The 116,133-nt window shown below is 44.0% G+C and overlaps 1 protein-coding gene and 1 non-coding gene across 2 annotated transcripts; both read right to left on the reverse strand.

Moving 5' to 3' along the window:
• Window positions 1–24,205: 24,205 nt before the first annotated feature.
• Slc4a8 (solute carrier family 4 member 8) lies at window positions 24,206–89,478 on the reverse strand. Its single transcript, XM_048364209.1, has 25 exons — window positions 89,297–89,478; window positions 76,383–76,464; window positions 67,148–67,294; window positions 66,517–66,652; window positions 65,154–65,314; window positions 61,146–61,334; window positions 59,781–59,872; window positions 58,658–58,815; window positions 56,920–57,007; window positions 55,979–56,125; window positions 54,626–54,726; window positions 47,475–47,649; window positions 46,756–46,889; window positions 45,758–46,003; window positions 43,987–44,092; window positions 43,278–43,439; window positions 41,755–41,868; window positions 37,156–37,317; window positions 36,063–36,314; window positions 31,864–31,932; window positions 30,286–30,459; window positions 27,425–27,562; window positions 26,566–26,657; window positions 25,945–26,040; window positions 24,206–24,522 (listed from the first exon to the last, which is right to left on the reverse strand). The coding sequence occupies exons 1-25, from the start codon at window positions 89,468–89,470 to the stop codon at window positions 24,510–24,512; spliced, it is 3,408 nt and encodes a 1,135-aa protein (XP_048220166.1). The 5' UTR covers window positions 89,471–89,478; the 3' UTR covers window positions 24,206–24,509.
• On the reverse strand, window positions 55,059–55,192 carry LOC125341637. The gene has a single exon (XR_007209030.1). It is a non-coding gene; the product is annotated as a small nucleolar RNA SNORA48 (small nucleolar RNA).
• Window positions 89,479–116,133: the final 26,655 nt, after the last annotated feature.

Consider the following 116,133-nt stretch of genomic DNA (forward strand, 5'->3'; position numbering starts at 1 on the left):
TCTAGGCTACAGAAAATTTAAATGTCAAAATAACTAATGAGAGTTGTATAACACATTGAATAAGAATCTAAGGGCCCATGGTAATAAAAAGCAAACAAATAGATAAATACTGGCTAATATTTAAGGAATGGAAATTGAAAAGCAACCATAAAAATGATATTCAATGTTACATTTTCTAAATTAGATTGTTGTAGGGTGATCATAGAAGAGTATACCCCTATTAAAAATATATATACCAAAGAGCATCGGAGGAAAAGGACCTGATAAGATATATATAGTCTATTCCCTAGTTGTTCAGAGAAATATTTTTGTCTGTACATGCTACATATTTGCAATCTGCATATAAAGTACACATACATGAGAGAGTGGTAACAAAAACAAACACAACAGCCAAGCACCAGAGGTTGGTGTCTGCCATCCTCTGAAAGCTGAGATCTGAGCATCATGGTTTGAAGCCAACCCCAGGCAGGAAAGTCCATGGGTTTCTTGTCTCTAATTACCTACCCAAAAGCCAGAAGGGTAGATATGGTTCAAGTGGTAGAGTGTTAGCTTTGAGCGCAAAAGCACGAGGATAGTGTCCAGGTCCTTAACTCAAGCCCCAGTATTGTCACAAAAACAAAAAAAAAAAATGACAAAATGTTCAAAATTGAAGCATATAAGTAAAGTGTATATTGAGTACCATGGTTTGAACTCAGCACCTCACCTTTGGTTGGCTAGTACTCTACCATTGTAGCCCCTCCTCCAGCCCAGCCTTTGGTGGTTGGGATGACGTTTTGAAGACCTTTCTGCCCAGGCTGACTTCAAACCTCAGTCCTTAGGTCTCCCAAGTCACTAGGGTACTAGGTGTGAGTCCCAGCACCCAGTACACTGACTTCTTTCAGATAAAAACTTTTTCAAAGAGCTGGGGCACTTGTGGCTCTCACCTGTAATCCTAGCTACTCAGGAGGCAGAGCTCTGAGAATCAAGGTTCAAAGCCATCGGGGGAAGAAAAGTCCTAGAGACTCTTTATCTCCAGTTAATTACCCAGAAACCAGAAGTGGAGCTGTGGTTCAAAGTGGTACAGCACTAGCCTTGTGCAAAAGAGCCCAGGGATAGATCCTGTGTTCAAGCCCCATGATTGACTTAAAAAAAAAGTTTTTCAAAAATTAAAAAATACGGGGCTGGGAATGTGACTTAGTGGTAGAATGCTTGCCTGCCATGCATGAAGCCCTGGGTTCGATTCCTCATCACCACCACATATATAGAAAAAGCCGGAAGTGGCGCTGTGGCTCAAGTGGCAGAGCATCAGCCTGGAGCAAAAAGAAGCCAGGAACAGTGCACAGGCCCTGAGTCCAAGTCCCAGGACTGGCAAAAAAAAAAAAAAAAAAAAAAAAAAAACCAACAAACACCTCAAAAACATCATGACAAACCAAGCCCTCTGCAAATGGAAGTTTTCCGGGAGTTCAAGTTAGAGGACTGCAGAGGGCCCGGCCCCTGGAGAGGACTGTGGTTTGGACTGGCAGAGGGAGGAGGAGGGAGGTCAGGTGGCTCTGAAGCGGCCAGCAGGCCCGGGCCCACCGTGGCCGTGGTCTCCAGCCACCCTGGGAAGGCTGGTCACCGAGGAGTGCCTGGGTTGTGCCCTCTCACACCCCAGCTGTGCAGATGCAGTGTCCCTTCTGCCCTGCCTGCCCCCTGCGGGAAGCGCGTGGCGTGGGTGTGAGTGTGACAGTGGGCCCTTTCCCCTGGGTGTCCACTCTGGAGTGGTCCTGGTGGACAGCTCCAGCTTTGTGAACGCCTCACGATTCCCCTCCCCCGTCCCCCCCCCCAAAAAAAAAAGAAAAGAAAAAGAGAAAAAAGCTATTAGAAACAAAGCCCAAATCCTTCTTGGAAGCTGTTCTGTTCCTTTCTCGACTCGGCGGAGAGGCCCCACTTGGCCTTCCATCTGCCATGGTGCTGGCTCTGGCGAGCTCACTTCCTCCTCTTCCCGGGGCCGGTGGTGAGACAGCACACACGGAGAACACGCTCTTCCTTCGTGTCACTCTCCGACATCCTGTTTTCTATGACAACTGCCATTTCTATCAAGGCTCCAGCTCCCAGGCTGGGGCAGCTCGCTCCCAGGCAGGGGCGGGGGTTCTGGGTAGCCCTCAGCTGGTGTCCCCCAAGAGAAGATCAGTGTGTCAGTGCTTAACAGACAGTTACAGGATCAAAACAAAAAGCAAGAAAAGGTAAAGTCGCCATGCACGCTGGTAGTGCACACCTGTAATCCTAGCTACTCAGAGGCTGAGATGGAAGGATTATGGTTTGAAGCCAATCCCAGTTGGGAAAGACTGTTACTCTTATGTCCAATTAGCTACCAGAAAACTGGAAATGGAGGCTGTGGCTTGAAGTGGTAGAGCACTACTCTTGAGCAAAAAAGAAAGCTCAGGAACAGTGCCTGGGCCCTGAGTTCAAGTCCCACAACTGGGGGAGGGGGGAGTAAAGTCAAAGCCATGGGAAACACATCAGAACTTCCACCTCTCCCCACCTCACACAGAGCAGACCTTGCCCACACCTGGTGCTGGCAGGGGGGCACCTGTGCAGTTCCAGGGGCTACAGCCACTCTCTGAGGATCTGGTTTGTTCATCTGTGCTGCCTGTGTGGAAGACTTCAAGGGATAAAGAACAAAGGTTGGGAAATCACAAGACATTTGGGCTCCTGCAGCTACAGCTAATAGGAACTAGCATCTGTCATCTGCAGGGAGGAATGAGACCCGAGGGTGCTCTCATTTGTCTTTTAAGGGCAACAACTTAGGAGTGGCTTATATCACTTCTACTTGCATGTCCAAGTTGGGTATGAAGGCAATGCCTATAATCCCAACACTGGGAAGGCTGAGCCAGGGGTAGTTCAGGTTCTAGGTCAGCCTGGGTTATTTATCAAGATCCTGTTTCAAAAGCAAAATCAACAAAGGGTGAAATGAATACAGCCCTGGTACTCACTGGACACTGTGTTGAAAATGAACTATACAACCCGGGGGTAGGAATGGGAAGGGAAAACTGGGAAAGAGCAAGGGAAGGGGTGACACTGTCCAAAAAGAAATGCATTCTTTTCCTGTCTATATAACTATAACCCTTTTGTACATCAGCTTTATAATAGCAATAAAAAATCATGGCTGGAAGCATGGCTCAAGTGGTAGAGCACTTATCTAGGAAGGATGAAGCCCCAAGTTCAAACTACAGTGCAACCCCCCCCAAAAAAAACCCATCAACTTAATGTAGGTTTATCTTACATCCAGTGACATAATCCTCAGACAAAATGCTATAATTTGAGAAGGATGAGAGAACTGACATTGAATGACAACAAGCAACTTCTCCCTCCTTACTTGAAATGGGCTAACCTATGTCTAATACACTAATGTAAATATATAATTATTATTTTTTATAGTACTGGGATTTAAACTCAAGATTTTTCATGCTAGACAATCACTCTACTACTTGAATTATGACCCCAACCCTTTTGCTGTTTTACTAACAGGGTCTTACATGTTCTCCAGACTAGCCCGGACTCTGATCCTCCTATTTATGTTTCCCAAGTAGCCAGGGTGATTGGAACACAGTGTTGCACTCAGCTTCACAAGGCAGGTAGAGTGTCATAAATCTTCCCTGCCCTCCCACCCCCACCAGGCAGGCCTTGGACTGAGGTCCCCCTGATCTTAGCCTCCTGAGGAGGAGGAGTAGTGTTATAGGTATGAACCACCATGCTAGTCAAGCAACCATTGCAGAACAAGGCTTTAACAATACAAAAGATAAAGCTGGGTGCCAGAGACTCACTCCTATAACCCTACCTACTTCCGAAGCTGAGATCAGAAGGGGCTGGTCCAAGACCAGCCTGAGACCACTTCTCAATCAATGGCTGGACGAGATAGTATATGCCTGCTGTTCTAGCCACGTGGGAGGCTGGGTCATGGGGCCAGCCTGGGCAGAAAAGTCCATGAGACTTCACTTCAACAGAAGGAAGCTAAACATAGTGGCACATGCCTGTCACTTCACCTAGAATAGGAAACCAAAAATACATAGGTTGTGGTCCAACTAAGCAGTGAGACCCTATCTCAAAAATAACTTGTAGTCTAGGTACAACAGCTTATCTGTAATCCTAGCTACTTGAGAGACACAGTTTGAGGCTAGGTAAAGAAAAGTTTGAGAGACTCTATCTCAACCAATAACTGGACATGGTTGCGTGCTCCTATCATCCTAAGCACAGGGGAGGCACAATTATGGCTGGACACAGTGCTTTACCTGTCATCCCAGGGATAAAGGATAAAAAGGAGGATCATGGGGGCTGGGAATATGGCCTAGTGGCAAGAGTGCTTGCCTCACATACATGAAGCCCTGGTTCAATTCCCAGCACCACATATACAGAAAACAGCCAGAAGTGGTGCTGTGGCTCAAGTGGCAGAGTGCTAGCCTTGAGCAAAAAGAAGCCAGGGACAGTGCTTAGGCCCTGAGTCCAAGGCCCAGGACTGGCCAAAAAAAAAAAAAAAAAGAAGAAGAAAGAAAGAAAGAGAAAGAAAAAGGAGGATTGTTGTTCAGTCTGGTTCAAAGCCTATCTCAAAAATAGCCAACCCTCAAAATGACTGGCAGAGTGGCTTAAATGAAGAACATCTGCCTAAAAAGAATGAGGCCCTGAGTTCAAAACACAGTACTGTCAACATTTAATTTAAAATATATACAAACCTCTCTCTTTTTTATCTCTCTCTGTGTCTATCTAGAGTGTTTTGAAGGTTCATACTTAACCTATCCTGGGTCCTGAATTCAATTCCCAACACTATCAAAAATAAACAAAAACTTATGTATCTATAACCCTCTGTATCTCCCCTTTATAATAACAATAAAACAAGTAAAAAATAAATGTTAGCAATTTGTAGTACCAAAGAGCAAGGAAGTGCTCAAGAGAAATAAAAGGTGTGCTAGCATAGTGGCTCACTGGCAAAGCACATGTCTAGTATGCATAAAGTCCCGGGTTTGATCCCCAGAACTGCCAAAAACCAACCCCCCTGCATCTATGCTTTAGATGTTATGTGTTCCCTAAAGCTTTCCATATTGGCGTCTTGGTCATCAGAGTTGCGCTGGAAGGAGGTGCGCCTTCAGGAGATTAAGCCTAGAAGGAGTTCCTTAGGACTACTGAGGAGATACACTTAGAAGGAATTAAGGTAGTTCTCAGGTGACCCCTTAGAAGTTTCCAAGACAAGGCAGTTGCCCAAATTATTCCAGTTTCAATCACTTCAAGTTGGTTCCTATGTCTTCTTGATATCTTGCATTGGCTCATTTTCTGTTTCGATAACAAAATACTAGAGGGAGGCAAACTTTATAAAGAACAGAGGTTTCCAGGCACCAGTGGCTCACACCTATAATCTTAGCAACTCAGGAGGCTGAGATCTGAGGATTGTGGATGGAAGCCAGCCTGAGCAGGAAAATCTGTAAGACTCTTATCTCCAAGTAACCACACACAGCTGGAGGTGGAGGTGTGGCTCAAGTGGTAAAAGGCTAGCACTGAGCACAAACGCTTAGGGACAACACACAGGCCCAGAGTTCAAGCCCCAGAACCAACAAGGGTGGGGGGGGGGTAAAAAAGAACAGATGTTTATGTAACTCTTAGGTTTGGATGTTGAAAGTCCAGACAGTATGATGCAGACCACCCTTGGCTGGATCATCTCACAGGAGACAGCATTGACAGATAGCAATGGCAGGAGCATACACGAGGCAAACAGAAAGCCAGGGAGTGGGGTAGTCCCAGGAAATGGGGGCTGTGAGGGGCCAGGGCTCCTCTGCCTTCTACTGCTTTTCCACCGCTGGTGTTCTCACAGTCTGCAGACGCCATGCCACCCCGTCAGACCTAGCGAGGGCAGCAAAGGCTGGGGAAGGGTGAGGAACTTACCCGGACCAGATAGCTGAGGGGATAGGATTCAAGGCCCAGTGGTACTGGATCCTGGACTAAGTGTAAACACAGAATTGAAATAAATTAGTCCATAGTGACATGCCAGTGTTCTTTTCTTAGTTTTCCCAAATGTACACAGTGATGTAACACTAAAAGAAATGAACTGAAAGGAAATCAGAGAACTCTCCATTACCTTGATCACTTTTGTGTACATCTTAAAGATCTAAAGTTACCCCCAAATGAAAAGTTCATTACTCCCTATGTACACATGGGTGCAATGCACATAACGTGTGCTCATGCACACATGGGCTCTGGGATTGCCTAGGGGGTGTTGGGAAGGAGATGGGGGGAGCTGGTTATCCATAACTGAGGTTTTGTTTTATTTTCATCCAGTACTGGTGCTGGCCAGTACAGGGCCTGGGTACTGCCCCTTAGTTCTTCACTCAAGACTGATGATCTTCCATTTGAACCACAGCTCCACTTCTGCCTTTTGCTGGTTCATTGGAGATGAGTTTCCTGGGGCTGGGAGTGTGGCTTAGCAGTAGAGTGCTTGCCTAGCATGCATAAAGCCCTAGGTTCGATTCCTCAGCACTACATACACAGAAAAAGCTGGAAGTGGCGCTGTGGCTTAAGTGGCAGAGTGCTAGCCTTGAGCAAAAAGAATCCAGGGACAGTGCTCAGGCCCTGAGTTCAAGTCCCAGGACTGGCAAAAAAAACCCCAAAAACCAAAACAAACAAGAGTCTCCTGGATTTTCCTGACCAGGCTAGTGTTAAACTACAATCTTCAGATCACAGCTTCCCAAGTAGCTATGATTGCAGGCATGAGTCTCCAGCTCCTGGCCTCAGGAACCCCTAATTTTATATAAAATACATGAAAGTGCACTCACATTCTACATTAGATATAATTTTCCCTGTAAATTTGAAAGGACGTTTATAATTTTGTTTCGAAAATTATTCAATTTACAGTTGGCTACTATTTCCCAGGAGTCACCGCGTCTATCTGGGAATTGTTATGAAGTGAGAAACTCTAACTCACAGATTCTGTTCAAGTAGAATGAATATTTATAAATGCCAAATTTAGCATTAAAGGAAGTTGACATCATGTTATGTTTTGCTGACATTTAATTAAGCACTTATTTCATTTTGCTGGATTTATATATTTATTTTTGCACTTGAACCCAATGATATCTTTTTGGATACTACAAGATAAATGACGCTTGTTTGTATGTGTTCTCCACCTGTCCCTTTTGTAACTTTACCCAAGGTAGTAAGTGAATATTTAGTATTATTCTGCCTCCCTCTAAGCTCCAACCTCCTCCCTGTTGTTTGTTTGCAGGTTCTAGGACTTGAACTTAAGGCCCTATACTCTTCTTAGCTTTCTTCCTTACAGCTCTACCATTTGAGCAATCCATCCAGCCTAGCTTTCTGCTGATTAAAGGGAGATGGAGTCCAACAGATTTTTTTTTTTTTGCCCAGCCTCCTTAGTAAGTAAGATTACAGAAGTGAGTCTCCCATGCATGGTATCGCTTTATTCTTTATTCTTCTTCCTTTTTTCTTTTAAATTTAAAAGCATTCTTAACCATAATCTCTGAGTTCTACTAATGTGTTCATACCCTAAATAGTTATTGAGTTACTGTCCAGGCAACTTGTTACATCTTTGAAAAATTGTATTTAAATTAGACTTTTTTTTGGTGGCAGTACTGAGGTTTGAACTCAGAGCCTTTTATTTACTGGACCATGTACAGCTGCCTAGCCATTTTAATTTTCATTATTTTTCAGATAGCATCTCACGTTTTGCCCTGGCTGGCCTGGATGCCATTATCTTATTTATGCCTCCCCAAGTAGCTAGGATTCCAAGCAGGAACCACCGCTTCTGGCTAAATTAGGTCTTGGGGGGGGGGGGGGGGGATATAAAATTTGAATTGAAATTTTTAAGTGATATAAATTTAGGGTTCCGCTGTAGGAGATATTTCTAGGCAGGTAATAATCCTTTGAGAGTACTTTTTTTTTTAACAACATGTTCCCCTTGAGAGCTCACATATTAATTGGGGAAATGGATGTGTAATGTATTACCATGCATAGAGTAAGCAGAAACCATTAGGAAAATGCAAGTAAAGGGCTGTGCACGCTCACAGTACAAAACAACTTGTTTTAAGCTGCAGAGAACACAGCAGGCTTTCTAGAGGTGGTGACTTTTAAGGTGAAGGTAAAGGATGAGTGGGATTTGAGAGGGGCTTTGACGCCCTTTTGCTCCAATTCATTTCCTGCTGTCCAGCTGCAGTTCACGAGTTGCTCCAGCAGAGGGCAGGCGGAACAAAGACGGAGAGCAAAAGATTTAACCAGAACGAATCTCTGTACAGCTCCAGAGGTTGGAGAGATTCCTGGGCTTTCTAAGAAGAGCAAGAAGTCGCCCAGTGATTTTTGAAGTTGTTTATCTCAGATTCGGACTCTAGATTTTTACTTTTGGTTTTGCTTGGAATTAGTGAGTTTGAATTTTCCATCCATTTTCTATGGTGTGGGGCAATCTGAAATCTGGGGCTGCCTATCCAGATGCCACCTTTTTGTGGACATTCACGTGTTCTTTCTTTTTTCTTTGTCTGTTTCTTTTCTTTTTTTCTTTTTTCTTTTTTTGCCAGTCCTGGGGCTTGGACTCAGGGCCTGAGCACTGTCCCTGTCTTCTTTTTGCTCAAGGCTAGCACTCAACCACTTGAGCCACAGCGCCACTTCTGGCCGTTTTCTGTATATGTAGTGCTGGGGAATTGAACCCAGGGCTTCATGTATATGAGGCAAGCACTCTTGCCACTAGGCCAAATCCCCAGCCCCTGTCTGTTTCTTTTCCCTTCCTCTTCTTTTTTCCTTTTTCTGTCTCTGTCTCTCTCACTTTCTGTGTATTGGGACTTGAACTTGAGGTCTAAGCACTGTCCCTTAGGCTGTTTTGCTCAAGGCTGGTGTTCTATATCTCTACTTCCTGTTTTTGCTGGTTATTTGGAGGTGAGCGTCTTGAGCACTTCCTGCCTGGTCTGGCTTCAAATTGCAGCTCTCTCACACATCTCAGCCTCCCGAGTAGTTAGGTTTTGTTGAGAAGCCACCCTACAGGTTTGGGTGGAAAGGGAGAAAAATGTCTCTCCATTCAACTCACATCCTCCTATTCCTCAAATAGGTTGTTCGGTACTGGAATGATCTCTCTGTCTTAGGCCAGATATGACAAAGATCCATGCACGAATGTGGAAAAGCTGGAGTAGAAGGCAAGCAAGGGTTTGATTTCCAGAGGAGTCCCATCTTCAGCCTGGCCTGCAGGATGTTCCACGTATACCTGGCAGCATGGAGCTCATCTACTCAGGACAAAGTCACTCAGGTGTCACCCTGTTCTTTGCTGGCTGTGACTGCTGGGGTGGGGGAGGTGTAAGCGCCCACACACATCCAGTTCTTGGTATGTTTGAGTAAATGGCTTCATGAAGCTCCTGCTTCTTTCCCGAAGACACCCGTGGATGTGAGCCATTGGCAGGGAACTGGGGAGCTGGGGAAGGGGACCTGACCACAGTGAGGTGCAGCACACAGTGTTTGCCTCTCTTCAAGGCCCTTCCTATTGCTTCAGCCTCTTCGTGACTAAAGATCTTGTTGTCCCTCAGGCTGGGCCACCTCGGTGGACCTGGGAAGACAACAGCTTCTTCTCTTCCTCAGAGGCCAATGCCACCCCTATTGTTCTTGGGAATCTAGATTTTGCCCTCAGTTTCCATTACTGTCTCCGAACCCTGAAGAATCTATCTCTTCAAGGTTCTCAGCTCTTTGTTCATTGTCCATTCAGAAACTGTGGTTCCCCAGGATGCGTTCATGGCGGGAAAATGTACCCCCACCCCACACCCAGCGCTGGACTCAGCTGCTTCTGTAATCACCAAAGAGCGAGTTGGAGAGCAAGCTGTGCTCGCCGAGCTCAGTTCCTGAGGAGTGGGTCTCACTGCTTCTCCCACGCGACTGCAGCCACTCACCCGAGGCATGCTGCCGAAGGAACTTTCCCCTCCGTGGGATCTGATTTCCTCACCAACCCCCTAAGTGCTTCCAGAGCTCACAGAGAAGGAGGACCACAGTCCAATAGCAGGTCCTCCGCAGAACTTCAGAACAGAGAGCCTCCATGGTCCATCCCTCACCTCCATCGAGTCATGTCCACCTTCCCAAGAGGTCCTGTCCACCCACTGCCCCCTTGCACCTATCCTACTTTATATCGCAGCATTTATCACTCCATTGCTATGCATGGTGCTTACAGCTGTCCCCCCAGAGCGTGAGGTCTGTGGATGAAGAGGTTTTGTTTTACTGCCTGGACCACTCCAGTGCCCAGCATGCTGCATCTGCATCTCGGAAGTGCTGAAGAAATCCTGGTTGCATGAACACAGGCACTCATGCGCACACGCACAAGTGAAGTACATCATGGAGAGGTGTTGGTGAAGCTGAGGACTATAATAATGACTCATGATGTGTTTCAGAGCCGCTTTCATCGAAGACACTGCGTTGTCCTTGCCCTGAGGTTGCCTGCCCTTCAGTTCAATGATTCCCAAGCAGGATTCATGGGGCTCAGCAAAGCTGATGTTCTCACAGCTGTGGCTTATTACAACCAAAGACTTATTAATGCAAATCAGCAAAGGAAAAAGTGCCTGCAGGACGTCCATGGGAAACTAGGCTCAACCTTCCTAGACCACTTAACTCCCCCCGGAAGCCATGTGTAAGGGCTCATGCAAAGTATGGCCAGCCTGGCATGAACAATCAAGTCTTGCTGACCAGGGTTTTCAGTGGGGCCTCAGATATACAAAACCGGCAATGCAAGGCTGGGAATATGGCCTAGTGGCAAGAGTGCTTGCCTCGTATACATGAAGCCCTAGGTTCGAGTCCCCAGCACCACATATACAGAAAACAGCCAGAAGTGGCGGTGTGGCTCAAGTGGCAGAGTGCTACCCTTGAGCAAAAAGAAGCCAAGGACAGTGCTCAGGCCCTGAGTTCAAGGCCCAGGATTGGCCAAAAAAAAAAAAAAGTCAATGTAGCAGGTGCTGGAAGCTCAGGACTCTAATCCTAGCTACTCAGGAGGCTGAGATCTGAGGACCAGAGTTTGAAAACAACCAGGACAAGAAAGTCTGTGAGACTCTTATCTTCAGTTAACCAGCAAAAAGCCAAAAGTGAGATGTGGCTCAAGTGCTAGCTGGTTAATTGGAAATGGAGTCTCATAGACTTGTCTACCCAGGAAGGCTTTGAACCATGAGCCTCAGATCTCAGCCTCCTGAGTGGTGATTACAGGCATGTATCACCAACATCTGGCTGGAAATTATTTTTTTTTGCACTTTAATTAAGTAGCTACATTTTACTAGCAGATAGCGTTTGAACATCACAGTTTTGTAATTTACCTTTATAAACATTTCTTTAAAATCAGACCCATTCTACAAATGTCCACATTGAAGGGAAATGGTGTGAAAAGTCACAAATCTGAGAGGAGGCTTCAAGGGGCAGGAGGACAGCACCAATGGGAGCATTGGCCCCAAAGGTTCTTACCTGTGAAGAGGAGATCTAACTGCCCTCTGTTTCAAGAATCAAATATGGTGCTACATGGGAAAGGCTACATGAAGAGAGAAACCAGGCCTCGCCCTTCCCTCCAGTTCAGGCAGATCTCAATGGAAGAGGAGCTACTTCCTGGGCAACGTGGGTACTTTCTGGCCTGCGTTCCTAGGCAACACAGATAACCCCCATATCCCATCTTTAGTGTCTTGAAAGTTGGAGTCAAAGCCCAAAGGCTATGCTTCCCACTTCGGGGTGCTTGCTGGCTCTCATCTGTCTTCTGGACAAACACTTCTGGTGGAGCACCTGAAACTCAGCCTGACCCACAGGCCATCTCCCCGTTAGAGGCAGCACCTGGTCCGCATGGGCTAGCGATGGTGAGAATCTCCCACCTGGCAGGTACAGAGTGGTGCGTATATTTAGCAGTGTGCAGTAATGGAGTATCTAGGTAATGAATAATATGTGGTGGTTTTCCTCATGTAAGATACAGAAATTAAAGCTAGGCAAAATCTCATAGACTTGTAGGAGTCTAACAAGCTTACAAAAGGGGGTTGGAGGTGTGGATTCGTTGATAGAGCACCAGCCAATGAGCCAAAGCATCAGGTACTGAGTCCGAGTCTTAGTCTCAGATCGAAAAATAAAGCTTACAAAGGAGATTGGAGGCATGGCCCAGTAGAACACCCACTTAGCAAGCATGAGGTCTTGAGTTGTAACCTTAGTGCCACCAAAAACAAGCCAAACACCTCAAACCAAGTGGACCTCCAGGAGGTCCACTGTGTGATAGGAAAAGGAAAGGGCTTTGCCGCCAGCCCTACCATGTTATTGCTATCTGACGCTGGAAAAATTATGTAGCATCTCTGAGCCTCAGTATTTTCTCTATATTATTATCTAGTAGACATAGATATATTTTCGAAATTATATGTAGTCCCAAAGCACTCGCGTATTGCATGCAATTCCAATGACTTGCACTGAGGGTAGGAGGTAGAAGGAAGAAGAGCCTAAGGCCCTGCTGGGCGGGCACCATTGGGTCAAGGTGAGCAGGAACCCAGGACTGCTCCAGGACTAGAACTGGGGTTGGAGGGGAGGCCTCATGGTGTTCTCTGGCCGATGGCGCACGCATCTTAGGAGGCTTGGCCTGTGCAAGGACTGTGGGTGAGAAGGGACCCATAGTTGAAGACATGGGGAGGGACTGTGGGAGAGGAGCTGCAAGGAAGCAGGTGGACTTAGAGAAGTGGCTGACATAACTGTGGTACCTCATCAGCCGTGGAGACCATGAAAGATCGCTTAGGAGGCCACACCAACCCATTTTTCTTTTTTCTTTTTTTTTTTTTTTTTTGCCAGTCCTGGGCTTTGGACTCAGGGCCTGAGCACTGTCCCTGTCTTCTTTTTGCTAGCACTCTGCCACTTGAGCCACAGCGCCACTTCTGGCCATTTTCTATATATGTGGTGCTGGGGAATCAAACCCAGGGCTTCATGTATACAAGGCAAACACTCTTGCCACTAGGCCATATTCCCAGCTCCCATTTTCTTTTATGGTGTTTGCTTCTGCCTTCCTTGTTGGGACCACGTGGGGGATGAATGAAGGCTGCGGATCCTGAAATTTATACAATCAGCAAAGTCACAAAAGAAATATGTTCTCCCTCCCTCCCCTTTCCCTCCTCCCCCCTTCTGTCTCTCACTCTCAGCAGTGTCACAATGCAGGTTCCCTCTGGTTAGATTTTTGTCTTTCCCAATAACTCATTAAAAGCTGTGCAAAGCTGTCTTTGGCCCGGTGAGGGTATACATAAAGCTATGTTCCGCAGACAGTTGCTTTATTGTGGACTTTTGTCCATGTCAATCTATGAGAGTCATGCTACTGATTGGCTCTCCTACCCACTCCTCCTTCTAGAGTCAAGCCCACCTGATGCCCACCCCCAGCCTCTGCTACCCACAACCCTGCCACTGGCCACATCTGATTGGACCATAGCAGGGAATTCCAATAGAGTCCTTGTGGGACTGGTGCCAGGCAGGCAATTGTTGCCTAATAATGGATTCTCTCCCTTTGAGCCCTAGGAGGAAGCAAGGCACCCATGCTGTGGGAATCCACTGGCAGAGAGGTCTCCACACTGTAAGGAAAGGCTGCTGACTTGGGAACGGCGCTGTGCTGGGGGGGGAGGAAGGGGGCGCAATGAACTGATCCTATCTGCACGCAGCCGTGTTGGGTCAGTGCACAGTGTTTCTGTAGTGGGTGGCAGAGGGGGATGATGGCAGCAGGGATGTTGTTCAGCAGTGGGCATGAGACAGAGCTGGAGCTAGAGCCTGAGATGAAGAGGCTGTCAGTGGGACTGTCAAGCTCCACAGACATGATTATTCAGCTCTGGGGGGCTTTTAAGAGGGTCCTGCGATGGCAGGTAGGAGCAAGGAGAGTTAGGAAAATACTCTCCTGTAATCTTTTTAACTTAGAGCCATGGTACTTGTGTCATGTGTAACCCAAAGCCCCCAAGCCGTGACAAGTCCTCAAGTGCTGAAGCCCTGGCCCATCCACTCTACCGCAGACGCAAACAGCCGCACCCCACTCTGTCTTCCCCACACCCGTTTGCTCAGACATCTGTTCCCCACCCACCTCCCTCATCACCACCCTCCTCTCTCCGTTTGCTCCCAGGCGGTGCTGTCTGTCTGCAGCACCCTCCCTATTTCTGCCCCAGCCTTGCACCCCCAGTCCACTCTCCCATACCGACAGCATCCTGGCGTCCCCAGTACTGGGCATGGCTGGTCCCAAGGTGCAGAACTGGCTAGAAGCCCCCATCTCAGGTTCAAATCTGCTTCCCGGTGGAAGGGCAGAGGGAGACAGTCACGCTGCAAATATGCATGTATGGAAACAGCACAGCAATCCCCCACTAGTGTGTACAATTACGTTATTCATTTAAAAATCATCAGTGTTTCTTGTGCTGGTCCTAAGGCTTGAGCTCGAGGTACGGGTGCTTAGCTTTCAGCTTCTGCTGCTTCTTTTTTTTTTTTTTTCCCTCAAGGCCAGTGCTCTACCACTGGAGCCACAGCTCCACTTTTGGCTTTTTAGTAGTTAATAGGAGTTAAGAGTCTCACAGGCTTTCCTGCCTCGGCTGGCTTTGAATTCCAAGTCTCAGCTCTCAGGCTCCTGAGTAGCTGAGCCCCAGGTTCCTGGCTGTGAGGCCTTATTTTTTATGTGAATCCAAAATGCAAGTGTTCGGAGAGCTCTTTCTTGGCCCTTAACCTGCATTGTTTTGAGATGGATAATGCCATCAGTCAGCTTCCAGGACTCCTTGACTCTTCCCCATTTTCCTTAAGAGCCCCTCCAAGGGTATGCTTTGGTTTCCCTAGTTTCCCAACCGTGGAGTCTGACACTGTCAGGCACAATGAGAGGAGACTGCATTTTCTCAGCACAGGCAGGGACCTGACATGTTGGCCTCCAACTGTCATTTCCTTCCATTACCACTTGAGCTGTTCAAGTGTGGGCAGTGAGTGAGTGCTCATGAGTGCTCGGGTTGGCCATTTGTTTAGAAAGGTTTGTATGACCAGCGCTCGCCTGCAAGTGCTTTGGGGAGTGCATCAGCATGGGAATGCATTGCTTTCTCGCTATTCACCAGTAATGCGCTGGTACATTCTCCAGTGTCACGTTTCTCCAGGCCTAGTTTTTCACTGTGTCCTGTCATTTTTTCTGTGTAAAGGTATGTGTTTTAGATGCAGTCTTCATCATTAGGAACCTTCTGGAGTCAGCATTGAGTGGAACCTGGGAGGGCAGAACTGAACAAACAATGTCACCCTGGGCTTTTTCTATTCAGCAATGGATGCCGTGTGTGTGTGTGTGTGTGTGTGTGTGTGTGTGTGTGTGTGTGTGTGTGTTACTGGGGTTTGAATTGGAGGCCTTTGTCAAGCAGGCACTCTACCACTTGAGCCACATCACTAGTAGGGCTTTTTTTTCCCCAGTCAGGTCTTGCATTAATGCCCAGACCATCTTGAACCACGATTCTCCTTTCTATGCTTCCTATGTAGTCGGGATGACTGTACACACCACACCAAGCTTTTTTTTTTTGGCCAGTCCTGGGGCTTTAACTCAGGGCCTGAGCACTGTCCCTGGCTTCTTTTTGCTCAAAGTTAGCACTCTACCACTTGAGCCACAGCTCCACTTCTGGCTTTTTCTGTTTATGTGGTGTGGAGGAATCAAGCCCAGGGCTTCATGCATATGAGGCAAGCACTCTAGCGCTAAGCCACATTCCCAACCCAACACACCAAGCTTTTTAGTTGAGATGAAATCTTACATACTTTTTCTGGCTGGCTTTGAACTGTAATCTTCCCAATCCCAGTCTCCTGATAGCTTCAATAATAGGCATGAGCTACTACCACTCTTAAGCATCGGTTGTTCTCATCTGGGGAAGCAACAGTTCTCATGGCATATGTGGTGAGGTCTGGGTCAGAGAATACCCGGGAACTGCACAGCACACAGCCCAACTGATGCTGCTGGCGGCTGCCATCAGCGGCTCTCTGGGCACATGCTGCAGCCTTGGGCACAGTAGGGGAGGAGTCAGCCAGGTCAGGCTTTTCATGATTATAGCGGTGCCTGGACAGTTATGACCCCAAATTAGCATTAGAATCACAGCTCCCAGCTACAGGCCAAGCATTGTGCCTGCACAGCAAAGCCTGGGGCAGGGTCCTCTTGGCTGTGGTGGAAATTGGGTCATGACAAGTGATTGCACCATTTCTGAGAGGATGGAGGGGCCTTGGGGATAAATAGCAGAGACATGGTCATTCACCTTTAGCGACTCAGGAACCTCCTATTCACCCCTCCACATCTCTGTATATAGGAAAGGTCAATGGCCAAAGTAGTGACGATCTTAAAACTAGGCAAGCACGCCAAGACTACATGAAAGGGTTAGGTAGAAGCTGTGTGCAGAGCATATCAAGGCCAGGAGGCCCAAGCAAGGTATCTTGTTCCCTTCCCTTTCCCCTCCCCCCCGTTCCTGGGGCTTGAACGTGGGGCTTGGACACTGACCCTTAGCTTTGTTCTACTTAAGGCTGATGCTCAACCATCTGAGCCATACCTCTACTTCTGCCCTTTTTTGGTGCTTAATTGGATATAAGAATCTTATAGACTTTCCTGCCTGAGCTGGCCTTGAACCAGGGTCCTCAGAACGCAGCTTCCCAAGTAGCTAGGATTACTACTAACATGAGCCATCGAAACCTGGCTATGGTCTTGCTCCCTATGGGTTAATACCTGTAAACCACTCAGATGGAAGTTATGGTCACCACAGTCCCTTACCCCTAGAGAGGACTCTAGGGGTTCACTGGAAATCCAAGGTGGGGCAGGTGAGGGAGGGTGTGATGGGGTTGGGCAAGGGGCATAAGAGAACCAGTGTTGGAATGCTTGCGAATTCATCAAGTCTTCTAACCTGACCCTGGAAAGAAGGTGGTATTCTTATTCCCATCTCCCATCTTCCCAGGGGAAGAAACTGAGGCCCAGCTGGTGCCACTCACTTAAGGTCATCCAACTGTAGAAGCAGAGCTGGGACTTGAACTCACTGCAGGCTTGCTCCTGATTTACTCTCATATATGCTGCTTACTCCAAGATCTCCATGGCACCTCCAGCTTCCTGACAGGGCATTTGCTGCGCTTCCCTGCATGCGTGAATCCTGACATCCTGACACGCAAGACCCCAGAACGCTCTAGTGAGGAGCTGTGGAGTAACTCGCAATGTGTGTCTGTATCCCCAGAATTAAAGACAACCAAAAGTAAATGGGGGACATTTAAGTGGGGGATTTGTACAGCCTTTGATCATGACAGAGATAAGGGTACATATCAACACCGTGTATCTCTGGCCCTTGTCTCCTGTGGGAAACTGACACATCCCAGCCCCCAGTTGAAGGACATCCCTCACCAGCCATATTCTTCACAGCTGCCCCTCCTGCTTCCCAGTGGCCCCATGGCGGGGGGGGGGGGGGTTGAGGGGACTCCAGATTTCAAGGCCCTTGATCAGGAGCAGTCAGGGACCTTCAGTGTGGCATCCTTTTAGAAGTTCAGATGCTGGAGATTTCAGCCAGGAGGTTGAAGCAGGAAGAATCTGCAGGTGGCTCTGGCTGCAGGAGTTCTAGACAGGAGGAAAGACAGGAGTGGCATTGCACAGTGGGTGAGCGTAAACTGGCTGGAGCGAAGCAGACACGGGCAAAGGTAAAGCATTTGAGCAGCTTGTGGCAGCTCCATCTTGCACAGAGGAAACATCTAGCGAGCACTGACACAACAGTGACACCTGGACTCACCCTAGGGGCTGTCTGATGTACAGGAGAACTGGGCACTGAAATCTTCTCTGGTGAATCTAAGGTAAAGCAGGGTGGAGAGACGCTGACCTTCAGAGAAATTCCTTCGACAGCACTTGCTGTCGAGGATCATGGCAGCCAAAGGCCTGGAGTGCAGGTATTCCTGGCTTTCCTGGCTCACGTGGCTGTTTAGTCACGGGCAACTCCTTACCTATGGAATCCTGGTTAAGGAAGATGGGCCCAATCTCAGAGAACAAGACAACCTAATTGGTCCAAGCCAAACATGATAATCCCATTTATTCCCCTTTCCCATCTTAAGAGATTGCTATGTGATACATTTCTGACCAGTGTTGTGTGTGTGCTTCAGAGAAGGATTTTTTCCCTCTGAAAAAGAGTGGGGAAAGTGACAGAAAGGGAGAAAGGGAGGAAAGGAGGGGGAGGAGAGGAGACGGAGGAGGAAAAGGAGGTGGAGGAGGAGGAGAAGGGGGGAGGGGGAAGGGGAGGGAGGGAGGGAGGGAGGGAGGGAGGGAGGGGAGAAAGTGGAAAACCATTCTTTCCTGCATTTGGAAGTTGTGGATAATGCATTGCCTGGGGCTTCTGGAGCCATCTTGTAATTATGAGGCAAAAACTAAGAGAATGCAGACATTGGCCAGATCTATGATGCGTTTATTGCTGATTTAACCACTTTGAAATTTTTGGTTGCTTACTATGCCCAAGGCATTGATACTGTTCCTGGGGCTCTTAAGCGGTTTCCCCGATACCACAAAGTGTGAGGCCAAGGGCACCCTGTGTGTATTATCATTTAGGTGTTGGGAAAACTGCTAAAGGAGCAAAAGGCCTCAGAGTTAGTGGATCCTGTTTCCATAGCCTGCAGGCCTGGGGCCCTGGCTCTGTCTTCATAGCAGGTGCACAGCGCGCCGCTGCTCTGAACTCCCAGGGGAGGCCTTCACCCACCCCCTCCCCAGTGTGCACCTCCCCTCTGCTCTGCTCTCGAATACAGAAGAGCCTTAAGCATGCTATTTTACCACGTGCACCATTAATTCCAGCCATTTTGCATTGTGGTTTTGAGCTAGGGTCTCACTAACTTTGCCAGTGGTGGCTTTGAACTCATGATCCTCCTATTTCTACCTCTAGAACTGGAGTACAGGCGTGTGCCACTATACCTGGCAGGGGACACCTTTCTTGTTAGTCAGTGGGGCTTGCTGCCTGGTTCCCCAACACCTTTCCTTTCCCTCTGCTGTGCCGCCCACTGGGTGCCCTATTTGTGCTCCACTGCCCCCCCTCTTCCCAGCAACTGGGCATGAGTGGAAGGAAACACAGAGCATTGCTCATCCCCAGTCAGTTGTTAAGATCTGCATTCTGAGGCAGTGAGAGTGCTGTTAGCAGGTGCTCCACATGGGTCATCTCCTGCTGGCCCCGGGAGGGAGCCCCATGCTTCTTTCCAGCTTGGTGGCCAATTAAGTCTGCACCATGTGGTGGCGCCACACTCAGTAGGTGACCTTCACTTGGCCTCGTGGCAGTGACCTCTTACCCACGGGTTCTGACTGCACTTGGCATTATCTTAGGCCTTGGACTCAGGTTCAAAGAACAGCACAGTCCCGCAGGGTTGTAGAGATTTTATTTGTCACCCACTGAGGTGAGTACATACAAGGCTGGCCAGGCAGGGGGAAGATGCGCGGTCATCGTGGCCCGCCCTGGGTCACAGACAGATGGAAAGGGTCTTGTTTCTACCACAAATCACTACAGGGTTATCACAAAGAGACCTTGGTTCCCAGTTCTATGTACACCATGGAGGGCCCAGAAGGTACATTTCTTAACACCAAAAATATATACTTTGAGATCTCTAAAACAAAAATAGCTCTAGCACTACATGAGGCCTACTAGAAAGAACATAGAAGACCAAGGGAAATGCACCAACACCCAGGGTGTCCCCTCTTGTGGGAGGGTAGCTCTACTCTCCATCTGTCATTTCTAACCAACAACCAGACAGACAGACAGACACAGAGAAACAAAGGGGAGGCTTAATGCCCGGGAAAAGTGGCTAGGGGAGAAAGGGAGGGAGGGAGGAGGGGAGGATTTGGGCTTCTTTCACGAAAGGAGCGTTAGCGCATTCTGTCGGGCTGGAAACGCTGTTTCCAGCGTTACTGCGCATGTGCAGTCGATGGCGGCCGGCAGCTGCCGGGCCGTCCCAGCCCCGCGTGCCGGCCAGGCCGAGACTGAGGGCTGGGGCGGGGCGGGGGGGGGGGGGAAGGCTGGGGCGGGGGGGGGGGGGGGAGGGCTGAGGGCCGGGGCTCCTCGTACTCCGCAGACATCCGTGCCGTGAGCTGGGAAGGAAAGGCTCCTGCATTCTCCACTGCTGAGAGCGGGCTGGGGTGGGGGGTGGGGGTAGGAAAACCAAGTTGCCTTTCTCCCGGGAGGCGTCAGGAGCCATTCGGCTCCACCTTGGGCCCAGAAGCTCCGGGGAGAATCGCGCTGGTGGCTGAGTCATCTCGCTTCGCCTCTCCGAATTGCATTCTCCTGCTGGAAAGGTTCACGTAACACTTCTGGCCTCTTTCACACTTCAGGCAGTGACATACTTATCTCACACCTACTTTGGTTATGAAAATTACCCTCCCTCCTTATGAAAAAAAAAAACAAAAAACAAGTAACTGAGTCAACTGCCTGAGCTCTCTACAATTACCCGCGAGGCCTGCGGCCACTGAGTCACCACCGGCGGGCTGCAGACGCGCCTGCGTGCGGCGCCTCATCCCCTATCACCACGAGGGAACAAAGGCACCCAGACCCCCTTCCTGACAGTCCCAGGAGGGAGCTCTCACGGCTCTGGCCCTCAAAGGCCTCCTAAGAGTCCTCACATGGGGAACATTGGGGCCAGGGGTCCCGGATTGCCACAGTGTGGCTTGAGAACCTGAGGCGGAGGAGCTGGTAAAGACAGCTAAAATGTTCTGGAAGGAGGAAGAGCTGTCTCTCCTGTGAACGATCTTCAGAGACACTGAGAAAGTGGCAGAACATTCTCCATGTTTCTGATGCTTGTTAAAAAGATCCAGGGGACAGCTCCTGCGCTTCAGGAAAGGTGACATGGAGCAGAGACTCTGACATTAACTGTGGAGATGAAGGAGAATTGCTGATTCCTCTACTAAGAAGGAAGTCTGGAGAGCTGCTAGATAGAAAATAAAGTAGAATGTCCTTTTCTTTTTATGACCAGAATCCACTTGTAAACTAGAGACCTACTGAAGGTCCCAGCTGCCATACCCTGAGCTTTTATAGCAGATTTCTATCAAATGTTTATGAGTAATTTAACATCCAGTTATACCGCAGATAAAGAGAAAAAAAAATACGGGGGCTGGGGATATAGCCTAGTGGCAAGAGTGCCTGCCTCGGATACACGAGGCCCTGGGTTCGATTTCCCCAGCACCACATATATGGAAAACGGCCAGAAGCGGCGCTGTGGCTGTGGCAGAGTGCTAGCCTTGAGCGGGAAGAAGCCAGGGACAGTGCTCAGGCCCTGAGTCCAAGGCCCAGGACTGGCCAAAAAAAAAAAAACGATTCACATAGTCCTTTAGAAAATACAGATCCTCCTCCCTGTACCCCAAATGCGAGCTTCTATGACTAGGGAGATGGGGACAGGGGCTGTGTGGCAAAGCCTACATATCCTGGCAACCCTTCAGCAGCTGGAAACCATTTCCAGCTACAAAGCATGTTCTACAGCCAAACATAGTTGACGATGTTGTAGTACCTTTCCTCTGGCCTTCACTTTTTCTCTAGATCAACTTTTCTCTAAAAGTCTTGACCAGGAAGCACTCTGGCTCACTGAGCAACTTCAGCCCTGTTTCCCTTTAGAAGCGAAGTTCTACTTGCCATCATTTTTTTTTTTAAACCCCTAGCTTCCCTCCTATGGTTGAAGCGACCAGCCCTGGCTTGCCAGCATTTGAGCTGAGTCTAAGGCTCAACCAACTCTCTGGCCCAAGCTACTCTGGGCATGAAAACCATCCACCAACTGCCCTCCTAAGTCAGCTCTTCTGTGTTGGGCTTAAATACCTTTTACCTGTGTTGGGCTTACCTTTTTCATTGACTTTTCTGCCTGCATCTGTCCTCAGACTATTCTATTGTAAATGTCTGTGATAGAATCCAACTTTGTGGCTACATTCTCACCAGTTTGTCCATACTTGTGCCTATATACTGTTAATACTTCACCTCCACTCCCAGTTTCTTATACCAGCTAATTCCTAGCTTCACTCTGCTACCATGGTCACCAGCCACACACAGCAAGGAAACAGCCAGGGCTGGGTGGCTGTTTGTTGGGTGTTGGTAAGAGGAGGCAGGGAGAGTAAGGAATGTTTAGCCACCATGGAGCCACCATGCAGCAGAAAGGAGGCTGGATGTTGTTTCAGGAAAAAAAAAAAATAACGGCCTCAAGGAAATGGGCACAGCCTTCCAAAGTGGCCAGTGCTCATCAGGTGCAATGGCCCAGGGGAGTGTGGCCAGAAAAGGGTGCAGGAGTGTGCACAGCAGGCTCCCTGGACTGCACTGCATAGCACATGCGCGAAGCACAAGACATCCGGGCATGAGAAGAGACAGACGTGTTTCCCTTCCGTCCATTTGGGGTCTTCTCTGTTACAGCCTTAACAGATCAAGGGTGGCTGGAAAGTGTGGGAGGAGCAAAGTGGAGCAACAGGAACTTATTCTTGGGGAACCCAAACCGCAAAAAAACTGGAAAAGAAGCAAGCTCAAGAATGTAGCCACAGAGACAGTAGAAAAAAGTCAGTAGAAAAGCTTTTCCTACTGACAGGCTGATTTGGAAAAAAAAAAATCTTTTTCCCAAATTAGGTCCATAAAGAGGTATAATTGTTAGATTTTCTCTACGGTGATGAAATGTGAACCTTCAGCTCACAAAGGTTTTAATGCTCATATATTTCAAAGAAACCTGATTCTCTCTATGCCATATGAAAGAAAGCCATGAAGACCTTAAAAAAGCCATGTGAATAGCAATCAGATAAGTCAGGACCACACCTGCAATTCACAGGATATCATCCCAATATCTGAAAGCATTGGCTTTTAAATATTAATATTTTTATTGGCTGCAGCCGATAAACACTGAGACAACACTGTATAATGCTATACAGAGCAGTCCCCCACTAAGAGTGGTGTTTGTCCTGGACCAGTTGTAAAATATCTTGAAAATCATCTCTGCATTAAAATAACTGTAGCCTGAAAAGATAAGGAAATATTGGGGGGGGGGGATGCAAGTATCCTTCAACATCAAAGGTCTTCAGAGAAAGACTAGAATACATTATTATGCTTTAAGGGTGTAAGGAAAGCCAAACTCAATAATGTGAAGTTGCCTAATGTTCATCTACAAAAGAAAAACATTCTAGGCGATCTTCCCACTGAACTGAGATTTTCCAGGATGGAAAAGTGATATATACATATATATGTATATATGTACATATATACATATACACACACACACACACACACACACACACATATGGCTGGATTTTCCGCATGCTCATGGCCTTGCTAGCCAACATTCTGGGCACAAAGAAAGGGAAGGTCTACAGGAACTGGAGTCTAAACCCTTGACATTCATTGCAACATAAAAGAAAAACCATAAATATCCTTTTAAACTAAATGCTCAAACTGATTTTTACCACTTACAGTTAATTTCCCATTGTGGCTTTTCTTACATTTGAGAGCCAGAACTTGGATCAGCCAAAAGAAGACACCACCTGGCTGAAGGTGGTTTTGGTCCATTGAGTTGGTAATGGTCACTAATAAGGCAGCTAAAGAGACAATACATAAGCACTTCGATGTGTCCAGGATGGAATCAGAATGGATCCCCAAAGAGACAGCAGCAAGACATCAGAGTCTCACAAGATGGCCAATAAAAACACCATATTCTCCTTTCCACACACAAAGAACTGTTGTTGTCTTCCCTACACATCTAGAAAACAGACACTATGACAAACATTCAGGCTAGGAAATCCTTGGTTTCTAAACTAATTTCTTCTGTAGCAATTTAGGCACATTCTCTTACTCTGTCCTCAGTAAGACCCAAGAGAAGATGTTCATCCTCATTCATCATTACAGTTTGTCCCCTGAGCCTCTTATTAAATAAGCTAAATACTCCAATATCCCCTTGGCACTGTGTCTGTCAAGGGTCTCACTGAGTTGTGCGGATTGTTGCTAGGGAATGATAAAGGAGTCCCCTCCCCAGGTCAGAGGCATCTTCCTGGCTGCTGTGGTGGGCACTGCCAATGTCCAGATGGCAGACCCTGCAGGAAGTCATCCTGACAGCCCCTGGATCTACCCAGCACCTTCCATCCAGGCAGGGAAAGACATGGAGGCCCACACTGCCTGGGAGCCTGCAGATCCCACCAGGCATGGGAGCCTCCCTTCCTCTTTGCTCTCCTGCTGCTCCCCTTCCACCCTGAGGAAGGAGGAGCTCAGGAAGGAATCTTCAATGGCATAGTGAATCCAGGTGGCTCAGCTGGCCAGCAGAGTTTCAGAGAAAATGTCTGCAAATGGGAAGCTGAGTCTTTAATGGTGGCAGTTCTGAAGAGAAAGAAGGAAGAGGAGAAGCCCCCAACAGGAGTGGTCTTCTGCTCTCGTGTTCACATCTGGTGGCAGGCTGCTGGTATTGGGACAGCTGGAGGCCCGCACTGCACATCGAGAGTAACTGAATGGTTCAGCATGGCTTTGGGATGACTAAGGATGGAGCCAGACATGGTCTTGCTTCTTCTCGGAGAGACTCACCATTTTCTCTGTAACCAGAACTTCCCTGAGGCATCTCATGGCCCAAATATTCCCTCTCAGCAATGACTCTTAGTTGAAGAGACTGAAGAAAAGTGTTACAATGAGACAAAAAGGGAACACATGATTCATGTCTGCTTTTAACACAATACTTTGAAGATGTCACCACAATTTCAATCTGGCTATATTTTAAGTTCATTTTACAAGTAGACTAGTTCTCAACTAAAAATAACTGTGTGCGTTATACATTTCGACAGCTGCTTGGATTTTCCTCTGAAGGAAACAAGAATCTATATTTCACTCACATTCAGCCCAGATTTATTTTAACTCATTTGATAAAGACATAACCCATCCCTACCATCCACTAATGGCTGTGACTCCTCAAAGCCCTTGTTTTCTCCATATAAGCAATCTTATTATTATCCCCACTTTATTGCTGAGTAAACTGAGTGCTGGGGATGTAGCTCAGTGGGAGAGCACTGGACTCGCATGTACAAGGTCCTGGGTTTGACACCCAGCAGTTTTAAAAAAGCCACAAACAGTAGAATGTCAAGTTATACACAGAACTAAGAAGAGGACCAAGTTTCCTGATTCCTAGGTGCCTTTTAAAAAAACACAGAAAACTTCTTCAATGGTGTTTGGGCTAAATTCCAGGAATTCAGGCACAAAGCCTATCTCAATGCAGACAACCCTGCATCCACGTCTTTCCATTTTCTTTGTTAAAATGATCTATGTATTAGCAAATGATACACATAATTTACTTTCCAGAATAAAGAAGTAGTTACATTTTGATATTTCAAAATCTTTACTTGGCAAAATTCTTGTTGTAGAACTTAAGTTAAACAGGAAAAAAAAATCTGTATCCATACTATTAATATGATTTATGTTGACAGTATTGATAAGATTTGAAGCAATTTTCCAGTTTGTGTGATTGCAGTAAACAGAGATGATCTTTACATTTTGAAATGAGAGCTGAAAGAAGATTAAACAAACCAAACAAATAAAGCTAATTTACATTCCAGAACAATTCTATCCTGAATCTGGACCTAAGTAAATGGGCAGCTCAAAACAGCCCATCACTTCAAATATTTAGAGTACTTAAATGTTTTTTTATTATTAGGCTTATAGCTATCCTTGTGGTAGCAGCCCTGAAAGTACTATTTGTTAGACAAATTCAGTCTTATAATTAAAATATATTTTGCCTTCAACATGATTATCATTTTCTTATTTAATTAAATTAATTAATTTATTTATTTTTGCCAGTCCTGGGCCTTGAACTCAGGGCCTGAGCACTGTCCCTGGCTTCCTTTTGCTCAAGGATAGCACTCTGCCACTTGAGCCACAGTGCCACTTCTGGCTGTTTTCTATATATGTAGTGCTGAGGAATCAAACCTAGGTCTTCATGTATACAAGACAAGCACTCTTGCCACTAGGCCATATTCCCAGCCCCAATGATTGCCATTTTCAAAAGCTAAAAGTAAATAAAACTCAGAAGTTATATTTTTACCTTTTTTCCTTTGTATTTCCAGAATTCATACTGAGAGCTTTCCAGACCGTGGTTTTAGGCATTTCATCGGATATATTAATCTCAGAAGGGTCACATCTGAAATCAATGCTTAAGACAGTAAATGGCATACAAGTACATATCTCAGTCTGCAATGACCACCACCCACTGGAAAGGAAAAGACTGGTCTGAGGAAGCCCAGCTAACATCTCTACATTACTCTAGGATCAGATATGATACTGGTCTGAGGAAGCCCAGCTAACATCTCTGCATTACTCTAGGATCAGATATGAGTCTTGTCATTCCTCTTGCAGCCACTGAAGTCAGATGGGAAAGAAATAAGATGGCTGGGAATGGTGGCACACACTTGAAATTCCAGTACGCAGGAGAATAAAGAGGACTGTGGGTTCAACTGATGGAGAAAGCATAAGCAAACCTTCTTGCACAGTCCTGGTCCAGAGGAAGGCACTCAGGACCCTGGCTCCTCACTTCTCCTCTGTGACTCGCAGCTCACAGGGGGCATTCAGTACACAATGAAATGGAAAGCTTCCATGTGACAACACCCCCACCACAAGGCCAGAATGCTTAGAGCAAACCCAAACTCTCAGGGTTTGAGAACTTTACCTGAAACTGCTGTTCTTTCCAGGACTACTTAGTAACTTCCTGCTTTCTAGGGGGAATTTGTCACCCCCTATTTCTAACATTTTCTCAGCCTCCTGGAAGAAAAGGAGAGTATATCTGGGATCATTAGGATCATAATCTAATTTTTCTCTCACATTCATTATAAGAGTATAATTAGGATATCTCAGAGATTTGACTCCTCACAAACCAAATACAAATAGGAATGGGAAAGTATTTTTGAGAAAAGAATCTAAATGTGAGCCTCTAAATTGAATTATAAATCTACTAGAAAAACTGGGGACAGAACACATTGACTAACACCAAGCAGGACATTTAGCAAGGCCCACCTGGAACCCTGTAGGCCAAAGACCAAGCTTCATCAACACAAAAGAAAAACATGGAAAAGGAACCCTTAAGGAGAGTTAAGGAAGATACCAAGCAATTGCAATCTCAAATGAGGTGTTAAAAACAACAAGGCAACTGGAGACATATGAATACTGACTTTTCTTCTCATTTTTCTGTTTAAAATGTTCCATAATAAAGTATTTTCTTTAAGACAATGCCACTAATTTAAAGGAAAGAGAGAAACACATGCATATACAAAGAGGTTTAAAGTAGAATAATAGTAAAACCTAGATGTGAATCTGGCAAGTAAAAAACAAAAGGATTTGGTTATCAAATCCAAACATGAAGGGTAGATTTGAGCAAGATTCCTTTATCCATTCTCAGACAGCACCTTGGGGTGATCCTCCCAGCTCCTAAGTAAGCCCTTTGGATGTCAGACATGTTGAATTCTCATGGGGTATCCCTATGTGCCATAATATGAGACCCCGAAACGTACAGTTGGTACAAAGACTCTGACCTCTTCCTCCTTGGCCTTCTTTTTGGCATCATCCAACTTCTTCTTTTTGCTTTCAGGCATGAGGTCATCTAACCAGCTCAGTTCTCGCTTAGAGAAGCAGAGGTCCATGACTTTTCTAACAAAGACCAAGGCCAGGACCTGAAGAAAAAGTGAGTTAAAGGAGGAAAATTCTGCCTTGAATTAAAAACAAGGTCTAATTTTTATAGCAGACCAGGACATTTCAAGCAAAAACAAAAAAATCATAATAAATTTCTATGTATTGAGTTTTCTCTTTAGGACAGATACTGAGGTGTTTTTATATAGAGTATTCTAACCATTATGATAACAATCCAAGAAAACTAAGTTAAGGGGCTGGGAATGTGGCTTAGTAGTAGAGTGCTTGCCTAGCATGCATGAAGCCCTGGGTTCAATTCCTCAGTACCACATATACAGCAAAAGCTGGAAGTGGTGCTGTTTTTCAAGAGGCAGAGTGCTAGCCTTGAGCAAAAGGAAGCCAGGGACAGTGCTCAGGCCCTGAGTTCAAGCCCCAGGACTAGAAAAAAAAACTAATTTAATTTCCTCAGTGAAAAGAGAAGCCAATAATCTGCAGATGGATTTAACAGATGCCTTTTCCTGGGCTTGGGAGACTGCAGGAAAGGTCAGAGAGGAGCATATTGTTGGGGAGTTTCTGCAAGCGCTGGGCCATGGCAGGCCAGACATACCCAGCCTGAGCCCGCTTTACAGGGGATGACCGGATTTGGGAAGACCATCTTTATTCCCTTTAATCCTCTGCCTATACATGTTCCAAGTCCTTGCTTTCTGCCTGCATCATACATCTCCACCAGTTTCTCTCTCTATTCTCTGACCTACTCTGATACTCACTTCACAGGTGAGAGAACTGAGTCCCAGAGAGAGCAAGAGACTTAGCTGAAATCTAACACCTGATTTCTCCAGTAGAGACAGGCTCCAGTTACCTCTAGCTGCTACTCTATGTTCTTCCTACAAGTGCGATTTTAGCCAGAGAACTAATAATAACTTAGAACAACCTTCCTGGGTCAACTGGTATTCATCAGCTACATCTAGTGGCTGGACAAGGATGAGGCAAATAAAGCTTATTAAAATTTACTCATACCTGGGCACCTGTGGCTCATGCCTGTAATCCTAGCTACTCAAGAGGGTGAGATCTGAGGATCACAGTTATAGCCAGTCTGAGCAGGAAAGTCCATGAGACTCTTATCTCCAATACACTACTTAGAAAAATCCAGAAGTGGCACTGAGGTTCAAGCAGTAGAGCCTTGAGCACAAAGAGGCTCAGGGACAGCACCTAGGCCCTGAGTTCAAGCCCCAGGATTGGTTAAAAAACAAAAACAACAGCAATTTATTTATTTGAACATTTCTAATTTAATGACTACTTTCTGAGTAGATCCAGAGATTGATAGTATCCCTTCTAGTAGTTCCTAGGAATTTGTTATTTAAAAACAAAAACAAAAACAATCCCTAGTGGCTCATTCCTGTAATCCTAGATACTCAGGAGGCTGAGATCTGAGGATTGAGGTTCAAAGCTAGTCCAGGTGGGAAAGTCCATGAGACTCTAGTCTCCAAGTAACCAGGAGTGGAGCTGTGGCTCAAAGTGGTAGAGTGCTAGCCTTGAGAAGAAAATGTCAGAGACTATGTCCAGGCCCTGAGTTCAAGCCCCTTGACAGACAAAAAATAAATAAACAAAAATCAAACCCTTTGATCTTTGAATATAATACACAAATATAAAGCCCTAAAGTTACTTTAATAAAATTGAGAAACCCATTTTATACATGCACCTAAATGATTAGAAAAAAATAAAAATAGAATTACCATATGATCTAGCAATTCTGTTCCTGGGTATATTCCCCAAGGGACGGAAAGCAGGGACACAAACACATATTTGTGTACCATGGTCACAACACATGAATCAAAGTGGCCCAAAGGTAGAAGCAATACAAGAATCTGTTGGCAGCTGAGGGAAAAACCAAAATGTGATCTATGCCTACACTGGAATAATATTCAACCTTGTTCAAGGATGGAAATTCTGACATGCTACACCATAGATGAAACCTGATAATATGTGCTAAGTGAAATAAGCTAAAAGGACAAATATGTAGGACTCTACTTACTGGGGGTACCTAGAATAATAATTCACAGAGACATAAATTAGAATGGTAGTTTCCCAAGGATTGGAAGAGAGAATGAAGAATTATATTTTAATGTGCACACTGTTTTAGTTTTACAAGATGAGTAAGTTCTGGAAATGGATGGTGGTGATAGGTCAACAATGTGAGTGCCCTTAATGCTAGTGCCACTAAACCATACACTGGAAAATCATTAAAGTGGGAATCCTTGTATGTATTTACTAAAACTTTAAAAACAACAATAGCTATGTACCAGTAGCTCACACCTGTAATTGTAGCTATTCAGGAGGCTGAGAGCTCAGGATCATGATTCAAAACCAGCCTAGGCAGGAAAGTCTGTCTCCAATTAATCACCAAAGAACTGGAAGTGAGGGGCTGGGGATATGGCCTAGTGGCAAGAGTGCTTGCCTTGTATACATGAAGCCCTGGGTTCAATTCCCCAGCACCACATATACAGAAAACGGCCAGAAGTGGCGCTGTGGCTCATAGTGGTAGAGTGCTAACCTTGAGCAAAAAGAAGCCAGGGACAGTGCTCAGGCCCTGAGTCCAAGGCCCAGGACTGGCAAAAAAAAAAAAAAGAACAGGAAGTGGAGCTGGCTCAAGTGGTAGAGTGCTATTTTTGAGGAAGAACCCCAGGGACAATACCTAGGCCCCAAGTTCAGGTCTCGGGACTGGCGAGCTCGTACACGCACAAGTAAATTATGTTAAAACAAAGCTCACCATCATCGGGAAAACAATAGCAGCTGGTGATGCCTTGATGGCCCAGAGCAGGACGAGGCAGGTGAGCTGGATGAGTGTGAAGAGGTGAACCTTGCGTAGTGGCACGTGCCGCAGGTAGATAAAGTCTGGTTGGTGCTTTGCTGGCATCCCAAAAAGCTTCAGGCGATCAAAGAACTGAAAGGGGGAAACGGGCATTTATTTTCGGGAGCCTTCTCACCTGCTCTGAAAATATCACTTGCACTGGACAGAAATGGAAACTGAAAGGCAATCTGGCCTGGACTGGTAAGTGACAGTCAAGATGTGAAGCCATCTTGTCTAATTCTAGGTTTTAACTTCTTCCTCCTCTTCTGCATCACGGCTCCTGATAGAGCTTTCTTAAAAGAGTGGCCAAGAGGATAAGCCAATAGCATGTTTCTTCTTACTACCAAAGCACTCTCTTACCTTTTTTTGAGGGATTTGCAGCTAGTCATTAATGATTAAAAGTGAAAAGATCAAATGAAACCACAAAACATTCTGGATATTAAAATTACACTCATCATTATAAAAGAAAACATAGACCTAGAGATTGAATAATTTGTCAAAGTTATAGTAGAGCTCAGGCCATAAGAATAGCCACTCAACATTCCATATAAAGAAAAAACATGTACAACAGAAGCTAAGTTATACCATGTAAGGTACTCAAATTATTGATGAAGACTCCGCTTTTTCTCAGTTTCACAGTCTCAAAGAAATGGACTGATGTGGGGAAAGCAGAAAAGAATGGACATCTGTTTACCTGGGGCAACTCCTTGTATTCCTCAGTGTGTGTGTGTGTGTGTGTGTTTATACCAACATATCCTAAAGTTAAACTCCCTTCTCTCACACTTTACCATTAAATCTTGAGTTGTCCATATGTGAAAGACAGTTTGATACTTAACTGATTTTTCAGAACCAGGTTTACCAGCATTTAGCAAAGCACCTAGTATTTTTTAACACATGGTAAATAATTGTTAGATAATCAAGTGACGGGGGGCTGGGAATATGGCCTAGTGGAAAGAGTGTTTGCCTTGTATACATGAAGCCCTGGGTTCAATGCCCCAGCACCGCATAGAAAACGGCCAGAAGTGGTGCTGTGGCTCAAGAGGCAGAGTGCTAGCCTTGAGCAAAAAGAAGCCAGGGACAGTGCTCAGGCCCTGAGTTCAAGCTCCAGGACTGGCAAAAACAAAAACAAAAACAATCAAGTGACGGGAAGTACACTCATGCTGACCTAACTGTATTTTGCTGTATTGTCCAAGAAATTTCTAAAATAGCCCAGCTTTCAAGAACTGATGCTCAGCACAGGTAGCTCACAGCTGTGACCCTAACTACTCAGGAAGCTGAGATCCAGAAGACTTGAATTCAAAGCCAGCTCAGGCAGAAAAGTCCATGAGATGCCATCCAGCAAAAATCCAGGCTGCAGGCATGGCTCAAGTGGTAGAGCATCAGCCCTAAGACAGCAAGCTGAATGAGCATGCGGCCCTAAGTTTAAAAGCCAGTATCAGAAAAAAAAAAATAGTGCTTTTCTTGGAGATCTGTCCAAGGACAGGCAACTTCACCTACCTGAATTCCCTGAAGTGAAGAAACTCCCATATAGAGGAAAACTCCATAAAGCACTGGCATCGGAATAAACTGTCAACCAAAGGAAAGAAAGACAAAATTAAGTTTGGTATCACTGTATATTCAAAACTATCTCAACTTTATAATCTCTGAGAATGAAACAAAGTCACAAGATAGCTTAGTTAACATTGCAGTTGTTTCTGCTGTCAATTTAGAAATAAAAACAGAAGCTGACAAAGATGAGGATCATTTTGCTCTGAAATGGAATTGTTAATTGTAAATTAAATAATAGGCCTCACATCTCACCCTTATTTGGCTCTTCTTCCTTCCTAGGGATGGGAAGATGGGGATAGTCACATGCACACACCTGCATACATGCGTGTCATTTTTTGTCTTTTAAATCCTCTGTAATCAAATTCATCTTCTTTGGAATTGGATGTCCTGACCAGAGACTTGAGGACAGGAGAGAGGGAATGATGTGAGGGGAAACATTATTACTTTGCACTTGAAGATACACACACCAAACAATTACGACTTTCCCATCATGTCATGTCTATCAACCTGGGTAAATCTTCAGAGCAACTCTGAAACAGGGAAATAAGGTCTACAGAACTGAGGCAAGCAAAGTCTTATAGCTGAAGGCTAAATTCAATCTGCCTTTACTCTGGGATTACAGAACATTCCCAAACATGATTCCACTTAGAATTAGAAAAATCCACAATGGATATTACATTGTTTCAGCTCTAGAGAGACTGGACATCTCAATTCAGTGACAACCTTTTTGTAGAACTATTAAGTGGTGTCAACCACCAGGTCCTTGTGGTTATATGCTTGGTACCAAAGCTTTGGTACTAGGAAACAAAGTGGAAGGGAGGCTGGAGATGAAGAGCAGAGAGTATGGGGCATGAGAAGTCAGGCTGAGGGGAAAGGGACAAGAAAATAGTTTATAATTCCTTACCACCCTCTCAACTGTCACCCTTAGAGGGCATTTGCAGGGCAGGCTGGGGTGGTTGAAACTAAAAAAAAAAAAAAAAAAGAGGGAGAAAGAAGACGAGACAATGTTCCAGAATGGTTGAGACCTGGCAATATGCCATAGAGGCTGGGAATGTGGCCTAGTGGTAGAGTGCTTGCCTAGCATGCATGAAGCCCTAAGTTCAATTCCCCAGCACCGCATAAACAGATAAAGCCAGGAGTGGTGCTGTGGCTCAAGTGGTAGAGTGCTAGCCTTGAGCAAAAAGAAGCTCAGGAACAGTGCTCAGGCCCTGAGTTCAAGTCCCAGAACTGGCCAAAAAAAGAAAAAAGCCCTAGAGCTTTCCTTCCCCCCTCCCCATTTTCCCAATGCAGATCTTGTGATTAGAGAACACTTAAAAGGCATGTGTGTGGGCAGGTATGCGCACACATGTGCACATGTGCATGTGTGTCCATCATCCCTAAAGAGGAAGAAGAGCCAACAAGGGTGGGATGTGAGGCCAGTGACTTCACTTACAGATAATCATACCATTTCAGAGCGAAATTATCTTTACCACTGTCAGCTTCTGTTTTGGCTTCTACTTCTAAATTATGGAAAGGCAGCGGAGACAAAAATAATCCACTGAATCTTCTCTTAAATGGTTCTGTTGTTCGCTTGTGGGGGTACTGAGACTTAAACTCGGGACTTTGTGCTCTTGCTTGGCTTTTTCAATTACAGCTGATGCTCTGCCACTTAAGCCATACCTCCAGTTCAAAGTGTATGGCAATATTTTGTGTTTGCTAAGCAGTATTGAGGCTTGAATTCAGGGCCTCAAACTCTCAACGCTATTGCTCATGGCTGCTGCTCTGCCATCTTTTCTTGTTGACTTACATTAGCTTTCATATTGCTAAGTGCAGGGGCCTTGGTTTAGTCTTCATTTTCCTAGACATCTAACAAGCCCTGCTGCCTCCAAACACTGCCCTTGCTTGGCTTCCCGGACACTGCACTTTGCTTATTTCCCTTCTACCACCCTGACAGCTCCTTCTGAGGTTCTATTGCTGTTTCCTCAACCCAACTTCTGAACTCTGACTCTTCTTCTCTTTTCCCAAGTGATTTCATCTGTCCCCTGGCTTTCAGTATCACCTATATGTGTTAACAACTCCCAAATTTAAGTCCAGAACCTTCCTTCAGTTGTTTCACTCAGATGACTCCAGACTTCCCACTCAAATGGTGATCATAACCCTATCCTTCACAAAATCAAAATGCAATCTCCATCTTGCTGTTATTGCATTAAGTGCTGGTGGCTCACACCTGTAATTCTAGCTAGTTACTTAGAAGGCTGAAAATGGGAGGCTTGCAACTTCAGGATAGCTCAAGCAGACATTTTTACAACCCCTTCTCATCTGAGAGCTGGGTGGGGTGCACATATCTATCATCCTAGCCACAATTGGAAGATTAAAGAGCCAAATGGAGGTGGAAGTGTATTCTAGGTAGAAAGCAAGACCCTACCTCAAAAATAACCAGTGAATAAAAGGGCTGGAAGTGTTGCTCAGCAGTTGAGCACCTGCCTAGCAAGCATGAGGCCCTGAGTTCACCTTATTACCACCAAAAGAAAAAAGTTATTTCTCTCTACCAAATGGTCAAGTCAGAAACCTAGCAGGTATCTTTGATTTTTTCCATTTTCCTCACCCCGTTCCACATCTGATCAAACATAAAGACCTTCACATCTGCTTCTAAGATACAGAAGCTATGCCTTTCATTCAAACCATCATCATCTCTCATCTGTAATAGCCTCACTGGTCTCTCTGCTTCTATTTTTCTCTCGCCTGAGAACTTGTCCTCTAAAGCCAGGCACTGGTACTCATGCCTATAATTCTAGCTACTCTGGAAGCTGAGGACTGAAGACTGAAATTCAAAGCTAGCCCTGCCAGGAAAGTCTGTGAGACTCTTATCTCCAGTTAATCACAGAAAAAAACTAGAAGTGGAGCTTTAGCTCAGGTGGTAGAGTGCTAGCCTTGAACAAAAAGAAGCTCAGAGACAGCACCCAGGCCCAGAGTTCAAGCCCCAGGACCAGCAAAATAAAAAACAAATAAACCATGTCTTCTAGACATCATGGGCCATGTGTCTAAACTCCTCAAAGGTAACTTCTACCAGTGTGGAAAAGGTTCTCCCTGATGTGGCACTACCCACATCTTCATCTCATCTCACTGAGCTCTTGACAGGACTCACCACCCTTGAGCCACAGGGCCCTGGCATTTTCTAGAATACATGCCATTCTTTCCTAACAGAGACTGACTTGACTGTTCTCCCCTCCTTCCGTGGCATCTGCCACCATCCACAATATGGTGGAGGTCCATCTTAGATTAAATACCTTCTGCCGGGCTAAATTTACCTCCCCTGGTGTGGGGATGCTAAGCTTACTCCCTTATCAGTGCTTCCCTTTTCACCCTCTCCCCTGGGCGCCCAACCCGCGGGCAGCCAAGGTGGAGCGAAGGGACACGGGCTAGCCTAAGGTGCACGTGGCCGAACGAGATCCCCTTTTCCTCCCTCCTTACCCACCAAGGAAGCCAGGCGCAGATGGATATCGGAGACGCTTTGGAGAGCAATCCGGTTTATTTGGGAGGGGCTCACAGTAATATAGTAGTGATGACGAGGATTGAGCATGAGCTGGCGATAGGCTGGCGAGCTTGTCCGTCCAAGAGCAGCTCCCAACGACCTCCCTCATGGGCTAACATCACTTCCCATAGTACTGCCCTCTGGGCAAAGCCCGCAAAAAGGGAGCACATGTGCTTGCTGGTGCAAGGTGGGGGATGGTCTCAAAGCTATCCCTTCTGGTTCCGGACCCAGAAGGAGATAGGTGTGCCTCACTTCCACACTGCCCCAGGGCTGGGGGAAGGGTGGCGTCTCGGGAGCGCTCTCCTCGCCCTTCCCCCCTTACGGCCAAGATGAATCCCCAACAACTATCTTCTCAGAGAGGCCTTCTAACTACTCTCACTGAAACAGAATATCTTTGTTCTCTATAATAACCAGAGATGACTACATATTCCCATTATAACTTATTACATTCTATAATGATCACATTTGCTTTCTTACCTGATTTTCTTGGCTACTTATTATCTGTCTTGCCCACTAGAATAAGCTCTTCAGGACAGGAATTAGCATGTGTATTTGTTTGGGGACCCTGGATTCCCAGCACTCAGCTGGCTTCCTTACAGAAAGGCACTCAGTGTCTGCCTGAGAAGTGAATGATTACCTTTAAAACAGCTGTCATGAAGACGGAGCAGCCCATCAGCACAAAGATCATAAGGCCTGTCACTCTCTGCTCTCGGATGCCCAGGAACTTGGGCTGCTCTCCAGGGGCAGCACACTCCGATTCCAGCTTGAGGCTGTTCACATGTGTGATGGACAGGACAGTTGCAGCCACAAACCAGGGCAGGCCCATAATGGAGCAGATACCTAGCATAATGCCCACCATTAGCAGGTCCAGGTGGTAGCCACAGCCTTTCTGTGAGGAAACAGAAAAATCAGTTGCCATCAATGAGCTGGCTATAGCGGGCCATATGGAAACACGAGCTAAGGGTCATAGGGCCATAGCCAAAAGAGGCATATGATCAAGGGATCTAGGACCACAATAAATCTGGCAATGCCTCCTGGCTGGAAAAGAACAGAGAAGAAAAGGGGAATCTAGCTTGTCCTGTGTATGCCAGTATCTGTTCTTAGTTCACTGGGCCCAGCTTACTCCAAGTCTCACATTGTTCTCTGGAAGAGGAACTAGAGCTCAAACTGCATCTTAACCATTCTAGGAGACATGTGTTAGAGACCAATGTTTTTCTTGAATTCTTACAACCCTCACCAGACCCTAACCACACATGGATGTAGGTAAGAGAAGAATGGAGATGTTAAGCATGTATCATCTCACTAACACATGCTCTAGAACTAACCCTAGGATAAGGCTGGAAACTCTGTGCCCAATGTGGTAATACCTGCATCTAGAAAACAGTGGCCCACGCCTGATCTGAACTTCAGGAAGACGAGCTGTACAGGTGCTGTCTCCATACATGGAGTACTACAGGGACCACCAGGAACTCTGCCTACCTACCTCCCCACGGCTTAGAGAGCAGAGTAACAAAATCTAAGCATCTTTCACATCACACCACTGTATTCCACTACAGGCTCATCTCCAACTCAATCTTTGTTACTAACAGGAAGAGAATGAAAACCCCTCATAAGCTCCTTCTGTAACTTTTTATCCAGGTTTTACAGTTCCTGGTATACATACGCTTACCCCAAAATAAAACTGTAACAGAGGCTGCCATAGCAGTCTTCAGGTGAAAACTTCTTATTACCTTCAGCTTGTGTTCCTTCCTGTTAATGATGACAGCTGTGATTTGTTGGTCCATGAAGATTAAGATAGTACAGAGGAGAGCTGGAATAATCGCAGCTATCACAGTCCACCAGGGATTGGGGCCAATGGGACTAATAATCCATCCTCGATCATCCCTTGTCGGCTAAAGGAAAAAAAAATTGAAATATTTTTGCTGGGCGCCAGTGGCTCATGCCTGCAATCCTACCTACTCAGGAGGCTGAGATCTAAGAACTATGGCACAGGTAAGCCCACTAGACTCTTATCTCCTATTAACCACCAAAAAGCCAGAAGTAGAACTATGACTCAAGTGGTAGAGCATTAGCTTTGAGCAAAAAAGCTCAGGGATAATGAATGCCCAGGTCCTGAATTCAAGCCCCAAGACTGGCACCAAAAACAAAACAACAACAAAAAAGCAACTAACAACAAAAACATTATTTTAATACTGTAACTATAACCACTAAAGAAAAACAGATTAAACTGAACACAATTTCACATCTTTTTGTCATTTGAATAGGAATCTTTTTTTTTTTTTAAGGCATGAAATAGAGCAATTTAGTATGAAATCCATGACCTGTTTTTCTTAATCCCTTTTGAAATAGTCAATCTCAATCATGAACTTCCTCTGGAATATTCATTAACTGTCTTCCCCCATGGAGTCCCCAAGTCCCTGTGCTCGACAAAGCAACTTTATCTCATCATCAACCCAAGAAAATACAATTAACAACTAAATCTGTTGTCAAAAAATAATGATTTCCAAAGATAAATAAATATAAATAACTTAAGGCTATCCTCCCCACCGCACCTCTCTAGAAGCGCCATGCATGTGGATAGCACAGATGAAGGTAAAATAGAGTCGGGAGCATGCATTTCTTGGGCTCAAAACTGGATTACTCTGAGGTCCTTCCATCAGCAGAGAAACAAATCTAAGACTGCTGAATTCTGGGACTTGCCTTACATATGACCCTCTCTCCATTGCTCCTATAAGACAATTACTCATTAATCTTATTAGGGTGTTCATGACATACCCAAATTCTCCTAGATCCTCAACTTCCACCCCCAGGTGTTGGGGTCTGGCTATACCTAAGAGGCAGGCCCCTTCTTCCGCCCTGGGGCTGCTTGGCTGTTAGTCACTCTTACCCCCTTCTGGGTTCTAATGGAAGAGATTGCAAACCAGCCCCACCTTCCGCCTCCACCACGTGTGATATCATAACAGCACAGGGCTGAGCCCAAGAGGGCGGTTCTGTGGGCCATGATCTCCACCCATAGAGGAAGTTCTGTGACATCAGTATGATGAGCAGCTTGTCAGCCTATCGCTAGTATGCAGTTAATTCCTCCCCTTCCTGCCGCCATTACTGTTATATAAACCCCTCCCCTAAGTAAATCCGTTGGAAGTTCCAGAAGCTTACCCGAGACAGCCTGCGTGTCCTGCCTCCTTATTCTTAGCAAGTGAAAGGGGTGGGGGGGCGTCTTGCGGCCACACTCGCCAAGGCTTGCACGTAGCCCTCACTCCAGCTTTGCCGTCTGCGGGACAGGCGGCTTACACTCGAGAGTGAAAGGACTACACAGGAGGTAATAAGGCCCGACACCCAAGTACTTTGGAGAAGTCAAGTTTACTTTTTTGGCAAATGATACTCAGTAGGTAATAGTGCAGAGATACAAACTGGCCTAGGACTGATCCAAACTCAATGACTTACAGCAAGGCTGGTTTATCTAAAGCATTTAGGTCTACATTAGAAAGGACTCTCAGATTCAAAAACTTCAACAACACTAACAAGTCTAAAATTATAAATGAGTTACATTCTAAAAGCTCACAGAACCTATGCTTCCTTTATACTAATGTTCTAAATTGTAGTTAAGTTCTTAAACCAACACAAAATTTGTTAAACCATTCATGACATAATTCCTGGTAATAGCACAGCTAATTCTCCATATCTTCAGATTCAACCAATTGTACACTGAAGATAATAAAAAAAATGCATCTGTAGAGAATGTGTATAGAATTTTTGGCATTATTCCTTAAGCACTACATTGTAACAACAGCATTTACCTTATATTAGATATAAATAATCTAGAGATGATTTAAGGTATATAGGATGTACACAGATTATACAAAAGTAATACAGTATTTCATCTAAGTGATTTGAGTACCTACATCCCTAGGGTTCTTAGAACCAATCCTCTGTGATTACAGAGGAACAACTGTGCCAGTCTTCAGACTGGGTATTGGGAGCCAGGTCATGTGTTTTACTGGAGAAAGATGGAAGAATAGGGGAGAAAACAAAACACTACTTCTTGCTCTTGGTGGCTCACTTCTATAATCCTAGCTACTCGAGGCTGAGGTCTGAGGATCATTGTTTGAAGCCAGCCCACACAGGAAAATCTGTGAAACTCTGATCTCCGATTAATTACAAAAAAGCCGGAGTAGAGCTATAGACGAGCCTTTTTTTTTTTTTTTTTTTTTTTTTTTTTTGCCAAGCCTTGAGAAAAACACTCAGGGGCAATGTCCAGTCCTGAGCGTGCGCGCGCGTGCCCACACACACACACACACACACACACACACACACTTCCTGCTTTCCAAAAGTAGAGCCTGTCATTAGCAACATTTTCTCAGACATTCTCCTATTTCCCTTTCTCATTTCTCCTTTACCTCCCAGAGGCCTCTACAGATGACCCAGAAATCCATTGCCTCTGACTATCTTAAACCTACCCATCAGGGAACTTTTCCAAGGACTGCTTAATGCTCCCAAATTACCTATTTTTATACAAAATCCATTCCTCCTGCAGGGCTGACCTCAGCTAGGTATTAGAGAGAAAGCTAACTGCGCTCATTCACACAAAGATGAGAATGCCACATCCTTAGGAATGTTAACCCCTAAATGTCTGACTTGGTATCATTCCAGTGAATTTAATCAGATTAAACATAACATGGGACAAGATACTCTTAACCTATTGTTTCTGAGGGAGAGATAAAGAGAAGCCAAAAGCCAATTGAAATGGACATCTCTTAAAAGTCAGGGACTGACTTTATTCCTTTATACCTTTTTCACCATCCTCTCCCACCTTCCTGTGTCTTTAAAAATAAAAAAAATATATATATACATATATATACATAGTTTTATTATATTAAGGAGTTGTACAGAGGGGCTACTATTTCATAAGTCAGGTAATGAGTACATTTCTTTTCTTGGACAGTGTCACCCCTTCCTTCACTTACCACCCCCCCCCATTTCCTACTCCGGTCCCTGCCCACAAGTTACACAGTTCATTTTCCACACAGTATATATTGAATAGTGTGATTGTATTTGTTCACCCTTCCTTCATCCCTATCTGTGACCACCCCCCCAACTTTCCTCATCTAAAAACACACACACAAAAAAAATACCCAAAAGCAAAATCTCTTTTGAAGCCACTGAATGTGCCCAAGTTTTCTCTCTTCCCTACACAATAGGAGTCATGACTGAGGGAAGCTTTTCTAGCTTCTGTATTCACTCCAACTGAAATAGATTTGGAGACCCTGTGCATTGATCATTTGTTTCACTGTGTGTGAGTGTGAGTGTGAGTGTGCGTGTGTGTGCGTGTGTATGTGTGTGTACTGATCCTGGGGCTTGAACTCAGGGCCTGGGTGCTGTCCCTGAGCTTAAAAAAGGTTAGAGCTCTACCACTTGAGCCATAGCTCCACTTCCAATTTGAGGGGACTTAATTGGAGACAAGAGTCTCATGAACTTTCCTGCACAGGCTGGCTTCAAACCATAATCCTCAGATCTCACCCTGCTGAGTAACTACGATTGAAAACTACAGACTCACACAAATGGAAAATGAATTGCCGTCCTGATTACTCTGGCAGAGGCCCTGGGCTCCAGATGAGGCCCCTCCTATTCCCATCCCCTACTGCCCAGCACAATCCCTGATGGGCCTTTACTTTACTTTTTCCCTCATTCACAGTGTCCTTCAACACCTCCTTCCTTAGTTAACTAGAGTCATTCTAGGGACCCAGGTTTCCACAATATCTGGGATATACTTATGTAAATGGGAACATTCTATTATTTTAAATCTCAATAACAAGTGATATTCCTGTTATTTTTACCTTTTAATAGTTTAATATTATTAATACCTCTTGTTCATTAAACAACCTTAATCTTTTTCCTTCCTTCTTTCCCCCTACCCCCTCTCTGTCTCTCTCTCCTTTTTGTAGCAGTACTAGGCTTGAACTCAGGGCCTCACATCCTTGCTCAGCTTTTTTAAATCTCAGCTGACACTCTACCACTTGAACCATATCTTCATTTCTGGCTTTTTTGGTGGTTGATTGGAAATAAGAATCTCTTGGATTTTTTTTTTTGCCAAGGCTGGCTTTAAACTTTAATCCTTAGATCTAAGTCTCCTGAGTAGCTAAGTTTGTTTCAGTTTTTATGATCTTTGACATTTCTGGTCAGTCCATTTTCTCTTCTGAATGTCAAGGTCTAAGAAACAGCTTCAGATTTAATGGGCTACAAAACTCATCTAGTAAATGGAATATGAAAAGGCCTTTGAGATAGATTGGACAAAAGGACAGGAGAGCACCAGGTACCTGCAATCTATTTACCTTGAACACACTGGGAACCTGAAGCTTTGGTGATGGAACTCCAATCAAAAAATCAACAATCACCATTGTGAAGATAGTGAGGAAGACAGCAAAGTCACTCACTGTGGAGCGAACCTGGCACAAGAGAGAATTTGAATAGTGCTGTAGAACATTAAATACAGTAGAAAAGAATTCAGTTATTGCAAAGGTTCAAATTTTTCAGAAAAATTAATTTTACAGATAAATTAATATAAACATATTTAAAGGACAGGACTGGCATCTGTATGCTCTACATATTTATCCATGAAGCAGAAGCCCTCTGATAAGTCTATTGGGACCAAGACTGACCTCTGAAGAGGACAGGGCATATGGGCCCAGGTCCAAGTGAGAACTCTGAGTAAGATTTTCTGGCAACAGTGAAGGTCCACCATATTAGCCAAGAACGTCAACAGCAGCATCAACTCCATTTCTCTCTCACTCCCAATATTCACCCCATCTGCAAGTCCTGCTGGTCCTACCTTCAGAGAGATCCAGAATCTGAGCAGTCCCACAACCTCTACTGCTGCCTGGTCCAGATCAGAGTCACTCCCAGCTCTCACTGGGATAACTGCAGCAGCCTCCTAACCTGATTCTTGTTTCACTAAGCTAAAATCCCAAAAGGACTGGGCACTGGTGCTCATGCCTGTAATCCTAGCTACTCAGAAGCTGAGATCTGAGGATCACAGTTCAAACGCAGCACAGGGAAGAAAGTCTATGAGACTCTCACCTCCAATTAGCCATCAGAAAGCTGTAGCTTAAGGGTAGAGCACCAGCCTTGAACAAGAAAAAGCACAGGGACAACATCCAGGCTCTGAATTCAAGCCCCAAGATTGGCACAAAACAAAACAAACAACTAAACTCAAAAGGCCTTCTTGCCTGAGAGGCCCTCCAAACTGGCAGCATCCCTTCTCCATTGCCAGCTCCTCCAGTGCCAGCTCCTACTTCTGCCCCACTCACTCACTCTGTTCTAGTCACACAGACATCTTTTCCAGCTCTCAAACAGGCCAGGCTCATTTGCACTCCGGAGTCTTTGTGCTTGTTTATCCCTCTACCTGGAAGCTTTTCCTCCAGGTGAGCTCCTGGGTAGCTCCCTCGCCCCCTTTAGGTTAACTCAAGTACTACCTTCTCTGTGAGCTCTAGGGTCCAAGTATCCAAGCCAATCACCCCAATATACCATCTTCAAAAGCCAGTTTGGGCTATTATATGCTAAGTGTGCCATAATTCTGGAAATGGAACTTAACAGCATTCTGGAAATGAGACAAAATAACTTTTAGAGAACATTATCACCACTTTAAACTTACCTAGTACTTTTAAATCAAAAAGGTTTGAAGTGTCTTCACTCCACACCACCAAGCTACGAAAGGCTAACAGAGCTCACCCCAGCGTGGCTCCTTAGGGCTTCTAGAGCTCTCCACACTACCCATGCACTGCCAAGCAGCATGGAGGCCAAGAACATACCCCATCCCAGTCCTAACACAAAAGTTATACACATGCATGCTACCTACTCTGGTTGGGAAATAACGGCTCGTCTTGAATGTCTTTAAGGTGCTTGAGAGGATGAAGGTGGTGAAGAAAAGAATGCAGGACCAAAAGAGCACATCGGGAGTGTAGGGGCCATGATGACCACATGCAGATCCCGTGAACTCTCCATGCATCTTCTGGCATTCCTGGAGGAACAAGCATTCCTAGGTGACGAGGCAGGTATGAAGGAATGGAGAGCTGCTGCCTCCTGAGCCCACCACTCCCTGTCACCCCACAGCCTCTAGGAAGCACAATGCCAACAGCATGTGCCTGCCCTCCCTGAAGCTGGGGGTGAGGGTGCCCTCCCTTGAAGGACTCTTTTAAGCAGGGTACCACTGCGGTCCCCACTAAGACACTTAAGAATGAAACTCTACTCTCCTGACTGAGCATGGCTTCACAGCTGCGAGAAGGTCTGAGCAATCTATATTGTTTTTATTACAGATAACCTTCCAAACTTGAATGCTTTTCAAGCCCTACAAAGCCTCATTCTGCCTCTGGCCTAAACAATTTCATCCAATATGTCTTTTAGTGGAGTCACAGGACAAGGTAAGAAGAGTTCTTCTTCTTCTCCTTTTTAAAGCTTTATTTCTTAAATGCTCTAATTCATCAAAGTGTTACTGCCTTTCCCCCTAGAAGGGCCTCCCTCTGAAACCTGATCCTGACGCTGGGGCCTCTGGTGGCTCGCACACGTACACTGGAGGTCAGGTTCGCCCACTGCACTTGTGCTGTCACGATGTTTTGGTCTTTCCAGTACTGAAGGGTGTGATTGCTTGGATTCTCTGGAACAGTACACCGGCAACTGAGGAAAGAAAAAAAATCCTGAGGAAAGGAGTCAGAAACTGACTTCTTTCAGCCATGACTAGGTTAAAAGCTCTGTCAAAGTCTGATTGATTGACTTTTGGTGCCAGTCTTGGAGCTTGAACTCATGGCCTGGGCACTGTCTCTTAGCTTTCTTACTCTACTTAAGCCATAGTTCCACTTCTGTTTTTGTTGTTTTATTTTTGCTTTGTTTTGTTGGTGCTTAACTGGAGGTAAGAGTCTCACAGACTTTCCTTCCCAGTCTGCCTTTGAACTGGAATCCCCAGATCTCAGCCTCCTGAGTAGCTAGGGTTATAGGGGTGAGCCACCAGCACTTGGCAGAAAGAAGACACAGAGACACAAAACTATTCTCAGTGAAATGATCCAAGTGTTAATACAGACACCTAAACAGGAAGCAAATGTTTGTTTCATCTTTTTTAATTATTGCAAATATTAGAGTTTGAACACATGGCCTCAAACTTGCTAGGAAGTCGCTGTAACAGCTCCACTAGCTTCCTCAGCCCTCCTTGTTGGTCCAAACAAGGCCAGACCACACTGTCCACGGACCGCCACGGGCCTCCCAATCCCAGCATGGTCAGCTGACCTCACAGCCATCCCCACCAGTTTTGTTTCATCTGTGAATTTAATACGCATGCTTTTATGACAAAATTAAAGTTCAAGAAGCTGTGGCCAAAAAAAAAAAAAAGAAGAAGCTGTGGCCCAAAGTGGTAGAATGCTAGCCTTGAGCAAAAGGCCTCAGGGATAGTGCCCAGGCGCCCCATGGCCACCACTACCACCAACAGATAGATTTCTTAATCATAACAAATGTACTACTCTGGTGAAGATGTTCAAATGGTGCTAGGCATGTATATACACAGAAACTTCCTGCTCAACTCTTATGTGAACTTACAGCCACTCTAAAGAGAATACTCTATTCATAACAGAAAAAAAATTGTACATATATTAACATAAAATCACTTGGAGAGTTGGAGAACTGTAAATTCACATCAGCTCCATATGAAACAAGGTTGAAATCCAACTAAGAAAAATAAAACCCAGGGCTGGGGATATAAGTTAGTGGTAAAGAGCTGACCCATCTTATGCAAGGCCCTAAGACAGACAGACAGACATACACACACACACAGAAACAGACACACACAGACACACACACACACACACACACACACACACACACACACACACACGAAAGAGCAGGGAGAGGGCCAAAGGGAAGGGAAGGGAAGGAGAAGGGGTCACAGAAGGCAGAGAAAGAAAACTGCCACCTTGAGCTTGGTTCACAAAGAACTGGTTTCCAGAGCCAGATATAGTGGCCCATTCCTATAATTCCAGCACTTGAGAGACTCAGGCAGGATAAAAGTTCATGGCTAGCCTGGATGACATAGTTAGGACATGTCAGGAGAGGAGAGGAGAGGAGAGGAGAGAGTTTCCCTCTGCATGTCCTCTGTGGTCACATTTGACTAGTCTCTTCTGGCAGTCTTCCACGCTCCTCATCTGCATCTGAGCTCTGTTCCCAGAGGACCAAGACACTTCATTAGCAGAAACTACAAGCACTGCCTGGCCCATACAGCAGCCATTAAACACAGGCCCTTTGCTCCACTAACAGAAGAAAGAAGCAAAGGGAAGGATAAGCAGAAAGAACACTTACTAATAGAGGCTAAGGTGATCCAGCTGAGTGTGCATGTGTATAGGGTAGGTCTCTGCCAGGTGAATCAGCTTTTCTATTGCTTCGTAGATGAAGATAATGCAAATCAGGGAAGCAAATGCTTCCTCAGTGAATCGGGTAATGTAGCAGACAAGGGAGCTAGCATCTGTTGCGACAAGGACAACACACAGGAAGGCGGTCCACAGTCCAATGCAGGCTCGCAGGGAGAGGTATGAGAGGGTGTAGTCTCTGAAACAAGACCAAAAATCATTTTTAAAAAAACAACCCAACATGGGTGGATGGCACTAAGAAACAAAAAATCAAGCATGGTTAATTCATGTCATCCATACCCAAACTACAGCCCCCTTTATCTCTAATACTGAATGTACTCCTAAATAACGTCTTTGGGTTGGTTGTGTTTAAGATTTGCTTCATAGGTGCTATTTGCTATGGTAAAGATATAGAAAGTGGAAAAGAAAAGAATCATCTCATGCCTTTACTAACCAATAAAATTCCAAGCTTGCTCGGAATAATAAAAAAGGGCCTAACTCTAGTCCCATGTACCCTTCCTTCTACCACAAAATTGTAAAAAGATTCTGTAAGGAGGAAAACTAGGGCACTGCTGAGCCCCGTGCCGTAACCACCAGAATATGAAGGGATAATAGGCCAAATTGAAAAGTGACTTGAAATGGAAATGGAGGAGATATAACTAATAAGGAATTTTTTCTTAAAGATCAAGAAGGCAAGACTTCACTAATGGCTAAGGGACATTACTGAAGCTCTTTAAAAAGAAGAGCTCTGCAATTACAGGTGTGGTACTACCTGTACCTGTGCCTGCTACAGGTATGGGCAGGACAAAAGAGCCTGTGAGGTTCTTCCTTCAGGCTTCTCACAATCCACAATTGGAGTCTGTCCATATGTTTGTGAAGGAGACTAGCATTTAACCTTGACAGTGCAGTTGCCCCATTCACTTAGCATTTTCAGAAGAACAAATGTCTTACGTGCAGAATTTGAACAAAATCTTTTCAAACACAAGCACCGGTCCAGTACTTCCCAGGATGGTGAGAGGCTGTCCCGCAAACAAGGAATAGGCGATCCCAGTCATGGAGGCTCCAAATAAGGATTCAATTGTACTCTGAGGAGAAAAAAAAATCACTGAATCCACAGCCCATCAGTAGAGAGTAATATCAGCTAATATAAATTCCTTGACTTAGCGTCATGTGTGCCTTGACAGTCCTTTGCTTGCATTTCTTCTTAGCAAGAGGAATATATATGCACTAATACCCTTATAAACAGGTACCGCTTTAATAATTCAGGTGCCCAAATCCATCTGCATATGATTCCTCAATAAAGTTCTGCTCTTCAGTGACTCAATCTAACATTCAAAACTACAGAAAAAGCACAATAATGCTGTTCATACAACAAGCTGTCACACCGTCCCTTCAAATCATATTTTCAAAAGGCATCCACAGATTCATTTTTTTTTATTGGAGCAACCAACCAGCTATTAAAACTGACACTCCAGCAGAATACAGTGTGTGCAAAAAAAGAGAAGTGTGTTGTTCTTTCATATGAAGCCAGAAGACCCTGCTAATTCAGGGGAAAGAATCCAATCTCCTCAGTGCAGGCCCAGGTGATACCCCCCACACACATGTGGCTGCCACAATATATTTTAAATCTTGTTAGTTTTGAATCATTAAAAGAAATGAAAAGTTCTTACTATGTGTCCCTCAGTAGCTTCTCCAAGCAATCCCCCAAAGGTGATGACGGGTGACATGCAGGCACAGTACAGGAACAGAAAGGAGGCCAGACACTGTAAGCTGAGCGCATCCCGGTAGTCACTCCAGTACCAGGGGGCCTTCCGCTTGATGTCCAGCACCAAGCCCCCAAACAGCCTGCGGAAACACGGCAAACAGGCCCCTCACCCAGTGCCTCCTCCACACAAGCGCACGGACAGCACACATTTGAAAACATTTCCAACGTGCTTTGGACTGAGGGAGTATTTTGGCTTCAGCTTGATTCCAAGTCCGGGAGATCACTCAGGGGTCAGCACACATTTGATTTGCAATCAAGGGCATGACTTACAGCAAGTTTGAATGATTTTTCCCAAGCAGATAATTAATTTGGGTATGCCTATTACCCATTTATTAAGAAGCTCACAAAATTAACAAGAAAACCAAGTAGTAGCTTCAATTTTGAGTAGGCAGTACGCAAAAGCAAGGTATTGTTAGTTGTATTAAATATTTTTTTCTGATAAAAAGCCTCTATCACATGCAATTCTTACTCTCATCAACTACCTACCTTAGTCCTGAGAAATTCTACCATGATAGTTCTTTCATGCACTTGACAAGCAGTAGCAGATACTTGGTGCCACACACTGGGCCAGGTACTGGAGTTGCAGCAGTGAGCAAGACAAACACAGCCCTCATTCTCCAAGACTGACAGTCTAGCGCAGGAGACAGGCAGTGTAGTGAGGAAGCAATGGAAGTACACGAGAGGGAGGGGCATTTCAGCAAGGACCCCAAGGATAGACTGGGAGACTGCCAGAGGAGGCAGAAGACTAGCATGGGGACACTCAGAAGTAATCATACAGGATGGGTCTGAGGTGCTGGAAGAGAGGTGACTGGACGGGTGTGAGGCCAAACACCAACAGACAAGGTTGGAGAAGCTGAGTCACAAAAGTCTCATCGTGGGTTTTAAGAAATTAAAACTTTATTCAAATGAATAGCATGTCAAGTCAGAAAAGATTAAACAGGTCAGAAGGAGCTGGGAATATGGCCTAGTGGCAAGAGTGCTTGCCTTGTATACATCAAGCCCTAGGTTCGATTCTTCAGCACCACATATATAGAAAATGGCCAGAAGTGGCACTGTGGCTCAAGTGGCAGAGTGCCAGCCTTGAGGAAAAAGAAGCCAGGGACAGTGCTCAGGCCCTGAGTTCAAGCCCCAGGACTGGCAAAAAAAATAAATAAATAAACAGCTCAGAAACATAATCCAAGATGCATTTTATTCTAGAAGGATCACCCTCGTGGCAGTGTGATACAAGCCGGGAGTGGGACAGAAAGTGGATGGACATAAGAGGTGAGGAGGTAAGAGCTGGTGCTGGGCCCTCGGGACCCTCTCTGCTTCCTCAGATGAGACAGATGAAAAACAAGCACTCCCACACCACCAAGGAGCCATGCTCCCGCCATCATCACACTTCCTGCACTCAGTGCATTAGGGTGCAACTGTAACACATATCACCTGCTTTCTCCTACAAATCAATGGCACAGAAAAACAAAAACGGAAGGGAACATAATAACCAATGTGACCCTTGATTGGGTCCTATGTCAAACAAACGAATTACAAAAGTTGTTAACAATCACACACACACACACACACACACACACACACACACACACACACACACAAAGAAGTAACAGATGACTTAAAGAATAATGGTTTACGATTAAATGACAACCTCCTAAAAAAAGAACCCCCCCTTGTAAATACTAATAACAATAATAAATTATGGTTAATTTGCTAATAATATGATAATAGTTTTTAAACATCTTAATCAAATGAGATACATACTGAGGTATTTACAGGAAAATAATGGCATCAATGATTTGGTTGTAAATAATTTAGAAAACATTCAAATAAATGAGAAGAAATGACAAAAGTTTGGTTACAGTTGATGGGTTACCTAGGTATTAATTATATTATTCTCTCTTCTCTTTTTAATGTGTTTGGAACTTTCTATAATAAAAGGCTAAAACAAATAACCAAGTTACTCTTTCATGGAAAAGGCATTTCTGTCTATTTCTTTTCTTCTCTCCCTTAGGGTCCTGGAAAGGACCAGGGTAGAAAGTCTAGCCTGCTCTTTCCCCACTCATATGCTTACGCATAAGCAAGCTCTCTCTCTCTCTCTCTCTCTCTCTCTCTCTCTCTCTCTCTCTCTCTCTCTCTCTCTCTCTCTCTCTCAGTACAGTGGATGTGCAGGTGGACACAGAGCTGACACAGAGCTGACAATGTTCTATCCTGACACTTGAACTTCTCCCCTGCTATTAGTGAGTATCTTTCTCCAGCTCCTGCAGTAACATCAAAATCTAGTGTGGCTTCGCAAGCTTGGACCGAGGCCCAGGCAGCCTAAGCTTTAGGCTGTTTGGCACCCTGAGCTCAGGTGAAGGAGCTTTCTTTTCTTTGGCTAGTCCTGGGCCTTGAACTCAGGGCCTGAGCACTGTCCCTGGCTTCCTTTTGCTCAAGGCTAGCACTCTGCTACTTGAGCCACAGCGCCACTTCTGGCCCAGGGCTTCAGGTATACGAGACAAGCACTCTTGCCACTAGGCCATATTCCCAGCCCTGAAGGAGCTTTCTTGAAGAACTAAGATTAACAGAGTTCAGCCTCAGGGACTATGACCAAGACTGATTTAAAATGTCACCTGTTAAATTTAAAAATAAAAGTGTCATTTTTGTCTTATTTTGTCTTCTGGATAAAAAATTTCCTCAGGGATCTTGTTTATGGATGTTGGTGATAGTCTTGGGCAATATACTAATGTTTTAGCTGGATTGCTTGTGGCTAACATCTGTAATCTTAGCTACTAGGGAGGATGAGCCCAATTCATCCCTAATTTACCAGCAAAATGCTAGGATACAAGCATGGCTCAAATGGTAGAGAGCGAGCCCTAAGCAAGCAAGCTAGAAAGAGAGCACAAAGCCCTGAATTCTAAGCCTTGGTACTGGGGAAAAAATTCAAGTATTTCTAGGTCCTTAGGTATTATAGTATCTCAGCAGTCCCAGTAACTTTCCTCTGGAAGACATTATTCTGGCAAAAGAATCTCTTTCAGTACCCCACTGAGGCCAGGACAGACTTCCATGATAGGTCAACTTCCAGACACAGGAGGCATCTTTAGACAGGAACAAGAGAGAAGAGTTACATGAGCTAAGCGCTAGTGACTCACACCTGTAATCCTAAGGATAGCAGGTCAGAGCCAGTCCAGGCAGGAAAGTCCACGAGACTTCTATTTCACAAAAAGCCAGAAGTAGTGCCATGGTTCAAGTGATAGAATGCTAGCCTTAAGTGCAGGGAGGCTCAAGGACAGCTCCTAGGGCCTGAGTTCAAGCCCTAGGACCAGAAAAAATAATAATTACATGGAAATGGATTTATGAAAAAACATGAACATATATCTCTCTAAGTAGCAGTGATTAAGTGGGAGAAATGAGAGACCGAAGGTTCATACTGACAGCATAACTATAAATAAAATAATTCCAGAAGCTGGATGCCAGTAGCTCACACCTATACTCCTAGTTACTAAGGAGGCTGAGACCTGAGGATTGGTCTCAAAGAATCAGTTCGAGGGCTGAGAATATGGCCTAGTGGCAAGAGTGCTTGCCTCGCATACATGAAGCCCTGGGTTCGATTCCCCAGCACCACATATATAGAAAATGGCCAGAAGTGGTGCTGTGGCTCAAGTGGTAGAGTGCTAGCCTTGAGCAAAAAGAAGCTAGGAACAGTGCTAAGGCCCTGAGTCCAAGGCCCAGTACTGGCATAAAAGAAAAGAAAAAACAATCAGTTTAAAGCCAGCCGAGGCAGACAAATTTGAGGGTCCTATCTCCAATTAACCAGCAAAAAGCCAGGAGTGAAGTTGTGGTTCAAGTGATAGAGCACCAGCCATGAGCAGGAGGTCCTGAAGTTCAAGTCAGTTCCAGCACAAAAGGAAGGTTTTTTCCAGAATTACTTTTATAGAGGCAGTTTCATACCTCATTTGTAATAAAATCAGACCATATTGTACATCTACCAAATTTACTCATCAGTCATAGATGCTTTCCTTCATATTTGAATCTTCCTTTCCCTTTCAACACTGTCCTTGCAGCTCATATTTTTGATGGCAGAAGACATACAAGAATATGTATTTTAAAGCTTGATGTAAGAAAGAACTCACCATGTAGAGGGTCACCAGGCTCTGGAGCACTGGCTTCCCCGGAAGCCTTTAGGGACAGGCCAGCCAGCTATTTGTGTGCTTCAGAAGAAACCTGCTTGATCACCAAGCAGGAATCACCAAGTCACAGCTCCTGATTCTTTCTTCATTAATCTTTCCCCAGAATTGACATCCCAAATAAAGGATATAAATCTACTTGAGAAAACCCCTTTCCCGAGCATCTTGCTGTGTTGCTTCTGACTTATAGGAAGGTTCTCATCACACTGTCTTCCCTGTTACACCTGGCATCCCGGCTGATGGTGACAGCAGGGAGGGTCAGGCCCCTGCCCGGCCCTGGCTTCAATGGTCAAATTAAAACCCAACTCACAACGCTGTTCTCAGCTCTGTATCTTTTCCTGCCTTCTCAGAATTTATTCTATTTCATCTTTAAACATTTCTTCATCATTTTGCCTCAAGATGAAATAACAAGATATTCATAAAATTATGGAAACACAACTAGTAGTTTGAGGAATTATAAATCACGTGTTTGAAATGTGTGGTGAAAGAAAGTCCACAAACTTCATCTGCAGAGAAGGTTCCCTCCATCTTCTACATACTTTGGAATGGGATTAAGGAGAAGATCTGTGTTCTCTGTTGCAGGCCACTTGACCAACGAGGCTATAATGGGAGGAAAGCCATATGTCTTGTGCTTTATTGAGGGGACGGAGGAAAGCATCATCAGAAAGAGGGATACCAAGCAGAACTTAGCCCTGAGCCCAGAATTTCCTTTTTGCTTTGTCAACTACAGAAGTTCCTGATGTGACATTCTGAAAGAACTCCTTCAAAGCCCACTCTAGTGGGAGACTGATTACGCATGTGGGAGTCCTATCAATTTGAGGTTATTCTTTGAGGAAATCATATTTCTTGTTGAGATCCAACAGGACAGTCTTCCAAAGCACGGTCTTATAAGCATGGGACCCTGGTTCATTCTATTTTCTTTTTCTTCATCACAATACAACTATATTGTGTCCACCATTTCACTCTACCTATTCTATTTTCTTTGTCATTAAAAGAAACCTCAGATCTCACCTCTGCACAGATACCTCTTTGAGGAAAAAATCCTATTGTCTTCAATCCCATTACTTCCAAGCTCTAAATCCTAAGGTATAAATACTTTCTATGTTAGAAGGATAGGTCACAATTTTGAGATATTATCAAACCCATACTCAATACTTTTTCCTCTGGGACAATCTCTGTCTTACAATCACTCTCAGAACAGAAGCCTCCTTCCTTGCTTCTTAACATCCGACCATCTCTCAACTTTAGAAGAAATGCTTATTTCTCTCAGAGTCTGTTCCCTCTTCACAGTGGCCCCTTCCATTCAAAGACTCCTTCCTGCTACCACACCCTCCCAAACCAGTTATTTTCTCCCACACTCAAATATAATCTTCCAACCAGAAAACATAATCTACCAACAGGACATTGCTAGTTATATGTTATTCTCTCTTGATGCTGTCTCTTCTGTCTCTCCCTGCATTTCCTTGGTTTTTGTTTTTGTTTTGGCCAGTCCTGGGCCATGAACTCAGGGCCTGAGCACTGTCCCTAGCTTCTTTTTGCTCAAGGCTAGCACTCTGCCACTTGAGTCACAGGGCCACTTCTGGCCGTTTTCTATATATGTGGTGCTGGGGAATTGAACCCAGGGCTTCATGTATATGAGGCAAGCACTCTTGCCACTAGGCCATATTCCCAGCCCTTCTCCCTGAATTTCCAAGAGTAGAAAAAATAAATAATTTTCCACAATTCCAAAGGATCCTGAGCTTCCAAAGAGTGGTACTGAGGATAGAAAGGAAGAAAAGTAACCTCAAGCAAGGAGGAAAAGAAGAAACTAAAACCAAGGAAACAGAGGACATAGAAAACTCTTTTCATGATATGAGTCCTGCCTTGACAATCTACAAGGCAAATCCTTAGACACAGCCAAAGGTGCAGCGCCAAAGCCATGGTCCTCAGCCTTCTCCTATAATCCGTAGATAGCACTGATGACATACCAATGGCAAAGATCATCCTCTTTTACCATCCTCTTAGCCTGGCAAACAAAGCCTCCTACACCTCTTCTACAGTTGCCTGTTTTTAAAATATGGGCCTAGAAGAGTAGCTTTCCTTGCTGAGCCACACAGCTAAGATAGTACTTACCCCCAAAGAGTTTCTCAACCCAAAATGATAGCCACCTTTTTTTTTTTTACCACACTTAGTCTATTCCATGCTACACAATCAATATCATCCTAAAAGTATTAATTCATCAACTATTGAGTACTGGCTCTGTGTAAAACTCTGTGCTGGGAGCTAAGAATATAATGGAGCCCCTGTACTTTTGGAGCGAACAGCCAAGCAGGAAACACTACAAATCAAGGAATAATAATAAAGTATGATAAAAGATGAAATGGAAGAGGGAGAGTTAAAGACCAATACTATGACACTGTATAGCAGGAATACCTAATTTTAACTCTAGAGAGTGACAGAAGCCTTTCCAAAGGAATAGACACTTAAGCTGAGACAGTATAAGCAAAGTTAGCCAGAAGGTAAGGAAAAGTGTTTAAATCGTATGGAACAGTGTAGGAAGGACTAGAGGAGAGACAGAATATGACAGGTGGTTCAAGAACCTTGAATGAATGAATGAATGAATGAATGAATGAATGCAATATGTGGTCAATATGTATAGTCAATGGTTACATTTGAAAAGCCATCCCAAAAAAGCTGGAAATGGAGTTGTGGCTCAAGTGGCACATTGCTAGAAAAAGCTCAGATAGTACCCAGGCCTTGAGTTCAAGCCCCAAGACTGGTACAAATAAAAAGAAAAGAAAAGAAAGAAAACCATCCCAAGACATATCAAAAAGATAATCCTGAAATATTGCCTCATGAAAAGGAAACAGGATGCCCTATTCCCACGCCTCTGCACTGCTCTGGCCCCCCCAGCACTTACCGCCCAGTACGCTGCAGCTCGGGACCACTATGACCCCCATGCGGTTCTGGCTCAATGTGGCAAACATTTCCATTTGGAACTCCAGGCATTTTCCTTTTCTCCTTTAAATAGAGGACCACAAAATTAGCAAGGTCAGCATATATCTGTCCTTTCTGATAAGAGCAGGGAACTGTGACAAGATAAACACAAAAACAACAACCATATTCAACTGTAGCTCTCAAGTGTATTTACTGACTTAACTTCCCTAGGAAAATAATACAGGTATGTATTTATATATGTAACTTTTCTCTTTCTTTCCAATAGAACCTAACTTCTAATCACGCCTTGCTCAGAAACATAAAAATGGAGACTTTGGCATCAAACACAACTTAAGTTCTACTTAGTAAACCTGCTTCTTTGTATAATATTTTTAATGGACTATCTCTATTTTTTCACATGTGTCCAAGGCATGAACCATGCACAGGCATAAATCAAAACCTATGCTAGGTAAATATGATATTGTTTTGCCCCTGGCTGATAGAAGATGAGCACCATGAAGTTGATATCATTTTGCCCACAACAGAGACACATCTCTTTATTTCTTATTAACTTATATTAGTTACACAGAGGGAGATTTCATTATTATATTTTCATACATCTATGTGTAATATTGTTTTATCTTAAAATCGTATCCTAAAGCCAGATGCCAGTGGATAGTGCCTGTAATCCTAGAGGCTAAGATCTGGATATCATGGTTGGAAGGCAGCCTCAGCAGGAAAGTCTGTTAAGAATCTTGTCTTCAATTAACCACCAGAAACCTACAAGTAGAGCTGTGGCTCAAGCTGTAAGGCACTAGCCTTGAGCAAGACAAAAACCAAAACAAAACTCTGGGGAAGTGCCCAGGCTTGGCATTCAAGCCCCATGTCCAGCACAAAGAAAAAACAAAAACCAAAACCCCATGCCCTAGAAGACCATGGTAGTCCTCACATACAAACTGAGGGTTACAATGCCTTTCTGGGGGCTGTTACTAAGAAGGCTGAACTCACATAGCCACTTCTTTGGTGCCTGGTACACAGTAGTTCTCTTTCCACTCTTAATATGTCAGAAAAGTATGGGGAACTATGTTTGCTTTCTGTACATCTTGCCCTCTGTTTTCCTTTTTCAGCCATTCTTTATCAGTCCTTCCGGTAACCTGACACACCTGAGACCATCTATGTCACTGAAGATTCATTTTTATTACTTCTCTGACATTCAGGAGTCCCCAAACAGGGCCAGGCCTCCATTTATTTAGCATTTATTTAGTTTTTGCTTTGCTCACACACTGAGTACTCAGTAACTAACACCAGCCACCGATGACTAATGTGCATACCTTACCTGGGAAGGGACATTTTTGGGTGGCTCGATTCTAATGGAGGGGTCCCACTCCCCTGGAGGGAGTACCGTCACCTGGTCTAGGAACTCATCAATCCCCGCCAGGAGATCATCCCGCTCTTTTGCTTTATATGCCACATCGTGAAAAATCTACAGAGAAGAAATAACCCTTAGGAGAACTGACAGTTACGTGAAATGCTTGCTAATGGCTATGGTGACAGATGGAGACAGACTCTTGATTTTTACTTCTGTCATGGGAACTGAGAAACAGAAAACTTAGCACTCAGAGAAGCGAAAGGAGGGGTTGGAGGCATGGCTCAGGTGGTAGAGCATTAGCCAATGAGTGAAAGCAAAGGTCAGATACTGAGTTTGAGTCCCAGCTTCAAACAACAACAACAAAAGTAATGGATAAAAGGACTTAAAGAAAAATGAAGCTAAAGCTGGATGTGGTAGCTTAAACCCATAGTTCAATATTTAATAAGCTGAGGCAGGAGAATTATGAGTTTCAGGCCAGACTAAGCTACATAGCAAGACCTATCCCAAAACAAACCAACAAAAAATCTCCACAAAACAAAAATATGCATAAAGATAATAAAAAATGCCTAAAGATACAGGGCAAAAGACACTAAATATATGTGTCTACTAGTATCAGAAGAGATAAGATATGAATAAAGGTGTATAATTCTTCACAAAACATGGAACAAAAAGATGTGTGAAATTTTTTCTTGATCATAATATTTGGGAAAACTGCATAAATTACTAATGGAAGTCCTACACAAAATATACCTCCCAGTCAGAGGGATGATGAAATGCAGCCACACCTTTCTAGAAGCCACTGCAATTGTAATTGTGTTGCTGCCAACAACTAGCACAGTGTCTGGAGCAGAGTACCAGTCAATAACTACTTATGCAATGGAGGAATGAAAAGCAGAGATGTCGTGTACCTCGTCTGTCATGATGGTGGCCATGGATCTGCCAATCTCATGGTACTGCTGGCCTTTACCTACTGGACCCAATAAGATAAACAGAAATCTGCCAAAACACACACACAAAAAGAAGTCATGTAAGTACACATGAAGAAATGGCATCTTATTCCCCTCTAAAACAGCAAAACATTTTTCTTTTCTACTCAACAGAGAGCAAGATTGAACTTTCACATACATACAAAAAGATACACTCTGAAAACTGTTGAACACTATGGCATCAGGGGAATATGAAGAAAAGAACCCAATAAAAGGAGTTAGTCTGATTAAAATATAATATATGCCTGTGTGAAATACCATTTATTTTCCCAGTTCTGGGGCTTGAACTCAGGGCCTGAGCACTGTCCCTCGCTTCTTTTTGTTCAAGGCTAGCACTCTACCACTTGAGCCAAAGAGCCACTTCTGGCTTTTTCTATATATGTGGTGCCGAGAAATCGAACCCAGGGCTTCATGTATATGAGGCAAGCACTTTACCACTAAGCCATATTCCCAGCCCCGAAATACCATTTTAAACCCCTTTATACAAATAGTATGTACTAAAAAATTGATCACAGGAAAGTAAAACAGGTTATATTGGGAGCAGGTACCATGGGCAGGGCAGAGGACCAAAAGAGAGGGTAAAGGAAGGGGAATATAGCCACCATGTTTTACATAAAAATATGAAAACAGAAGCATAAAACCTGTTGAAATTGTTTTAAGAAGTAGGGTGGGGCTGGGAATATGGCCTAATGGTAAAGAGTGCTTGGCTCATATACATGAAGCCCTGGGTTCAATTCCCCAGCACCACATATATAGAAAACAGCCAGAAGTGGCGCTGTGGCTCAAGTGGCACAAGTGCTAGCCTTGAGCAAAAAGAAGCCAGGGACAGTGCTCAGGCCCTGAGTCCAAGGCCCAGGACTGGCAAAAAAAAATAAGAAGAAGTAGGGTGAAGGAATGACAAAGAATAGTAGAGAGGGTAAAATTGATCATGGAACACTGTAAGCCTGGTGTGGAAATATCACAGTGAAACTCCCTTGTATAACTAAAGTATGCTGCTTTTCTTTTTAAGTTAAAAAATACAGGAGATACGTTAGTATGTAGTGCTTGAAGTTGCTTGAAGGACACTGGAAGCTATTTGTATGGCATCCTGCAATAATGTAGTTATATTTCTTTGGGTTTCCATAGACACAATTTCTAGCTATAGGAAAGGTATCTTTTCAAAAGAGTATTGTTGTGCAAATTCAAGATTATCTGATTCCCATTCATTGTTCTAATAAGAAAATGGTAGGGAAAGGCAAGGGAGAAGGAAGTTGAAATGATCAAGCTTCCATAGAGGAGTCAAAGTTGTGTTCTGAGCAATCTGAATACACTCTATAATTAGTGGGGTGCTGAAACACTGGCATCCCCATCTTCTGGGTGCATGAATAGCCCTTTGAACAAATCCAGGCAGAATGTGTAGAGACATCAATACTTTTGCTGGGAGATGCTTCCCTGAGCCATGACTCTATAGAACTGGGACAGTACTGTGACAGAACAAGCAGCCCACCCTTGCTAGGCCCTCTGCATGCTTTCGGTCTCCATTTCCAAGAAAGCAGGGGCCACATAGCCACACACAGCCTTAAAGGTTAAAAAATTCCTCTGTCTAAGGGTTATGCAAATATATCCCAGTTTTCTAAATTTTAAGTATCACTCCACAAATTAATTAATCTACTGCCTTCACCTTGTTGGGATGGGCACTTCAGTGAGTCCTGAGAGCAGCACAGCTGGAGAGAGCCTCACAAAGGCAACGATGGGTCTGTCCAAGGTATCCACCTCTCCGACCAGGACGTTTGAGGCCTCCGCCCCAGTGGGAATTTTTTTCATGAAATGAAGGTCCACCTGAAAGTTCAAAAGAACCTCAGACAATTTGGAAGCCCTCATCTCAAAACATCCATCACTCTCTTCATACCATACATTCAGATATCACTTTACAGTTAACCAATGTTTTCTCATGCTGTTTTATTTGACCCTTATAAAAACTATATATGTGACCAGGATATCATATTTATTCTATACTTTTTTAAAAAGAAAATAAAGAAATAGAAACCAAGAGAGTTGATATTGACTTGCCTAGGACTCCAGAGCTTGTAAGATAAAGAAGCCAAATTTAAATATAAGTATTCTGATTTGAATTTCATTCTATCATGTCTCCTCAGAGGGGAATGTTAAAGCTTTTTCCCTTTTTAAATACTTCAATACTTTGGCGGAGGTTCTAGGTCTTCTAAATAAAAGAGGAATCCTATTAACAGGGAAGCTGGCGTATACCATTGTGTTTCAGAAAGTTAGTGTCCAGGTTAAACCTGAGCAGGAAGAGGCCGAGGCAGGGGACCCAGGCCTAGACCAGAAACTGCAGCATGGAGCTACTACTGAAGAAGGCCTCCAACACCACATCCATGGTCCATAAGAAGAGTTTCAACCATGAGGTAGCTTTATGTGGCAGTAGCAAAAAATAAATAAATAAATAAATTTTTATGAAATACTTGGCAATGAAACCCTTGGCAATCAAAGGAACTGCAAAAAGGCAGGAACTAAAAAATAACTTACAAATAGAAGGTCTGGGTTCAAAGAGACTCTGTAGCTAGTCTCAACCTTTAGTATGAAGGTCTGAAGGAAGAAACTGACAAATCAGCCTCACCCAAACAGGGCAGAAGGGAGAATACAGGAACAGATGAATCTCTTTTCCCCAGAAAGGGAAGAGAAAAGGTCCTGAAATGCCAATGCTCTTCTAGATTCTGGCAGCCAGATACAGAGACCCACTAGAGATAACTTTAGACGAGAAGCCACCTTCTTGCATCTCTGCTTACCTTGCTTAAGTCCACAGGACTGTGCTCGCAATTCACTCCATTTTTCACTTCAAGATTTGTAGTTGGAACAGACTGGGGAGACACAGTTTGACCTATTTGGAGAAAATAGACTGGAGTCCACTAAATAACTGCCTTTTCCCCCTCCTGACACTCTCTATCCATCCATCCATCCATCCATCTATCCATCCATCATCTATTGGCTATGTCTTCTACAAAGGCTACCTAGAGACAAGGTGAAGGGGACTATGAACTAAAACTCACAACTATTTCCTTATCTACTAGTTAGTGGTAAGGACAGGGGTCTTATTACTGTGGTACATTCCCAAACATATTTGTGGCCCTCTTTTAATTTGGGGGGTATGTGCCAGTACTGGGGCTTGGATTCAAGGTCTCCTGTTTTCCCTTGGTTTTCTTTTTTCCCCTCACAACAAGCTCTCTACCACTTGAACCACAGTTCCACTTCCAGCTTCTGAGTGGTTAATTGGAGATCAGAGTCTCATGGACTTTCCTGCCCTGGCTGGTATCTAACCACGATATTTAGACCTCAGCTTTCTGAATAGCTAAGATTATAGGTGTGAGCCACCAGTGCCCAGCTACAAGTTTTATTTCATATAGATTAACTCATGTAAATTTCACAATTACTGAAGAAGTAGGTCTTATTACTAACTTTGTAGGTAAGACTTAAAAAAGAGGTTTAGCAGGTTACCTTTATAAGTGGTAAAGCCAGAATCACAAACCTAGAAGTCTGACTCCAGCTTCTAAACTACCATATTTTGTTTCCCTAACCTAAGACATTTGTTTATTCCTAAAAGACATGCTTGTCACTGGCCCCAAATTATCCCCAAAGACATTCTTTTTTATTTTTTATTGTTATTATAAAGGTGATGTACAGAGGGGTTATAGTTACAGAAGTCAGGTAAAGGGTACATTTCTTTTTGTACAAAGTCACCCCTTCCCTTGCTCTCTCTGTTTTTCCTTCTCATATCTATTTTGAGAGCACCCTTGATCCCAAGTCCTTCCTCTTAGGTCCACTGAGACCTATCAAAAGCTTAGCAAGTGCACCAGAGCACTAGTGGTGTAGAAGAGTACATGAGTCCCTAATTCAATCCCCACTAGTGGGGGAAAAAATCCACCCTATTAATCTCTCCAGTAATCAGATGAATGGGTGCTATTGCCCAAGTGCATAAGAAGGAGAAGGGTGGGCACCAGTTTCAGCCACTCATCTTATCAGACACTCTATATTTTGGTGTAGACATGGAACCATGTTAGACATAGAGCCCTTCCCCCTCTAGTAACAGCATCTACCCCTGATTCCCGAACATCTCACTCACAAAGGGAAACACAAATCTCTCGTAATAATCTTACCATTTTTATCCATTGAGTGTGGGTCTGATTGCTTCTTGCCAACCTCAGCAAAGGAGCGAACGATGGGAATGAGGTTGTTTCTCTTCTTTTCATTTTGATGATGATGCTTTTTGAGAAGAGCTTCCCGTACTTTGACCCTCATGCTGTCATTAAGGTCACTAAACAGCTCTTGCTGGTCCAGTATCAGGTCTAGAAAGTAGGCATTTGAATGAACACTCATGGCTGACAAACCCATGGAAACCAACATCAGTGATGAGGGGGAGGGACAGAGAGAGAACAAGGAGGCCCCCTCAGATCACTGAGGGACATCTTTACTTTTGGTGTCTAAAAGAGCTATGGATGACCATGACTATGAAATTACACTTTTATTCATTTAACAACAACAATGTTGTTTTTTTAAAGAGACCATGTCTAAGCTGACCATAAATTCCTGGGCTCAATGATCCTCCTGCCTCAGCCTCCAGTGCCAGCGTGCTCCTGCTCAAATAATTATTGTTAAGACAAAAACTTACTGAGAACATAAAAATGTGCCAAGAACTATTCTATAACCTTACATTGTATTATTGATTTAACCCTTAGAAGAACAAACAACATCAACAACAATAAAAAAAACTTAGTAGGCTGAGATCTGATCATCTCAGTTTAGAGCAAACCTGGGCAGACAAAACTGACTCTTCTTTCCAATTAGCCAGCAAAATGCAGGAAATGGAGATATAGCTGAAGTGGTAGGGTGCCATTCATGAGTGACAAAGCCAAGTAAGAGTGGTGAGAGGTCTTGCACATGTGCACACATGCACGTGTGCACACACACACCTTATAAAGTGATGGTGTTACACCTATTATCCATTATCTCTGGAGGCTGCAGCCAGAGGATTACAAATTCAAGGGCATGGTTCAAACCACAGTGCTTCTAACAAAAAAAGCACAAATTCAAATACATCTTGGACTACATAGCAAGACCCTGTCTCAAAAGCAAACAAACACAAATTTAGAAAACAGTTGGCTGTAGTGTTGCATGCCTATAATCTCAGCTATGCACAAAGTGGAGATAAGAAGATTGTGGTTCAAGGAGAGCCCAGACACAGCCAGACCCTATCGCAAATACAAGGTAGGTATGATTGTGCATGTGTATAATCACAGCTATGTGAGAGACAGAGTTAGGAAGATCAGAGTCTAAGGCCAGCCAGAAAAAAAAAGTGCAACTCTATTTTTTTTTAAGCAAATAAAAGCAAAAAGGACTAGGGGGGGTGTGTGGTTCAAGTGACAGTAAGCTTAAGTGTCAGTACCAGCAAGACGAGAGGGGGGGGGCCTGGAAAGGTGGTATTATAACAGTTTTATACATGAAGAACCTGAGGCCTAAATGTTAGAAAATTCCCCCAGCTCTGACACGTAGTAAGCTGCAGAGCTGGAATACATGTTCAGATCGAACTTGAAAGTCCACATTGTTCTATTACCTACCAAACTTCCCTTACATTCCCTTCCTCCAAGAGTTTAGCATTGCTATGATTGTCAAGAGGACTATAAGTACAGAATTCTAAAGTGGAGCTATAAGAAAAATTACCTTTAACCTATTGGTTCCTACACAATTGGGGTGGGAGAAAATCCTAGTACTTAGCTGTTAAGAGTGAGGTGTTCTAGGCTACACGTTTATCCCAGTTCTATTATTTTCTACCTGTATGATCTTGAGAAAGTTACATCATCTGTGCCTAGTTTCCTTACCTGTAATATACAGCCAAAATTACAAAGAACAACACAAACAAAACAAAACAAAACAAAACAAAAAAAACCCAAAAGAACAAAATTACCACCTACCACACAGATTGTTATGGAACATGAAAGACTGCTTAGGTCAAATGTTTGATCTAACTTTGTGGCACCTGATGTGAAGGCCCGTGGCAATCTACTTCAGTCCTGCACACATCTCAAGCTTCCCTCATGTCTTCAGCTGTTATCCAAGTAAGAAGAGCAACAAACGAGGAAAACCTACTTCACATTCAAGCCAAAGATCCATATTCCTGTGTCATTGACCTTTATATCAATTGGGTTCTCCCCTCCATTTCTTCCCTTATGCTTTAGGATTCTTCATCTTGAAAGAAGAAAAACAAATTATCCCAGATTTCCTTTGATTTGTTGCCTCCTTTATCTCTTCTCCTATTGCTTAAAGTTCTCAACAGAAGAATTCCTCAGCTTCCTCTGAGCTATTCTAAACAAAGTATTTTGATATGTGCGTGTACATGCATATGTGCGCGCGCGCGCATACACACACGTGTCTTCCTAGAGCTTGAACTCAGGGCCTGGGTGCTGTCCTTGTGTTTTTGTTTTTGGTGTTTTGTTTTGTTTTTTCCTTTCTCAAGGCTACTGCTCTACAACTCCAGTCACACTTTCACTTTCAGCTTTGGTACTTTATTGGAGATAAGCCTCACAGATTTTTCCACCTGGGCTGGCTTCAAACCGAAATCCTCAGATCTCAGCTTCCTGAGTAGCTAGGATTACAGGTGTGAACCACTAGCACCTGGCTTAAGAAAGTGCTTTTGATAAAAAAAAATCACTGATAATCTTCCAGCTGCCCAATGCCACTGATATTCTAGTCCTCATCTCACACAGTCTCTATACAGCTTTGGTTAAGTTGAAAATTCTCTTGGTTTTCGTAATTGGTTGGACACTCTAGCCCCACCCCACAAAAAAAAAATCCATGTCCTAATTCCCCACTGGGACCTACTTTATTTGTAAAAAGGGTCTTTGAAGATGTAGTTAAGTTCTCAAGATGAAATAATTTTCTATTATTGGGGTTGCACTAAGTCCAATAACAAACATCTTTATAAGAAACACACTGAAGAGAGACATAGAAGTCCACATAAAAACAGAGTCAGAAATGGGAATCAGACAACCAGAGCTAAGAACAACTGGAGTCACCAGAGGCTAGAAGCTGAGAGAAACAAGGAATAAGGTTCCCAAGAGCCCTCAGAGAGGATGGAGCTCTTCATTGATTTAGGGCTTATAACCTCTGAAACTGTGAGAGAACACATTTCTGGTGTGGTAAATCACCAAGTTGTGAGAATTATGGCTCAATTTCCTGCATGTCTGCCTTAGGTACCTTATTGAAAAATCTTTAATCCTCTTTATCTCATTCTCTGCACAACTCCCAGCTGCCCCTTTCTCCAGTGACTCCCAAGCATCTCCATTGCCACATTGACTTTCATTGTTGTTTCCATAGTGACCACCCACTGAACTGAGCCTTATAATCCTATGCCTTCCTTGCCTGTCATGCAGCAGATAGATACAAAATAAATGTCTTGCTGAATGACCAGGCAAACAGAGGGCTAAAGACTTTGTCATCTGAATCCCATCATAAGCCTGGGAAATAGGTTAAAGTAGCTAGCTTCTTAGTTTGAAACTCATACCACAGCCAAGGACACTGAGATCCAGAAGGCTATAACTTAAGGATACACATACACATACACACACACGCACACACACACACACGCACACACACAAACACACACACAGACACACTTTTACTTTGTTCCTCTGCACTGTCCCTGGGCTCTACAGCTCAAGGCTAACGCTCTACAACTTGAGCTACAGCACCATTTACGGTTTTCTGGTGGTGGTGGTTAATCAGAGATAAGAGTCTCATGCATTTTCCTGCCTAGGCTGGCTTTGAACCTCAATCCTCAGATCTCAGCCTCCTGAGAAGCTAAGATTATAGGCGTGAGCCGCCCGCACCCGGCTATACCATACTTCTTTACTTACCCAAAAGTTCCTGGGGCTGGGAATATGGCCTAGTGGCAAGAGTGCTTGCCTCGTATACATGAAGCCCTGGGTTCGATTCCTCAGCACCACATATATAGAAAAGGCCAGAAGTGGCGCTGTGGCTCAAGAGGTAGAGTGCTAGCCTTGAGCAAAAAGAAGCCAGGGACAGTGCTCAGGCCCTGAGTTCATCCCCAGGACTGGGCAAAAAAAATTTTAAAAAGACAAAAGTTCCTGTTTTCCCTTGCCTGAGCTTACCTGAAATTTCTTCTATGCTATTTGCACGCATATCCAGAAGGACAGTTCCATTAATAAGGCAGCTCCTCAGCTCAAAGAGGCTATGCAGTGAAAGAGTTGCCACATAAGGCTTGCTCCAGCGTTCTCCACCATCCTCAACATCCTCTTCAAATTTCAGCCACCTGGAAGCAGTGTAAATAACCACATCCCAAAGATAGACAGGAGGGATTTTTCAAGAGATTAAAAGGCTGAAAAGTCACACTGAACATTGGGAAATCTAATCTACACATTCTGGGTAGTTCAGTGAGTGAAAAGTGAGTAAAAGATTGAGGATAATTTAGCTCCATTTTTATTTAAAGCAAAATTTAAAAGCACAAACCCATGTATGAATAAAATACCAAAGTAATTCTTTATTATCCCTGAGGTAAAAGGATTACAGATAATTTTCTTCCTTTTGTTTATCTCTATTTTCTAATTTTCTATAATGAGCATGCATTACCTGCACAATTAAAAAATAGATGTAATCGATATCAATTGGACACAATGACAAATCACATTAATAAAATTATAATATTTTCAAGTGTTTTGTGTGACCCTTAGAAGCTCATAAAGACAGAATGACAAACACTAATTGTCTTTTCACTTGGTACCAGATTGATTGGCCTGTTTAGTTCTCTACACAATATAGCAGGCATTCAGAAGAGCTATTTCAGTGAGAGCTTGTACCATAGAAAGCAATTTCTCTACCTCACCACCTTCCCCAAGGTTAAAGAAGATGGTTTTGTGGGGTTGGGAATATGGCCTAGTGGCAAGAGTGCTTGCCTCATATACATGAAGCGCTGGGTTCAATTCCCCAGCACCACATATATAGAAAATGGCCAGAAGTGGAGCTGTGGCTCAAGCGGTAGAGTGCTAGCCTTGAGGAAAAAGAAGCCAGAGACAGTACTCAGGCCCTGAATCCAAGGCCCAGGACTGGCAAAAAACACACACACACACACACAAAAAAAAACCTAAGTGACCCTATGGTTCACTTTCAGAAAAGCCTGAAGCTATGCTGTGTCTGATCAATGAGGTCATAACCAAAGTGCCACATCCAGCATCTTCTAGAGCTGTATCATCAAGAGAGCACATGAATTTACTCTGAGCCCCCAACAAATGAGACAGTATCCCCTGAAGGTCACATGTTTATGTCACCAATTCTGTGTTTAAGGTATAACCAGAGACATCCTAAAAGATCAACACCAAGATGTTCCATAGGAAACACCTGCACCTAAGCTACTAATCACCCCAAAATAAATAAAAGGCAAGCAAGCCCATCACTTGCTGAAAGCTACGTATCTGTCTATTCAAGCATATCTTAATCCAGGTGGTTGAAAGACCTTACCTGGCTGTCTCCTTCCACTCAGCATCTTCTCCCTCTCGCATACAAATCTCATCCAGCTCTGTGAACAGCTCATGAGGTACATGCTCTTCATCCTCCTCAGTGCCAAGAATGAACTGAACACGCTGAGAAGGTGTGTCTAGGGAAACAGAGAGAGAAAGTCTGCCTCTTGCCTTACAGTCAGAACAGAAATAGAATTCTGTCTCATCTAATTAACTTCAGGAAGACTATCTTTACTGTAGATTTTTTTAAGCACTTTTTTTCTCAGAGGGGAAAAACAAAGCTGTTCTGTCGAATCAGTTTCATGAGAGGACACATCTGTGAACTAAGACCACTTCTAGAAATCCCTTAAGAACCTGGAAACCTGACAAATTTGATCAACAGAAATGGCTAATTCTCTAGCAAAGAATCTCACTTATTATAATATTGACTATGACAGAGTCTGAACTGAGTGAGCAGTTTTTGTGAGCATCCTTTGGATTCTTATAGGCATTTCTTCTTGGAAACAAGCTCTGAAAACCCTACCCAAGGGCTAGAGAATCAGGACTGCCTGCCTGTGGCCCTCAAAAGCAACCCAAGCCTGGCTCCCATCCCCACTGTGGACAGACCCCAGTCCCCCTCCCCTAGGTGCTACCATGAGCCAGCGCCTCCAAGCCCTCTTCTCCCTGGCTGGCCCCTTTGCCTCGTCCTCGCCTCCGGTGCTTCTGTCCATGAGTGCGGTGGTGCCGATGGCTCTGCCGGCCCAGAGGCATCCGAACCCCCACATAGAGAGTCCTATGACCTGGAAAGAAGCAGAAGATCTGTGAAGAAAACTCCTTTAGAAAAAGGAACATAGTGTGGCTCAAGTGGCTGTGAGAGAAAAAGCTGAGTGCAAGGGCCCTGAGTTCAGGCTCCAGTACCTGCACGTCAAGGAAGGAGAGGGGGAGGGAGGGAAGAAAGAAATTTAGCATAGTTAAGAGGGAAAAGATTACAGGTTTCTTTTTAGATTGACCACAACACTAGACTCTTCATTCTCAGACCTCAATCTCCCTTCTAGTCTTTTCTTCCTTAGGACCAAATATACATTCAAAGTAAAAACAAAAAGAAAAACCTCTTAAAGAACCAAGTGGGCAGCTGGGCACTGGTGGCTCACACCTATAATCCTAGCTACTCGAGGCTGAGATCTGAGGATTGCAATTCGAAGCCGGATGAGGCCAGAAAGTCTATGAGACTAGCTCCAATTAAGCACCACAAAATTCAGAAGTAGAGTTGTGGCTCAACTGGTAGAGTGCTAGCCTTGAGCACAAAAGCTCAAAGACTGTGCCTAAATTCAAGTACCAGGAATAGCATTCACACACATAAAAACAAGTGATCATCTCAAGAGAGTTAAAAGGAAATTCGATATGCTCTATGCTCATACTGAACAAGCATTCTTAGAGGAAAAACTATGTAGAGATGTACACCTTATCTATCTACCACAGCAACAGAATGGCCTGGTTCCAGCTCTAGTTCCTCTCTTAACTCTGGCTCCCACAGCCACCGTTTCCTTATACTCTTTTCTCTTTGTGAATCAAACTGCTGTTCCACAAATGTGCTGATGCTTTGTGGATTTTCAGTCATCCAGCATTTATATGACAAATGCATCTTCTTGGTATCATTTCTGATTTCCCTAACCAGACCTGTTGCCTCCTTCCTCTATATACCTAGGGCCCTTGGCCAGACTGCTCTCATGAAGTTCTTTTCTGCCTGGTATTAGAGTTCAGCAGTTCTCTGTCTTATCCCTGCTGCTCATCTATAAGTTCCTCAAGGTCCCACCAGACCCTCCTCCCAGAATCCCTAGACAACCAAACTATGTCTTACCAGGGGCCATTGCTTCACTAATGTTCAGCAAACAGGATATCTCTTAAATATCTCCTCTCCTAGGAGGGTAATCCTTTAGGGCCCCCTTAAGAGTACACAGTCTGGGGCTGGGAATGTGGCTTAGTGGTAGAGTGCTTGCCTAGCATACATGAAGCCCTGGGTTCAATTCCTCAGCACCATATAAACAGAAAAAGGCAGAAGTGGTGCTGTGGTTGAAGAGGTAGAGTGCTACCCTTGAGCAAAAATGAAGCCAAGAACTGTGATCAGGCCCTGAGTCCAAGCCCCAGGACTGGCAGAAAAAGAAAAAAAAAGTATACAACCTGACCTAAGAGGGCCTCCAATACTAATAAGTCTACACAAAAAAAGACATCTAACCAAAGTGAATGTGATTAGGATGAATTAAGTAATCATCAGGGTATAGGGTGAATAAAAAGATTCTGACTGGGGCTAGACATATGGCCTAGTGGCAAGAGTGCTTGCCTCGTATACATGAAGCCCTGGGTTTGATTCCTCAGCACTACATATATAGAAAACAGTCAGAAGTGGCGCTGTGGCTCAAGTGCCTTGAGCAAAAAGAAGCCAGGGACGGCACTCAGACCCTGAGTCCAAGGCCCAGGACTAGCAAAAAAAAGTTTCTGACTAACTTGAGAATGGAAAACTTGATCAAGAATATAATACTGTCCAGGGAAGGGACCTTTAGAAGAAGGGCTGACAACTCTGCCATCTCCTTTTCCTAGCAGTGGGGTTTCCTAGTGCTGAACTAAACTTTGACTGATGCTCCACAATTCTAAGTGATGCTAAAGTGCCTAGAGTGCTATTTGTTTTGTCTACTTCACCCTCCTTTTCTTTGCCCTTCTCTCCTTTCCAAATTCCAAAGTACAAAAGCAAACTAAATTAGAAAAAGTACGGATTAAAAGAGAAAATGATTAGAGATCTGTTAGGATGTAGTGAGACAGGAAGATAAAATGCTTAGTATCTGATGGAATCACACATTTGCCTTCCTCCTATCTCAAGACAGTCTTATACACATCTAAGACATTTTTGACAGGCAGATCTCTGAACATAATGTCGTCATCTTGCTACTTCAATAAAAGAGAAATACAGCCCCAGAGGAAATCATCTGCTAGAACATAAGATTGTAGGCTGCTGACATTGTCAATGTAAAGTGCTTACAGTATGAAAGTGACTAAATTAAATACCATCTGTTAAGTAATAGTGTTCCAGTATGGTATGCCAATGAAGTCCCTATGGTGTATCACTGAGAATGACCCAGGTGGCATTAGCAGAGGTCTGGAGTTACCTATTTGTGCCAAGTTCTGTCCCAGGGGTTGGGGATAGAGGAGAGAACAGCACAGTCTTCAGATAAGGTACTGTGGTTGGAGGAAAAGAACAACATGCAAACATAAGGGTAGTATTTCAAAGACTGATAAGTATGATGAATCCAAGTACTAAAGTGAGAAGTGAAGGTGTGGTTCAAGTGGTAGAGCACTGATCTCTCATGTAAGAGTATGAAGTCCTGAGTTCAAGCCCCAATGCCTACACACACACACACACACACACACACACACACACACACACACACACAACTAAAATGTCTGCAACAAGAATAGGATAGAAAAGGCTAAGATGAGCAATGAGGAGAGGCGATAAAAAGAACTGGGAGGAGAGTATTCTGGAAGAGGAAAGATCATAGAGCAAGCCACTAAATTGGGATGTATGGAGCTGCTTCCAAGGCCAAAGATCAGCCAGTAGAGCCAGAGCAAGGAAAAAAGAGGGAAAGGAGGTTGGAAAAGGACAAAACAGTAGGCAGGATCAGACCATAAATAATACATGTGCTATGAAAAACATAATTCTATGTTAGAGATGCACTTCAGGGCTGGGGATATGGCCTAGTGGCAAGAGTGCTTGCCTTATATACATGAAGCCCTGGGTTCAATTCCCCAGCACCACATATACAGAAAATGGCCAGAAGTGGCACTGTGGCTCAAGTGGCAGAGTTCTATCCTTGAGCAAAAAGAAGCCAGGGACAGTGCTCAGGCCCTGAGTCCAAGCCCCAGGACTGGCCAAAAAACAAACAAACAAAAAAAAATAGAGATGCACTTCAAAGGGCCCGTAACATGGTGATCTAGGTGTTATGAAATCTAATGCACTGAGGCAGAGCTGGGCTTCAGTAAAGAACTCTTTTTGTCACTTGCGGGGCTTGACCTCTGGGCCTGGGTGCTGTCCCTGAGCTATTCAGCTCAAGGCTAGTGCTCTACCACTTGAGCCACAGTGCCACTTCCAGTTTTCTGGGGTTAATTGGAGATAAGATTCTTACAGACTTTCCTGCCCCGGCTAGCTTTGAACCACAATCCTCAGTTTAGGATTACAGGTGTGAGCCACTGGGACCCAGTAGTGCCAGTATTTTACTAATACCATCTCGGCCCTAGGCTTCCTCTTTCCTGAAAACCAGTGGAGACCAGCTATTACCTCCACTTCTCTTTGAACATATTCCCAACTCCTCCACCAGGTTCACACCAGTACTACTTGTTAGTAGTGCTACTTAATATTAGAAGACTGCATTCTAGTTACATGCTAAAGAAATATTGAGGAGGTAGTGAATGGACTTTACAACCCGTTAATAGTTCTCATCTGATTGGCTAGTTTACTCACAGTCACTAATACAGAAAAATGAGGAAGTTGGACCAAATGACTTCTCAGTCTTGTCTAGTGAGTCTCAGTCTTGATAGTGAGTCCGGTTCTAATGTTCAAGTCCTAGGAAAGGTTCTGGCTAGGTCATTCTTTGTAGATAACACAATGGTTCAACTGTTGTTCCCCTCCTTACTTATTTGTTGCAGAGGGTACCATGAATAAACATGGCTTTTACTCGACATCTAAACTCCTGGTAGGCAAGTCTGAAGCATACTGGGGAAAATGCCTTTCAAATGCCTATAATGGTTCTACAGGAAGCGAGATAAAAGTGAAGTCCTAGAGAAAGAACTTTCTGCTTCTCTTTTGAAAACCCAGAGAGACAGAAATGAAAACAAGCTCAGCAGGGGTCAGAGCCAAGGATCAAGTGCTGTCAGATGATTCTAAACATCAGTTTCTAGGCTAAGGATTCTGAAGCAGGGATTTTAGTTTTTTTGAGCAAAATTAGCAGAAACTATGACAGACACTAGGAAATGAATATATCGCAATCCATCTAACTGAATTCTGGTAGTTCAGTGACTTCAGCAAATTAACCTGTGGCCACTCTGCTGCTTATTCATCTACCTCCTATCCCATCTATGTCCTCTTCACTTACCTGCCCACACATCCAAATGCCATTCTCTGGCTAGTACAGAAAGTATCCGAGCATTCAGAAAAGTCTATGTATAAAGGACCCAGCTAATTCCTCAATTTTGGGGGGGCTTGAACTCAGGGCCTGCGCCTGTTTGTGCTCAAGGCGCTCTACCACTTCAGCCACAGCCCCACTTCTTGCTTTTTCTAAATAGTTTATTGGAGATAAGAGTCTCATGGACTTTCCTGCCTGACCTGGCTTCAAACCATGATTCTCAGACCTCTGTCTCCTGAGTAACTAGGATTACAGGCATGAGCCATCAGTTCCCAGCTTTTTTTTTTTTTTTAGTAAGTGTTAAGTCTAGTCTATTGGGAGGTACTTATGTGCAAAATGAAGTAATCTAATTTACTAAAACTTATGAGAGAAATGTAATGTCAGTGTATCTTTAAAAAAAAAAAAAAAGAAACAGTCAGATGAGAGCAATCATTAGCAACCTGGCAATGATCTTGTGTAACTGGACAGAAACCACAGGTTTTGACCAACCTTTGGGTACACAGAGACTAGGCCAACTGATGTACAATGTAGGGTGTGCACCATTTATTGAGCATTCATGCAGAGCTCAGTAGCACATACTAAAGGATGTTCTGCTCTTCTGGGCTTACAGATTTACTCAAAGTCAATAACCACAGAGGAAAATCTAACCTACAAGACTTTTAAGTTATAAGTATAACCAAATGGCTCTTGTCTCTATTAAAAACTTATTAGAAGGCATTAAATTTACTCAAGGACTCATAAATCTAGTAATTAATCAAGAATAATGATCTGCCAAAGACAATGGAAAAAGCCATTACTCAACTAAAGCAACTGCCTTGTTTTCCTCCAGTTGCAGAAAGAGGCAACTGAAGCACATGATGGGCTGTTATTGTTCTTGAATTTATGTCTGGAAACTCTTCTTATAAACACGTTGTAGAACACATTGGTTCTTCCCAACGTGATGATTTCCTTTATCTTCTGTTACTGACAGAATGAACTTATGCAAAGAGCCACATATGCAAAACTTCTAACAAGGGTCAGATACTAGAATCTCAGTAACTGTTCTGAAAATGGGATAAGGGAATGTTTTCTGTCTTGTGAGGAGAGGATATGAAATATAAGGGAGAGAGATTTAGAGATGGTTCTGCAGCCTCAGCCTCAGAACCTTATATCATTATTGTGTACTTCTAAATCAAAACACAATAAACTTCTGTCTTTTATTTTATTTATTTACTTACTTACTTAGTGCCAATCCTGGGGCTTGAACTCGGGCCTGAGTGCTGTCCCTTGCTCTTTTGCTCAAGGCTGGCAATCTACCACTTGAGCCACAGCTCCAGATAAGAGTCTCTCGGGTTTGTCTTCCCCTGCTGGCTTCAAGCCATCACCCTCAGGTCTCAGCCTCCTGAATAGCTAGGATTATGAGTGTGAGCCACCATCACTCATCTGGAAATGGCTTGATTTTATGCCTTTCAGGAAGACATCACCACCCTGCATACAGTCTCATGCTGTCCTATGATTACGCTTTAGTGAGTCCAGGTGAGCACCACAACTGTCAACAATCGACTCCAACCGTTGCCCTCTTCTCCAGAGCTGTTCTTGAACTGTATCTGACCTGGGATATGGGCACCATTTGTCTTCTATTTGTACTTTTTATGTGTGCATGTGCTAACACAGAAAACATTCGAGTTTTCTTTTTTTTTTCCTCAAATTTTTATTATCAAACTGACGTACAGAGAGGTTACAGTATCATACGTTGGGCATTGGATACATTTCTTGTACTGTTTGTTGCCTTGTCCCTCATGCCCCCCTCCCTCCCCCCCAACATTCGAGTTTTCATAATAGTCTATGTATAAAGAACTGTTTTCCAACACTTCATCCTCTAGTAATGCCATCATCATTATGCAGCTTTGTTTTTCAGCAAAGGAGCATGCATAGCAAACAGATGATGTCATCTGGTTATGATTCTCAAACTCTTGCCAGTTCCTCAGCTGACCTCTGTGGAATAAACCAAGTTCTTCAGATCCAAGAGATCTGGTCCAGCTTCATTATTCTACTTCCAAGTAGACAAGGTATTCATAAATGTTTCTCTCTTTGCTGAGGGCAAAGGCTGGAGGACAACTGAACAGACACCAATGTGTCTCCAAAGTGCAACAGAAGCAGAAACAACAGCGTTCTTCAGAAAGCAGGAATGACAAATAGAATTATGTATAAGATGGTGCAATAGGCTATAGTTGCATGGTTAATACTGGACACTGAGCCAGGCACTGGTGGCTCATGCCTTTAATCCTAGCTACTGAGGAGGTTGAGGTCTGAGGATCGTGGTTCAAAGCCAGCCCAAGCAAGAAAGTCCATGAGACTCTTATCTTCAATTAACCACCAGAAAACTGGACGTGGCACTGTTGCTCAAGTGGTAAAGTGCTAGCCTTGAGCTGAAGAGCTCAGAGACAGAGCCTAGGCCCAGAGTTCAAGCCCCATGACCAACAACAACAACAAAAATACTAGACACTATCCTGCCTTGCAAGTGGTATGGCAGCATGAAGATGGCAGGACTCCATCTCAGCCTCCCCTATTAAGCTAGGTGAGCCTGAACAGTTTCCTTCCATGTACAAAGGGACAGTGACACCTCCATCTGCCTGCAGTACTAGGAAAACAAAAAAGACAATTTGCTAATCTGCTGCCTAACACACAAAGTGCATTCAACAAATAGTAGCCTCTAATGCCAGATCCTTCCCTTCTCTTACTGTCTTCCATTTGCTGAAGCCCACTTTGGCTCTACATCCATTTGATCAAAATAACTTGGGAAACTTGACCTTGATCTACCCAAATATCAATGACCTCCACAGTGCCACCCACAGAAGTTCTCATGGTAACAGACCCAGAGGCTGAGTCAGCCTCTACAGCTTCCGCTCTCTCCCCATCCAAAGGACAAGTTTTCTCTGGAGGTTGCACATCTTTGATGCAAAACCCATAACGGGAACAAGCAGTACAGAGGGAACATTTCACACGCTGTCTCGGGCACCCAAAAGTTGCTGTATCACAGCCTTCAACTGTGCAGGGGGTGCTGCAGATACTTCATCAAGGCTTTTGAGCCAAACATAGCTTCTCATTAAAGCTTCTCATGTGAGCCTTCCTCTGATTGGTGAGGAAAAGCACACAGCACTACCAGTCAGGAGCCATGACTATGTGTGAGTCCGCCTGCTAAAGTTCCCACTGAGCTGCCTGGGATAAAGGAATCCCAAAGGACATCACCTGTTGGTTATATGGAGGGCTGGGGACAGGGAGTGGAGGGAGAAAGAGCCTGAATAAGACAGAGCCAGGCAACAAAATGCCTCTTCCTTCCTTCCACTGTAACTTGGTGCTGTGAACTCTTATGGATTTTGCACAGATGAATTCCTTGTTTTCCCTTTTACTATTTAGATGGCAACACTGGGCAAAAATTGGGTATCGTTAGGAAAAGCCAAAAACAAGGATTTATAGCCACTGCAGTTTTTAAAAAATTATTTTGTATTTTCTTTTTCTTTCAAAACTGTCTGTAGACAGGGAAAATTCATGAGATTCTTTATCTTCAGTTAACCACCCAAAAACTGAAGCGGAGCTGTGGTCCAAAGTGGTAGAGCACCAACCTTGATCACAAAAGCTCAGGGACAGCACCCTAAGTTCAAGTGCCACAACCAAGAACAATAAAAATTGTCTGTAGATTTACATTTCTCAACAGTTGTCAAGATTCAATAAATGAAGTGGTGCTGTGGCTCAAGTGGTAGAGCATTAGCCTTGAGCTGAAGAGCTTAGGGACAGTGCCCAGGCCCAGAGTTCAAGCCCCACCACCGACCAAAAAGAAAAAAGGTTCAATAAACAGAAATGAGTTATCTACATTGTCAAGGAGGTTTCACTTGAGCCACAGCGCCACTTCCAGCCTTTTCTGTTTATGTGGTACTGAGGAATCGAACCCAGGGCTTCATGCATGCTAAGCAAGCATTCTACCACTAAGCCACATTCCCAGAACTCTTCTTTATACCTTAATGGTAGCCCTGTCAGCTACTTCAAGAATTACTGTTAACTCTACTTACTCTTTTCTTTTGGAACTGGAGTTTGAACTCCGGACCGCAAGCTTACTAAGCAAGTACTCTAGACCATGCCTCTAACCCTTGGTTACTTTATTTTTTCTTTTTTTTTAAATTTATTTTATTAATTAAATTTTGTTGACAAGGTGTTGTGCAAAAGGGGTACAGTTACATAATAAGGCAGTGAGTACATTTCTTGTGATATCTTACACCCTTATTTTTCTTTCCCTTCCCTAGATCAGGTAGGCATATATACAATAGCCAGTGTATCTTGGTTACTTTTGACATAGGGTCTCACACTTCTTGCCTGGGCCCACTACTACAATTCACATATTTTATACTTCCTGTTATAACTATAATAGCCATATACCACCACACCCAGCTTTTGGCTGAGAATGGGCATCTCATAAGCTTTTCTACCCAGCTTTCTTTGAACCATAATCCTGATCTGAGCTCCCAAGTAACTAGGATAGCACACATGAGCCATGGGTACTAACTTTCTCTCTGTTTATTAATAGATGAGGAAGGTGAAGCTAAAAAAAAATAAGCCTTTTTTTTTCCTTCCAAGGTCTTACTGCTAGTGAGAGAAAGTTAGAGCTCAAACCCAGATCTCCAAGGGCAAAACCAGGTCTGTCACCAAGCTCCCTTACCAATGTCACACCAAACAGGGTTCTTACCTTCCAACTCTTCCTTTTCATAGTGAATGTTGAGAACAGTACTGGTCCCACCCTGATCCACTACAGCTTCTTCATCGGGTCTCTGTTTAAACACAAATAAGCAAGCAGTCATAGCAGTCTACATCCATCCAAACACTTTACATGTATTATTTGTTCAGATGCTTTCGGACAGGACAGGATGAATAAATTTAGCTTGTACGTTTTTTAAATGTAAACTTCACAATACTTTGGGATACAAATATGACAGCCATATTCTTTCTCATTTTATAAATAAATAGCCTGAGACCCAAAAGAAATTAAATCATTATGACCCAAGGTCCCAAGTGTGATAAAAGGTAGAACTAGAATCAAGCTCAGGTTGAGGACAGCAGATTTCATGTCTTTTTCTACTCCCAATTCTTCCTACATATCTACCTGTAGAAAGCTATGGAACATAACAGCTTCATTTATTGTCAAGGACACCCCTGACTTGCTTGAGATTTTGCTGGCTTTGAACATTGGTCCTCAGATCTCAGCCTCCTGAGTAGCTAGGATTGCAGGTGTGAGCCACTGATACCCACCCCTCAAAATCTTTTTGTTTTGAAATTTTTCTACTAGAAAAACATATTCCTTACATTCGGCATTGTATTTGAGGGGCATAGATAACTATAGTAATTTGGACAAATAACATGAAAATTTGATCATGATCTGGAAGATAGGTGAGAACTCAGAGTAATGGAGATTTGTGGAAAAGTCGTGTTTCAGGCGTGGATGACTGATAGCATGAGGAGAGAGAGAGAGAGAGAGAGGGAGAGGGAGAGAGAGAGGGAGAGGGAGAGAGAGAGAGAGAGAGAGAGAGAGAGAGAGAGAGAGAGAGAGAGAGAAAGAGAAACGTGTACAGCAGTCCTGGTTAAGCCTGGCTGGACTCACAGACTTGGAAAGGAAAACAGATAGGCAGGGATACCCATTAAAGGTTAATTTTCTTTTTCTTAAACCATTCAAGGTCTTCTGAGCATTATTGGTAATCTAGGTATAAGCTATTTGTAAGGTTCGCCAGAAAGGAAAGGAAACCCATCACATGGTTCAGAGGCGTTTAATGAGGGGAGAGCAAACTGCCAGCCCACACAAGATGGAGGCATGGGGAGACAGCCAGAGGGAAAGGAAGAAGAGAAAAAGACAGAGAGAGCACGAGAGAAAAGGAAAGAGAGCGGGGACTGTGTTGAGCTGGATTTACATAGGAAAAGGTGGGAGATCTGGCCAGGTGAATTGGATGTGACCTCAGAGAAGCAGGAGGTAACTGCCTCCAGGTGTGTCAGTTACCTAGGTAACTCAGGTACTGGGCTCAGACTTAAACAGGTGGGGGGCATCTGCATGGAGTCCTCCCAGGGCTGGACCGTACACTATTATACTCATTCTTCTTCTAACAAAGACTTATTGAGAATCTACTATGTGAAAAAAGGAAATCATTCCAGGTGCCAGTAAGTATTAGCAGCCAGTTGGTGGGGCAGACGCAGGAGGGAGAGAATGATAGTTCCAGGCAGAGATTAGTTCTCAGTAAAGAAGGTGGGGGTGGTTCTGACACTTTTCAGTGTCAGAATGCCCAGTTTGATTAAAAGGGCTGGAGAGTGTATGGTAGAATAAATGAGAAAGGAGAATGAATTTAAGAGAAACTACAGTGGACTTGATAATAATAAAAGGAAACTAACTTCCTCAGGGCATAGGGTAGTCAGTAAATACATGTAAAATGGATAAATAAGTCGAAAATTTCACACCTGAGCTAAGGGTCTGTGATGCTATGGCTATGAATAAATAAGGAGGGCCAGGATGCTACTGTTAGAAGTTTAGCTTGCTTTTAGGTTTAAGTACTGAGTTTAATGCTTAATGCTGTAATTGAAATGTAAGACTCCAGGGAGGGAACCACAGGGTAGAGAGCTCTTCCTTGGATATTAAGGATAGAAAATGAGTCTTAAGACAAGAAAAGGGAAAATAGAGAGGAGAAGAATGATTCCATTTCTCACATATGTACATTGAATATTAGGACTGTATTCACCCACCCTTCCTCTCTAAATGAGTTCTGTAGTTTATACTCTATCATGTATTTTCTCACCAAACAGAAAAGTTATGTATGTAGATAACTGTACATGTTTGGCTTCCCCAATGGTTTTTACTACTAGAGGACAGAGATCAATTAATTATAATACTTGGGATTGTCCACAGACACCTCACACAATGTAGAATGCAGTAGTTATGTGGAGAGGAGGAGGAGAAGAAATGATTGCTTTCTTGACTTTAAGACTATAAAATCAAAATGAAAGAACAAGGTCAATCTTTTGAAAACTTCTGCTTGGAAAACTTGTTGTTAGTTTCCTTAATTTAGATTGCTCACCTAATTTCATCAAAATTCACTGATTAAGTTGTTCCCCTATTTTCTGTCTTGCCAAAGAAAACAGCCAGTAACCATTAACCAAAGCACCTGAAAAGTAAGGCTTCTATACGAATATGTGGATTCTAGTTCAAATAAACCAAGTATAAAAATAATAATTATTATAAGGCACTCAGAAATTTTAAAACAACTAAATACACATTTGATTATATTCAGAAATTCTCATTTTTTTCTCTTATTATTGTTACTTTAAAAGTATGAAAATAATCTCCTGATCCGGCAGTAATGTTATTTAAAAAAAAAAAAAAGCGTCCTTAATCTTTTTTGTGTGTGTGTGCCAGTCCTGGGGCTTGAACTCAGGGCCTGAGCACTGTCCTTGGCTTCTTTTTGCTCAAGGCTAGCACTCTACCACTAGCCACAGTGCTACTTCCGGCTTTTTCTATATATGTGGTGCTGAGGAATCAAACCCAGGGCTTCATGTATACAGGCGAGCACTTCACCACTAGGCCATATTCCCAGCCCCCAAAAGAGTCCTTAATCTTTTTTTTTTTTTTTTTTTGCCTGTCCTGGGACTTGGACTCAGGCCCTGAGCACTGTCCCTGGCTTCTTTTTGCTCAAGGCTAGCATTCTGCCACTTGAGCTACAGCGCCTCTTCTGGCCTTTTCTATATATGTGGTGCTGAGGAATCAAACCCAGGGCTTCATGTATACAGGCGAGCACTTCACCACTAGGCCATATTTCCAGCCCCCAAGAGTCCTAAATCTTTAGTGACACATACTAAGTTTTTACTGATGAAATGATAGAATGTCTGCTATGTGGAGAATGGAGACATAGATAGAACAATATGGTGTAATGATTATTGAAACCAAATTATTAGTACTTGATGATTCACTATGCAAATATCTCTACTTCAGAATATGCTTGAAATATACAAAGTTTAGTTGAAACCATCCAGAATAAAAAACAAGGAACATGGAGTCTCTTTGGTCTTGCTTGCTGCAGATTCCTCACCAGTTGGCTATTATTTCCTCTGATACCACCTTCACTATGGTAAAGAAGATTTCTCTACTTGGGGTCCATACATTTGTACAGTACCTGTCCTTCAGAAAACTATGGCAATATGTATGAAAGTGCATTTTGTAGGGAAGGGGAACAGAGTCCAAAACTTTGATCAAATTCTCAGAAGAGCTTGTGACTCAAGACATAAGAATCAGGAAAACCACAATATAAGCTGATGAGAAAAGGAAAAGGAGGAGGGAAGGAAGGGAAAATAAAAGACAAAGCCCTTTTTCTAAGTAATCCTCCTTTCTGTACTTCCTTCTAGTAGCTCTTTGACAATGACCTCTACATAAATGCAAACTGGAGCTGGGAATATGGCTTAGTGGTAGAGTGCTTGACTAGCATGCATGAAGCCCTGGGTTAGATTCCTCAACACCACATAAATAGAAAAGGCCAGAAGTGGGCCTGTGGCTCAAGAGGTAGAGTGCTAGCCTTGAGCAAAAATAAGCCAGGGACAGTGCTCAGGCCCTGAGTCCAAGCCCCAGGACTGGCAAATAACAACAACAACAACAACAACAATAATAGTAATAAATGCAAGCTGGAGTGCCTACAGCAGAGACCAGATAAAAAGTTAAAAAGGGTTAAACATACATTGAAAGTGCATGGCAGCTCTGGAGGGGGAAAAACATTGTTAGGGGAAAAAATAGAATTATGGTTTGAGTAGCAAACCAGAATCTCACTTACAGTAATGGATAAATTAAAAGACAAAAACAGAGTTGAGTCTTACATAATGGTCCCAACACCTGGAAACAACTGAAAGGATGCAGGAGGGAAAAAGGTGACAGACAGAAGCTGCCTTGCCCCCTGTTCCACTCAGGACCGCCCTTCCTGCAGTAGGTAAGTCTCACATATTTAACCCAAAGGCCTCTTTCATTTCCCAAAGGATCTCATACTGTCAGACATTATATATAATATCCTCCCACCCAGAACCACCTTCATCCCCAAAAAGAGTACTGAGCTCTGATTTGTTTAACCATTTTAAAAACAACAGATATAGAGATCGTCTCCAGGGTTTTGTTTTTTGTTTCTGTGTTGTTTTGCCAGTCCTGGAGCTTGAACTCAAGGACTGGACACTGTCACTGTCCCTGAGCTTCTTTTGCTCACTTGAGCTACAGGCTATTTCCAGCTTTTTCTGTTTATGTGGTACTAAGGGATCAAACCCAGGGTTTCACATATGCTACGCAAGCATGCTACTTTTAAGCCACATTCCCAGCCCCTCCAGGGTGTTTTTGACAATGACCACTATTGTCAATTCTACTTATAAGTTTTCCAATCTATACACTAAGTTGACACAATTAGAATTAGGAAGAAATGGGTATTGAGCACTTATTATATGCTCAGTATCTTTGCTACATACATTATCTCACTTAATTCCCCCAATAAACAGTCCTAAGCCAGGTAAGATCTCATAAGAACTATTCATTATTAACATTATATGGTAATATTTCTAAAAAAAAAAGAATCTGGTCATTTTAGAGAGCTCAAGTCACTTAATCATGGATTAATACCGACAGTGAGATAGTTCAAGTCATATTATCACCATCTTAAATCTACTACTGTTGCAGAACCTCATTCACCATTCCTTTTACTGACCAGATCTCCATTTGTTCTCCTTTCATTCATTTCCATTTTCTTCTTCATTCATCAGAGCATCTGAATTCTGCTATTTTGTAGACATTGTCACAGAATATAACCCAAATTTCTAATTCTCTAGCCCCTCAATTACTTCCTCACTTAATTCAAACACCAGAGAGGAAAAAAGTTCCATGAGACCTTGTGCAGCTGTTCCAGACCTGCTCTTCTTGGCGGTCACAAACTGCTTATTCTGGCTCATTAGCAGCCTACAAGGAAAGAAAAACTCCAAAATGGCCCTGGTTTCTCAGGGGCTCTTTCTTTGAACCCCACTTGGGAGTCATTCCTACTCAGTGTAGATTACTAGATCAGTATACTGTAATAGGAAGAACAATGGCCCACCTAAAGAGATATACATCCTCATCCTTAAGAATTTCTGATTGTGGGCTGGGAATATGGCCTAGTGGCAAGAATGCTTGCATCATATACATGAAGTCCTGGGTTCAATTCCCCAGCACCACATATATAGAAAACGGCCAGACGTGGTGCTGTGGCTCAAGTGGCAGAGCGCTAGCCTTGAGCAAAAAGAAGCCAGGACAGTGCTCAGGCCCTGAGTCCAAGGCCCAGGACTGGCAAAAAAAAAAAAAAAAAAAATTTCTGATTGTGCTAGGTGCTGGTGGCTCACACATCTTAGCTACTCAGAAGGCTATATGAGGATCCTGGTTCAAAGCCAGCCCAGACAGGAAAGTCCAACTAACCACCAGAAAGCCTTAAATAGAACTGTAGCTCAAGTGGCAGAGCACTAACCATGAGAAAAAATAAATGCTCAGGGACCATGCCTAGGTCCTGAGTTCAGGTTTTTGTGTATGTGCTCAGAACTGGCACACACACACACAATGTGATTCTTACCTAACATGACAAAAGAGAACTAAGATTGCAGTTGTGAAATAAGGTTGCTAACCAGTGGAAGTTAGGAGATTATCATGAAATATACAATACAAAGTATTTTCAAAAGGGTAAAGGGGCCAGGCACCAGGGGTTCATGCCCATAATCCTAGCTACTTGGGAGGCTAAGATCTGAGGATTGCAGTTCAAAGCCACCCCGGGCAGGAAAGTCCATGATTCTTATCTCCAATGAACCACTAAGAAAAAGCAGGAAGTGGAGCTGTGGCTCAAGTAGTAGAGCACTAGCCTTAAGCAATAAAGCTTAGGGTTGGAACAGAGCCAGACTCTTAGTTCAAGCCCCAGGACCAACACACACACACACACACACACACACACACACACACACACACACACACACACACACTGGTACCAGTGGCTCATGCCTATAATCCTAGCTATTCAGGAGGCTGAGATCTGAGTATGAAAGCCAGCCTTGGAAAGAAAGTTTGTGGGACTCTTATCTCCAATTAACCATCAGAAAACCAGAAGTGGTGCTACGGCACAAGTGGTAGAGAGTTAGCCTTGAGCTAAAGAGCTCAGGGACAGCGCCCAGGACCAGCGTTCAAGCCCCATGACCAAAAAAAAAAAAAAAAAAAAAAAAAAAAAAGGTAAGTGGGAGTTAGAGGAGAACAATCAGAGAGGAAGGAGAGACCACAATTAAGGTCTTAGAGATAAAGGATGGAGGAAGAAAACTATGAGCCAAGGAATTCAAGCAGCCTCTGAAAAATAGGAAAGGCAAAGAAACAAATTTGATTCTGGAACTTACACACATACACACAAAAAAAAAACGCAACCACCAACACTTAATTTTAGTGCATATAGACCTATGTCATATTTCTGAACTAAAGAATTCAAAGATGATAAACTTAGGTAGTTGAAGCTTCTCCATTTGTGGTAATCAGTTATGTCAGCAAAAAGCAGCTAACACTATATGTATATTATGACTCCTTTTGTTACTACTTTAAGGAAAAACAACCAACCCTTTCATTATCTAATATTTGTTGTTGTAACCTAGCAGCAAATCTACTGTAAATACTTTTCTTTGTCCTGATTATTACTGTGTGCCCTGTCTACTCTGCCAAGGCAAATCATGAGCTAAGACAATTATCTCAAGGTTTTAAAGGAAGTAAATTTGCAGCCTGAATTGCAATCAGCTCTCTACTCCAGGCTCTGCCTGGTAAGTCAGCCCACATCTCTTTATTGAAGCTCCTCAGTAGAGCTGGCAAAGCCACATGGAAAGAATGCCCATAGGTGCCCTGGTTCTTACATACTACCTAGGGCGGGGAAAAGAGTAGGGGTGGAGAACTGTACATTGCAATGTAGTGAGAAAAGAAACTGATATCCATGGTTGACATTTTATTCAGTAATACTGAACAAATACTTACCAATTGGTTACCATAAACTGACCATGACCTTCAGAAAAGTTGACCTGCCCTCTCATAGAGCCGTTCATTCATTTGCTCAGCAAATATTTGCTGAACTCTAACATGTGTCAGAGTCACTGGGCACCAGAACACAAAGTCCTTCAGCAACCCTTGTCTTATCCTGTTTTTATCAGGTCCAGATAGGAGATAGGATGGGACTCATTCCCTACTGGCCACGTTTCTTGGTTATCATCCACTTGCCCAGCTTTGATATTCTGAGTTTCTGCAGTATGTTCACTTATGAGCACACCTAATTTGCAAAAAAAGCAACTTCCTTGTCTTTGTCTCTACTGCTTCCACTCTCACTGAGCTTCCCTTCAATGCCCCAAATTGTTTGCTCAAATGCTGAGGACTCCAACCTCTCCAGCCTGCTCTTTCAGCACTTTCTTCAGCTCAGGTGTGTGTGAAGCTATGAGATGTCCCCAGTTCTAGACCAAAGTAGAAACTTTCCCCTAAGACTGTCTGATCTTCTTCCTCTATTACTATCCTCCTTAAGAGCACATCAGTTCTTAACATTTTAATAGCATTCCAGAGAGTCCATCAAAATAAATAATAAGGGGGCTGGGAATATGGCCTAGTGGCAAGAGTGCTTGCCTCATACATGAAGTCCTGGGTTTGATTCCCCAGCACCACATATATAGAAAATGGCCAAGAAGTGGCACTGTGGCTCAAGTGGCAGGAGTGCTAACCTTGAGCAAAAAGAAGCCAGGGACAGTGCTCAGGCCCTGAGTCCAAGGCCCAGGACTGGCAAAAAAAAAATAAGAATAATAAATAATAATAAAATAATAAATAAATAATAATAAGCACTGGTGGCTCACACCTGTAATCCTAGCTACTCAGCAGGATTAGATCTGAGGGTGACAGTTCGAAGCCAGCAGGAAAGTCTGTGGGACTCATCTCCAGTTAAGTCACAGAAAAAGCTAGAAGTAGATCTGTGACAAAAGTGATAGAGTGCTGGCCTTGAGCAAAACAAGTTCAGGGACAGTGCCCAGACCCTGAGTTAAAACTCCAGGGCAGCACCAAAAAGAAAAGAAAAGAAAGGAAGAAGGAATATCCTAAATTACTGCAATAGCCTCCTAGTTGGCCTCCAATCAGCCTCAGTATAATATACCTTTCTATACTCTGTCATACATATTTCCTCAAACACACTTCTTAAGCACTGGCCCAGAGTCAGGTACTAATCTAGATGTCAAAACCACAGACTACAATAATGCACAGCGTTATATAAAGGGTATACTTTGGAAAGGGGCAGCCCTGGATTTTGGCAGAGCCACAGGCATCTTTGACCTCCTCCCTACATCTCAATTCCCTCATTTGCAAAATGGAAATGATAAAGGTGCATAATTCCCAGGGTTATGGAAAGAGTTAAGTGGGATAACTAGAATGGGGGATGTAGATCAACAGTAGAGGGCTTGACTAGTATTCCAGAGGCCCTGGGTTTTCATCCCCAGTACTCATTTCCCACTGGCCAGCAAGAAGAAAGGAAGGGAGGGAGGGAGGGAGGGAGGGAGGGAGAGAGAGAAAGAGGGAAGGAGGGGAAGGGATGGAGGGAGGGGAGGAGAGGGGAGGGAGGGAGAAAAGAAGAGTGAAAAGGAGGGAGAGAGGGAAAGAGAGAAGAAATGTGATAGTACGTAGAAAATATCTAGCACAGGGGCTGGGAATATGGCCTAGTGGTAGAGTGCTTGCTTTGCATACATGAAGCCCTAGGTTCGATTCCTCAGCACCACATAAACAGAAAAGGGCAGAAGTGGCACTGTGGCTCAATTGGTAGAGTGCTAGCCTTGAGCAAAAAGAAGCCAGGGACAGTGCTTAGGGCCTGAGTCCAAGCCAGGACTGGCAATATATATCACAGATCCTAGTTAATGGAACTGTTGGGTGAGCAGCAGAGATGAGAGTGTGTATCTTGTATACAGTTTCAGAACACTTGGTAGGTGCTGTGAGCAGAAGAAACTGAGTTTCTAATAGGTGAACAGAGAAGTAGACCCAAAAGTTCAGAATTTCCTAGGTGAAGCTGGTAATATGGCCTAGTGGTAGAGTGCTTGCCTCATATATATGAAGCCCTGGGTTCGATTCCTCTGCACCACATATACAGAAAAGGCCAGAAGTGGTGCTATGGCTCAAGTGGTAGAGTACTAGCTTTGAGCAAAAAGAAGCCAGGGACAGTGCTTAGGGCCTGAGTCCAAGTCCTAGGACTGGCAAAAAAAAAAAAAAATTCCTAGGTGAAGAGAAGGGGAAAGATTTTTCCGGCTTGAACACCTTAGCAAAGGCACAGCAACAAAGAGGGAGAGCTGTGTGTGAACCTCTAATGGCCACCTGTTGCTCTGTGCTAATCCTTACTAGACTCTGAGCTCTTTACGTAGAAGCACATTGGTGTGGGATACGAGAGAGGCATTTATGATGCTCATGCAATTAAGCAGCATTGTATATCAGACATTCTGCTAGATGACAAAATGTTCTGCCTGACTTCTGTCCTTATGCAGCTTCAATTTGAGAATAAACAAGAACCCTTCGGGCTGGGAATATGGCCTAGTGGCAAGAGTGCTTGCCTTGTATACATGAAGCCCTGGGTTCGATTCCTCAGCACCACATATACAGAAAAGGCCAGAAGTAGTGCTGTGGCTCAAGTGGTAGAGTGCTAGCCTTGAACAAAAAGAAGATAGGGACAGTACTCAGGCCCTGAGTTCATAGGTGCAGGACTGGCAAAAAAAAAAAAAAAAGCCCTTCATATAAGTTACAGGTGCTCATAAGAGGCCAGCCAAAATGCTACACAATGAGACCCTGTCTCAAAAACAGGAAAAGAGGAAGAGAAGAAGGAGGAAGAGAAGGAGATAAATGTACTGGAAAAGCACTGAAGCATGCCAAAATAGGATATGGCATGATCTGACTTGAGTTTGAAGAGCTCTCTGGCTGCTCTCTGGTTGCTCTCTGACTGTAGACAGTAAACTGTAAGCCAGAAGAGCAAGCAGAAGATACTGTCAGGCTAGGATGGTAGTAGTAGTACACACCAGGGAAAACAGCACAAACTTCTGGAGGTGTGCTAGCTGGAACCCTCTCTGATTGCTTCAAGTTATACCATGGACTCACTCTGCAAGGTCTATCTCCCCTGCACACAGCCTGGTAGGCACAAGGAACGTCATTGGTAATCGGCAGTTGATTGGCCATGTCTTCTCCATGCCATCCCCATTCCCTTTCTTCCTTCTACCCTCATACCCTCATTCTCTTTTTCTCCTGATATACCTCAAGTTCCCATTTACCTAATGCCTGACTACAGCCTTCATGCAGTCTTACTGTTTCTATACTTCTATTTCTTCTCCTCATTCCATCACCATGAAAGTTCCACACACTGTATGTAAAAGAGATAATTATTTCTTGTCCTACCCTCGGAAGCATTCAGGAAATCATTAATTTCACAGAACATTAACAAAATCCTAAGGGTTATTATACTCTCAATAATACAACCTGTGCACATTCTGCATGTTAAAAACACTGTCTCCTCACATTTGTTCCAGTCTGTTCTCTCCACTGCAGCCAGAGAAACGTTTCACTAGAAAGATGTAATCATGATCTCATTTGCTCTCTGTTCCAGCATGCTCTCTCTCCTGCCTCATCTTCCTCTCTAGTGACATCCTCTTGTTCTTCAGATAAATACCAACTCCCTCAGTAGGGGCGACAGTAGCCCACGACATTACAACCCCAGAGTATATCTCACACCACTCCCCTCATGGCTCCCCACACTCTACATCACTGTCCTTTCAAGATATGCCCCCTCTTCTATCACAGGACTGTGGAATATGCTGTTCTCTTTGTCCACAATTCTTTTGATCTGCCCCTTTCCTCAACTAATATTCATTCTTCAGACCTTTGTTCAAATTTTTCTTTAGAAAAATATTCTCTAATCTGATAGTTGTTTATACCCTCATAGGACTAAGCACTAATCTTACTATATAATGAGGCTGGTTTCAAATGCTCAGTCCTCCTGCTTCAGCCTCCCCAGTGTTGGGATTAGAGGGAGAGGAAGGAAAGAAAGGAAAGGGATTCCTTCTTTACCCTTCCCACTATATGGTAAGCTCCAGGAAGGCAAAATATTGCCTATTTTTCCATCATACCCCAGAAGTTGAATATACACAACAGGCCTTAAGGCTAGACATAGAAAGATTTTCCAAAATGTTACATATTCTTTTTTTTCCTTGCCAGTACTGAAGCTTGAACCATGTCTTAGCTTTTTCGCTTAAGGCTGGTTCTATGCAAATTGAAACTCTACTTCTGAATTTTTAGTGGTTAACTGGCAATAAGAGTCCCAATGACTTTTCCTGTCTGGGTTTGAACAGTGATCCTCAGATCTCCTGAGTAACTATGATTACAGGTGTGAGCCACCAGTGCCCAGCTATTTACATTTTTTTGTTGTTTTTTTTTTTACTAGCAAGCAAAGAAGGAATTATCGATCTTTCAGTGGCAAATGATTACTAGGAAAAAGAGGAGGGAGTTGGTGTCTGATACTCATTTTGCTACAAACTTCAGCTGAAACCATCCCTGACAACAACATTGCATCCTGTCATCCTTTCTGAGATGGACTGTCCACCTCTCCACAATCCTTTCCTCATCTTGGTTGTCCTTGACCTCTCAAGCCTCTTTCCAGGGCACTACCCATGCCATCTTATTATTGCACAAAAAGAAGTGAAATTCATTAACTACAACTCACAGGTTATCATATAATAAACATCGTTTGCACAATGCACTTCCATATATAGTACCTCATTTGATCCTAAAGACCACCCTGTGAAGTAAGGCATGAAGTAAGCCATGCAGACATCACCATTTCTACTGTAACAGACAGTGAAACTGAGGTTCGAAGAAGCAAACTACTTACACGGGTCACAAAGACTGTGTGGTAGAGCTGTTAACACCTGGTCCAATGCTCTCTTACATTAGCCACCCAGCAGTTCTATGATCAATGACTTCAGCCCTATTGTTTTTTCATTCCCTTAAATCATCAACGTGTGCCTGATCCCTCAACAATTCCTCAGCTCCTGTGTGACTTGCCTACCCAGAACGTGTCAGATGTCTGTGCAATTAGACGGAGGAGTCACAAAGCTGGCCAACACTAATGAGGGCTGTTTCAACTTTCTAGCTCTTCCTTTGAATCACAGAAGCCAGAAATTTATAAAAATCAAACACAGAGCAGAGCAAGATCCCTGACTACCCTTCTCGACCACATTGTTCCAGGACAAAGCAAGGCCAGAAGCCGGCCTCTCCCACCATGGAGGACCAGAGAACCGAGGTCACCGCCCCCCCTCCCCCCGCGCCCCATCCGTGAGATTCTGGGTGATGCCAGGGCTGCGGCAAAGGGCTGCTCTAGGTTCGGGCCCAAGGTCACCCTCTCCGAGGCCAGGCTCGATCCCCAACCGCCCGGAGCGCCCCCTGGCGTCCCGGGCTGGACTGCCCTCGCCCTCGGGGAGCGCCCAGCGAAAGCCGGGATCGGGGGCCGGAGGAAGGAGGGTGGGCCGCGGATGAGGAGGCTGAGCCCCGGGGAGGGGCGGGAGGCGGGGCCCTACCTGACAGCTGAGGACGCCGTCCGAGTGATTCCCGGCTGGCATGGCGGAGCGGAACTCGGTCTCCCCGGTGGGTTCCAGGCCGAACGTCAGCAGTCCACACCCCTCCGGTGGGATGTGAGCGGACACACGCGAGCGCACGCGGCGACCCCAACCCTGGAGCAAACGGTCAACCATCAAGCGCCGCCGCCTCCATAGCCACCGGCCCGCGAGGCGCCCGCCGCAGCCAATCAGAGAGCAGCTCGCGCAGCCAATCAGAGCGCGGAGCACGAGAGGACGCTGGCCGGCGGTACCCTGGACTACGGGAGGGGGCGGGGAGAAGTAGACCCGGCCCAGTTGCCATGGAAACCGCCTCCCTCCCTTCTGGGGCCTCTGGGCTCCGAGGTCCTTTCCAACTGCTTGCTAGAAATTGAAAATCCCTGCTTCAATTTGCAGCCGCACCTGACTCTTGAAAACAAGGAACAAAGTATCGTGTTTGCCTATTATGGTTTTACTCCTTGAAGAGATGGTTTTGTCTTATTTCTTTTTAAATTCTAAGGAGTTAATCTGGGCCTCAAATTGCAAGAGGAAATTATTTTTAATTTTTTAATTCTGAGAAATCAGGCTGCCCCTCAGATTGCAAGAGAAAATAACTGAGAATGAGGGTAAAGGTCCTTCTAAAAATGATTTATTGATCTGTGAGCTAGTCGGCTTGCTTGAAGAGCACACTAAAGAGAAGCAGGGTGACTACAGTCAGGACCTATGGCCCCCTCCCCCAGGCTATATCTTGGGCCTTCTACCTGAGTCTCAGCTCTACAGCAGAAAAGACAAGAGTTGAACTAAGGATAATTGATGAAGTCATTCCACAAAGAATGCTTTAAACTTTTCCAAGAAATGAGCTAAGGCAAATTGTTATTTAATAACAACTAACAGATCTAAGACAAGGTTAGAAAAATGATGAGTAATGTATTCAACTTGAGTTTGGTTTAAAAGAAAGCAACCTGGCTAAAATCTAACCCCAATCCTCTTATCCCCATTAGAGCAAAAAAAGGACTTTTATTTTATATGTACCATCAAAAGAGATTGTAGTTGAGTCCACATTACTAAGGGGCAAAGAAGCATCACACATCTCGGCCTCCAAAGAACCTACACTTGGGGCTGGGAATGTGGCCTAGTGGCAAGAGTGCTTGCTTGCCTCTTATACATGAAGGCCTGGGTTTGAATCCTCAGCACCACTTATATAGAAAGTGGCCAGAAGTGGCACTGTGGTTCAAGTGGCAGGGTAGCTAGCCTTAAGCAAAAAGAAGCCAGGGACAGTGCTCAGGCCCTGAGTCTAAGCTCCAGGACTGGCAAAAAAAAAAAAAAGAACCTACGATTAAGGAACATAGTCCAGCACATGTTAAAGTTTCAATCTTCACATATCATCCCTTGCATTGTCCCTGAAACTGGAAAGCTCTACTACTTGAGCCACAGCTCCACTTCTGACTTTTTTGTAGTCAATTGGAGATTAAAAGTCTCACAGACATGCTCCCTTGGCTGGCTTTGAACCCTGATCCTCAGATCTCAGCCTCCTAAGTAGCTGGGATTACACACATGAGTCACCAGCACCCAGCCAGACTTACTTTTCTTATATGATAAAAACCTAGAACTGTTGAAGGGTTTGGGGAACACTTCCCTTCACCAGGACCTAGTGGTGGAAATGCATTGTCTCATTTAAAACAACAGGCACAGATTTACCAGTAAGAGGACTGAGGCTCCAAGAAACTAAGTAACTTTCTCAAGGCCAGGCAGTGGGAGTCAATCATTCATTTATTAATTCAGAACATCTTTACTGAGATCCTATCTATCCATATTAATTCAGAACATCTTTACTGAGATCCTATCTATCTAGCCCTGTGGTGGGTGATAAGGAAACAGCACAAAGGAAGTAGTCAAGGACTCAGAGGAAACTGTTAGAAGTCAGCTTATGTGATGGAGTTTCTCTGAGGCAGTTAGGAAAGCCTCTCTGATGAGATGAGTCAAGGGCAGGTCTGCATCAGTGCAATCCTTTCCTCCACGCTACACTGTCCTGTGAAAAATGATCCCATCTCTGAAATCTGCCATTAGGGCAGGATGGATTAGAAGGACAAAACTGAAGCAAAGAAATCAGTTAGACTGACCCTGGGGACATACTAATTCAAGATAAGCCAAAGGGAAGGTGTGCCCCAGAAGACAAGCATCAGCCATGGCTGATGGAAAGGAATGGAAAGTGGAGGTGATTCCTGGGAACCTCTAGTAGATCTGATTTTCCTCCAGTTTAAAGGTGAAGGCAGAGCCTTTGGTCCTTTACTGTAGGGTTAAGAGCTCCATCTGCTGGCCTTCTGTGTAAATTACAAAAGGAAGTATGCCACACAGACAGCCTATGAGGCTGTACAAGGCTCTTGCTATCTGGGGCCCTGTGGAAGACAAGCCCCCTTCCCTCACAGGTCTGAGTTGGTCTCTTCTTCCCAAAGGAGATTAATTCACTTGGCTCCAGACAGCAGGCTCCCAGCTTCTGCTATATCCTACCCTGGAGGGAAAGTGCTGTCTGTCAGCCTAGTCAGCAAACAGGCCATGGGGAAGCTGGAAGGAAAATATTTGGCCAAGGATACCACCCACACCAATTATTGTTCTAAAGAAGACAGAATTTAAAATTGGTTTACAAAGCACTACAAAACTCAGCATCTCCCTGGGGCATTCACTTGGCCTAGAAGGAGGCATAAAGTGGTCAGGAAATGCAAACTACCTGTCCACACACACACACACACACACACACACACACACACAATCGGTAGTGCATCAGGGATGCATATTGCATGGGTGACCTCAATCTTCACAACAACTCTGTGTTCGGAACAACTGAAGATCTTGGGGTGTTGCATAGGAAAGGAGCATCATCTTGAAAGAAACTCAGTAAGGCAAAGTCTACTTCTGCAGAGAGGCATGCCACTGACAAAAAGCCAAGTAAGCAAGCACACTGGGTGGGTGATCTACCAGGTTTCATCCCCTAAAGCATTACTGTAATATGGAGGTCAGATCTGGCCAGCGCCATACTGGCCACATGGCAAGCTTGACCATGTGGTATTTCTAGCATCTTGTCTTGATGGGCATGCCTGGATTCCTAGAGAAAGGGAAGTCCCAATGAAAGACTAGGATGACTCCATCTTGAAACTGCAACCACCTTGTTGTTTGTGTTAAGCTAAGAATAAACCAACCGGCCATAAAAACCCATTTCCCAAAACCAACTGGCCATAAAAACCCACTTCCCAGGTGGCCCAACCGGTTCGGGAACGTTCCAGATACTTTGACCACCCTGGAATGTCGTCAGACCAATTTTAGAGAACCCCTAGCCCCGAGTCAATCAGATTTGTCCTCACACCCCAACCCTGCACCTGGCTCATGTCAATCAGATTTGTCCTCACACCCCAATCCTGCCTGTACCTGGTTTATGTAACTTTGGGGTTTTTTTCCTTTAAATACTCATGTAAAACTCTGCTCGTGAGGAAAAGATGGCACTGACAGAGTAGGGAGGCACCCCGACTCGTTCCAACTGAATAGCAAGCTGGGAACTCCAACACCCAACTCCCCATCAAGAACCCAGCAAAACCAGCAGCCAGAAGCAGTGGAGAAATGCAGGAAAACACTAAGGAGTAAAAAAAGAAGAGCCAAAAACCTACATGGAGACGGAGAATCTCCGGGGCACCCTCCCCCCACCAGCCGACCCTGGCCCGAACAGGGCCAGGCTGGGAAAGGGGAACCCGGCGATTGGCAGACAGACTGCGGGGAGCAAAAAATCCAGACAGCGGGACCCCACCGTCACTAGGGAGGGTGCGGACCAAGACATATGACAGCGGCGACGAGAAGTTCGGGTCCACACCGGGTTCAGACTGACGGCGGCTGGGGGACCCAGCGCGGCAGAAGGGGGGAGCCGGGGATGCCACCACGACACTTCACCACCCCCTGAAGGACCAACGACTGTGCGGGACACACACACAATCCAGGATCAGTGAGTCCCCCATTACCCCCTCACCCAACGGGAGACCATTTATCAGAGATCCAAACCCTACAAAGAAGCTAGATCTCCCTCCCTCCCCCTCCCCACCCCGAGGGAACAAAGAATCCCCAAATCAGGCGCTGGGAAGTCAGTTTAGCAGGGGAAGGGCAGAGCAGCCCCAAGGCCACACAGGATCCTGAACTGGCCGAATCGGCCCTGCCCCCTTCCCAACAGGGGCCAGGGGACAGCCGGCAGTGCAAGCCCCACCCGAGGTGCCTGGACCTCGTGGACTCTTACAACTAAAATCACAGGCGCTCGTGGGCAATACCAGCACAGCAGGGTCACCTGGGCCTGACCACGTCCCCCCCTCACAGCGGAGGTGAGGTCTGAGGGCGCTAACCCACACCCGAACAGTCGATCCCACTGGGCCACACACACCGCCCCCCACAACGGACTCGCGGGAGGGCGCAAACACAACACAACAATCCGGGGCTCACTCTGGGAGGCATACCCCGCTAAAGTGGATGGGGCCACAGCAACAGTGCCTGTTGTAGCAGGCGCACAGTGAACTGGTGGGCGGGGCCCCGGCGACAGCGCCCACTCTGGTAGACGTGCCTACACAGGAGGGAGGGCAGAGCTATAAACCAAACCTGAGAAGCTATCCACAGATCTCCAGATGCTCAAATCACAAAGAAACATAACACAGTTCATCAAAGAGCAAGCCAACTCACCAACTCCAAAAAACAGCACAACTGAAGAGGAGATGGAGAACAAAAAAGCAAATGAGGCCATGAGGCAAATGACGGAAAGCATCCGAAATGAAATCAGAAAACAATTCCAGGAGTTTAGAGCGGAAATCTTGAAGGACAGCCAGGAAGCCAAGAAAGAAATGGAAGCAAAAATGGATACAATGCAAGCCTCCTTTAAAGAAGATCTTAACATCCTGAGAATTGAAATGCATGAAAAAATAGATTTAAAATACAACTCTTTAGGGCTGGGGATATAGCCTAGTGGCAAGAGTGCCTGCCTCGGATACACGAGGCCCTAGGTTCGATTCCCCAGCACCACATATACAGAAAACGGCCAGAAGCGGCGCTGTGGCTCAAGTGGCAGAGTGCTAGCCTTGAGCGGGAAGAAGCCAGGGACAGTGCTCAGGCCCTGAGTTCAAGGCCCAGGACTGGCCAAAAATATATATATATATATATATATATATATACAACTCTTTAAAGGAAGAAACTTCCACGATCAGAGCTGATCTGACAACCATAAATAGCTCTCTGACATCCATAAACTCCACAATTGAATCCACAATACAAAGAGTGGACCATATGGAATCCAGAATCTCTTGCCTGGACAATGAAGCAGCCGACAACAACCAGAAAATGACCACACTCCAAGAAACGGTGAAGCTTCAGGGCAGACTAATCCAGGAACTAATGGACAAAGACAAGAGATATAATCTGCGCATAATTGGAATAGAAGAAGGAGCCGAATACCAGAGCAGAGGGCTTAAACATGTTCTCAATAAAGTTATTGCAGAAAACATCCCCAATCTCACAAGGGACCCCATCCAGGTAACCGAAGCCTATAGGACACCTGGCAGGCCAGGCCCCAGAAAAGCCACCCCAAGGCACATAATATTCAAGACTTCAGACCTCAAGATTAGAGCAAATTCTGAAATCAGCCAAAGCGAAGAAAGAAATTTTCTACAATGGGAAGAGGATTCGAATAACAGCTGACCTATCCACACAAACTTACCAAGCACGAAGTGAGTGGAAGAACACCATGCAAGTACTTCAGGCTAACAATATGCAACCTCGGATCAAATATGCAGCGAAATTGGAGTTCACATTCGAGGGGAAAACCAAATCTTTCCACACCAAAGAGGAGCTAAAGGAGTATGTGAATAAAAAACCAGCCCTACAGTGAATTCTAAGAGGGGAGCCCCACCCAACAGAGATCGTACAAGACACACAGACAGAAACAGAAAGAAACTTCAATAGCCAAAGTCCAACAGAAAGAACAGCTCACTAAAGACAAGAAAAAGAAAAGAGGAAAAAAACAGCCCAACAAGAAAATGGAAGGAGAAAAAAACACCCTTACCCTTTTTCTCTTTAAATATAAATGGATTAAACTCTCCGATAAAGAGGAGCAGACTAGCAGGATGGATCTGCAAAGAAAAAGTTGAGATCTGCTGCTTACAAGAGACCCACCTTACAGCAAGAGACAAAAACAGGCTCCGAATGGAAGGATGGAGCAAGGTCTACCAAGCAAATGCACCTACCAAAACGGCAGGTGTAGCCATCCTGATCTCAGACAAGCTGGACTTTTCATTAAAATCAACTCAAAAAGACAAAGAAGGACACTACATATTAATACAAGGAAAAATCCAGAATCAAGACATCACAGTGATAAATGTATACTCACCGAACAAAAGAGGCCCTACATATGTCAAGCAAATTCTCACAGAATTACAGAACAAGATAGACGCAAACACAATCATAGTGGGTGACCTTAATACCCCACTCTCTCCAAGAGACAGATCCAACACCCAGAGGATTAGCAAGGGAGCTGAGGACCTAAGTAACACCATATCCCAAATGGATCTGACAGACCTATACAGAATCTTCCACCCTACAGAGACCCAATACACCTTCTTTTCAGCACTCCATGGATCATATTCCAAAACAGACCACGTTATAGCCCACACAAAGAACCTCAGCAAATACAAAAGTATTGACGTCATCCCATGTATTATATCTGATCACAGTGGATTAAAGGTAACCCTCAACAACAAAGGATACCACAGAGGCTATACACACTCTTGGAGGCTAAACCCCACACTGCTATCCAACACTTGGGCCATAGACCAAATTAAAGATGAAATCAACGAATTCATAAGCCACAATGACAATAAAAACACATCACAAAGAAACCTATGGGACACAGCTAAGGCAGTACTGAGGGGCAAGATCATTGCCCTCAGCACTCACATTAAAAGAATGGAAGCAGAGCAGGTGAATAACCTCACGATGAAACTAAAACAACTGGAGAAACAAGAAATGACAGAATCTAAAACGACTAGGAGGGGAGAGATCACAAAGATTAAAGAAGAGATAAATCTGATTGAAAATAGAAAGACCATTCAACAAATAAATAAGACTAAAAGCTGGTTCTTTGAGAAAATAAATAAAATTGACAGACCCCTCGCAAGACTTACAAAAAAAAGAAGAGACTCATATACGTAAAATCAAGGACTACACCGGAAAAATTACAAGTACACACGATATTCAAACAATCATAAGGAGCTATTTCCAAAACCTCTACTCAGCAAAAAACAATAATTTTACAGAAATGGATCAATTCTTAGAGAAGTACAAACTGCCCAAACTGAACCAAGAAGAAATAAATCAACTAAATAAACCAATAACTTACAGTGAGATACAGGAGGTAATCAAGAACATCCCAACAAAGAAAAGCCCAGGCCCAGATGGATTCACCAACAAATTCTACAAAACCTTTAGTGATGAGCTAATAGCAATACTCCTCAAACTCTTCCGTGAAATAGAAACAGAGGGAGAAATCCCAAACTCATTCTACGAAGCTAATGTCATACACATTCCCAAACCAGGCAAAGACCCAACAAAAAAAGAGAACTACAGACCAATATCACTAATGAACACAGATGCAAAGTTCCTTAATAAAATATTAGCTAACAGGATCCAGAAACTGATCAAGAAAAATCATACATCATGACCAATAGGCTTCATCCCACAGGGATGGTTCAACATCCGTAAATCAATCAACGTAATTCACCACATAAACAGATCTAAAATTAAGAATTGCATTGTTATCTCAGTCAATGCCCAAAAAGCCTTTGACAAAATACAACATCCATACCTATTAAAAGCTTTGGAGAGAACAGGAATAGATGGAACATTCCTCAAAACAATAAAAGCCATATACAACAGACCAACTGCTAATATCATATTAAATGGAGAGAAACTTAAATCATTCCCCCTAAACTCAGGAACAAGACAAGGATGCCCACTCTCCCCACTTCTTTTCAACATAGTGCTGGAATCCCTAGCCATAGCAATAAGGCAAGAGGAGGACATCAAAGGGATCCACATCGGCAAGGAAGAAATCAAGTTATCCCTATTTGCAGACGACATGATCTTATACCTGAAGGACCCAAAAAACTCAGTACCCAAACTCCTACACCTAATAAACCAATTTGGCAAAGTAGCAGGATACAAAATCAATCCACAAAAGTCAGCAGCTTTTCTGTACACCAGCAATATACAAACAGAAAAGGAAATTATGGAAACAATTCCATTTACAGTAGCCAAAAAAAGAATAAAGTACCCAGGGATCAACTTAACCAAGGACGTGACAGACCTATTTAATAAAAACTATAAAAATCTAATGGAAATCAAAGAAGACACAGGAGATGGAAAGACCTCCCATGCTCATGGGTAGGCAGAATCAATATAGTGAAAATGGCCATATTGCCCAAATTGTTATACAAATTCAATGCAATACCTATCAAAATCCCAGCCACATTCTTCACTGAAATAGAGAAACCAATCCATAAATTCATATGGAACAGCAAAAAACCTAGAATAGCCAAAGCAATTCTAGGCAAAAAAAGCAGTGCAGGAGGTATCACAATATCAGACTTCAAGCTCTACTACAAGGCCATCATAACAAAAACAGCATGGTATTGGTATAAAAACAGATCGGAAGACCAATGGATTAGAACTGAAGATCCAGAAATAAAACCACACTCTTACAGCCAGCTGATATTCGACAAAGGAGCTAAAGACATACAATGGAATAAACATAGCCTCTTCAACTACTGGTGCTGGGAGAACTGGGCAGCCATATGCAGAAAACTCAAAGTAGACCCAAGCCTATCACCATGCACCAAGATCAACTCAAAATGGATCAAGAACCTCAATATCAGACCTGAATCCTTGAAACTACTGAAGGACAGAGTAGGAAAGACGCTAGAACTTATAGGCACAGGAAGGAACTTCCTGAATAGAGTCCCAGGGGCACAACAAATAGGGAAAAAACTCGACAAATGGGGCTACTACAAATTAAAAAGTTTCTGCACAGCTAAGGACATAGCCACCAAAACAGAAAGACAGCCAACCATATGGGAAAGGATCTTTACCAGCACAGCAACAGACAAAGGCCTAATATCTGTCATCTACAGAGAACTCAAAAAAACTAAGCCCCTCCAAGCCCAATAAACCTATTAGGAAATGGGCAAAGGAGCTAAAGAGAGACTTCACAAGAGAAGAGATAAAAATGGCAAAGAAACACATGAGGAAATGCTCAACATCCCTGGTAGTAAAGGAAATGCAAATAAAAACAACCCTGAGATACCACCTCACCCCAGTTAGAATGGCCTATACTCTGAACTCAGGCAACAACAAATGCTGGAGGGGGTGCGGGGAAAGAGGAACCCTTCTCCATTGTTGGTGGGAGTGCAAATTAGTACAACCACTTTGGAGAACAGTATGGAGGTTTCTCAAAAAGCTCAATATAGACCTACCCTATGACCCAGCCATACCACTCCTAGGCATCTATCCTAAACAGCAAACCCCAAGATATCAAAAAGACATGTTTATCACGGCACAATTCACAATAGCCAAAATATGGAAACGACCCAGATGCCCCTCCACAGACAAATGGATCCAAAAAATATGGTACTTATACACAATGGAATACTACATAGCGATTAGGAATGGTGAAATATTGTTATTCGCAGGGAAATGGTCAGAACTTGAACAAATAATGTTGAGCGAGACAAGCCTAGAACACAGAAAACAAAGGGGCATGATCTCCCTGATATATGACTGTTAACAAAGGGAGATGGAGAGACAGTACAGAAGTCTGTGAAACCAAAAACTGCTTGTCAAATAGTATTCCCCACAGGATTGGGGCAGCGACCCAACAGTATGTAACTTAAACCAAACAATTACTCAACATATAAAGGTCAAAAATTGACCTCTCAGGGGAATACAATAGCTCAAAAGCTATGTATGTACGTTCATATAAGACTACTGTCGACACATGGTCTAATATCAACATTACATTTAAAGCCCTAGGTGAACTTTCTTGGGCGTGGCCACGTGGCTACTGTATATGTTCTTGATACATTGTATATTGTATATATGTCTACCTGACTTAGAGAAGGGATAGAAAAACAGGGCGTAAGATATCACAAGAAATGTACATACTGCCCTACTATGTAACTGTACCCTTTTTGCACAACACCTTGTCAAAAAAATTGTGTTCAATTAATAAATTAAATTAAAAAAAAAAACAAACTCTGCTCGTGGCCTTCCTCCTAACCTCCGCTGTGTCGGTGGGTAGGACGAGGCCCGAGTTGCAGCTCGCCTGAATAAAGCCTTGCTTTTGCATTTCGGAACGTCTGGCTCTCAGTGGTCTTCTTGGTGGTTTCCTTGCGACATGGGCATAATACCATCTCTTGGTAATGGGTGTTCCTGAATCCCAAGAGACAGAGGTGGGCACATGTCCTACAGGTTACTAAACCTGTTGTCAAGTGATTGGGACTGGGAGCTTCCTGTGACCCAGCCCCCTGACCTAGCCCTTTTTAGGGGCAGGCAAGCTCAGGCACCATTATGCCATGCCACATGTCTACATGTTCACGCCTTGTGTCTCTCATCTCCATGGCATCCCAATTCAGCTCTCCACTGGAGCTGAATTGGTTTGTTGGTACTTAAAAATCTTCCAGAAGTAAATCTCTGTGCTGCTGTCCTTTTATATGTTTTTTCTGAAACCTGGGACAGATCTATCTGGAACTTCCCCAATAAATCCATCTTTTTACTTGACACTGTCTCTGAGTGGTGGACTCTTGGAGAGATTGGGGATGCCCCCCCGCCCCTTGGGTCCCATTACAATTACTATCCTTGATTGGGTAGAACTTAGGTACACAGTCTTGTATGATTGGCTAATAGGAAAGGAGTGAAAAGTTTATCTGAGCAACCAACCAAAATCAGGACACCTGACCAAGAAGGCAGCACTTGTCAGAAAGCTGGCATTCTACCACTTGAGCCATGACTTCCGCCCCTAGAAAAACAATTTTTGTTTGGTTTGGTTTTTTTCCAGTCCTGGGGCTTGGACTCAGGGCCTGAGCACTGTCCCTGGCTTCTTTTTTGCTCAAGGCTAGCACTCTACCACTTGAGTCACAGCACCACTTCTGGCTTTTTCTATATATGTGGTGCTAAGGAATCAAACCCAGGGCTTCATGTATACGAGGCAAACACTCTTGCCACTAGGCCATATTCCCAGCGCCTTAAAAAAATTTATAACAGGATGTGTCTTAACTAAGATTGCTTTCTTGTAAGATGGTGGGTACTCATCTTAAAATGACAATGCTTATGTCAAGCAACCACTTTGACAGAAAGATTTTAACTCCCACTTCCATGACATAGGTTCCATAATCCCACTTTATAGATGAGAAAACTGAGGCTTATAAGTGCAAGTTGCACCAAAGATCACCCAGCCAGCATAGTTAATAAATGGAGATAGTAGTCTCTGGGCTCAGATGTATGTGGTGCTAGAGTGTAAGAGCTTAATTATCTGCTGCCTCCCATAGCGATAGCTGAAGAATTCCATCTTTCTGTCTTTCATAGGCATTGCTCTTTCTTTGTGACTCCCCATTGTAGCCATTCCTCCAGACTTGTCTCTAATTCTGCTGAGTTTCAAGCTTTGGGGAAAGAGGTTGGTCTTGCAACCCCTGAGGGCATGATAAAACCCTTGGACTCTCTTTTCAGATATAAACACAAAATCCAGAAGTTTGCATATATGACTGTGACTTATTGGCTGGGATGTGTTCTGAGGGATGCATAGTTAAGCAATTCCATAAATGTGTTAACATCATGTACACTTAAACAAATTGGGATGGCTACAGTGTCACTAAGTTACAAAATTTTATATATATACCATGGTATATGTCCATCTTTGACCAAAACATCCTAAGCAATGTATGGCTGTGTTGGTTGAAAGGCATTGAAATCCTCTCGTTTACAGACTAAATAAATGTTTAAAAATAGAAGAAACTCAGACCATCTGAGACAAAGTTCTCCTATAGTCACAACCAACTTTTCCAACCCATTTCCATCTTAATTCTTTCATCCATTTATTCTTTTTTGTCCTGGAGCTTAAATGAAGAGGGTCATCTATGCTAGGCAAATGCTCTACCACTAAGCTACTGCAATCTCAGCCCCCTAACTGAATCATATACTTGATTTTTGTTTGTCTACTTTCCTCTTAATTACACATCTAAACCCAAGAAAAGATTGAGGGAAAAGAAGTTGGGAGCCAAGGGAAGACTTAATTAGGGCTTGTTTGTGCTGTCTGGGAGCATTTCCTGTGGCAGGCAGAAAGGGGGGAGATAAGGGAGACCTGATTCTTTGTCATGCTGAAAAGGTTATGCAGGTGCGTGATTTACTTTCAGCCCTTGCCAAGTCACAGCATATGGAAAAGGATTATAGAATTCACTTTGCTTTGTTCCCGGCATGTTACCAACCTGGAACACTAGGAAGAATATGAAGTGCCACAAAAACCGAGAGCTGAACTGTGAAAATCATTTCCCCTCCATTCATCACCATCCACCTCATCCACAGAGCTTCATTATACTGCACTCATTTATACTCTGCTGCAGACTGAAGCTCTAAGACAGAATTCAAGACAAATGGCCAAAGAAAATCTAGGCTCTGTCTTTTTTGCAATCATGATTAATTTATTGGGTTAGAAACAGAGAAAGAAGAAAGGAAGAGAGAGAGTGCACAAAATAGAAAGCTATGCTGTAATATATGTTGTAATATATACACATACATATGTATGATATATGTGTGATATATGTATGTATATTATATGTACATATTATATGTATATATATTAATATAATCACATGCAAATCAAGATGCTTAAGAGCATAAGAGCTGTGAGACTCCAGCTCCAGATGGGAAGCCATTCAAGATTTAAAAGAAACAGGTGTTCACCAAAGACCACTTGCCAAGTCTTTATAGAGTTAGAATATTTTCCCTCAAAGTAGTTGCTTGACATTAAGCAACACCATTTTAAGAGCAGCCTCCATTTTACAAGAAAGCAATTTTAAACTGGCTCATACCTGTAATCCTAGTTTCTCAGGAGGCTGAGATCTGGGAATCATGGTTCAAAGCCAGCAAGGCCAGAAAAACCCATGAGACTTTTATCTCCAATTCACCACCAAAAAACCTGAGATGGAGCTGTGGCTCAAAGTGGTAGAGCACTAGCCTTGAGCACAAAAGTTTACGGGCAGCATCCAGGCCCAGAGTTCAAGCCCATGACCTACCAAAAAGAAATTAAATAGCTATTTTAGTTAAGCCACATCTTGTTACAAAATTTGTTTTCTTCTAGGCGTTGGAGGCATGTCTCAAGCAGTAGAACAGCAGCTGTTAGGCGTGTCTCAAGCAGTAGAGCAACAGCTGATTATTGGTTTTCTGACAAGTCTTGGCTAGGTGTCCAGGTTTTGGTTGATTGCTCAGATAAACTTTTCACTTCTTTCCAACTAGCCAATCATACAAGATTGTGAACCTAAGTTCTGACCAATCAGAACAAAGGACAATAATGCCTTAGGGATAAAACACTACCCACCCAGTGTGCTTGCTTATTTAGCTTCTTGTCAGTGGCATGCCCTCCTGTAGAAGTAGAACTTTGCCTTGCGGGGTTTCTTTCCAGGTAATGTCCTATTCCTTTGAAATACCCCAATATCCTAAAACATTTCCAGTAATTTGAGAGATCATCAGGGATCTTTCATATCACCCAAGAAAGTCCTGGGAGCCCCTGCTTAAGAGAAGACACATTCTTCAGCCCCATTATGGCAGCTTCCAGGTCAGACTAAATCCATGTTCCCTCTTGGCTGACAAGAAGTGTGAAATTGAAGGTTAATAGGCAACAGAAGGAAGGTGCTCAAGTAGGTACCCCAATGACAAGGTAACTTCGTGCATGAAGCCAAGACAGGGAAAATTGGATTGTAAGTACTGCCTTGGTGGTTGGACATGTTCCAGGGGTTAAGTGTGTGACTGAGCCCTGTCCTAGAAGCATGACTCCAGTGTAAGAATGTCTGTCAGCCTAGGGCTGAGAATGTGGCTTAGTAGAGTGCTTACCTAGTATGCATAAAGCCCTAGTAACACTGTGGCTCAAGTTGTAGAGTGCTAGCCTTGAGGAAAAAAAAAAGGATCTACCTAGCAAGGCCCTGCCTGAGTTCAATCCCAGCTAACACCCAAGGAGCAGAGCAGATCAACCCGAGATTTCATTCTGCTAGGGAAGATCATTACCTTGGAGATGGAAGCAATCAATATCAGACTGTGCAAAAAACAACAAAACCCAGTAGGGGAATGTAGAGTACAAAAGGGATGCACAAGAAACGTCTAATAGGGGAGATCAAGTGCACAGGAAAACTTAGTCATAGAGATCTGCTGAAAATAGGTATTAATGGGCTGGGAATATGGCTTAGTGGCAAGAGTGCTTGCCTCCTACACATGAAGCTCTCGGTTCGATTCCCCAGCACCACATATATGGAAAAACGGCCAGAAGGGGCGCTGTGGCTCAGGTGGCAGAGTGCTAGCCTTGAGCGGGAAGAAGCCAGGGAAGGTGCTCAGGCCCTGAGTCCAAGGCCCAGGACTGGCCAAAAGAAAAAGAAAATAGGTATTAACAATTCTAGTCTTAGGAAAACCAAGAAAAGCAGAGCTAAGGAGGTTCCCTTAGATTTGCCCTGATAGTCAGTTGGAGAGAACGTTGGAAAAAAAAAAGTCTGGGGCTGGGAATATGGCCTAGTGGCAAGAGAGCTTGCCTTGTCTACATGAAGCCCTGGGTTCGATTCCCCAGCACCACATATATAGAAAATGGCCAGAAGTGGTGCTGTGGCTCAAGTGGCAGAGTGTGGCCTTGAGCAAAAAGAAGCCAAGGACAGTGCTCAGGCCCTGAGTCCTAGCTCCAGGACTGGAAAAAAAAAAAAAAGTCTGAAAGTGCTCTAAATTAATAAGAGCTAATTCCTTTTTTTTTTTTTTTTTTCCCAGTTTTGGGGCTTGGGACTCAGGGCCTGAGTACTGTCCCTGGCTCCATTTTTTTTGTTGTTGTTTCTGCTGAAGGCTAGCACTCTACCACTTGAGCCACAGTACCACTTCCGGCTTTTTCTGTTTATGTGGTGCTGAGGAATCTAACTCAGGGCTTCATGCATGCTAGGCAAGCACTCTACCACTAAGCCACATTCACAGGCCCTAATTTCCATTTTTGTTTTGTTTTTGTTTTTGTGCCAATCCTGGCACTTGAACTCAAGACCTTGGCATTGTTCTGAGTTTTTGTACTTAGGGCTAGCACTTTACTAATTGAGCCACAGCTCCATTTTTGGCTTTTATTGGGTGCCTAATTGAAGATAAAAGTGCTACAGACTGGGCTAGAGATATGGCCTAGTGGCAAGAGTGCTTGCCTCGTATACATGAAGCCCTGGGTTCAATTCCCCAGCACTACATATACAGAAAAACGGCCAGAAGTGGCGCTGTGGCTTAAATGGCAGAGCTAGCCTTGAGCAAAAAGAAGCCAGGGACAGTGCTCAGGCCCTGAGTCCAAGCCCCAGGACTGGCAATAAATAAATAAATTAAAATTAAAAATAAAAGAAAGAAAGATGTCTACATTGCTGAGCTTCTCTACAGGGGAGGTATTATCTTATTCCCAAGCTGGTGTGCTGGCCCACACAGCCAGATTGTGGTTGGTGCAGACCAACAGTCATTCATGGAAAATTCAGCTTCAGCTCCCACTGCCCTGCCATTCCCTTGGGAGGAAGACCCTGTGGGTTCATGAAGGAAACTAGCTTCCTGTGCGAAAGGACTAAGGACTGCACACCTGCACAAGAGAAGTGGTTGAGAAAAGATGGATGCCAGGACACACATTCTTGGGTGACCTACAGCAGCAAGGCCCAGAATGAGCTCCCCTGACCACGGAAAGTAGGCAGCCCATTACCTAGGGACTAAGGGATATTTGCCAGCTCCTGTTTATTTTTGTTAAGAAATCAAACAGAACTTAATCCAAACATTATGTTATGCTTTTGAAAATTCTATCCCTTCTAAGAATCTTTAAAAACTTAAAGTGCTCACCAAATGTCCCCATAGGATCTTTGACCAAAAGTAAGGTCAGAGCCGAAGACATTTTCAGTTCGTCATTTACTCCTTCAGTGACAGCACTCCCTGACGATTTTCTCCATGATTTTTTGGTGCTTTTCCCCCCCCCCCAGCATTTCTTAATCTGTTGATCTGTTTGAGGTCTTTTGTGTTTATCAAACATTCTTAAATTTAAAAATGAAGAGGGTGGCTTTCGTAAGACTTAAAAATTTGCCTATGTTCCATACCTTCAAAGGGCTTAATAAATAGTAGATCAGTTCTTGCCACACAGGTCTTGTACTCTGTCTTTAGCTAGCCCAGTCCATCCTTGAATTTGGGTTTTTCACAACCTCAGAGAATTATTTCAAATCTTTTGTTATATTTTGAAGTATTTTTTGGAAGAGCTGCTAATTTTATTTAAAAAAAAAACAAAACAAAACAAAAAACAACCAAAAAAAAAACCAACCAAAGTTGTAAAAGTATGCCTCCTTTTTAAAAAACAACAACCCGGGCTGGGGATATGGCCTAGTGGCAAGAGCGCTTGCCTCATATACATGAGGCCCTGGGTTCAATTCCTCAGCACCACATATACAGAAAATGGCCAGAGGTGGCGCTGTGGCTCAAGTGGCAGAGTGCTAGCCTTGAGCAAAAAGAAGCTAGGGACAGTGCTCAGGCCCTGAGTCCAAGCCCCAGGACTGGCCAAAAAAAAAACAAAAAATAATAAAATAAAAAATAACAACCCCTCCCTCCAGGCCATGTAACCCAGCGCCACCATGCACAAGTGAGGTTCAGAGAGAGCCTGTGTGCAGATGTGCTTTCTTTACAATGGCTGTAAAAAAAAAAAGTTTGTATTTATTATGTATAAAATGTTGAATAATGAAAAAGAATTTTAAAATCTTTTTTTAAAAAAAGTGTCACAGACTTTCTTGCCCTAGATGGCTTTGAATTTTGATCTTCAGATCTCAGCCTTCTGAGTAGCTAAGATAAGAGGTGGGAACCACTGGCACTCCTATATATAAAAGTTTTTATCACTTTAAAATGATGGTTATAACTGGGATGAAGCTCAGTGGTAAAGCACTTGCCTAGCAAGTGCAATGTCCTGGATTCAATTCTCAGCATCAAAAAAGAAAAGATCCCCCCCCCAAAAAAAAATTAAAAATACAAAAATGGTTATCCTCGCTCAGTCAGGTCTAACAAAGCACATTCAGGAATTAACTTTTGTTCCAGCAGAATTTTTTTTTTTTTTTTTTTTTTTTTTTTTTTTTGCCAGTCCTGGGGCTTGGACTCAGGGCCTGAGCACTGTCCCTGGCTTCTTTTTGCTCAAGGCTAGCACTCTGCCACTTGGGCCACAGCGCCACTTCTGGTCATTTTCTGTATATGTGGTGCTGGGGAATTGAACCCAGGACTTCATGTATATGAGGCAAGCACTCTTGCCACTAGGCCATATCCCCAGCCCCCAGCAGAATTTTTTTTTTAAGTGGGTAGAGGTGGTTTTAAACTCAAATGGCAATGAGGTTTGTTTGTTGTTGTTTTTTTTTTTGTTTGTTTGTTTGCCAGTCCTGGGCCTTGGACTCAGGGCCTGAGCACTGTCCCTGGCTTCTTCTTGCTCAAGGCTAGCACTCTGCCACTTGAGTCACAGCGCCACTTCTGGCCATTTTCTGTATATGTGGTACTGAGGAATCAAACCCAGGGCTTCATGTATATGAGGCAAGCGCTCTTGCCACTAGGCTATATCCCCAGTCGCAAGGCAATGAGGTTTTAAAATTTTGGTTATTTACAATATATGAATTGGACAGTGGTTTGTTGTATTTGTTGTTGTTGTCAGTTGGGGAGTGAACTCAGGGCCTGGGCACTGTCCATGAGCTTTTCTGCTCAAGGGTAGCACTCTACCACTTGGAGCCATAGCTCCACTTCTGGTTTTCTGGTGGTTAATTGGAGATAAGAGTCTCCTGGGCTTTCTAGTCCAGGCTTGCTTCAAACTGTGATCCTCAGATCTCAGCCTCTTGAGTAGCCAGGATTACAGGTGTGACTCACCAGCACCCATCTACAATGTATGAGTTTTAACAGGGCAGGGACTGGGGCAAGGGCAAGGCATTGTATTGCAGGATTACAGGAGTGTGTCACCACTCTTGGCTTCCTAGAATAGTCTTTGTCTTACTAGGTCCAAACTTCTCTCTTGGGATACCTTTGTAACTAATGATATCTCACTAGGTAGTTTCCTTTGTCTTCCTCTGGCCCTCATTCTATTCGTACAGAAACAAATGCAACTATAGCTGTTGCTGTCACCACCCTGTGCCTCATACTCTTGGGACACTGTCAAGAATACTTCCTGATAACCCCATTACATCATCTCTCCGATACTTTCTGTCCTGTGCATCTCCAGGGAACCAGACAGTCCAATTAGTTTAATGCCACATGATCTGCTACATTCATGCCACATTTTATGGTCTAGATCTAATTTATTATAGCTATTATGATATGGCTCTGTTTTCTGAACAACAAATTATATCTCTTACATTCATTATTTGGCAATTAGCTTTCTCCTAGTTGACAAGGGCTGGAACATTTTTACATCTTTTTTCTACAAAATGGATAATAATTCCTCCTGAAATATGAACCATAAACCTTAATTGTGTTGTAACCTTTGAACTTTGTAAATTCTGCTTCTAGACATTCACCCTATGAAAATGGCCATCACGTACCCCATGTGGATATTGTATATGATTTTGGTACACTGGATATTGTATATATGCTTACCTAAACTAGGGAAGGGAAAGAAAAATGAGGGAGGGTGTGGCAAATATGACAAGAAATGTACTCACTACCTTATTATGTAACTGTACCCCCTCTGTACATCACCTTTTAAAAATTTTAATTAAAAAATAAATAACAACACAAAAAAAGAAAATGGCCATCAGCTGGATGCTGGTGGCTCACACCTATAATCATAACTACTCAAGAGGCTGAGATCTGAGGATCAAAGTTTGAAGCCAGCACAGGCAGCAAAGTCTGTGAGACTCTTACCTCCAATTAACCACCAAAAACACAGAAGTAGAGCTGTGGCTCAAAGTGGTAGAGGACTAGTCTTGAGCAAAAGAGCTCAACGACAGCACCCAGACCCTGTGTTCAAGCCCTAAGACTTGGTGGGGGGAGGGGGGGAAGCTCAGGGACAGCACCCAGGCTCTGAGTTTAAGCCCCAAAAAGGGAGGAAGGAAAGAAGGGAGGGAGGGAAGGAGGGAGGGAAGGAGGGAGGGAGGGAGGGAGGGAGGGAGGGAGGGAGGGAAGAAGAAATGAGGGAGGGAGGGAGGAAGGAAGGAAAGAAGGAAATAGCTATCCATGAGCACAAAGGAGATTTATAGGCCCACAATGTATCTATAATAGGAGAGGCCTCATTGGGAACCAGATGGGTGTAATCTCTTCAAAGTAAAGGGATATGGTTAGCCACAGGACATTGGCAGGCTTAGCTGTAAGAGATAATGATGTAGAGAAGTGGTGGTCATGGCAGTGCTCAGAGAGATACAATATACCCTGAGTGGCTTAGAGCAGGCCAAACCCAGACCAACCTCAGCCTCTCTATTCTAGGGATCACCTCTCCCCACAAGGGAAAACCCCCAAGTTCCATCTATCTCCAAGATTTAGCTGGGAAACTGCCTGACTCAAGGGCAGGTAATCCATCCCTCCCCATCCACCAAGTCTCTACCCACTTCTTGGAGAATTAGTGACATCATTTCCTAAGTTTTTCTTTGGAGTTTCCCTTTTCCTTCCTCCCTGACAGCCTTGAGTTTAAGTGAATATAGAGACAACCTTTTTTTTTTTTTACTTCCCTATAGCAATAAACTAGATAGGATATTCAAATTATTAGATTCTTTTGATTGAGAACTGACAAAAAATACTCAAATTTCAAACAACACAAGGGTAAAAAGGAAAGAGAGAAAAGAAAGCAAGAAAAGAAGGAAGCAGAAGGGGGACGTACAGGAATAAGTGGCTTCAGGTGTAGTCAGATCTAGGAATTCAAAAGATATCCCATTCTTTGTCTTTCTTTTCTTTCTTTCTTTTTTTTTTGCCAGTCCTGGGGCTTGGACTCAGGGCCTGAGCACTGTCCCTGGCTTCTTTTTGCTCAAGTCTATAGCACTCTGCCACTTGAGCCACAGCGCCACTTCTGGCCATTTTCTGTATATGTGGTGCTGGGGAATCGAACCGAGGGCTTCATGTATAAGAGGCAAGCACTCTTGCCACTAGGCCATATCCCCAGCCCTTTCTTTGCTTTCTTAGTGTTGGGTTTATGTTCAGTTTGACTGTCCTTTTTTCTTGTAATAGCGAAGATGACTGCTAGTCACTCTAAACTGCTGTTACCCACCTTTCCAGATAATGATTCCATCAGTGGTAAAATGTCCGGGTATGGATAGAAATGCAGGAAAAAGAGCTTTATCTCATTTTTAGTAGTTTCAGAAAATAATGAAGAATCTAAGTGGCCTTACCTTGGGTAATGTGCCTGACCCTAAACCAATCACTGTGACCAAATATTCAGAGATCCATTCTCAGTGTTGGGGAATGAAGTGGGCCTCACCTGAACACCAAACACTAAAAGCTGAAGGCAGAAGGTTCTCTAAAAGAATGCTACATCAATGCTTGCCCAACAGCAGGTTCAATTCCTAGTACTGCAAAGAAAAAACAAGATTTCAGTTAACGACAAAAGCAGGTTCTTGGTCAGTACCAGTGGCTCATACCTATAGTCCTAGTGACTCAGGAGGCTAAGATCTGAGGATCATGGTTCAAAGCCAGCATGGCAAGAAAACCTATGAGACACTTATCTCCAATTGACCACCAAAAAGCTGAAAATGGAGCTGTGGCTTAAGTGGAAGAATACCAGTCTGTTCCTGTGTTACAGCAAGCAGCAATCATAGCTTGCCAGTAAAGGGTCTATGATTTGCCCTGAAGTCTGGCTTCATTCTGAATGAGGCTCACTTTCTTTTCTTACCCTAAAGCAGAGATCACTATGGCCTGCTCTAGAACAGAAATGGGAACTCCAAGACCCTCCAGCTGTGGCTGCCATGTATAGTGGTATAGCTGTGCAGAGGACAAGCTTAGCTTGTCAAGCCAGGAGCCCAATTACAGGTCTGTCTCTCCCAGAGGAGAGGGTGCATTTTAGTAATGCACAAAGGTTCCTACAAGCTAACGATGCCCTGCCTCAGCCCACATATAGAGTGACTGCTCCAAGACAAGAATTCCAAGGCTTGGGCTTTAGATCTTGGTGGCAACAGCATTGTTGCCTTATTTCTCTGTATATGTGTGTGTATATGTGAGTGTGTGCTTGCACATGTGTGCACACACCCATAATCCTGGCTACATAGGAGGCTGAGATCTGAAGATCTTGGTTTGAAGTCAGCCCGGCAGACAAGTCAAAAAGACCCTTCTCTCCAATTACCTAGCAAAATGCTGGAATTAGTAGTGTGGCTCAAGTGGTAGAGTGCTGGTCTTGAGTGCAAAGGGTATTCAAGAGTGGGAGGTACTGGGAGCCGGTGGCTCACGTCTATAATCCTAGCTACTCAGGAAGCTGAGATCTGAGGATTGCAATTCAAAGCCAGCCCTGGCAGAAAAGTCCATGAGATTTGTATTTCCACTAAACCACAAAAAAAAAAAAAAAATCCAGAGGTGGTCAGGGATTGAACCCCAGGCCCTAAATTCAAGCCCCAGTACTGGCACACATACACAAAAGTTCACCCATACTGGATCCAAGGTTCTCTGTTTTTGTGGGTAGGGTAATTTCCATTGTTTCGCCCAGCTTCTGCAGAAAATTCCATTTTTTGTAGCCTCAAAGCAAAACCTCAATGGCCTGGAGAAGACCCAAGCCCTTTAGGGTTGGTATACCCTATGTTTCCCTTTGCTCCTATCCTTGGTGCCAAAACATTCCACTGAATTATCTCACATAGCAGATGGCAGGGTAGGGTCAGGGGGTGGACTCTAGGAACAACACGAACAACATTAGCTCCAGTTCCACAATGACAACAGGGTTAGGTCCTGTTACCCCTCTGCTCATTCTGCTCACTGGGGGCTCCCAAGTGTCCACTTGTTTTTTCAGTGCTAGAGATGGAACCCAGAGCTTTGGGCATGCTAAGTAAACACTACCACTGAGCTACATGCCTAGCAGGCCTTATTCTCTTATCTTTTCCTTTCAAGGGAACAAAACCTTCTCCAGAGAACTCCCTCTTCCCCAGCAGAGACAGTGTAAAACCCATGTGGTCACCACACTGAGCTTAGATTAAACATCCATGACCAATAAATGGGATAACTGTGGCCTTCAAGTTAAGCACCTATGGCAAGATTGGAAATGCCAGGACAGGAGAACAAATGAGAGGGCACTTCAAGGTCCTCAAAGTCTACCCTCCAACTGTCCCAGTGGGACTTCTCCCATTATTCTTCAAACATCCTTGCTTTGCACCTCTTCTGTCCCTTGGCAGTGTGGAAAGTCTGGAATAATTTCCCCACAAACCTCTTTAGCAATATAAATCCCAGAATATTTAAAGTCTTGATAATTAGTAAGCAGTCAATATATTTTCCAAGTCTGAGCTCACCCTTTGTTGTAACAATATCAATATCTGCTGGTCACATCTTACTATAGTCTGTCAGAACACACATACATCAAGGCACCACCTCAGGAGGTAGGGAGAGAGAGAAAGGTGGTGGTGGGGAGAATAAGAAAGAGGAGGAGGAAGAAGAGAAGGACAACAAGAAGAGAAACAAGGAGGAGGGGAAGGAGGAAAATGAGAAAGAAAAGAAAGAGGAGGAGGAGAAGGAAAAGGAGAAGTAGGAGGAGGAAGAGGAGGAGGAGAAGGATCTGTAAATACCTGATTCAATCAGTATGATCTATTTTGATCTGCAAACAGCCTAAATTTCACTCATGGAGAAAGACATGGGCTTATTCCAGTTTTCAGCCTCCTTTCAGTCTTCTTCTGATCTCTGGATAGAGATCATGAGAAATCTTTGTGCCCTAAGCCCTATGGAAAGTTACAGATGCTGGTAGAAGAAACCCAGGAGAGCAGCCTAGGGCAGCACTTGGCTCTGTGTAGCCTCTTCTCACCACAACCTTCACACCTGGGAAGAGGCCCCCTTTCTACCTTCATGCTCCCTTTGGGTGATGCATTTAAAATCAGACATCTGGTTAATGGAATTCAATCCAGATCTAACTCCAAAACTATTTTCACTTTGCCAAAAATCTCAAGCTGTTGAGATAAGGAGATATAGTTCAGTGCTAGAGCACTTAGTTCTCATGAGAGCTTGGGTTCTCTAGCACCATCGGGATGCAACTGGGGATAGGAAAAGAAATTGTTTGCTGATGAAATGTCTGTTAATGTAGAACACCCAAGAGAATCAACTGGGAATGCCACAGAGACAGTCCTTCAGGGTGGCTGCTTTAGAAATAACTAGCTGCATGAAGTAGGATGTACCTGTAGTCCCAGATACTTGGAGGCTGAGACAGGAGGATTAGTTAAACCTACAAGTTTGAGTTCAGCCTGGGCAACATAGTGAGACAATATAAGGAAAAAATGCTACTTTACAAAATAAAGATGCCTCTTTCTTCTCTGGGTTATTTTCTAGGATGAAAAGAAGCCAGCAACTGGGCTGGGAATATGGCCTAGTGGCAAGAACGCTTGTCTCATATACATGAAGCCCTGGGTTCGATTCCTCAGCACCACATAGAAAAAGCCAGAAGTGGTGCTGTGGCTCAAGTGGTAGAGTGCTAGCCTTGAGCAAAACGAAGCCAGGGACAGTGCTCAGGCCCTGAGTCCAAGCCCCAGGACTGGCAAAAAAAAAAAAAAGCCAGCAACATTGGCTACCACTGGCAGAGGAGAGCAGGGATCTGGGGACAGGAGGAAGAGGAACAATTTCACTTTGCTATAACTTGGAACTTTGGATTGCTGTGTCATATGTACATTGAAATCTATTGAAAATAAGTAAACAACATCTCATAAGATTTAGGCAATGATTCAAGGTTTCAGGACATAAAAAGAACACAATAGCCAGGGGCTGGTGACTCACGCCTGTAATCCTAGCTACTCAGGAGGTTGAGATCAGAGGGTCACAGTTCAAAGCTAGCCCCAGGAAAGAAAGTCCATGAGACTCCTATCTCCACTAAAAACTACCAAAAAATCCAGTCATGGAGCTGTAGCTCAAGTGATATTGTGCTAGCTTTGAGTACAAAAGCTCAGGGACAGCACCCAGGCTCAGAGTCCAAGCCCCAGGACGGGCAAAACAACAACCACCACCAAAAAACACCCCAAAGCTGTACTAAATTCCTCTGCAGGAACCCATAGGGATGAGGGGTAGAGGAAGGTGGGGTGAGCCAGCTGGCTGCCTCCTCACCTTAGCCAGCTTGTGTCATCCTCTAAGTGGGGAGCTGTCCTGAAGTGAGGCTTGAATTCAGGGCCTAGAAGCTGTCCCTTAGCACTCTTGCTCAAGGCTAGCACTCTGTCACTTGAGCCACAGTTCCACTTGTGGCTTTTTGGTAGTTAATTGGAAGTTTCACCACCTTCCTTGCCTAGACTGGCTTCAAACTGCAATCCTCAGAACTCCGCTTCCCTAGTAGCTAGGATTCTAGCTAGGATTATGAGCCACCAGCACCCAGCTCCTGGAGCTGCCTGTGTGTTAGCCTGCCTCAGCAGATTTGCTTAGGATTCTGTTTCCTACCGAATGGTGGGGAAGCCCCTAGCTGTGCAGGGTCAAGTTCAGAACACCCCAAACTAGAATCTGAAATGGCCAAGATTATGAGATGCACAGAACTTCCTTAGAAGAAGGTCTTGGGTCCTTGCAGCTGGAGGAATCTAGCCATGCTCTTCAGTAGTGCTGAAGCTTAATGATGGGAAGACTTTCAATAACAACATGCATAAGTGATTTCTAGAGGAAAACCAAAACAACACACACACACACACACACACACACACACACACACACACACACACACTGAATACAGCTCCAGGGTGATCGATTGGTGTTGTTGCTCTCAGATGTACCTTTTCATAGTGCCTGTTTTCTTTTTTTCTTTTTTGTTCTGTGCCTATGCCTTTGCCATTTAAAGAAAATCATTAAAGGGCTGGGAATATGGCTTAGTGGCAAGAGTGCTTGCCTCGAATATTTGAAGCCCTGGGTTCAATTCCTCAGCACCACATATATAGAAAAAGGCCAGAAGTGGTGCTGTGGCTCAAGTGGCAGAGTGCTAGCCTTGAGCAAAAAGAAGCCAGGGACAGTGCTCAGGCCCTGAGTCCAAGCCCCAGGACTGGCCAAAAAAAAAAAAAGCTTCAACATGGGAGAGGCCATACGAGCTGGCTCTAGTCTCCCAGGAGCTCCAGGCTGGAGTGAGTAGACAGGAGCCTGCCCTAGAGAAGAACTGAAGTTACTCAATTCAGGTCAAGTGGGATCCTGACTAAGGATCACCCCACCCGTTAGGGTCTCAGAGCAGCCAGAAGGAAAGATAGAACAAAGACAGTGGGTCAGATTGTGTAGAAGGTGACATTCTATAATCCTTAAGGGGAAATGCTCTTATTCTGACAAATATAGCTGTTGTGGGCTGGGCACTGGTGGCTCACACCTAGCTACTCAGGGGACTGAGATCTGTGGATCCTGGTTCAAAGCCAGGCTGGGCAGACAAACCTAAGAGACTTTTATCTCTAACTAAACAGCAAAAAAAATCCCAGAAGTGGAGCTGTGGCTCAAGCGGTACAGCGCCAGCCTTGAGGAATAAAAGCTAAGTGAAAGTATGAGGCCCTTAGTTCAAGCTCTAGTACAGATGCATGCACTCACATGCACCACCAGTCCCTACATTCTGTAAAGGGGCTATCACAGATGATCAAGGAGGTTCTATAGAACATTTTCCTTAGAAGCATAAGCCCCCCTCCTAGCTGCCTGTGTGAAAATAAGGCAGCTGGGAGAGCAGGGTTCTTAGCTGCTTAATTAGGGGAGATGAACAGCCATCCCAAGAATGCCTCCTTTGCTGAGGCCTGTGAGGAGGGTCATGCTTCACTGTCTCCTCAGTTATTGTCATCAGACAGCACTTCTTCTCTGTGCTCTACTGGCCTTCTCTCCAGATTCCAGCATAAAACACCACTGGCCTCTTTTCTGAGCAACCCAACCTTCCCATGGGGGTCTCAGATTCAAAAATAAAATTACTTTTCTTCCTATAGTGGTCAATCCCCAAAGAACTATTTGGCCATTTCCAGTTCCTGGCACAATTGTCTTCTAGCTAGCATCTACACATCTAAGCCCCTGCTTAAGAATCTCAGAGACTCACCAATACAAAGTCATTTCACTAGCAAAAGAAAAACCAGAATAAGCAATCCACATTTCTACCGGTCACTTGGAATCATTTACCATACTCCTTCATTACTAAGATAAAGCCCCAAAAGGTTGCAGCACAGAATCGTAGGGCAGAGAGGAACGCACTCCTGGATGAGTCACAGCCCGAGTTTATGGAATTGAAATTCCGTAGGGTTGGTTTACTCTTGTTATTGTTTTTCCTTATGCATGTTTCTTTCTTTATCTTGTTTGTAGTCTAGACCCAGGGCATGCTAAGCAAGCAGGCTATCACTGAGCCACAAGTACAACCCAAATTCATTTGGATTCTAATTTTCCAGTCCTGACACTATTTGTTCAATGGTTCTCAAAGTTAGATGTGTGCA

The sequence above is a fragment of the Perognathus longimembris genome, chromosome 1, assembly GCF_023159225.1.
Source record: "Perognathus longimembris pacificus isolate PPM17 chromosome 1, ASM2315922v1, whole genome shotgun sequence".
Taxonomy (NCBI): Eukaryota; Metazoa; Chordata; class Mammalia; order Rodentia; family Heteromyidae; genus Perognathus; species Perognathus longimembris.

Coding starts and splice junctions, on each gene's coding strand:
- Slc4a8 (XM_048364209.1), bottom strand. CDS start 89,470: ATGGTTGACCGTTTGCTCCAGGGTTGGGGTCGCCGCGTGCGCTCGCGT. Junction 67,295..76,382: donor TGAAAAGGAAGAGTTGGAAG/GTAAGAACCCTG, acceptor GCTTCTTTCCAG/GTCATAGGACTCTCTATGTG. Junction 41,869..43,277: donor GCCGTTATTTCCCAACCAGA/GTAGGTAGCATG, acceptor CTCTTGTGCCAG/GTTCGCTCCACAGTGAGTGA.